Raw genomic sequence first — 117536 nt, forward strand, 5'->3', positions numbered from 1 at the left:
ACATGAGTCAATTGTCTTCCTATCTGTGCGGCAGATCCAGTTTGCCACATGCTTCAAATACTTTCGAGTGGCGACATCAAACGTGACTTCAAAGGAAATACGACAGTTGTGACTCCACTCTCTTGAACCTCCTTGGTTCCATAGAAAAGGGAGAAATTAGGATTTCAAGATTGGAGTCATTCAAGCATACTGTGGAAAAATATCAATGAAAACAAGTTTCATTTCCTTGTAAAAGCAGCACCAGTCCACAAATGTATGGTAAAAAAACTCCACAAAAACAAAACTGCTAATATCTCAATTTCAGTTTTGCTTTAAGCTGTTTAAATTTTGTCAGTAGTTAGAAAAAAGATTACTCTCCCAGGGAAGACAAACTTTAAAAATTTGAGTTGGTCAACCTACATAACTATTTTGGTCCACTTACAGAGAATCATAATCTGTGACTTTTTGTGGGTTTTGAGCTGAGCGGTCACATTATGATCCATCTCCAAACGTAGATATGATAAATATCAGATTTCCTGTCTAACAACATTCTTATTTTTTTCCCTCACTTCCTCATTTATCAAGATGAATTGATATATCGCAGTTACCATTGACAGTAAGCATGAGTGATGTTTACAAAAATTCTAAGCCTAGCTTTGGAAATATTTCTGATTTTTTGCATGATATTGTTCTACCCTTATTTGGGATGAAAATCAGACTTTGATGTGGACTGTTACTCAGATTTGGAGAAAGTGTCAATAATCATTGGTGGCACTACATTTTCAAAGTGAGGGGGCTGACTTTATGGGAACAGGGATGTTGATTCATTCTCATTTTGTCTGAAAAAATCGGCTGACAAAGAAAAAATAAAAGTCTTCATAGTCTTTCCCAGCAATTCCCAAAAAAGTAAGACCAGACATTTTCTGCAGACCCTATATCATCATGCGTATGGCAGAATGTCGTTAACCCGCTTCCCCGAGCATGGCAGAATGTTTACCCCTATGCGTATTTCCACAAAATAGCGACAATCTGCCATATGCAGGGAAGCATGTTAACAACAATATCTTCCACAAAAATGTACAGTACTGAAATCTAAAAGGGACATTTGTCTACTTTCACTGAATTACACTGGCATGCTATTCACATCCATGGTGACAACAAACACGACGCCCATGCACTTCGACTCGAAGGCGATATTCATATTTCCTCATTGCTGTTTGAATCCTCTTCTGCTCCAAAGGTCTCCTCGGCCAAATGTCTCTCTCGGGACATCTTGACCACCTCGGCTGCCAGGCCCTGCATGAAGGGGATGGCCATGTGCTGCTGGCCAAGGGTTGCCATGACAACACTGTCCGTGATGCAGGAGTCCCCTTTTCTGTGACTTTCCAGATTAGTGTCCTCCAGAAACCCTCCACGTTGCACATATCTATCAACCAACATCTCTTCGACAGCTTGATTTGAAGAGTTGCTACATCTTGTCTCCACTCCTGGTGGCAGTGTACCTCGCTCGATTGAATTGGAAGAACTGCTGTCAGCATATCTAAGTGGTATGTTTCTCCTGGGTTTTGGGATAGGCTTTTGAATGCGAGTGGCAACATTTTCCCCAACTCCCAATTTGCTGCAAATCGTCAGGTCATCGGCAGGGCTTGCTTCCCCCTCCTGTCCCGACCGAATGCCATGTGAAGAGTCACTCATGCCACCAGGATTAAGGTATTGCACATCACATCTTGTAGGTCCTAGAGTGTCTCCCGATTCTGTTGCCAATTCATCATTCTCATTGCACACACTAGTTCTCATCCCAGCAACATCACCACCACCACCTGTAACACATTTATGACTGCATTCATCCAATCCTCCATCCTCCCGGCTGCTCCGAACAGCATCACTAGTCCTCAGTCCAGGCACTGTCCTCGTTGAGTCAGTACTCGTGGTGGCATCGCCCTCTTCCAGGAGTCCACATTCTCCGCCCTCCTTCAGTCGCCTCCTTTCTTCTCGCATTCTCTGCTTTTCCTCCTCTCTCTTCGAGAGCACAGTGTGAAGTTCTAGAAGAAGGTGCTTGGCATCCTCGGACTCTTGCTTACGTCTCTTCTGGAGGTTGAAAAAAGGGGGAAATGTCAAATTGACAGTTTGTGTGCATAATTACGTTTAAGGCGGTGACACAACATTAGCTCCTGCGACAATTGCTCCAGTCTTATTTTCTCCAAGGACTTACGGTTACGGTTAGGGTTGTGATAAAGTTTTAGGTTCAGTTTGATGTGAGGATTAGGATTAAGGCTAGGGTCATGTTTGTGGGTAGAATCTATGTTTGGCTTTAGCATGCAGAATTTTGTGGGAGCAAACATCACAGAATCAAATGACATGGAACCGTCTAAGGCATCAGTCTCCTAGTTCATTAAAGGGACTGTGTCAACTACAGTATATCCTCGCAATAAGTGCATCTAATTCCAAGTCATTACTTCCTGCAGGTATCGACTTTGGCTAGCCCCAGACATCGGGGATTGCCATTGATTCACATTGTTTGTCACCATGTTTCAAACGCACAGAAACAGCTGGATGAACAGACACCTGTAAAAACACTCAGATATCACTAACACACATACACAAACACACACTTTAAATTTTTCATATGTTTTTGTTTTATTTCATCCAATTTACACTACAATTAAACAAAAGTATGTGGGCTTTCTTTGAATTCAAATATACATAACAGAATGTAAATCAGACACACACACAAACACACACAAACACGTGCGCACACATGCACTTATAGCAGGTACATATAGTTTACTCATAGCCACGGGTCTCAAACACTTACAGCCATACTGTTACACCAGAAACATTCGCAACGTGAAACGTTTGCAAATTGGAGCAAACGACCCATATCGCGGCATAAAACTTCTGTACATTGCAATTTGCATTCAATGCATTGTGTAGACAAAACCTTTAGCATTCATTTTACTTTCACAAATCTTAGCTCCTCGTGAACTTCATGAAAGTTTTAGGTACACAAAAATTTATGGATTTACAGTATTTAGGTATTCACCACTAGACTTATCCAAATATATGTATATTCAGTGAGGGAGGAAATATTAATATTGCACCTCATTTAAAGTGTGAGGAAAATCAGAAAGTCCCCTCAAAACTTCTGAATTTTCTCTTTAAATTGTTCCACTACTGTGACATCACAAATCACCTACTTATCCAGTAACAAGGGCACAAGGATTTAACCAAAATTTGATGAAATTAATTATCTGTTAATGATGGAATACAAGTAAGTATCTAAATCTTTCTAAATTTACCCTCAATCACCTACAGGGACAACGTCTCATCATAAACGGCATGGACAATTTTCGGCATGAGGTAGATAGGGTCTGAATGGCACTTTCACAAGCTTGCACACAATCAGTACCTTTTCAGCAATAAAATCTTCCATGTCATAGTCAGGTATGGTGTCATCTTTTTCAGCATCAATATAGGCTTCAAACACCTGTGATGAAAACAATGTAGCAAACATATAGACACAAAAAAAGAGAAGATTTTTAACTAAAACAGAAACCAAACTAAATTTCAGGAAAAATCAAAGCTGTGAAAGGTGAGTCTACTCTGGATAGAACAAACACATTAGCAATTCAGTATTCTTTGGTTCCTCTTCTGCAAATGCTTATAGGTTTTTCTTTTTAGAATTAGACATGGGATGCTCTAAAAATACATTGCACTACCAAAGTAAATGATGTTCTCATGAGGTACATAACATATCGTCCCTGGGGCGACAAGACCTTGTATCTACAAAATGTCAAATATTCAGCAGAACCAAAAAACATCGCGGCCAAAGCACTGTAGTGAATGGGATAGCCTTTCCTTTGACATGCCATGGTGGCTTCATCTTTGGAGTAAGACAGTTGGGATTTGGCCAGGACATCACTTAACCCATTATTTGACCATTAATCACACACACACAAAAATAAATAAAAAAAATCATTTTCACCAAAATTTCAAATACAAGGTCTTGTCACCCCAGTGACGATATGTCATGCACTTGAACCTTCTATCTTAAATTCTTGGGCTAAACTTCATCAAATGACTACACATCTGAAGTATCTGGCTCTGTGTTTGAATGATTCTCTCATGGTTGTGTCCTTCAGTGCAATGTGTATACTCACACACAATCTCTTTCTTTGCTCATTCACTGTACTTCTAGTTCTTTTATAAAATATGTGTACAGTGCATTCCTCTTATAATGGATGGAGTTATAATGAAAATCTCATTACAGTACAGCAAAAGTTTCGGTTCAAAGATTATCATCTATACAGTGCACTCCCGTTATAACGAAATGCTCGGGACCGGCAGTTTTCTTTCGTTATAACGACATTTCGTTATAACCGAACAAATACATTATATAACGAAAACAAGGAACCACGTATATTATGTTTGCTGAATACTCATCATACACTGCAAAGCTATGTGAAATGTGATGGGATAACTGTATTACAATAATAAACGCAAGTTCCCCTCAGAAACTGTGTGTGACACAAGGAGCGAACACACAGTGGTGTGAAGCGTTCACCCATGCAGAGACGCTATTGTTCTGCTACGTATTTTCGAAAGCAATTCGCATTTCGTTATAATGGAGCACATTTCTTTTGTTTTTCTTTGTCTGTGGTGCTCGGAAAAGACTTCGTTATAACGGAAATTTCGCTATAACCGTGTTCGTTATAAGCGAATTTTGTACCATAGACTTTAATGGTGATAATTTTGGGACCAGAAGATTTACTTCGTTATAACGAAGTTTCGTTATAACCGTGTTCGTTGTAACGGGAGTGCACTGTACATGTATATCTTTATTATACTTCATTGTTCTGTTGTGATGAAATTTTGATATAACGAAAGAAAACTTCTGGTCCTAAGGACTTCATTATAATGATAGTCACCTGTATATTGCTTCAGTACTATACACTATAAAGAACCAATTGAGAGTAAAAAAAAAAACCCAAAAAACAAAACAAAACAAAACAAAAATGAGAGAAGAGATGGGTAGAGTCAAGTTTTTATACCTCCTCCTCAATGAAATCTATCTCAGGTTCCTCAAGATCCATAAGATTGATTGGTTCTGGTGACGGTTCAGTTGGTTTGGAGGCACTGTTTTCATTCGGAGACACTGCAAGTAAGTACACAAGACCATTAAGACATTACGCAAGGGCAAGAGTAGTTGAGTTATACCCATATGATGCACACGTTAACCTTGTAATATTTTAAACCTGCAAAGTGCAGCCGTGTTGCAAAGATGGTGGAATCTGGGCACTTAGTTAGGAAATACACCCCTACATAATTTTAATAGTCAATCAGATTACAGAGATTTTGAGACCCATGTTATTTGGGGAATAACTTGCCAACTTGAGGACGCTCAAATACTTCCTGCTCCCAAGATAACATGCAACATACAGTGTTTTCACCTTATACGATTACAGTATCAACATCAAAGAATTGAATTATGATAAGTATCATGATGAAGAAAGTGGAGAATGTCTCTGGTTTGAAGTATTATGGTGAAAATCTACAGGAATATAATGATCTTACCAGGGTGATGGCTGTTTCGATGTTCTTTGTGGCCAGACAGTTTAGCCACAGAAACCCCAGCTTCCCTCAGGCAAGTTTGGCATGCATCCAAGTGACCTTTGACCTCTGCGAGAAGCTCCTCAAGTTCAGCGACCTCGCTTTCAGCGAGCTTGCCATTGTTGCATTCTATCTTGGAAGATTTGACCAGTTTCTGGGCACTGTGATTTCAAAGACAACAGTCAATATCACATTTGTGTTATTAACCCATTGAGGACTTGCTGCTTTTGCTTCAACACGCATTTTCCATAGACACCTGCCAGGGTATTCTTGGGATTCGTCTTCAACGGGTTAAGGTTACTCCACAGTACATTTGATTTTACCTTGGCAAAACAGCAAGAAATATCAAAATGCTGATGAGTGATCCTCATTGTCAGATGACATACAAATCTACTACTTTGAGGTTAGGATAGGGGTTTGAATCTCACATAATTGAAGGACAATTTTTCTAAAGACATCAGTGCAAGTTCAGAGAATCAAAAATGAATAGAGAAATACATCTGTGGGAGTTTAACCACAGTGGACAACCCATTCAAGAGTTTTAATTCTTTTTAAACATTTCGACAAATCCCATATGCTACCCACTCTAAATGTGAATTCTACCATTTCACTTTTCATAAAAAAAGTAACATCTTTTCTTCACTGGTGACCAAGAATTGTTGAGGCTACCGTGGTAATTTTTCTTTATGCATTCTGCCAGAGCCAAGATTATTCTCAATGCTGTTGTCCTGGTTTGACATCACAAACTGTTGAAGAGCTTTAACCCGCTGAGGACAAGTCTCGAGTATACTCGGGCAGGTGTCTATGGGAAATGCGTGTTGTAGCAAATGCAGCACATGGAAGTAAACTAAAATCAAATGCCTTTTTTTCAAACTCTCTCTAGACAACATGTTTTATTATAATTATTTTTAGCATTCACTGAAGGCAATGATTCGTTCAAGAAGGGGCAACCACAAATGGCTCAGATGCAAAAGGGTGCATGTCACTTCTTTCCAAATAAACAAATACAAACCTATTGACAGCAATACTGAGATGGAGAATCAGAGCTCTGCTTGCCGAAGACAGGACATCATTCGGACCCCAGATTTCCCTGACCTCTTCAGCTGGCTCATCACTGCTGCGTGGAGTCAACGTAGGTTGGTGGAGTTTCAAGGAACTGTTGAGGTAGCTGATCTCCCTCTTTACAGATTGGCTGGCTTCATCCAGGATTATGTACCATTCTGATGGTTCTTCTGTGGTTTGACAAGAGTGACATAGTGACAGAAGGTGTGTAGAACAGGAGTGCATTCATTCTATTTACATTTCTGGTCTCGTATCACACATACACAAGAAGTAACCTTCAACCATATTTGCACTTACTAATAGGTTGCATCTCTTTCTTGGTTTGGTAATTGCTAAAGGAAATTCTAACTAGAGCTCCAAGGTTATAAGTAATTGACACATTAGCCAGACACCTGAAGATGACACTCATTAATTAATCTCATGAATGTATTGACCAAGAATCTATGACTGCAGTGTTGATAGATTACATGAAATATGCCATTCACAGTACATTGCAAACAACATGCTCATTACAAGGAACAAACAAAATGTGAAAATTTAATGATAAGGACAACTGGAGCTTGCATTGAGACAAACATCTGAAGTAGAATTAATGAATTGGAAGAGTTAAATTTGATATCTGCAATCAATAATTCTTGTGTAAAAGTGTTTCATATTGAGTCCTGTCTCATTCTTTTCACATTCCTTGCTATCAGTTATTTGTGTGTGCATGTGTGTTTCAGTGACAATGTCATTGATTATGAAATGAAATGAAATGAAATGAAATGAAATGAAATGAAATGAAATGAAATGAAATGAAATGAAATGAAATGAAATGAAATGAAATGAAATGAAATGAAATGAAATGAAATGAAATGAAATGAAATCAAATCAAATCAAATCAAATCAAATCAAATCAAATCAAGATAATTGATAAGACTGAATACATACCTGCATGTATGGAAGGATCTGCCACAAGGTCAGGCCATCGGCCCATGAGGTGTCTCCTGATGAACTCGGAAAGCTGGTCGCTGTACAGGTTGGTAAGGGCCTGCAAGTATTAGACCACATCAGCAAAGCACATTGGCCCGAATTCACAAAGGTGGTACAAAGTAAACCATGATTTAAACCATGGACAAAAACCATGGAGCGCCAAGTGTTGCACGGAATATTTCGATACAAGATTGGTCATTTTCGTCGACAAAATGACCGTTTCGATAATGAAAATTAGTTACAAAATGTTGTCACTTCGTTAAAAAATAATCATTTCACCGACGAAATGACTGATTTTGTAACGAAATTTTCCATGCGACACTTGGCGCTCCACGGTTTTTGTCCAGACCATGGTTTCATTTGTACCACCTTCATGAATTCGGGCCATTAGGTTCAACATGATAGCAAGTTTCCATAGCAACAGCCAATCAGCTTGCAAGGCTTCTACATGATGTTATCATAGTTGTTAGTATTTCTACTTTTGCTAATGTACTAAATGTACTAAGTTACATTCATGTTGAGTTGCCACTACCAGCAATGACTCCAGAACCTACTGCAAAAAACAAAACAAAACAAACTAGAAATGTCGCTTTGGCGACTGGTATGCCTCCGCCATAATGCATGATTTTCCCAATAGGTCTAGATAGTACATGTGGACAATGTGTGATTACATTTTCACAAAATTGGCAAAATATTGAAATGACAAGTTTGTCATAAATGTGTTGAATGTTCACCTTCCTTGACCTAGGTTTAATTGGATGAATAGGAGAGCATGTATCTAGGGATTGAAGGACTTTAACTCGACTTTGACCCATTCATACATTTAGGCATTGAGTAATTTTCAAGGTACAGGTGTGGAGAATAAGTGCAATTTCTGAATTGAGTAGTAAATTGTTACCATTTTCATCTGGCCCTTGACCCTAAAATTCATAAGATAATCATTTTCAGGTAGAACATGCATAATATGTACTAAGTTTCAAGATAACTTGAGCCACTTCCGAGATATGGAGGAAAAAGTTAGTTCAGCACTTTCACTTGATCTTTGACCTTTTGACCTTCGAGGCAAAAAAAGAAGAAGAAAAAAAAAACTTTCCAGAGAATTTCTATTAGGTTACACACGTATGCATACACCAAGTGTAAAAAAAAAAAATAACCCTGCTGGCATTGCATGATAGGAGGGAAATAGTAAAATTTTGAAGTGTTGCACTTGACCTTTGACCCCTGACCTTTGACCCCATGAACCCTACATTCTCTAGATAATCACTTTCAGTCAGTATATGTATATACTATGTTCCATGAAGATACCTTGAACAATTTTCCAAGGTATGGAGAAAAAAAAAGTTTTAATATTTTTACTTGACCTTTGACCTCATGACCCAAACTTTCACCAGAGAATCTTAATTGGGTAATACAAGTATACACTAAGTTTCAAGAAAATATCTTCAGGCATTCAATAGATATGGTGGAAATAGTGAAATTTTATGTATTTGACCCTGACCTTTTGACCTTTGAACTTTGACCTCATGACCCAAACTTTCACCAGAGAATCTTAATTGGGTAATACATGTATACAATAAGTTTCAAGAAAATATCTTCAGGCATTCAATAGATATGGTGGAAATAGTGAAATTTTATGTATTTGACCTTGACCTTTTGACCTTTGACCTTGAGCATGTGCACCCAAAAGTTGACAGGCACAACTTCACTCCCTTATACACATACATGCCAAGTTTCATTAGGATACCTCAACAGGTTTTGATAGTTACCTTGTCCACAAAATTCATTATGGACGGACGGAAGGACGGACGGACAACCCGAAAACATAATGCCTCCGGCACCACTTCGTGGCGGAGGCATAAAAACATATTCCCCAAACTGCAAGTGCCTGCTTTTTCCATAGGATAATATATTGCAAGTCTGGTTATAATGTAACAAATTGTGGCCGACTATTGGCCAATAAAAAGCTTTTATGTTTCATGTCTATCACTGTTACGACGCAGGAACAGTTTTTTTGCAGGCCTCCTGTAACATCATGTGGACATCATGTGGACAAAAACTGTGAGAAAAAAAAAAACAAGTCTTGAATGCTCAGTTCATAATAACAGTGGACACAATTTTCTAGTGAAGAGTCTAAGATCATGTCATTTTGATACTTCCATAGCTACGTGGAAAGTATAATCATCTTCCAAGTAATGGTGAGAAAGGAAGATATGTTAGGCAGGTCCTATGTTTTTACTGATTATCTTGACAGCACTACTGACATATTTCAAGCTCTGAGAAAACATATTTCCTTGGCAGAACATGAAAACTTGATGCTATATCTACATTGTATAGTGAAAAAAAAACAATCTCTCTGGGGGAATGTGCAGCCAAACAAAACAAATCATTTACCTTGAGTTGAGAAGTCTGGCATGGCCCACACAATTCCTGTGTATCAAGTAAGTAAGCAATAGTGAGTCTTACTGCTTTGTACGCTGGATGGGATAGTGTTATTCACTCAAAGGAATCATAGTAGCTACTGCTGCTCCACTTCTACATGAATTAAACTGGTTCATCTTCTCTTTACTAGATACTTGAACTCCTCTTTGAAAGCACAGAATGGACAAAAAAAAAAAAAAGAAAGAGAGAAAATAAGCAGAAAAGGTATCAAAGATTGTTTTCCTAAAGCATAATTCCCATGTCCCCCTCTGTCTTTTCTTTCCTTGTCCTAGAAATCACCAAACTAAGAAAGCTAGGAATGTATAATAACAAATTGGTATAAAGCTGATAATATCGGTTACAGATCATCATCATGTTTACAGCTTGAAAACATGAATTAGTTTTACTGGACATGTATCCCCACTAATCACAGAAACATCTGAAATCTTACCATGAATTTACTGCATTAAACTACGATCACTGTTGCAAACTTATGATATTCAATAAAGAGGTTTTTTTTTTCTCTCTCTCTCTAACTAATAAGCCACATTGTGGCAGAGACCATACTTAGAAACTTAGCATCCATCAAAGGCTATCATACACAAATAAATTGAATGCGTTTTTATGGTTAAACACGTACTAGCCTTCATACAAACAGTGCAGAAAATCAATACTTAAAAGTGCTGCATTGATAAACTTATGATTTGATCAGATGATGCTCAGACTCACAGCTGTAAGAATGGATGACTGTCCATCTAGAATGGCCAGGTCAGTGGTGGCTAGATAGAGTTCATCCACATCCCGAGGACCTCCCTCCTCCCTGAGTGGGCAGTGGGCCAGAGTAGCCAGCATTGCCCGTCGGAGGGAGAGAAACTGATTCCTGGCTGACTGGAAGACTGCTTGCCTCAGAGCGGGGCACTGTAACTGGGTGTGGCCAGACCGTTCCAAGTGGGATATGGGGGTGTACGGTGTCATCCTGGAGGGACAAAGGGAGAACAAAAGAAGAATTGAACAAGAAATTCCTATTTTGACTCCAAAAGCCTACCTTTGTGATGGAAATCAAATAAAACATTTGACATCAATCAACAAAAATTACAATCTTTTGTTAGAATCCACACTGACAAATCCTCTGCAGCAGCAAGGTTTTATCTGAAAATTCTTGGTAAGCCAGTGTAAATTCCCTGTGTGACACAATGTTCTGAGACTGCAACGCACACGTGCCTTTGGAAAACATTCTTTTTTCAAAGCCATGTGACTTTTTTTTAATGCTTGAAATGTAGTAAAGCAAAGTTGAAGAGAAAATTGCAAGCTTTGCTGTAATGAGAATTTTATGATAAAGCTATGGAAAGCTCTGTCACATATTCAATCTAATCGCACTAATCTGATATAATTATTCAAAAGCGGTGGTTCCGTGCAAACATGCTTTGAAAGTATGTCTGCTTCACATTCATGTATGCTTCACTTACTATATCATATAATTACAATGAAAGCATCTGTACACTGTGAAAATATAATGGGACTAATCCAGTATGAATAGAATAAGTCAACTTCTAGCACTGTCCATCTGAGAAATTTATCTATATAAAAAGACATGTTTTATACTTGGTATAAAAGTATAAATAAAACCCCCAGGCAACTGAAAGTTTTATTCATGTGCCTTGTGCTATGACACTTTCGATGCACTGTGGTGTATTGTAAGTTTAAGGGCATAATTTACCATGATTTGCAGATGAAACAAAAACCCAGCATTAATGCTTTAACTCTTTATGTGCCATGGTGGAAACCCCCTGTGTGCCACGTTATTCTGAGACACGAAGGTAGTCATGCTTTGAGAAAGAATTCTGTTTTTCCAATTTTTATAACTTCTACAAATTTCTGTCAAGATGGGCGTAATAGCAGGCAAAGTTAAAGAGGAATGCCAAGCTTTGTTTCGATATAAATTGTATGCCGACTCTATTTTCAATTTTTTCTTTTAATGACCAGTTGCTACATTACTATAAAGGCATGACTTTTGCACATTAAACCGTGACAGAAACACAGAATGTACGAGCAAATCTAGTTGGGAACGTCGCTTGATAGTCGATCACCACATAGAATGCAAGCTGTATATGAGAGGAACAAAAGCACAAGAAATGCTTTCATTGTGCCGCGGGATTAGCAGTAATTAGCGGTTTATCGATCGGTCTTGGCGGCTTTGTTTGTTGAGCAGAATATGTGAAGTTGGCACGCCGTCGACTGAGTCGGAGGTGCGAACATGGCACATAAAGAGTTAATCAAAAAAATAGTTCTAAAATATGAGTTAGGGATAGAAACAACTACTGTAAAAATTTGTATCAGTAATACAAAGTAAATATCTATAAATGTGAACAATAGTTATGAGAAAAATGCTTCCAGACTATCAAGCACCGTCTACAGTTACGGTTTATTGAGAAAAATACTGATATCCTCTTATATTTTAGGTTTTATTGCAAATATGTTATATGGCAGCATGTTTTGTGGTACAATAGACCTACACATATGCATCAAATGTGATATCTTGAACATTTTTTGAGTCACTGCTCCCAAAGGTAAACAGGACTTTTAATAGCAATCGATTTGTGCATGGTTGTGCATTTAAGCAAAATATGCAAAGTTGGCAAGAATTTAATTCAGTCCAGAGAGCGAATGTGACATATGAGTTAGCCAGGCATTGACTACAGCAATATCAAAACATCAATGATCATGACCCAACATTAATGTCTATATTTAATGACATCACAATTAGTGTTTTTAAAAACAGATTCCATGAAGTAGGCAATCTTAAATCAAACTATAGTTGTCTTCTTGGAGCTACTATAGAGCTAAACTTTTCAAGCACTTACATAGTGTAACCACGAGATATGACCTCTACTTCCTGGATGTAGAGAATAGCCTTCTTGAGTACATCCCCAAATGCTGTGTGAACGATGACGAACTGAGAGAAACTCTCCCCCATTAGCCTGTACTGTCTCCACAGCTTTGCATACTAAATATACGAAAACACAGATAAGGAGGTTGTAACACAAATCAAAACCAAAGTTGAAATCTACAAAAAAGTAAAAAAAAAAAAAAAAAAAAAAATACATGTGAGAGCATGCTCGGACTCTTGCCCACCTCACAATCTAACATCTCACAAGATACTATCTCTGTCACATATTCAATCTAATCGCACTAATCTGATATAATTATTCAAAAGCGGTGGTTCCGTGCAAACATGCTTTGAAAGTATGTCTGCTTCACATTCATGTATGCTTCACTTACTATATCATATAATTACAATGAAAGCATCTGTACACTGTGAAAATATAATGGGACTAATCCAGTATGAATAGAATAAGTCAACTTCTAGCACTGTCCATCTGAGAAATTTATCTATATAAAAAGACATGTTTTATACTTGGTATAAAAGTATAAATAAAACCCCCAGGCAACTGAAAGTTTTATTCATGTGCCTTGTCATGTTACATTCAACAAAAAATGACAAAGAAAATATCATGCCAAAAATAAACACCAGAAGATATAAAAAGAAAGCATGATAGTATGACCATTCTGCCACATATTTCAATAGCATTGACAGTTGCTTCAAAATTCCTCTCTGACTTTCAGGCATTTATTTGACACCAAAGACCAATCCAGTCTTTGCATGTGTCTAAAATCACAGCTCTAAAAGAATCATATAGTTGAAGAGTTTGTTTGCAAAAACCGATAAGTCCATATTTGCCAAATGGAGATATTTGCGATTAAAGGTCAAGAAAAATAAAGAGAATAAGAAAATTTTTGCTTCTTTTGACCATAACTTCAAAAATATACCTTTATATGTAGTGACCAATATATCATTTAAAAGGTATTATTTTGTACTTTATGACAGAGCCCATACTTCAAAATCTTCAAAAATGGACTTATCGGTTTTTGCGAACAAACTCTTCAGTTTTAACTGAAATAATTTCATCAAACTTACCTTAAAGGTCACACTGCATTGCCATATAAGAGCTAAGAGACACAGAGTTAGCACACTAAAGTAAAGCGAGCAGTGTAAATTCCACTCCCCTCTCAGTACACCAGCAAGCACTGTAGACTGACAGATTGTGTAAATGATTGTGCAATGAAAGCACATCAGGAAGAAAAAGCTAAGAGGAGGGAGAGCAAAGGAGAACAAAAAAGAAGAAAAATAGCTATGTGTTATAAATATTTGATTTCTCAGAGTAAAACAATGTATCAATGTGTTTTACTGACTATTTCACCACAAAGTGTCAATCTTTACCAAACCTCACTAGCTGTGCGATGAATGGGATCATAAAACAGGATGCATGCCACTGGACCAACAACAATGAAGGGATTACCAGACTAGGCTGCAATTAAACATGATCTATCAAAACATTCTGTCCATGATTAATGCCAACTTTCACAGCAGTAACATTATTCTTTCAAAAGTCATCAGAGTTGAAAATGAAGAGTGTGCAAAGGATTTCAAGAAATGAAAAGAGGCCTCAAGACATACCTGATCTCACTACTTTACCAAAAAATTTTGTAGAAAAATTGCTGAAAACACACTTTCCCATTCATTTTAAGATCTCAAACTTAGGAATAATGTTGAAGAATATCTCTTTCAGAAAATATGAAAAAAACAACAACTCACGATTGACTTGGTTGACCCATTTCACCTTTTTTGAGTCTTCATATAAAATGAAGGAGTGTGACTTTTTGTTGGTTTTGTAATGCACAGTCATATATGTGTCTGTGGGTGTTATATACAGGTATTATGAATTAAAAAAAAAAAAAAAAAAATATATATATATATATACATATATATATATATATATATATATATATATATATATATATATGTATATATATATATATATATATATATATATATATATATATATATATATATGTATATATACATATATATATTTATTTTATAGAAAACCTGAAATATTCTCAGGGGATGGGATCTACATTGATGACAAACTAACTCACTTTAGGCAAGGTTTTTTGTTTTTGTTTTTGTTTGTTTTGTTTTTTTCCTGTTGTATTCTACATTTCTCACAACAAGATTGCATCAAAGAGTTGATTAGTTATGTGGAAAGCTTTTCATTTGTGGCTGGACAAATGTATGCATCAAGTAATTTCTCTCTCCTCCTTTTAATTAGACACCAAGTATATAATAAGATAAAACAAGAGAAATAGTGATATAAAGGCTAATTACTGAACAGTGGATACTGAGGGATCCTTGGAATTTCCATTGATATGTCTCACTAGTCTATCACAAACACCATGACAAAACATTCTTAACCCATTGAAGACGAGTCCCAAGTATACTCGGATAGGTGTCTATGGGAAATAATGTGTTGTAGCAAAATCAGCCCGTCCTCAATGGGTTAACCGTGCTTGGCCGCACTGACTAAGCAACACTCAAGCATAATTTGGGCAATTCTAGAAAACTCACATCATGATCCCAGTGATGATCCTCAATCGAGAAAGCCGAGGATGGAGTGGAGATGATGCGTTGTATGAGGACAAGACTTCTGCATCCTCAGAATTCAAACACTTGCTCTCAACAGCTAGAGAATGACACCTCGGAAGCACTCTGTTATTCTGAAAATATGACATTATACATTTTACATTCACTGGAGCGGAGGGTTTACAGCTACTACCATTTTTTAACCTTGAGATTTTAAAGAGTGGCAAAGTCTTTAAAAAGCTACAGAAATTGGGTAAAGAATGTTGCTATTAAAGTTACACTTCAGTTTACAAAATCATGCTATTTGATGGCGTAAATTACAATCTTGCAAAAGAGTAACTTGAAACAAATGCTCACTATTTTTTGAACTGCTGAGAACACTGTGCAAGATAACATCGAGTGCATAAAAAAGGACAGACAATTTGCTCTGTGAAAGTGTGGATCATTCTATGTGATTAACCCATGTCACCACATGGAAAAGAATAAGATAACAGTGGCTAAAATATTGATTTTCTTTACTACTGGATGTAGTTTTATCCAATTTGGTGAAGATGACGACTCACCAGGAGAGTGATGAAATTGGTAGGATCCACTGGTAGTGAGAAATTCTGGAGCACCTCAAGTAGCACAAGTTTACCGGCACACTGAAAGGAACATCGTGACTGATTAGATGGAGAGATGCTACAGACATGTATACATGGTATGATTTCAAAAGCACTTTGCATGAAAGTGGATATATTGACACTACCACAAAAGTTATTTTAAAGGGATGGTACAGTATTGGTGGAGATGAAAATTGGGCTTTTAACTTTTTGCGAGATACCAAGAAAACACTTATGATATAGTACAGAACATACCATTTTACGAGGAATTCAAACTTTATTTAATGAAAATCGGGTTTGGAATGACTGAAACATCCAAAAACAAAGTAAAACAAAGCGGTCGTAATGAAGTGTGGGTCCCACACTTTATTAGAATCGCACTTTTTTGGATATCTCAGCCATTTCAAAAACAATTTTCATCAAATGAATGTTGAATTCCTCATAGAATTACATGCACTTTCATATTTCATAAGAGGTTTCTAATTATCTCACCAAAAAAATGTTATAAACCTGAAATTTGCTCAAAAGCATATTCTCTCTCTTTTTTCTCAGCCAAAAAAAAAAGTTGGCAATCTCACATTTCAATCAGCAACATACAGATAAAATATAGAAATGGTATATACAGCAGTCTTTAATCTTACCAACATTTTACTCTACTGAACTACCAGCACTAATATGACTCATGATTTCTTCTTCAAATTCATTTTTACCACATGGTGACAAAAAGTGCAATGCCACTGTGAAATTCTGTCCAGTTGTGATGAAAATGATTACAAATTGACACACATAAACCATCACTCCATACAGACATTTATGCAAAAACACCCTTGAAAGATTGGAAGACACACACACACACACATAAGCATAGAAGTTGATAGTCATAACTAAGCTGACAATACACTTTTTACATGAAGTGAAAACTTGAGAATATGCAATCAAATATATTGAGACCTGTGTTTTAATACCTGTAGTGAGTGCAAAACCTTGTTGATGGCTTTTACAGATTTTACACCGAGCTTTTCTTGACTTGCTTTATCCGATGCTGCATCAGAGGCAATGGTTGCAGGTTGAAAGCTATCAAACTCCTCATCTGGGCATGCTTCTTGTAAATACTGAAAGAGAGGGGATCCCTGTATGAAGAAACAGAAATTAAATCAAAACGAATCACTTATTATTGCTCTCATGTAAATGACATATGGGTGCACAACCACATGTAAGTATTGTTACCTGAAGAACAGTTACATAAACATTATAAATTTTCCTAAATGTAACAGTGCAAGTGATGAACTGAAATGGCTTTTGATTTTAATAATCAAACTAAAAGGAAAAAACTTTGAATGTTGAATGTTTGACCCCATACTTGCCAACATTTTCATTTGAGAAAGCGGTAGAATCCAGGATGCCTATGCGAGCAGCGCTAGCTTGAATGCTAATGAAATCATTCAAAAGCGGTAGTCTACCGCCAAATGCGGTAGAGTTGGCAAGTATGTGACCCTCGAGATATTCTGTATTAGTAGTATTACTGTACTGCCATATCATATCACTTCGACACCTATATACCTGAGCATTAGATACGTGTGTCTGAAATACTGTTGTCTCATTCTATGTAACGTTGCTGCTACATTCTGATCTAACAGCAGTTTTTATCTAGACTAGTAACCCTTGCCTGTATTCATGTACTAGTACAGTACTTACAGTAGGCCTGGCTGGTCTATTGACCGAAAGATCGGTCTGTAACGTTAGGCCAAGTTTTATTTACTGGCTCAGTGGCTGGTCGTCGGGGATATGTTCCGCTAAGACTGCGTCTGTGTCTGGCTTCACGGATACCCTCCCTCCTAATCATGAATATAGTGTATAGCCTAGGCTGTATGTCTAATAGGACGAGAGCGATAACGTCAAAGAAAAAAAAATAAAATAAAAGACTCCTCTGGACAGACGGATCTTTCTGAAACATGCATTAAGTCTAATCTTGCGCGTCCGCCCGGGCGTGCACTTGATCATACTCATACCTTCATAGTCATACTCATGTCATGAGTCATAATAACTAATAAACAAGCACGATTACGCATGCACCATACACGGTATACCACATATGGGACTATCATTAGTAATAGATCTAGTTCCTCCATGATCTAAAGATCATTGGTTTCTACCCACCTCCAACAACACGTCGTCTTCACATTCATCCATCATAAGCCTGTGCATTCAGCAAACACTGGTCGCTCACTTTGATCTATATGCATCTAAAATTATCGTGCCAAGCAGCTAGCCAAGTCATCGCTCAGCCACCCTCAAGATACAAAATGCCCACAAGCTTCCCGCGGCCTCATGTGTGTGGGTTGCGCGCGGCGTCTGCTCCACCTCCGTGCTCTGGATCTTCGTGTTACGAGTACTGTACAATGTACAATGTAGGGTTGGACCTACTGTACATACTAGCAATATGCAATCGCAAGTTGGCGCTCGCTACAAACAAACGCACTTACCATGTTGTGTCTTGGGTAAAGATGTTATAGAACTTCTTTGGTCTTGGGCTTCCTGTTATTGTCGTTATTTTTTTTTTATTAATTTGTTTAAAAATAAATTAATCGTGATTGGTTGAAAGAGCTTCACGTGATTATAACTAAAATGATACTTTAAAGGGGAACGCAAACTCAAAGAAAACTCAAAGAAAAACTCAAAGAAAACTCAACAAAAATTCATTTTTCTAGCATTATGAAAGAGCAGTTGATTAACCGCTTTCAGAAAGCAGGGGGAATATTATTGCTACCCTTTGTCAGTATCAAGTTGATGGAATTTATAATCTTCAAGAAAATAAATTCTTGTGGAATTTTCTTTATATTTTCTTTATATTGTTGTCCACTCATACGTCATAACCTCTATTAGTCTCCTCATCCAGCGGTTCCAACACCAAAACTTTAAAAATTCATAACTTTTGCATCGATTGTCCGATTTTCCTCAAGCTTTCACTGATGTGTTCTACTAATGTTGCTGCTTTCACTCAATTCACATTGCTCTTTGGGTTTGCATTCCCTTTAAGATGAATAGAGGCCCCATAGTTTTAGCCAGAAACTCGAAATTAGGCAGAGTATATTTGTTTGAAGTTTGGGATAAAACATCTAAACAAGAGACGGGGAATAAAATACAAAATGTAGGAGGCAAGTAGTCGTGTGGTGGATGCAAAATCAGAGTGACCTTACGAAGCAGGGCGCGATTATTTGCCTAATGTGCCATTTCACGAAGTGACCGTAAAGCAGCGTGCGATGTCAGATCGAATTGCATCACATGGGGTCACAAAGGTAATTACTGAGTTGTGATTTCACAAATAGTTAACTGTGGGGTGTAAAACAGGACAACATTCTGAAATAGTTGATATAATATAAATAATCACATGAAGCTCTTTCAACCAATCACTAAAGTAGTATCAGGGTAATCATCCCCCCCCCCCCCCCCCGGCCCCCGAACAATTACCCCGGCTACATACTGTTTAGTGATAACGGTAGAATAAATAATATAGCTTCAGGATTAGGATTAGGATTACGATTACGATTACTATTTTTGTCAGGGAAAGGTCCGAGGTAATTGTCCAGGGGGTAATTGCCCTAGATCCACTAAAAGATTATTTTTTTTTTCCATCCAAAATATAACTTCGACTATTTCAATTTGTTGGCATGAATTGACACTCCATGATAGGCCCTATACAATTTCGAAATATGTCGTCACTTCATTTACAACAACATTTTTCAAATCCCCCCCCCCCAAAAAAAAGCACGTAAGCAAGATGAGGAAATAATGCAAGAACAGAGACACAACAACCTGCAAGTCTGCAGGCACACATTGAGCAAACAAAGTTAGGGCCTAATTACCTTCACACAAAAGTTCATTGACTTTCCTCTTTTTTTCCCTAGTGGGAAAGGAGAAATGTGACAGGCAGACCGGTAAAGGAGGGGGATGTTCACGGGATTCAAACAACCCTCTCCCCACCCCACCCCTAAAAAAAAAAGGAGGAAGGAATAAAGGTGTAACTTCGTCTCTAATCTCCAGATGCGATAAGAGACTGTGTTTAAAAATATATATATATCGAAGTCTTACAAATAACCTTGTGCGTAGGCCCTCAAACAATACGTACGGGTACCCAGTACTGAGGTGGAAAGATCTCTTTTCACCTCCCTGGTACGAATAATGAATTTCTGTGGATGAACGCACTCTTGCCTACAGCCCGACCAGACGCTGTTATGTCGCGCTACGTACGTACAGCGACTGGGCTGTGTATAGTTATCTTGCCTATAAAGTTTATCAACCGCTTGCATGTACACTCATTCCAGGTGTGCATGATAGTCCTACTATACGGTGCAATCACGGGGTAAAAAAAAATGCTATGGGAGCAGTCCTGAGATATGATAAGTTTTGATGAAATAGGCAATCAAATATCAAAGTTAAGGCATCTAAAATGGAGAATATTACTCAATAATTTGCCAAAGAAATTCGAGGAAGTTCAAGCATGGAAGAGCTGCAGTGTGATCATGCTTTTTGCATGATATCCCTCCCCTTTTTTCAGTGAGTCGGTGCATCGAATATTCGTACGAAACAATCTAGTTCGAAAAGGTCTCTCTGGCTTAACGTGGAGAGTGACGGTCAGTCATCCATTTTCTGACCTTTTCATAATGTTTTTTTAACTGTATTATTCGTTTCTAAACCCGTGTTTTGAGCCGTACATGCGAGGACGCATGTTCAATCATACAGTGTGATGCGTGATCTCTTGGAGTGAGGGCAGTATAAAAGTTTAGTTCATTGAGATCATAAACACCCATAACCACACCTTCGATCTGAGCTGTATGCCATAAACGTTTGCACCAGCTATGAAAGTCAGAGCAAGACTGCGTGGAGAATGGATCCTTATCCCGTGCAAGAGCAACAAAAATACGGTGGACTGGTTGGGGAAGGAAAGTCTTTCGCGGTACCGTTCGATGAAGAACTATGTCGTGGAGGATGAGGTAGTCGAAGTCAGGAAGGCCCAATGTAGATCCCAGCTGTATGCCAACGACTTTCTGACCGACGTCCTGGAAGAGATCGACTTTGTTCACATTGGTAAGCATAAGTTGCTCTAGTTTGAAATTCTTTCAGATAGAATTAAATCACGATAACTACATGGACTGTTCCCACAATACATGTGACGCATAAACAATCGAAATAATAGTGATAGCAGCGAAAAGCAACATGGACACAAAGAACGTTAACGATAATGAAAATGTCATCGCATGTAGTAATGAAAATAAACTATAGATAACGATTCAGGGTAGTCACAGTGTCAGTGTTCGCCAAAGCAGACGACAGTGCTGTCTCCCAGCATTGACGGGTAACCATTTCAGTATAATCAGACTTGTATCAAGAACGGCAATGCTGGTAGGATATCTCATGGGCAATTGCCAGAATTCAAACCAAGCAGCTCGTGCTCAAGAGTGAAGAATAAACCATCATTCATAGATACATAGATCCATAGATAGATAGATAGATAGATAGATACAAATTTGTAGGTAGATATAGATAGATAGATAGATAGATAGATAGAGATAAATCTATCATATCGACTATAGATATAGATAATATATATGATCTGCATACATATAAGTAGATTTATGTCGTATAAATTATTTATTATATGCAAATTCATGATAAAGATATCAGGAACGGCCAGATTAAAATAATGTTTCTACCCTTCAATTATTAAAGGGAAGGTAAACCCAAAGAGCAATGTGGATTGAGTGAAAGCAGCAACATTAGTAGAACACATCAGTGAAAGTTTGAGAAAAATCGGACAATCGATGCAAAAGTTATGAATTTTTAAAGTTTTGGTGTTGGAACCGCTGGATGAGGAGACTACTAGAGGATATGACGTATGAGTGGACAACAATACAAAGAAAATATAAAGGATATTCAACAAAAAATAACTTTTCTAGAATTATGACAGAGCAGTGGACCAACCGCTTTCAGAAAGCAGGGGGAATAACTGCTACCCTTAACATATGTCAATATCAAGTTGATGGAATTTGCAATTTTCATGAAAAATGGATTTTTGTAGTATTTTCTTTATATTTTCTTGATATTGTAGTCCACTCATACGTCATAACCTCTAGTAGTCTCCTCATCCAGCGGTTCCAACACCAAAACTTTAAAAATTCATAACTTTTGCATCGATTGTCCGATTTTCTTCAAACTTTCACTGATGTGTTCTACTAATGTTGCTGCTTTCACTCAATCCACATTGTTCTTGGGGTTTATCTTCCCTTTAAAGCTACATTTCATCCACAATGATGTATTCCTTTTAAACTGCACCAACTACGGCGTTCAAAAGTGCAACTCAAAGCAGTATATGGGTTACACTGCAACTTCATTGTCTCTGTACTGCTTTTATACCTGTGTTGGATATTACTGTCTTGCAGTACTGAAGACTGATAAATCGAGTGTGGATCAGCCGGGGTCGGATTGTCTTAGTGCGGACTTCACTTCACCTATTACAGAAGCCATGTATCCTTGAATTGATCTTGATACATAGATAACCAAAATGTCTTAGATTTCGTGTCTTTTGTTTGTTAGTTTGTTTGTTTGTTTGTTTGTTCAACTATAGAGCGCCTTGCAGTTACTGAATCATTCACGTTATTCTATTTATGATAAGAGCAGGTAAATTGAATAGTTAACGTCCACGGGAAAAAAAAAAAGAATGAATAATTGAATAAGTCTTTATTCGTTATAGGATTCCATTTCTTTGTTGTCGTCGTTGAAAATATCGGTCACTATAAAATTCCTGTGATGCCACATAAACTAAATGCAATAGATCCTACATCTGTCTGCAGTACACCAATGGGATTAGAATTTAAACCTTAATAATGTTTACCAATTTTTACCAGATTGCTTGAAAATGGAGTATGCAATAAGCCGGTGAGTTTGTGATTTCTGCTTTGTTTTTGTTCCAGAGTCATTCCACAGTGTCACACGTCATGATTATTGCATGCATGCTTCTGACACAATACATGCCTCGAACCTCACCAAATTTTACTCACACATTCATGTTCTATTACGTCTGCCAAATTACTGGCGACGAAAATATTTCGTATATGATATAAGAATTCTATTCTATCGTATTACATTAAATAAATACTCTATCGTATTACATTAAATCACATTACTCTCTAAAATAAATCGAGTGAAAATATTCACTCTTAAAGGAGTGAATACAAAAAAAGAGTGAAATTGGAGTGAATTTTTAGTGAAAATGTTCATTTTGGAGTGACCTCAGGGATCACTCGAAGATTTTGGAGTGATCCCTGAGGTCACTCTAAAACGAGTGAAAATTAACATTTTCACTCAAAATTCACTCTTTTTTGTATTCACTCCTTTAAGAGTGAATATTTTCACTCGATTTATTTTGAAGGAGTATAGTATACTCATTATATTATTATTAAATGTCATATTATAACACATCATGTCATATCATATTCAAACACGTGTACCAGTAAATAAGATTCAATCATCATAATTGTTCCCTCGTCATCTAGGTAACGGTATAATACTGGTAATATTAAGAGTATTTGACTACTTGTGTGATTTTCATTTCAAAACGGAAAGGCATGAGCATGACTTATTGATGATACTGATCATGGCCGGCGGAGCCGTGGGGGCCGTGTGGGCTCGGGCCCCCACACTTTTTGTGCATCATACATCAAGGAATACATAAGGTGTCATCACTTTGGGCCCCACACTTTTTTCAACCCTGAAGTACGTAAGTGGCACTAAATGGAAATAGATAGAGATCTTGCCACCCCCCCCCCCCCGTCCCCGGTCCCGCAGCCCCACCCCCCCCCCACACACACACACTGAAAAACGTTCCGCGGCCCCTGTAATGTACTGTAAACCTATGATTAATACTATGAGTTCTCTCGTGAACTAAATCGACCTTGATATCGATTCATGTGACAGTAATCTGTAAATGATTTGGACAAAAAAAAAAACCAAAAAAAAAAATTTACACTATTCGCAATGTACACTATTCCAAAAGAGTGGTCCACATTTTTCAAAAGAATTAAGAACATAGGGGCCTTCACGAAGATCATATAACGATTCAACAGTTCTCTATTAATGTCCTGTGTGTGTGCTGCGTATGTGTATGACACATTGTGTGCGACTTGGGTGTGCTCTATTATTCAAGACTATTTACCTGGATGGCTGCAGCCTCAAACCAGAGGAGCTTGTTCGTCTGGGTCGTGGAGGTCATAACATTGAGGTAAGTAGTAATCCTATATACATCTCATCAGTGGAGTAAGGTATAGGCCTGACCTTCCCTTTGTTTCTTAAAAATCTGAAGAAAAAATGTATTGCATGATGAGCGAGATACTGGTATTAGATTGTCTCACATATCGACTACCGGGTATAAACTAAGTGTGTTAAACATATGTTAAACATGTGTTAAACATTTGTTAAACGTCCTTTCAACCAGCTCCATTGTGACATCAACCTTTGTGTACTTTGTTCATGTTGTTAGGCATCCTCTTGGTTTTTGATATAACTGCTAAAATCTATATCATTTCAGGTAAAATGCGTGCTTTCATGTACGCAGGAAATCGCAGTCAATTTTCCTGATGGGATGCGTGATAGTGCGGTTGGTGCATTTATAACAGGCCCCATGTCACAGTGGAAATTGACAAAAGTTGCCAAAAATTGACAAAATTGACCAAAGTTGCACAAAATTGTACAAAATTGCATAAACTTTTCACAAAGTTGCTCAAAATTGCGCAAAGTTGTACAAAGTTGCATAAACTTTTCACAAAGTTGCACAAAATTGTACAAAGTTGCACAAACTTTTCTCAAAGTTGCACTAAATTGCGCAAAATTGTACTAAGTTGCACAAACTTTTCTCAAAGTTGCACTAAATTGCGCAAAATTGTACAAAGTTGCACAAACTTTTCTCAAAGTTGCACTAAATTGCGCAAAATTGTACAAAGTTGCACTAAATTGCGCAAAATTGTACAAAGTTGCACTAAATTGCGCAAAATTGTACAAAGTTGCACTAAAAATTGCGCAAAATTGTACAAAGTTGCACTAAATTGCGCAAAATTGTACAAAGTTGCACTAAATTGCATAAACTTCTCACGAAGTTGCACAAAAATGTGCAAAGTTGTACAAAGTTGCATGACCTTCTCACAAAGTTGCAAAAAATTGCGCAAAGTTGTACAAAGTTACATTAACTTTTCACAAAGTTATGCAAAATTGCGCAAAGGTTCACAAAGTCACATAAAATTGTACTAAGTTCCATTAACCCGTTGAAGACGAGCTGATTTTGCTATTACACGCAATTCTTATGACCCCAGCCCGATTATACCCGGGACTCGTCTTCAACGGGTTAACTTCTCACAAAATTCCACTTTAATTCTTCTCCCTTCCCCAAATGAGGTCCAAATGTGCTTGCTCCGTGCATTCTGTGCGCTTTCCTATCTTGCTAACTCTAATATCTTTGGTACTATCAAAGAGTTAACAAGATAGGAAAGCGTGCAGTATGCATGGAGCAAGCACATTTGGACCGCAATCGGCAGTCAGGCACAAGATCGAAATACCGTTCTTCCCCAAAAGAACGGTTTATGGCTGTTTTGGGGCCTGATGAATAATACATAAACCTTAGTCCCGTCATGCTTTGCGATGCGTTGCGCGTTATACCTATGGCCAACAAATGTTTGGTTTGCAGTACCGTTTTTCAAAAAATATTTACGGAAAATGTCATGGCTCAATATTTTTTACAAAACGCATGAATCATGAAGAATACATAATGATACTTCTCTGTTAATATAAAAGAAAATGAGCCATGACATTTTTGAGAATTTCCACTGGAATACGTAATTAGGCTCGATATTTTTGAAGATTTGAACGAACCGTTCCTTATAGACGTGTTCAAACAGGCGCTTTGTCAAATAACGCAATCTGGTAAGGGTATTGTTTGTTATCAGTTGGGTTGCAACTCGCTAATGTTTATCAATGTAACATCTTATCGTGAAGCTCAGAGACATAGAGTAGAAGGGGGGGGGGGTGGAGCAGAATAGATGATTTGGTAATGTAGACAAACTATGTATTCACCTGTCAAATACAACCACATCACAATAGTCAGAAGGCGAACTGCATACATTAGTATTGCCAAGTCGGACAAACATTGTAGCTTGTCAAACCTATAGCAACATTCACTGCGGGTGACGATCATTCCATCCATTACAATGTTATTGTTTGTTATCAGGTGAACAAATGTTTGCTTATCGAAATTTAACAAAGGTGTGTGCATGAAATTTGACATTACGAAACCCCTCTATTGAACCGGGGGGTAAGATTATGTAATTGTACTTGTTTTGATTTCTTATATACCAAGATATGCAATTGAATTATGACAAACGAGCAGGGGAAAACATTCTAAAACGGTACTAAAAACATCTCCCGCTCTGCGTATAATTTTGGGTCAACACCCTGTTTGGTTTTCAAATTATGGGGTTTGCTTCTCCTACTTGACCCCCCCCCCCCCCCCCCCACCAAGCATGCACATCAGGCCAGGTAGTTTTTGGACCATAGTAATCGCGAAATGGAACTGCATTGTCTTAGAATAAAAGCGCTACATATTGAGACACTAAAAATATGTGTGTTTGTGTGTATGTATGTATGTGTGTGTGTGTGTGTGCGTGTGTGTATACTACTAATAACGTAACAAAACTGCAATACCTTCAAAAAGAAACTATACTGAGAAATATTCTGTGCATGTGTGTGTGTTTGTGTGTGTGTGTGTGTGAGAATGAAGTTACCATGTCACCCGTTCACGTATACGCAACTCCTATCATTCTTGCGTGCAGATCGATTAATAATTTTGATGTTTTTGGTTGTTTTGAATAAACGACTGCGTAGAGTCTATGTAGCACGATCTCAAATTCTACGCCATCACGCGGCGGGTGATTGAAAACAGCCAAAAACCATTCTTTTCCATAAGATCGGTAAATCGATCTTGCGCCTGACTGATCGGGCAGAACTATAATCACAGAGCTAAGAATACAACTCAGTCCGCCCGCAAGCATTGATTATTTATAAGATAAATGGTGTTAATATTATCTTAAAACGATTTTAAAATTATACACGATTTTTGTGATATAAAGTGCTTGAATCGTAACAAAATATTTTAGAAAAATAAGGATTAATTCGTGTACATGAAAAATAGGCAATGCCACAATACGCCAAAACACAATCAGTGACTAAAGAAATACGCGCATCAATCACCAATCAGTTGCGTCGAATTTATTGATCACGCGCCTTGCCATGATCAAGTTTCACTGCGCAATATATGGGTGATTGCGCACGCGTCCATTTGTATTGTACATTAATTGGATATTGCGTACCACTATAACTGAGAAACTACCCACCAAGTGCGACTGAGTATACCCGCGTATGAATTAATTAGCACGCTTGATGACCGCGCGCTGTCCATTTGTTTTGTACATGAAAATCGCGCAGTTTCCAGTCTTTTCAATTAAGCGTCTTTGGTACTATGCTATATCCAGTGGTTATAGAGATCGAAGGATAAAACCCAAACAAACTAAGAGATGACGTCATTTCGATTCATGGTGCGCCGGACGTGTCAAAACTTGAACTACTTGAAAAACGATTCTTTGCAAATTTGCGGCTGTTTCATTGGTTGAAAGTTAAAATGAGGTCTGTATCGATATTCACAAGAGATATCGATACGCCATCTTCATTCTTTTTCTCAAGTCGAATACTGTATAGTCGAGTCGAGTCAAGATACAAAAATATGTCGTCAAAAGCGAGCCCACTGCTGAAGAAACTCATGGAGTCTCATTTAGATATTAGACCAAGTGACTTGATCATTATTAATGATAAACACATAAAACAAATTATTTCTGATTTACGCGATTTCTTTAATTTTAAAGTGTTTATAATTCCATTTGATCAATTATTATTTTTTTTTTTTAAATCATGATGATTATAATTTCATACCCCACATGTTACCGGAACAAGATAACACAGGAAGCCATGTACATGGCATCTGATATAAAGGTAAGCCCTAAGATTTATATTACTATTAGTCTATTCGAATTTGGAACAATTTAAAAAATATATATTTATTTATTGTTTTGTGTTTGTTTTTATTTACATTTTTTGTGTGTGTTGTGGTTGTAATAGAACGTGGCTCTAAAGGCAGTTTGGATTATTTAGGAATGGGGTGGGGGTTTTTCATTGCATTAGGCAGCTTTCTAACGCCAGACCGAACGTCAAGCTTAGTACGAGGTGACGTCTCAAATTCTTACCCTCGGGTCGTCTTCTAAATCTGAGGACGGGAGTCGGTGGAGATTTCCCCGATTCCACGTCGTCGCGACTTGTAACGACGTGAGTGACACTGTATTTCTTTGTAAGGCCTAGATCTATATGATTATGGATAATAATCTAATTCTGCTAGTTTAATCTTCACGGGCCTAAAAGATAGATTGAAGTGTTAAAATTCACATAAGTTAAAGAGAGAGAGAGAGAGAGAGAGAGAGAGGGTGGGGGGGGGGGGTTATGAGGCATTTCCCCCATCAGAAATGTCCCCCCCCCCCCCCCCAGTTAACCCAAACACTAAAAATGACCTCTAACATGTTGTTAGAGACTTTAGAGGTCAATGACTGTCTAACATTGGCAGTCGCCAATTCCCCCGAAAATGTCAATCCAACTTAACACCCCAGGTTCTTCCTTCCCCTTGGCCTTCTTCTTCTTTCCTCTTTTTTTTTTTTCTCTTTTCCTTTCCCCTTTCTCTTCTTCCATACCTAAAGAAAATTTGTGACAAATTTTAGACAAGTTGTCTGATTTTACCAACATCAGCAAAGAATAAGGGGAAAGCACGAATGACAATAAATCAGAGCGAAGAGATTGTGTTACATGCAGTCTCTTCGGCTCGAAGAAACTTGACACCCCACCTCTCTCCCCTTGTGGAAATTTCCACAAAAGCAGGTGCCACACCCAGGTGCGTGCCAGACGAAAGAATGCGCGCGCTGGAATAAACAGCGTGTAAATATCCTGGAAATATCGATCGAAGAACCAGCTCATTAAGTGAATTAAAGGAATCATTGCAAAGATATCGTGATTCTATAGCCTTTCTTTTGGCGCATAGTAGGAAACATCAAACAGTCGAATATAGTGTACTTGATCGAATATCTTATGTTCCCTGAACACTAAAAAAAAAAAAAGATCGATTAATCAGTCAATTAAAAATGCAATCACAGAAATAAAAAGGTCTCGTATGCCCAGAGAAATTCACTACGAGTAGGTTCAATGAGATGCAGTCATCACCTGGTTAAGACAGCAAAATCGTGACAATTAATTTCAGTTCACGCTCATCATAACTGCTTATTACTTATCAAAGTTTTGGCCAGGGAGGTCTTTCTTCCACCTCCCTGGTTTTGGCTATCAACATTCGTTCGTACGTGTTTTTTGTTTGTTTGTTTTGTATGTTTTTCCTCAAGTGAAAGACGTAATGATTTCTTCGTATCGAACGTAGACTATGTTTACCGTTTATCCAAACAGTAGGCGCCTAGGCGTACTTTCTGAATATATTCAGAAATTTCTATCAACATTTTAAATATATTACAAGACTCCCAAATACCAGTTGAAAAAAAAAATAAGAAATCGAATTTTTGAGATATGAACAACAACAAAAAATAACTAGATCTGTCGTCTTTGGGACACGATACATACATGGTATAAGTATGAACTTGATAGGCATAGCACTTTCTGAGCTAACCTCTGCACAACTTTTGGGGAGAAATAAAGAAAGAAAGAAAGAAGAAGAAGAAGAAGAAGAAAGAAAGAAAGAAAGAAAGAAAGAATCCGTACAGATACAGAAGGTGATTCGAGAGGATACTCGGATCACCTAAAAATGCATAGGAAAAGACCACTTCAACTTCGAATGACTTCGAATTTCTCAAAACCGTTCCCTAGTTCATGGACATCCCATAGAAACGCGTGTTTTGATATATAGGCCTACACGTTGCTATGGCATGTCCTCGAACTATCTAGTTTCGCGAAACTACGGCCTGGCATGGCCACAGTAATTTTTTTCCGTAACCTCCCGCCTCCCCTTCCCCGATTCGAAAACAGCTTGATTGAAGCCCCTGCCTATATTTAAACACGAACCTTATTAAACCCTAAGTTAGGTACATGGTTTATATGGCTAGTGTTTGAATAGAATTTACTATTTTAAGTTAATAATAGACTGTCAGTATTGCAACTGATTAACAAATTGCCCTACATCGACGTAAATATTTTGTTCATAAATATGAATAAGACTCTCATACGTAGTTCCATAATCGTTTGTGTGTCGATCGGCAGGTTAGGGTTACGGAAAAAATAATCGCGGCCTGGCCTCTGCTCTGCCATGCCTCGTCTTCTGTACACGTGTATGTACGCCTGTACTGTACGCCTGTACTGTATACATGTACAACACGGTCCACATCACGCACATGGTTTTGCAGCAGATTTCACGGTCGACGGTCCGTCGATGCTACACTACAGCAGTGAATGCGATTGAAGGATAGCGAGCTTCGCGATGCCGCGGGCTGTATGTGATGATTTTAATCACAAATCGTGTTTGGTAGTGTGTTTTTTTGAGCAAATTTGTGCTCAAACCTTCTGAAAAGACCTTTAGTCTGACATCAGATAGAAAAAGAAGACATACGAGAATGAAGTGAGTATCAGTATGTTATAATAAAACTGAATGAAAATTGTGTCATTTTCGCGTTTTCAGGAGCCGGTGAATTCGCCCGGCTCGCGATCGCGAGTTTGTTTTATTCTGTTACGGAGGGATACCATGCAAGAAGCCTCGCAAAATTACATGACGGTCCTATTAACGAACCTTTTGACACACTCTGGTTAAATGACCGACTATGACGCACATAATGGGTCAGTATGTGACGGACATTTTGCTCCCGTGACGGTACCACGCGTCATCAAATTGGTGGTACTTGACGCGACAATGGGTGCGTTTATCAACTCTCCTTTCTCGGCAGAAACAGGTTATCCAAACAGCTTTCAAGGAATTTTCACGAGTTGATAAACGCAAAGCTGTTTTGATAGCCCTTTAGGAAAGCCTTTTCGATAGCCCAAAATTTGTGACGATCCAAACAGGTTTCCTAAACAGGTTATCAGAAACCTGTTTGTAAAAGCCTTTCGAAGTTGATAAACGCAAAGCTGTTTTGAAAGCCCTTTAGGTCGCCCTATACTGCGGTTGCGCAACCATGCGTTTCCAGTTTCTGAAAAGACGCGCGCCACGTAAAGTGCACACGAGTACGTGTACACAGGTGTATACATACAGCTGTGTGTAATGCACGCATATGCTTGGAACAAGGAGATGTTTCTCTCACCAACAAGGTTTGAGAAATAAAGTAACAACAGTCTCATTCCCTTTGATCCCATGTCTCATGCCGCTACTCAGAAATATTTGAAGTATGTGCTAAACTGGAGCTGCCTCACAGATAGGAAGACAATAATTGATTCATTATTATTGATTCATGTGGCATTGTATCATGACTCCTCACTCTCAACAAAGGAAGATATGTCTTTATGATGGTAATTGCTTTTCGCCGTCCCTTCTTAGAAAACAAGCGGCACATTAATAGTACAGGCAGTCAGGGCTTTGGAAAGAGCTCTCGAAAGGGCTATGGAAAGGGCTATGGAAAGGGCTATCGAAAGTTGATAAACGCAGCCGACGAAAACAAGCGGCACATTAATGGTACAGGGAGTGGAAAGGGCTTTCGAAAGGGCTATGGAAAGGGCTATCGAAAGGGCTATCGAAAGGGCTTTCGAAAGTCGTTTAAACTGGGGAAAGTTGATAAACGCAGCCCATGACGCACTTTTCCCGGGGGTCAAGAGGTGCGTCATACAAATGACAGCTGCATAAACATATACACTCGTGGCTATCTGGTTCAATGCTCAGACACTTCTTCTTGGAGAACAGTTGCTCTAGTTTGCGTTCCTAACAAGAAATATTATCCGTAGTGTTGCTCCACATAACAAGTCATGATGTACAATTTTATTATAACTAGCGGGTACCCGTGCTTCGCAGTGGCCATGGCCACTGTGCACAATGAACGCGTCGCCGCAGTTACCGTGCATTCGCGTCTGACGCGAGCATCACCGTCATCGCGCGTATAACATGACCCTGGTTGATAAAGTTTAGTGATAATGTTTGTGAGACAAATATTTCACCTTTATAAAACATTGTTAGAATTACACGCTTCATATAAACTGTGAAAAGTGTTAGTCATGATGAGAAGTACATAGGCTTAGGACATGATGATTTTGATTGGTGGGGGGGGGGGGGGGTTGGGACTGAGATGCAATGAAATTTCTGTCCAATGTTATGCATTCCAGGAGGCAAAGCTACTTGGCAGGGGTTCCAGGGGGAAAGCACCTTATTGAGGATCATGGCAAAAATGTGACCGTCCACAACGAATCACTCGTTAAGTTGGTACCAAGGTGAGTCTGGTTTCTGGGTTCTGTTTGTTTCCAGTGGAAGAATTGAACAGGTGTTCTCTACGATAATGTGATCCATGGGCGTTTGTTTGCATTGATTGAATGAAGTATGTTATACATGACCGACCCAGTTACCACCCATTGCCTTTTATCGTTCTTCGTAATCAACAATGCCCAGGGATTGCACTATGGTACAGAACACCTAATCAATTCTTCTACTGAAAACGAACAGAAACTAGTCTCAAATCGGATCCGACTTTACAAGCGATTTGTGGTGGATGGTCACAAATATGCTGATGCCTTAATGAGATAATGAAGGTCTAGTAGATTTGTTCATAGGGTCTTCCTTTGCATATGAAGTGATGGCTTGAGAAAACTACTGGTAACCACAGTGTTTCTTGTGTTTTTACTACTATGTAAAGTGTGCAAAAGCTTGTGCATGTCAACAACAATCAGTATCAGGTAGCCATTGCACATAGATATACCACTATTGTTATTTATATTAGGCCATATGAGCCGACCCATTCATTTTTAACAGAATTTTTATTGGACTTTTTTATGGGAGTATCCGCTACAGACCCTATATGCATTCCACCATGCGGAACAGCATTACAATTGAAATTGCCGCCATCGTGGAGGGCATGGCTTGTCATGTACACCATTTCGCTGGTTTGCATCAGAGTTGACAACCCATTGATACCGGGAATCGGTTGACCAGGCAACATTTCAATATAACCATTGTTTTCTGGCATCTTGTAGGGGCAGAAATTCTATGCATAGGGTCTATTGCATTTGCAAATGAAAGTGAGTCAGAATTCCCAGTTACACCAGCCCAAATCAAATTATTGTCCCCTGGATTTACATTTGGAAAACTGTTTATAAACAATGTCCCTGCTGTACATGTATCACAAGCAGTGGTGTGTGTATTGTGTAAAAGTATATTTCTTATATTTAAGAATCCCTATATTCCTTAGTTTCTTTTTGTTTGTTTGTTTGTTTTGTTTATTTTTTAAAGATATCGAAATGACAAAACTGGCTCAAAGCCTGTTCACTTACTCCTTTATCTAATTTTTATTTTCTTGTGACAGCTTCTAAAATCCACCAGGAACTAGTAAGAGAACTTAAGTCTGATGGAAAATGTCAGAAAATTGTAACAAGCTCCTCTGCAGCACAGATGCTTCGTTTCTCCTTTATGAGTTTGACCGATTCAGGAGCATGACTGGCAAAGTTTATGGCGATAAGACCTATGAAGTACTGACAATAAATCCAGTTATGTTCTGGTGTCCAGTGATGGACTGTAAATCAAAGAAAGATATGATACAATTATCTATAATGGAGCTCTAGGGTCATTCCATGCCAATTCACCCAATGAAAGTGCAATTTTGCACCCTTCCGTCTCAGAATTTGCTCAAATTTGGTACACATAAAGTTTAACATTACCTTCCCATGAAACAAAAAAAAAAAATTAGCATTAACGGTCCGTCGGTTTCCGAGCTATGGCCCGCCCTATTTGATTCGTTTTGGCAAAAATGGTTGTGACCTTCCATTTCAACGGCACAATGCGCCTGAACTGGTTGACCAATTTTTGTGAAACTGGTACCATTCAAAAGGAAATTCGAAGAGGAATTCAAAAATGGTATCAAACATATTGGAGAAAGTTAAAGTGCTATGACCTTTGACCTTTCCTTTAACCTTGCTTTTGCCCCCCAGACGAATAATATTTTTACTTGATTTTTATGTATGTTAATTGTCAGTATAGTATTAACATAACATGTAAATATCTAGGATGATATTTTATTTCTTCACCTTTAAAAACTCTTTTTAATGCAATTTACAAAGTTACTGTTACCCCCACATACTGATATTGTGTTGGTAATGTGTGTACAAGACTCCATTATAAATGAATACTTTCAAACTAAAGTAACATTACAATCAAATGCAATAATGTATTCCATATCTGTTGCTGATGCTTCAAAGATCTCAAGGATGTATCCAGTTTGGGACAGTAGAGCTGACTACATGTAGGAAGCATTTTGTTTCTGTCAAAACTGCAGATTTCTGATGATTTGTATATGTATACCTATTGCACCCCAATCAAAAGGGCTAAACAAATGTCTCTCTTCATAAGCAAATGGAGTCTACGTACATGTATACATTATCATTGTGTTTAATGTTTCCTTTATTACCTGAAATGTTTAGTTTTCTGTTTTAATTGAATGTAATTTAACTTCAGTTTGGAAGTATTCAAGTAAGCCTGAAGACACGTGTAAAGAACGTCGCTGCATTATTTTTTTTTGCAAAAGTTCTTAATTTTTTTAATTATTATAATTTATGCAAATGAGGTGCATCAAATTTCATAAAATTCACAAATATATCAATATTTCCTTCAAAAATTATAATTGGATTCTAATTCTTTGCAGAAAGTATCCCAGAAGCATTGTCAACAAGATTATATGGTAATATTTTCAAATTTCAAAACATTTTCTTTGTATTGTATTGTTTTCCGAATTTCTTATGTATTCTATTGTTTTTATTTCTTATGTATTTCTTTGTTTTTAAGATTTTTTTTTTTCTAATCTAAAATTAGTTGATGTGAAGTCACATAACATCTTTTAAATGGCCTAGAAGATTGAAAAAGCTGTGTTTTAGAGCAATTTATGAAATATGCTGCTTTGCACACAAACGTATGGGAAAAGCAGGTTTTTGCCAAATTTTGGGCAGACATGCACTTACGAAATGTCACGTGACCTCGCGACCGGTGGTCGGATTTTCGCAAAATTTATTTCAAAAGAAAAAAAAAGTCACCAAAAATTATCACGCGATCAGCGGCGGTCGCGCGGCAGCAGAAAATTTTGTACGGGGGGGGGGGGGGTCAATTTGACCCCCCCCCCCCCAGTGGACATAGGGTTAAGGGAATCTCTTAACCATGATTAAGTTAAAGGAAGCACATAGTTTAAGGGACTCATGGCGAGTGTTTTATTACACAAGTGTTAATGGTGAAAATGGCCACAGGACAAAAGTTCCTTCTAAGTCAGCAATATTTAATTCTCCATTTTCAGTGCCACAAAAATCTTCTTAATGTGTGTAATTATGGAAGTTATATCTCACTATGATAAATGCTTTTTCCTGACCCCCCCCCCCCCTACTATACTTCATGATCAATTTTGCCAAAACTGGTTTATGTCATTAAGAGACAATGCCGACGAACTGTTCAATACAGTTAGAGGAAGGGTAGTAAACAAAATCCAGCAGTCATATCACATGTATCACATTTTAAGTATAATAAATTGTTTCTTCCATTACAAAATATTTTTGCAAGCAGGTCTTTTTATTTTGTTCACTAGTACCACATAAAATACTCCAGGCATTGCATGTCATCGTTAGATTTGCGATAGTATATTTAATTAGTTAATGCTAGAGTTCCATGTAATTATCTCCCAAAGAATTTAAAAGGTGGGTGATCCGTTCCACAGCATCATCCCCCACTTTACCGTATTGCATATATGGAGATTTTGGAACCACATGAATGTTAATATTTTCTCCATGATCCCTTTAGATATGAACAAAATATTATAGAGGGCTAGAGGATTAAAAAATTAATAAAGAAATCTTTTATATACATGCACATCTGACATTGCACCATTCTTGGTGTCCTCATACTCTGTGACTGAAGTACATGTATGAATACAGAGTTTCAAAGATGATGTTCAACTATGTGATTGTTTGGCAGAAGTGCATGACCACAGGAAAGATGCAATAGTATTGTTATAAAGTCCTGATATTTGAAATCATATACAAGATAAGATTTTGAGACGAATGAAAGAGAGCAGGCACCAAAAGTCAATATATTTTGAAAACCTGCTCAAAGTGGCATTGTATTGTGTGCAGGTGCTAAAAATTGCTAAAAAATGTTTGATATTGTGCAAAGTTCCCTTAAATTGTGCAAACTTTTCCAAAGTTTCCTGAAAATGTGCTAAGTTGCACAAAATTGCTGGAAATGGCGCAAAGTTGGGCAAAATTGCCTAAAATGGCGCAAAGTTGTACAAAATTGCCTGAAATGGTGCAAAGTTGCGCAAAATTGCCCGAAATGGCGCAAAATTGCTGGACATGGCGCAAAGTTGCGCACAATTGCCGGAAGTTGCGGAAAATTGTCAGAAATGGGCACAAAATTGCCGGAAGTTGCGGAAAATTGCCAGAAATGGGCGCAAAATTGCCGGAAATGGCGCAAGGTTGCGCAAAATTGCCGGAAATGGCGCAAGGTTGCGCAAAATTGCCGGAAATGGCGCAAGGTTGCGCAAAATTGCCGGAAATGGCGCAAGGTTGCGCAAAATTGCCGGAAATGGTGCAAGGTTGCGCAAAATTGCCGGAAGTTGCGGAAAATTGCCAGAAATGGGCGCAAAATTGCCGGAAATGGCGCAAAGTTGCGCAAGCAAATGCAAAGTTGCCTAAACTTGCATGTCAACTTTGCATAATGTTGCGCAATCTTTGTCAATTTTGTCAATTTTTGGCAACTTTTGTCAATTTCCATTGTGACATGGGGCCTTATAACTTATTATGCATGATGAATATCGTGACCTTTGAATGACAAAGAAATAAAAAAAAAAAGATTGGCGCACATAGATAAGGCAATAACACAAGTGCCTCTCAAATTTTTATCTGTTTGCAACGATTTATCGTTTGAAGTAAGTTCAAATGGATGTTACTTCTTCCGCGCGCATTAAAGTACATGCAGATCTATGTATTGTTATACTGTAAGCATAGTGGCCTTCGGCATCCAAAAGAAATGTAACGTCTTCTTTTTCTTACACCATAGCTGACTCCAACAGCATGGAAGAATGTTGCCAAAGCTCGAGACATGGTTAATCAAATCCTGAATGAAAATAAAGGTAACGACATGCTATAGATATTGTGAGAAGATAAGCATAATCATCATAGTAGGGCTCTATACCGGTCCTGAAAAAAAAAGAAGAAAAAAAAACATTTGTCAGTTATATAGAATAGATAGATAGATAGATACCCTATACCATAGATAGATAGATAGATAGATTGATAGATAGATAGATAGATAGATAGATAGATAGATAGATAGGTAAGTAGATTACTAGATATAGATAGATAGATTCAAATTGTTTGAGTTATACAAAACGTCAAAATATGTACTCATGCTTTAAGTAACAGAATACATTATAGTCATGTAAAAATGTGCAAAATACCTAGAACGCATCATGTAATTTTGCAATTATATTGTAAGCAAAGCAAACATACAATTCTTTCTTTCTTTCTTTCTTTCTTTTTTTGGTGTTGTTTATAGCAAGAAGGTACTAGGCTTGCCTGTATAATTATAGTACCTTTTTGGTTATAGATGACATTCTTTTATTTGGCAGTGAATTTCTTTCCAAAAGATGCAAACCATGCGTGAACCACATTGTATTGCACTTTTACATCTGATTACTGCAGGGTTAATCCAAAATAGTGTTGTTTAACATCGCTACATGGAAAAACGTAGAACATTTCTAGTTAGATAGGCTTCCAGTTGAAACAAACAAACAAATAAACAGGAGTATCACAAAGAGCCTGAGGCTCTCTGACATACATCACTTCATCACTGCCAGAACTGTAAGAAGGAAATCTAAGACCACTGGCGATAGATTTGAGGATTATGTAATCTACCACCAACATATTTTTTTTTCTCAGTACACCGAATGGCACTAAGTTAAAAAGAGATACTGATTCTTTTACTCTTTTCATTTCGTTTTTAATCTTATTCTTATTTTAATCGGGGAATATGCAATGTGGTTGTAGAAACCTCGTCTTTTTCCTCAACTGTACTCAGTGATGGCAAATTGGCTGACGTCAAAGAAGAGTCACATTATTGAGGTCTTCTGATGTAAACTAAGCAACGCCTAATGCAGAATTTGTCGTCTGCGTGTGTGTGCGTGTGCGTATTTGTGTGTGTGTGCGTGTTGGTGTGTGTGTTTCTGTTGGTGTGGATATCTATCTGCCCTTTCGGTTTTAACCCATCATAACATTATTGTTACATGAACTTCAGTGTCCACCGTCACGCATTATTTCGCATTCATTGCATATTTCACTCCTATAACACTCCTATAATTATTAATAATATTAATTATTGATAATATAACTCCTATTTCACTCCTATAATTATTGTTCTTATTATAATTATTGTTCTTACCCCATGTCCCTTTGCTGACTATCTTTCTCTCGGTATTATGTTTGGAATTGTTTGTCAAAAATACATTCTGGTGCAGATCACAAAGCCGGTTCACTGATGCAGAAGGCGCTGCGAGTTTTACTCGTAAACAATATCATTGTACTCCATACTTGAATCTACACCTGCCATAATATGCCCATGCAGTGATAACTCTATACGCCACAACGGTCTTTTAAGTGTATGACTCTACATGGAACAGGTCGGGGTGCTATGACCGGGGCCTGACTCAAATATACAACTCAAACATGCCCCAAAGTATCACTGATATAATATTATTAGGTGATCCGAGTATCCTCTGATATGCTTGTCAACTCATTTACTTTCTCTTTACAAAATGGACGAATGTCCAGCTCACAAAGAAATGGTGTTATTACCTTGATACCAAAAAAAGACAGAGATGTCTCCTATTTGAAAAATTACAGACCAATATCTCTCTTCACAGTAGATTATAAAATCTTAGCCAAAACTTTAGCAAACCGCCTCAAAAAATGTCTTTCAGACTTGATTCACCCAGACCAATCTGGTTTTTTGAAAGGAAGGCATATTGGAAATAATATCCGACTAATTATCGATGTAATTGAATATACAGAATTAAATCAAATCCCTGGTGGAATCCTTCTCCTTGATATCCAAAAAGCCTTTGACAGTGTTTCCCATAATTTCCTTTTTCATGTACTTAGAAAATTTAATTTCAGCGATGATTTCATTGATTGGATAAAGGTTTTTTATTCAGATAGAAAAAGTTATGTTTCAAACTATGGATATTTGACCAAACCAATTGATATGGAAAGAGGTATTTTCCAAGGGTGTCCCATATCCCCATACTTATTTTTGTTAGTTATTGAATCTATGGCTCTTGCTATTCGACAGAACCCCAATATCAAAGGTATCCCAGTTTTAGAAAACGAACTGAAAATATCTTTGTTAGCAGATGACTCTACTTGTTTTATTGATGGCTCAGATAACTCCTTTAGAGCATTATTTGACACTATTGCTTTATTTTCTGAGTGCTCTGGCTGTAAACTTAATATTTCTAAATCCGAAGCAATATGGATTGGCTCTATGAAAGGTTCTCAAAGATTTCCATTTTCCGAGAAAGGACTTAAGTGGAATAAGTCTACTTCTAAAACTTTAGGCATTCACTTTTCTTTAAATCTAGACCAGTTATATGAACTTAACCATAAGATAAAACTTAAATCCATTGAAAATACCTTAAATTGTTGGCGCGCAAGAAATTTATCTCTGGTTGGGAAGATCTGTGTCATAAAGACCCTATTGCTGCCACAAATTCTTTATTTTTTTTCAGTGCTGTGTATTAGAATTCCTAAGAAATTTTTTAAACAGCTGAATACTACACTGTACAAAATTGTGTGGAATGGTGGCAGTGATAGGGTCAAAAGACAACTGGTGTGTAATGACTATTCTTTAGCAGGTTTGAAAATGATTGATTCATACACGTACTCAGTTGCCCAAAAAATGTCATGGGTCAAAAAGCTTCTTGATGACAACTTTCAAAGCATGTGGAAGTCAATTGAATTGTCAAATTTAAATAATTTTTCTACTTTAAAAGATATATTATGGAAATCACATGCTCCGACAAGTGTCTTAAGCAAATTGAGATCAACTCAATTAGCTGAATCTCTTCAAACATGGTACATATTTAGAGAAAATTCTCTCGGATCACCTTCTGTATCTGTACTGAATCTTTCTTCTTTCTTTGTTTCTTTCTTTATTTCTCCTCAAAAGTTGTGCAGAGGTTAGCTCAGAAAGTGCATTGCCTCTCAATGTCAAACTTATACCATATATGTATCATGTCGCAAAGACGACAGCGCAAGTAAAATCATAGTGATCAGTCGACCGTGACGTCACTATGACGTCATTGTATGAAAACACATTTTCATGCATATCTCATTAATGGAATCGAATGTTTCAATGAAATTTACGTCACATATATTTCAAGTCAAGCGCATTCTACTCATATTCTCAAAATTCATTTTTATCTCAAAACGCGCGCGTACGCGCGCGTTGAAATATTTGTATGCTCAAATCGAGCTCAAAATTGTTTTGCACACGTTTCAGACCATTTGGAGCATTTTTTGAAAAATTGAAAAAATTGGACGGACGCGTACGCGCGCGCACATATTCGCACGCACAGCTAATATGAAATAGAAATTTTCAATTTTTTCACACGGATCGGATGTCCGAAATGTCAAGGAATATTTCTACCAAGTTTCAAGTCGATCCGATTCAATATGACGTCATACGGGCCCGTCAAATTCAGAATTCCGCGCGTGCGTCAATGGGGATACACAGTGCAACTATGCCAAAAAAACGCCAATTTTAAATCGGATTTTACTCGTCAGGATGGACAGTGACCCCCCATTTTCTTGGCATATTCTGAAAACTGATGAGTTGTACATTTCATTTCATGGGCTGGCTATGCTGACAAAATGATTAAAAGATATCAAATTTCTTAATAAACTAAAAAAAAGTAAATTTTCAAAATGACGTCATCAAATTTCAAGTTTGCTCGAGCGTATCTCATTTATCCTTTGCCAATTTTCACCTAAATTTCAATATGTTGTAGCTTATGATATGCTCTTTCATAAATGTAATTACGCAATTTTGATTAGATGACGACATCACCTCGAAAAAATGGATTGAAGGTAAACTTGTCAAATTTGACCAGTTTACGTGTAATCTCTATGGGAGTGCAATTTTTATGGAAATGAAAATTGACATGACTATCTTTATCGAGCACTAGCTCACTTATGCTTCGATGAATTTCTCTAAGATTTTAATATGTTGTAGCTGAGACGTAGGGCTATCGCTAATGTGCCATTCGTTTTTTCATACGTTGTCGGGATCACGTGAAAAAACTTGGTTGAAATTAAAGCTTATCTTCGATGTATTGTAATATTTCTTTCTTTTTACAACTTTATGTGCAATAACTCAAGAAAAACATACCCTATCACCACCATATTTTGCACAAGTTTAGTTCATGTCACGAACATTATTTCATAAAATAACAACTACTTGATCAGACGCCATCTTGGGTATGTAAATTAGGGTCAAAGGTCATAGATGTTTCATCCTGTATCTTGGTGAATACATGTTTTATCTTTCCCATATTTTGCACACGTAAAGACCATGTTACAGGGATCATTTCATAAAATAACCACTTTTTGCTCAGATGCCATCTTGTCTTTGCAAAGTGGGGTCAAAGGTCATAATTATGTACTTCTTTTTCTATCTTCGCTATGACGTATTATCTCTATGGGAGGGAATTTTTTAGATGTGAAAATTGACATGACTCTCTTTATCGAGCACTATCTTACTTATGCTTCGGTGAATTTCTCTCAGATTTTAACATGTTGTAGCTGAGACTTTGCACTATTAAAACTCGAATCATTGATTTAAAAAAAATCGGATCACCTTAATTTGTCAGTGATGACAAATTACAATCTCTAGTTTGTCAGTTTATGGTTGACATGGCAACCAGCAGTGTTGTATATTAAAGAAATAATCAAAATGTTCGCAATAGAAGATCAACGATATAATATGCACAATAAATTGTTTTACTACGTTTGGGGGGAATGCACTCTACAAGCTTTGCTTCTTCAGCATTCCTCCCCATCTCCTGCATTTTCTAAACTTTAGAATGTTTTTTTTTTTTTGTGTGTGTGTGTGTGTGTGTGTGTTTTTCTCACCCTATCTATATCCTTAAATATCATTTGATATTAATTTGTACTGTTGGCACATACATGTACTTATGTTTTATGTGGAAAAAATGTATTAACAAGTTCTGTTGGAGATGGAAAAAATGAATGAATGAATGAATGAATAAAACTTGATGTAAAGTCACCAAATTTGGTTGATATCGGATTAAGGCCGTAAGAGTGGCAAATAAGAATATGGAAGGGGTGCATTGTGCCCCCTTGAGTTTTACCATTGGGAGCAGTGATAAAAAATGTTCGAGTTATCACACTGGATGCATGTTTATATTTCAGTTATATTACAAAGTATCCAACCGTATAAAAAGTCCCCAACAAAGCAACAAATATGAGGAGATATCACTACATTTCTCAATAAATCAAAAGAGTAGGCGGTTTATTGTAAAAACAATTTTAATAAAACTATTGTTCACATGTTTTATACCGGTATTTAAGAATATTTAATATTGATTATTACTAATTATTATTATCATTATTGTTATTATTATTATTATTATTATTATTATTATTATTATTATTACATTGGTTGGTTTTTTTTTTTCATCTGAAAATGGCAAAAAGTGACTTTAAGACAGGGGAAATCAGACGACACTAGTTCTATGCGTTGTTTTGTCTGCGACGTATTTTGCACCGAGGAATATTTCCGACTTATCACTACTCGGTAAAGTGAGATACGTTGTATCATGCACCAGCGAAAATAATACCGGTAGTTCTGATGCCTGTTCTTTTCAACATCTTTCCCGTATAACAACAGCGCTGTATGTGTGCGTTATAGCTGATCGAACTTTAACAAGAGAGATGCGCCTTTTATCATGTATTCCCACATTTTATCTTTTTAACTGTGATTACCAGACCAGTTATTTTGATCGGTAATGATATTGACTGATTAGTTGACTGCGCCAACTGGGCAGAGAGTTGATGTGAAACACGTTATACATTATATACACGCTTTACTTATGTACAATGCCTCATGGTGCCCAATGCATATTATGATGGTGATGTGACACACAATGGAAATGTGTAATGCTTGATTTAATTTTCCCCACAATCTCTCCCCCTCTTTCCCTCTCTCTCTCTCCCTCCCTCCCTCCCCCCCCCCCCCCTCTCTCTCTCTCTCTCTCTCTCTCTCTGCTCTTGCTATCTGCAGTTTGCTATGGCATCAATACTGGAATAGGCAAGTTTGCAAGGGTAAAGATCGCCCCAGAGCAACTGAAGTAAGTCTGTGGGGAAAATGCATATTTAAAAATAAAAGAAAGAAAGAAAGGCGCACAAACAAACGCAAAAGTGAACTTCAAGTTCAGTTTGTACTAAATACGGTAATATATGTACATTATAAGTTTAGATCTTCCATACATCCTGTTAACTAGCTAGTATAACTTATATCATGAAAATTTCTTTCAAAGTATGAACAAAATGCGTTGGGACAAGTTAAGGATTTGAACAGAAATTGCTACAGTCTATATACTTACGGGAACACCCCCCCGTTAGTGCACCAAAACTTATTTGATGACCAGACTTGTTTTCAAATGTATTACTGAGTTTTATCCAAATCAATTTAACATTACATTTAGCATTTAAACATCGGAGGGCGAGGGTACCATGCCATGGCTACAGTTCGTTATTCCTAACAAGGGTGGTAATTCCGAAAATGAAATGTGCTTTGAAATTTCGAAAGTTAGTTCAGCCGAAAATGGCTGAAGGTTCGTTATTCCGGAAAAGAAAGAAAGAAAAAAAGGTCCGTTAGTAGTATATGAGGGTCATTTGACCGCCATTTGGAGGGAAATTTTTGAGGATCACTCGCGGAAAACAATAGATAATCCCCTAGAGAACAATAGCGATCCTCAAAAAAGAACAATAGGAGTGAGGATCTCAAGAACAATAGGAGTGAGGATCCTCTGCGGACTGAGGATCTCAAGAACAATAGGAGTGAGGATCCTCCGCGGACTGAGAGTGCGCTGAACTGAGACGGTCGGTGACCGTACACTGATGGACTTGAGACAGTTCTCTCTCTCTCTCACTTTTTTTTTTATTTCTTTTTTATTTGAGCGCATGGGTTATGGTATTGTCACCAGAAATAAGAAGAGTAGGGTTACATCATCATGTACACTGGTATAGTGCTGCGATGTTGTTTCACAGCTATGTTGGCCAGGATTGATGAGTGAAATCTATACTGTATGAATAATGAATGATGGTACTGCAATAATGCTTCTGGTTAGGAGTGTTGACTGAATGTCGTGTTGCGTTGTGAAATAGTCATTTCCGATATGTCATGTTGTCGTTTGTTTGTTTGTTTGTTTTTTTTTTATTCATCTTTGGCAGCAAGGGATATTCCATTTTGGACATAACGGTTAAAAGAAGTTGCATCTCATGCACGTTAAAGTATGATTTTTTTTCTTTTGTTTGTATAGCAACTCCCCTATAGCGATTACCATTTGGCATGATGAAATGGTTTGTACTCCGAAACAGCTAGCTGGCATTGCCATTGTTAGCAAACACTCCCGCAGATACACACCGATGAATGATATTCAATGAAAGCATTCATCGCGGGCTAACGACATAGATGTAGTTGAGAAAGAAACTACGATGAGGTTCCTGATGTCGCAAGATGTGTGTCTCTTATACCACCTAAATCATCGTCTTCTTAAGGTGCGACAGTCTTATCCGCGAAAGACCATCGATGATGGTTATAGTGTTTCTTGCTGAAAAGTTATTCCATATTTCTATACGTCGTTTTGTCACAATACTAGAATTGTAATTCCAGTCTGTTGGGGTGTAGGTTTACACACCCAGCATCTCACTCGCATTTATGTATACCACTCCGAGGATATATACACACATATTATGTGATTTTATATGTATTGTGATATATATATATATATACATATATACATTCCGCTAGTGAAAGGGCTTGGACCTTTTTGAGGCTTTCTCCCGTCATGTTCCGAATCCGTCACAAGGTTGTTGATGTTGCTATAGTTACAGGTTATACGTTAAAAGTTCAGTAGTGACTGATAAACCCGCTTGTTGCCGTTGTTGTTCAGATATTTGTTGATTGGTTCGCATAACTCTTCTTGAGGAACGATAGAACGAGCTCATCTCTGTTTTATCACTACAATGTGGCTGTTCAGCAGGTGTTGAATCAGATATTATGAAAATGTCTACATGTTCGACGTAGTGGCCCTTCCAAAAGAGTTTCCAACCAAAGCGGCTAAGAGAACCAACGAAGGAAATGAGTGTCAGTCAGGTTTGTCATTCTTGTAAAGGTGACAACAAAACAGTTCCATCGCAGTTATCTATAGAAAGTGCTCTACAGACAAAATCGATCGGCAGTACCGTTTCACCCTCTATTCTTCCATTATTTGATGGGCAGTCAAAGTGTCCGAAATAGAAGGACAGCACGGGCGTGAGGTCACAGCAAACCTCTCCTTTCAGTGCCTTTTGTGAATGAGACACGTTGAGACGTGTTCTCGAGGTGTCTAAATAGGGTGTATACAAACAGGTCGCCAGGATCGCAGACGTCTGAGCAGGTAAGCCATATAGACCAGCATCTCATTTCATTACGAATATGGGATAATCAAAAATTATCCGCAGCTATCCCGCAAATAGTAGTCATGTTATGGTGGCAGAACTAACGAGATCCTCGCAAACGGTGCTTTCATCCAATGTCCATTATTTTTAGAGTAAAATGCGGGGAACCTACGATCGGTGTATGCATGGACAGTCACGTGACATGCTTTAAGTTTGTGACTACGAGTTAAAGTGAACGCTGTTAACAGACTGTGCCACTCGATTATACATTCATATTATTGCGTTGATATGTTTTATCTGCAATGATCAATGTTTCGTGCATTATAGGAATGTTCCGTTTAAGCAGCGATTGACAGCTGCGAGGCCGCATAAACAAAATAGAACTCATAACGATGATTGTAACGCAAGCGACGATATTTATAACGAATCTGCTGATAATGCCGGATATGGAGACTGTGCGCCGTTCATTTTTGCAGTACTATACACTGTGTTGTTAAATTGTCAACAACATTATACAGCGATAAACGAGTTATTTCACCCGTGATACAAAATTAAATGTCGGGATAGAGGGACCATGTTATTTACTGTGTATACGCATGACTGGGCAATGATTGTACATCACACGCAGATGACAATGTCAATGGTCTGTACCGACGAGTACAGTATAAGGTAATTATAGCCTTGCAACGGAAGAGGGTCAAAGAAATACACTCGTTAGTATCATTATATGTCAGTATACGACAACCAATAGTGAAATGAAAACGTGAAGTTTCGTACATAGTTGAAATGTTATTGTGTCATTGCTTGTTTTCAGAGATTACGGAATTAATGTACCAAATCGGCCAGTGTCAGCGATAGAAATAACGCCCACGGAAAATGATTGGATGTTGTGTTCAGTTGTTTAAGCATGTTGTATTAGCTGGAAATACGTCTCAATAATGATGAATGGGAAAATGGTCTTTAAAGGCGTCGGGCTGATGATGTTTAATGCGCAGCTTGTGCAAAACACGAGATACATGAACAGTAAAGGTATAAGGATAATCAATTCTTGTAGGCAAAGTTAAACAAAGAACACATACCATTTTATCTTTTCACACACCAGACACACTTGAATGAGATTAACCGCAACGAAAATACTGAATGAGGCATGTCGCAGATCGCAAAATACATTCGCACTGAACTCCAATTCAAGAACGCTGTCGCCAAAACTAAGACATGTACGTGTATTGTACCGTCGTGTGTGTGTGTGTGTGTGTGTGTGTGTGTGTGTGTGTGTTTGTGTGTATATATATATATATATATATATATATATATATATATATAATATTTCCTTCTTTTCTTTTTCCTCTTCGATATTATGGCATGGTGGCATAAAAGAAATATCAACTGTGTTGGTATTTCTATATGCACGATATGTCATTTCTTAACAATGACGGCTCTAATTGCATGTATTTACTGCTAACTACGCAGCTAAGTACAGAATAACGTTTATAGCACAGTACGTATTTGTATGAACACGTTGGCCCTACTTCGAGAACTCACCCACTCAATCAATAATTTATTCTGAGCGAAGAGAGTGTGTATAACCCCCCCCCCCCTTGAGGGAATTGAATGAAAGTTCTCCAGACAGTAATATGCAAATAGCGTGTGAAAGGGGTGTATTGACGTATACTAGGGTATCGGCAAACTCACTGAACCATAAGGGGTATTTGTTGTTGCTATATAAACAGATAAAAGCTCCTATATATTACGCAACGCAGACACCTGCATCATCACTCGAGCTCTACATCTTCGTGTTCACTCTGGAAGACAGAAGGTTGACCATCTGATATACATCATCTGTAGACAGCTCCAACTAGACACCGTGAGAAGTATCAAGCAATTTTACATGTTCTTCGTTGCATTTCATCGTTTAACAAGTGAGACGGAAACGTGTGGTGCGTATTGAAATATTAAACCAGGCCAACAGTTCCTATTAATAAAGCTTAGCATGTGTGCAAAGGCGTATGTATGTTGTGATGGAGGCAGGGAGTATATCGGTAGATTCAAGGTGTTATTTTGTAAAAAATATCTCTGTGTTCAGTGTTGCGTATACGTGTACCTTGTTTAGCATGAACAGAATGGTCGCAAAGACATTCATAATCATATTTGTTTTCGTCATCTTAGCATAATTATCACGAAGAATATCTTTGATAAGTAGAATTTCGACAAAAATAATGATAGTTGACTGGTTTCTGTTCGTTTGTCTTATCTAATATGTCATAGACCTGGTGGGAGAAGAGAGTTGTGTATACCTAGGAGTGGCTCGTAACATCATCACACTTGCATCCATCAAGCTATTCTTGAGTCCAACATCGAGAGATTAGTTCGGTAAGTCATATAAAAATCAAGAATTATATTGATCAGTGTGTTTTAACGTCACATGAATAGGCCCTGCTTTCAGTTATGGGTCAGGTGGTTATACCCATTACGCTCGATATGTAGGTATAATTGGTAGATGAGTATAATAAAAAAAAAAAGAAATGAGCAATAACACAAATAATATGATCACTGCTGATTTCGTCAACATGTTTGAGGGTTATTTTAACACAACTTTGGTCCACGAGTCATGCATAGTTCACGACTTTCATTTCGAAATCTATGTGGAGTTAGCTCGTATACTCAGTGCTAACCACATTTCTTTTTCTTTTCTCGGTAGGTTATGTAGGCTTAACACTCGTTTGAAAAAATGACAAAATGCACATAATATTTTGTGAAATTCATGTCGTACCAAAGAATGCATACTTAGATGACCAGAATGGTCGTTGTATCAACAGTTGGAGCACCATATTTCATTTCATCGTTTTGCATTGAATGCATGAAACATGTTCTTCAATTAATATTGGGAACTATACCCAGGCTTGCTATGAGGTGGATTGTGCTGGCAAGCACTCCATTTTTAAAGATCAGTTGAATCCATTGCATCACCTATGCTGATGTCAGTAAATTATGATCGTCGCTGGGGCGACAAGACCTCGTATCTGAAATTTTGGTGAAAATGACTTTTTTGTTGTTGTTGAATTAATGGTCAAATAATGGGTTAAGTGATGTCCTGTTCAAATCCCTACGGTCTCTTCCAAAAATAAAGCCACCACAGCATGTCAAAGGAAAGGCTTTTCCATTCGCTATAGTGCTTTGGCCGCCATGTTTGTTTGTTTGGTTGTTTTTTTTTTGGCTCTCCTGAACATTTGACATTTTGTAGATACGAGGTGTTGTTGCCCCAGCGACGATATATAGATATATATATATATATATATATATATATGTATATATACATACATATATTATACAAACTAGTTAATCGTGTAAAAGAGAGATCAGATGCTCACATTTTGCACTACAGGATTTAAAGGTTGTGATCATGACACTTAAATCGATGGTTGAATATGTCAGAAAACGGAATGATCTGTGTTTGTACAGACGAATTAGACTGTGGCATCTCTGTTGAGAATAGTATGTCTTTATTTTTGATACTTCGACAATATAACCATCCTAATCACTGTTGTTTGTTAAATCAAAATCTTTGGCTTCACGCACTTGAAAATGAGTCCTATCATTTGAAACAGTTATTGTTTATATTAGTTATCGTTGTGTGTATATAGTGTAAACGAATTACGAACTCTGTTACATAATCTTCCAACAGATCCAAGCATACTGGAAATCCGAACATCTTTTGTGCCTCATTAACCAAGGAAAGCATCGGTGCCACAACACGTAAGTATATCAGTACATATGAAACATGTATACATAATATGTGAAATAGGGTAGAAAGAGTTGCACGAGACTATGTTAACTGTGAAATATGAACAATGGTAACAAACGGTGACATTTTGCTTACAAGTGCTAATCGAATACTGGTCTTGATACAGGGTGTATTGTTCGGTGACGAGCTATGGCTTCCTGTATCTATCTGCGTGTATAATCATGTTTCTTTACGTCATTATGAAATGCATTGACTTGTAATCTTTCTCTAAAGTATTTATACAATATTATTACATCGCAACATTAAAGGGAAATCCGTATTACAACCCACATCTTTTTACATTGTACGCAAATATAAAACCCAGGTTAACGTACCTTCTTTGCCTTGAACGCGTGTGGGCTTAGGTGATACATGCAATATTGTATCCCGCAGTAGGACGTTCGGATCCTGCACAGTCATCCCAGGACATTAATGCACATTGTTGTTGTTGTTTTCTCATTGACCCAAACATAAAATTACAACTATGGTGTGTAATTTGCCTTTTTTTTCTTTTTTAATCCACCTTTGCATATTCACCTCTCGACATCTCAAATATATTTCGATTCTTTCCCTTTAAATCGGTGTTTGTTCGCTTTATTTTTTTTTTATGTTGTTAATGACGCTCTCAAAATTTAGTATAGCTTGAAATGAAATGATATATATATATATTTATAAATATATATATATATATATATATATATATGAATATACATATATATATATATATGCATGAGGTACGCGGTGTGCTGTCCACAAAATAATTTGTTTAAATCATATTTAAAGCAACATTGGAAGCGAATTACTTTATTATTCATAAGCCGTGATGTAATGCGTATTAGCATCCTGATATCATACAACCTAATATGGTATGTGACTTGAAGCGTGACATTAACTCCATCCACTCTCAAAAAGGGGCGTGGCCTACTTTATTTCAATTGATTTGATTGGCTGCTACAAATGAAATGAATCATCTGAGGATCTATAAGAAGGTGACTCAGTAGGGTTTCATCTCAGTTTGTCATTTGGCAGCTATACTATTCGCATCGTGGAAGATTTGTCTTATCTCAAAACGACGTGGTTCTGCTCTAAAGACACACTGTGAAAACAGATTCGTGTCCTTTCGTACGTGATACACTGTAAGTTGGCTCATGACGTATGATGTACCAGCATATTCATGCTGTGGTTTAATGTTTCTTTGAAGTAAAATACGCTTTCCACTCTTATCTTTACAGATTACACGGGAGAGAAGTTCTTGTACGTCTATTAGCCAACACTCCTATCATCATGCCTGCCATCACGGAAACCATCAACTGTCACACATGCGGAGCAGTCTTCCAGCACTGGACAAATCTGTATCGCCACAAGAGGATCTACCATCCAAGTGATAAACATACTCATCACATGTGTGATATTTGTGGAAAGGTATTCAGTCGACGCGATAACCTGTTGAGGCATACGAAATTTCATACCTCCGATGTGGAGAAAGCAGGATGCCGGAAGTGTGAAGTCCAACTGTCTCAAGAAAATGATGTACGGCGTCACGGACATCCTAATCATCGACCTCAAATGTACGCTTGCGAAATTTGCGAAAAAGAATTTACTCGGAAAGACAATTTGGCTCGACACCAAAAAATTCACGATGCTGACAGCGGCAAGACCGACGACTGCAGGGCGACACCACCCCAAACAGACACCGACGATAACACATTACCGACTGAAGCGGATATCCTTGCAAAGCATCGGAAACTGATACAAACTTATTCACGGACATCCAACAAGGTGCGACATCTTTTTAATTTTGAACTGGCAAACTTTGATGACGAGGAGATGAAACAGTTGGCGAGACAAGTGTTTGACAAACAAAGGACGGCATTCAAGGTGAACGTGGCATTTGGGTTCATCTTACGAAATAACGAGACGGGGGAGTTAAGATATCACTACGCCTCTACCAACAATCGATTATTCCCTGCTCCCCATCAGATCACGGACCAAACATCTTTCGATTCTTTTTTGAATGACCTCGAGAAAGCGGACTACCTCGAATACGCGAGACAACAGAGACCAAATTCAAAATGGACCGTCCAGCGCATCACCAACCTGTCATTTTACATTTACCCATTGCGAGATTTCCCTATCGGATGCCAAAGAGGTTCTCTACCTGATTACATTATTCGGAACAGATCTATCCTTGACCACTCTCTGATGAACCTTGATGAGAATACCAACCTGTGCTTCTTCCGTTGCCTGGCCGCCCACTTACAACGGCGTAGCCAGGATTTGATCTTAGGGGGGGCGGTTAGTCTGCGAGGGAGCGAAGCGACCGAGCCCGAGCGAGCGGAGCGAGCGAGGGGGGGGAGGGTGTGGGAGGGGGGTGTCCCCCCTCCCACGGTAAGAACTTTTTGCATTTTGATGTTGTAAATGGTGCAATTTGATGCATGTTTTGCGCGTTTTATCGACGAGAAACAGTCCCACTTGTTTAAGGTAGCAGTATATTTTGATGTAGATTATTATTGAACAATTTGCCTATCAAATGGTACAATTTAAATACACTTCTTGTGTTAATTCTTTTCACTGAATATCATGAACGCGACTGAACCCGAGCGAGCGGAGCGAGAGAGGGGGGAGGGGAGGGTGTGGGAGGGGGGGTGTCCCCCCTCCCACGGTAAGAACTTTTTGCATTTTGATGTTGTAAATGGTGCAATTTGATGCATGTTTTGCGCGTTTTATCGACGAGAAACAGTCCCACTTGTTTAAGGTAGCAGTATATTTTGATGTAGATTATCATTGAACAATTTGCCTATAAAATGGTATAATTTAAACACACTTCTCAATATTAATTCTTTTCACTGAATATCATGAACGCGACTGAACCCGAGCGAGCGGAGCGAGCGAGGGGGGAGGTTGTGGGAGGGGGGTGTCTCCCCTCCCACGGTAAGAACTTTCTGCATTTTGATGTTGTAAATGGTGCAATTTGATGCATGTTATTGCGCGTTTTATCGACGTGAAACAGTCCCACTTGTTTAAGGTAGCAGTATATTTTAGTGTAGATTATTATTGAACAATTTGCCTATAAAATGGTATATTTCTAAATACACTTCTTGTATTAATTCTTTTCACTGAATATCATGAACGCGACTGAACCCGAGCGAGCGGAGCGAGCGAGGGGGGAGGGGAGGGTGTGGGAGGGGGGTGTCCCCCCTCCCACGGTGAGAACTTTTTGCATTTTGATGTTGTAAATAGTGCAATTTGATGCATGTTTTGCGCGTTTTATCGACGAGAAACAGTCCTACTTGTTTAAGGTAGCAGTATATTTTAGTGTAGATTATTATTGAACAATTTGCCTATAGAATGGTATAATTTAAACACACTTCTCAATATTAATTCTTTTCACTGAATATCATGAACGCGACTGAACCCGAGCGAGCGGAGCGAGCGAGGGGGGAGGGTGTGGGAGGGGGGTGTCCCCCCTCCCACGGTAAGAACTTTTTGCATTTTGATGTTGTAAATGGTGCAATTTGATGCATGTTTTGCGCGTTTTATCGACGAGAAACAGTCCCACTTGTTTAAGGTAGCAGTATATTTTGATGTAGATTATTATTGAACAATTTGCCTATAAAATGGTATAATTTAAACACACTTCTCAATATTAATTCTTTTCACTGAATATCATGAACGCGACTGAACCCGAGCGAGCGGAGCGAGCGAGGGGGGAGGGTGTGGGAGGGGGGTGTCTCCCCTCCCACGGTAAGAACTTTCTGCATTTTGATGTTGTAAATGGTGCAATTTGATGCATGTTATTGCGCGTTTTATCGACGTGAAACAGTCCCACTTGTTTAAGGTAGCAGTATATTTTAGTGTAGATTATTATTGAACAATTTGCCTATAAAATGGTATATTTCTAAATACACTTCTTGTATTAATTCTTTTCACTGAATATCATGAACGCGACTGAACCCGAGCGAGAGGAGCGAGCGAGGGGGGAGGGGAGGGTGTGGGAGGGGGTGTCCCCCCTCCCACGGTAAGAACTTTTTGCATTTTGATGTTGTAAATAGTGCAATTTGATGCATGTTTTGCGCGTTTTATCGACGAGAAACAGTCCTACTTGTTTAAGGTAGCAGTATATTTTAGTGTAGATTATTATTGAACAATTTGCCTATAGAATGGTATAATTTAAACACACTTCTCAATATTAATTCTTTTCACTGAATATCATGAACGCGACTGAACCCGAGCGAGCGGAGCGAGCGAGGGGGGAGGGTGTGGGAGGGGGGTGTCCCCCCTCCCACGGTAAGAACTTTTTGCATTTTGATGTTGTAAATGGTGCAATTTGATGCATGTTTTGCGCGTTTTATCGACGAGAAACAGTCCCACTTGTTTAAGGTAGCAGTATATTTTGATGTAGATTATTATTGAACAATTTGCCTATCAAATGGTACAATTTAAATACACTTCTTGTGTTAATTCTTTTCACTGAATATCATGAACGCGACTGAACCCGAGCGAGCGGAGCGAGCGAAGGGGGAGGGGAGGGTGTGGGAGGGGGGTGTCCCCCCTCCCACGGTGAGAACTTTTTGCATTTTGATGTTGCAAATGGTGCAATTTGATGCATGTTTTTGCGTGTTTCAACGAGTTGAAACAGTCCCACTTGTTTAAGGTTGCAGTATATTTTAGCGTAGATTATTATTGAACAATTTGCCTATAAAATGGTATATCATTTAAATAATCTTCTTGTATTAATTCTTACACTGAATATCATGAACGCTATCTGCAGTTCAGCAATCAAACAGAAAAAGCATGCGCACGAGGGTGTAGATAAGGGCATATCCCCTCCCACACGAAGGTGTTTTTGCGTTTTCAGACCTGAAATTCAGCGATCTGGTGCAAATTTTTGGTGCAATATTATACTTTTTCATCGAAGTGTTAAAATCACGGAATTTAGCTCTTATTCCGAATGTGCACCATCTGTGTGTATGTATAAAGTCTAGTGAGGTAGAGCTTAGGGGAAGGGGGATTCCCCCTCCCGCTCGCGGAGCTTTTGCGTTTTTAGAATTGAAATAAAGCGATCTGGGTATAGCCACAGTCTACTTCTATGCATGGCGGAAGGGGGGGGGGGAGGGGCGGGCGAGCAGGGAGAAGGCGTGGGCGAGTGTTATCTCTACCCTTCCCTTCCGATGGAGCTTTTGCCTGAAATTGAGATATCTCGTATACGCATAATTGATGGAATCAACATTTGGGAAATCACAAAAAAAAAAAAAAAAAAAAAAACTGATGGGGGGGGGGGGCTGAGGGAGGAAAGGGTCGATTAAAAGGGGAAATTCCCCTTATACATGAGGGAACCTTGAGTTTTCGGAATATAAGTGATAAGTCTTGCATGTGCACTCAGAATTATTCATATTTTTTGTGTGTGTAAATCTAAAAAGTGTACTAAGCTAGGGAAAGAGGCACAGAGGGGGAGGGTTTGGGAGGGGGATATCCCCTCCCAAGCACGAGAAATTTTGCATATTTTGAATTGAAATTCAACGATCTGGTGCACACTTTGAGTGATATATTCAAAAAAATATCTTATTTGATGAAAGGTTGCAAAGGAGACCCGCTTCATGTGCATGCAAACAGTATACACGCATTTTTTTTTTCCGCCTCCCAAATCCCCGGTCCAAATCTTAGGGGGGGCGACCGCCCCCATCGCCCCCCCCTGGCTACGCCAGTGCCCACTTACACAAGAAGAAGAGGAGAACTGAGAGACTGACTCTGAAATATTACCGACGGTACACATCGGAGTCACCGAAGTCATTTAAAGGTGTCAAACTCAGTGAACTGGATGAAATGGAACAATTGTTTCATGTAAATATCGTGGTATTTGAGCTGGCAAAGGCGAACGAAGATGACCCCAGAACAGGGAATGAGGAGGAGAAGGTCGTCGCACGAGTCATCCGACGAAGTGTCAAGAGATATGACGACACTATGTACTTGAATTTGTACAACGACCATTTCAGCTACATCACGGACATCCAGAAATACTCCAAGCGCTTTGAATGTAGAAAATGTGGTAAGCTATGGAAGCGCTCCGGTAGACTGGTTCGCCATGAAGCTTCATGCGAAAGCAATGGTACTCGGACTGTTTATCCTGGAGGAGTGTACGTCACACCACCTACTGTCTTTGAGGAGTTGGATGGAGAAGGAATACATGTCATGCAAAGTGACCGCTACTTCCCTTACTTCGCCGTATTCGACTTTGAATGCTTTCTGAGGTCGCTCCAAAATACTGATAACACGGAGAAAATGGAACTCTTAAACGAGCACGTCCCAGCCAGCGTATCCATATGTAGCAACGTACCGGGCTACGAATCTCCCCAGTGCTTAGTCTCTGATGGTGACCCCGCTGCACTTGTAGCAGACATGGTTGCCTATCTCCATGAGATTAGTAGCGGAAGTAGGGAAATCATGGAAGAGCGTTTCCTACCGATCTTCGAGATGATCGACCAGAAGATAGAGACCATGAGAAAATTGGCGGACAACATGAAGCCTACGCCCACTGGCCCTGAAGACAAAGTCATCCCAAAAGTAAAGTTCTTGACGAAACTGAAACATCGCCTCACTGGTTTTATGCAAGAATTGCCCGTCTTGGGTTTCAATAGTGGAAAGTACGACATTAACACCATTAAAAAGTACTTGTACCCGGCACTCTTGTCATCCGAACCCATCACATTCGTCGTAAAGAGGAACAACAACCACATGGCTGTCAAGACTGAAAACCTCAAATTTCTCGACATTCTCAACTACCTGGCTCCGGGGTTTTCTTATGACGCATTCCTGAAAGCCTACCACTGTGCGCAAAAGAAAGGGTTCTTTCCGTATGCGTGGTTCGACTGTCTCGACAAGCTAGACCATCCCACATTACCTCCCCACGAAGCCTTCCATACATCTCTCAAGAACGGGAATATCTCAGTCGAAGAGTACGCGTACTGCCAGCAAGTGTGGACGGAGAATGGCATGAGTACCATGCGGGACTTCCTTGCGTGGTATAACAACAGAGATGTTCAGCCATTTGTTGAAGCCGTGAAGAAAATGATCTCCTTCTACAGTGAGAGGGGCATCGACATGTTCAAGGACGGTATCTCGGTGCCTGGGCTCACGATGAAGTATCTCATTAAAGCCACCCCACTCAATACTCACTTCAGCCTTATCCATAGAAAAGACGCTGATTTGTTCCAAGCCATGAAGAAGAATCTTGTCGGTGGTCCTTCGATAGTCTTCACCCGCTACCACGAGCAAGGTGTCACCAAAATACGAGGTGGAAAAATATGTCAGAAGGTGGTAGGGTACGATGCCAATGCGTTGTATTTGTGGGCAATTATGCAAGACATGCCCACTGGACCCTATGTACGTCGCATGTCTGACCAGCAATTCAAGCCGAAGACCAAACTTTCCATGGCGCAGGAATGGCTCACGCACGAGAGCTACACAAATGAGATAACCATTCGACATGCAGGAAACAACACGGAGAAGAGAGTGGGACCCCGTAATGTCCCAGTGGATGGATATTGCGCCGAGACAAACACAGTCTACCAGTTTCAGGGATGTTGGTGGCATGGCCACGATTGCACTTTGAATGCTGGGAAAGACTATAACGTTAGAAGGAGACGTTCAATGAGAGATCTGTTTACTGAGACTCAAGAGATGAACGACTACATAAGGAAGTGCGGCTATAATCTTGTAGAAATGTGGGAATGTGATTACAGAAGGAAACGGAAATCGGACATTGGTCTGAAAAGATTTCTGGCTCAATTTCGCAGACCACTTCATAACAAAGCGATGATGGCCGAGGACGAAATTATGAACGCAGTTATGAGCGATAAACTATTCGGTGTCATCGAATGCGACATCCACGTTCCCGAAAGCATGAAACCCGTGTTTGCGGAGATGTGTCCTATTTTCAAACATGCGGATATCGGTACGGCTGACATCGGTGACTTCATGAAGACTGTGGCGGAGAAGTATGGTTTCATGAAAACAGCAACACGAAGTTTGATCGGCAGCATGTTCGGCGAAAAGGTGATGATCATCACACCCCTCCTACAGTGGTACATTAAACACGGTCTCGTCGTCACAAAGATTCATCAGGTGATAGAATACACTCCACAACGCTGTTTCCAACAGTTTGGCCAGGCCGTGTCGGATGCTCGTCGAGCAGGAGACAGAGACAAAGATCAGTCCATCATTGCCGATACGATGAAACTGATTGGCAATTCTTCCTATGGGAAGACTATCACCAACAAAGAAAAGCACCGGGACATCAAAATTTGTGACTGATGACTGCTTTGAAGTTGAAATGGCTAAGAAAACCCTCAAGGAAGATTTACCAATACAGATCGGTCTGTTTGTCTACCAGTATGCCAAACTTCGCATGCTTCAATTTTACTACGACTTCCTGCTGAAGTACATCGACCCCGCCGACTTTGAAATGTGTGAGATGGACACGGACTCCGCTTACTTAGCTATCTCCGCTGAGACTGTAGATGACGTCATCAAGCCAGAGTTAGAAGAAGAATACCTCAGAGATAAAGCTAACTGGTTCCCACGTGATGACACTCCAGAGCTGGCCAGGTATGACAAACGAACACCGGGTCTATTCAAGGTGGAGTGGCAAGGAAATGGCATCATCGCCCTGTGCAGCAAGACTTATTACTGCTTCGGACACCGATGTGGAGACAAGTACAGTTGTAAAGGGATCAACAAGCGACAGAATGACATCACGAGGCAGCTATACTTGGATGTCCTAATGAGCGGCCAACCAGCATCTCGCAAGAATACCGGATTTATCGTTAAACAGAATGGCGTCTTCACCTACAATCAAGCCCGAGTGGGATTCACCAACTTCTATCCCAAGCGTAAAGTGCTCGACGACGGGATTACGACGACATACCTAGACTTATAAACAATAGCAGCAACACCTTCATTGGGGAACTATATATATATATATATATATATATATATATATATATATTATACATGTATATTCAAAGAACCAAGATGAGGCAGTCGAACAAGTATAGTCCATTTTGGCCCGTTTAACGAAGCAAACTATACACATGTACAGCAAACCTCCAGTTTACCGTGTAAGTAAAACAGGAGAATATTTACTGAGAATAGGTAATGTTATTGCTATTCTGATGTATCGCCTAAAGTGACATGGTACTCTCATTTCTTGGACCAAGATATCGGGTTTTCGTTTGTCTCTGGAAGAAGCACTAATGACATACTGACTGTTCAATCAACTAATTTACAGTAAAGATCAAAGATATGATCTTATTTAACTGATTTTCATTGTAATGTATGCCTGATATATCATGTCGATTTGCTAATCAGCTACTTCTGATGGCTCAGAAAGCTGCTTCTCTCAAAAGTTTCCTTATAACTTTGCATTTATCTTTATAGCCGTTTAATTCTGTGTTTTACAATATTAGGTTTACAATTTTTCATAACTATTCATTAGGTGACATGCAGCTTTCATGATGCTTCCTTCAAAAATATGACCGGGGGATTCGATACTTCTTGCGTAAGTAAATCAACGAATCTTTTGACTGATTCGTACAAAATATTGTGCACAGATATGCTCAGTTGTTGTTGTTGTTGTTTTCTCGACATTATATGTACAATTGAACTGGATATCTTACGATATGATGCGTGGACAACAATTCAACGTGACTGGAAATAAAGGCACGTGACAACGTGCTTTTACGAAAGGAAAACAAACGCTTCTGTGTCCTCTGTCATTGATGTCTGTATTCATGCGACGAGTTGTGATTGAGTGGGTGAGTTAAGTAGGGGCCACGTGTTCATACAAATACGTATTGTGCTATAAACGTTAGTCTGTACTTAGCTGCGTAGTTAGCAGTAAATACATGCAATTAGAGCGGTCATTGTTAAGAAATGACATATAGAAATACCAACACAGTTGATATTTCTTTTATGCCACCATGCCATAATATCGAAGAGGAAAAAGAAAAGAAGGAAATATTATATATATATATATATATATATATATATATATATATATATATATGTATATATACAAACACACACACACACACACACACACACACACGACGGTACAATACACGTACATGACTTAGTTTTGGCGACAGCGTTCTTGAATTGGAGTTCAGTGCGAATGTATTTTGCGATCTGCGACATGCCTCATTCAGTATTTTCGTTGCGGTTAATCTCATTCAAGTGTGTCTGGTGTGTGAAAAGATAAAATGGTATGTGTTCTTTGTTTAACTTTGCCTACAAGAATTGATTATCCTTATACCTTTACTGTTCATGTATCTCGTGTTTTGCACAAGCTGCGCATTAAACATCATCAGCCCGACGCCTTTAAAGACCATTTTCCCATTCATCATTATTGAGACGTATTTCCAGCTAATACAACATGCTTAAACAACTGAACACAACATCCAATCATTTTCCGTGGGCGTTATTTCTATCGCTGACACTGGCCGATTTGGTACATTAATTCCGTAATCTCTGAAAACAAGCAATGACACAATAACATTTCAACTATGTACGAAACTTCACGTTTTCATTTCACTATTGGTTGTCGTATACTGACATATAATGATACTAACGAGTGTATTTCTTTGACCCTCTTCCGTTGCAAGGCTATAATTACCTTATACTGTACTCGTCGGTACAGACCATTGACATTGTCATCTGCGTGTGATGTACAATCATTGCCCAGTCATGCGTATACACAGTAAATAACATGGTCCCTCTATCCCGACATTTAATTTTGTATCACGGGTGAAATAACTCGTTTATCGCTGTATAATGTTGTTGACAATTTAACAACACAGTGTATAGTACTGCAAAAATGAACGGCGCACAGTCTCCATATCCGGCATTATCAGCAGATTCGTTATAAATATCGTCGCTTGCGTTACAATCATCGTTATGAGTTCTATTTTGTTTATGCGGCCTCGCAGCTGTCAATCGCTGCTTAAACGGAACATTCCTATAATGCACGAAACATTGATCTTTGCAGATAAAACATATCAACGCAATAATATGAATGTATAATCGAGTGGCACAGTCTGTTAACAGCGTTCACTTTAACTCGTAGTCACAAACTTAAAGCATGTCACGTGACTGTCCATGCATACACCGATCGTAGGTTCCCCGCATTTTACTCTAAAAATAATGGACATTGGATGAAAGCACCGTTTGCGAGGATCTCGTTAGTTCTGCCACCATAACATGACTACTATTTGCGGGATAGCTGCGGATAATTTTTGATTATCCCATATTCGTAATGAAATGAGATGCTGGTCTATATGGCTTACCTGCTCAGACGTCTGCGATCCTGGCGACCTGTTTGTATACACCCTATTTAGACACCTCGAGAACACGTCTCAACGTGTCTCATTCACAAAAGGCACTGAAAGGAGAGGTTTGCTGTGACCTCACGCCCGTGCTGTCCTTCTATTTCGGACACTTTGACTGCCCATCAAATAATGGAAGAATAGAGGGTGAAACGGTACTGCCGATCGATTTTGTCTGTAGAGCACTTTCTATAGATAACTGCGATGGAACTGTTTTGTTGTCACCTTTACAAGAATGACAAACCTGACTGACACTCATTTCCTTCGTTGGTTCTCTTAGCCGCTTTGGTTGGAAACTCTTTTGGAAGGGCCACTAGGTCGAACATGTAGACATTTTCATAATATCTGATTCAACACCTGCTGAACAGCCACATTGTAGTGATAAAACAGAGATGAGCTCGTTCTATCGTTCCTCAAGAAGAGTTATGCGAATCAACAAATATCTGAACAACAACGGCAACAAGCGGGTTTATCAGTCACTACTGAACTTTTAACGTATAACCTGTAACTATAGCAACATCAACAACCTTGTGACGGATTCGGAACATGACGGGAGAAAGCCTCAAAAAGGTCCAAGCCCTTTCACTAGCGGAATGTATATATGTATATATATATATATATATATATATATCACAATACATATAAAATCACATAATATGTGTGTATATATCCTCGGAGTGGTATACATAAATGCGAGTGAGATGCTGGGTGTGTAAACCTACACCCCAACAGACTGGAATTACAATTCTAGTATTGTGACAAAACGACGTATAGAAATATGGAATAACTTTTCTGCAAGAAACACTATAACCATCATCGATGGTCTTTCGCGGATAAGACTGTCGCACCTTAAGAAGACGATGATTTAGGTGGTATAAGAGACACACATCTTGCGACATCAGGAACCTCATCGTAGTTTCTTTCTCAACTACATCTATGTCGTTAGCCCGCGATGAATGCTTTCATTGAATATCATTCATCGGTGTGTATCTGCGGGAGTGTTTGCTAACAATGGCAATGCCAGCTAGCTGTTTCGGAGTACAAACCATTTCATCATGCCAAATGGTAATCGCTATAGGGGAGTTGCTATACAAACAAAAGAAAAAAAATCATACTTTAACGTGCATGAGATGCAACTTCTTTTAACCGTTACGTCCAAAATGGAATATCCCTTGCTGCCAAAGATGAATAAAAAAAAACAAACAAACAAACAAACGACAACATGACATATCGGAAATGACTATTTCACAACGCAACACGACATTCAGTCAACACTCCTAACCAGAAGCATTATTGCAGTACCATCATTCATTATTCATACAGTATAGATTTCACTCATCAATCCTGGCCAACATAGCTGTGAAACAACATCGCAGCACTATACCAGTGTACATGATGATGTAACCCTACTCTTCTTATTTCTGGTGACAATACCATAACCCATGCGCTCAAATAAAAAAGAAATAAAAAAAAAGTGAGAGAGAGAGAGAACTGTCTCAAGTCCATCAGTGTACGGTCACCGACCGTCTCAGTTCAGCGCACTCTCAGTCCGCGGAGGATCCTCACTCCTATTGTTCTTGAGATCCTCAGTCCGCAGAGGATCCTCACTCCTATTGTTCTTGAGATCCTCACTCCTATTGTTCTTGAGATCCTCACTCCTATTGTTCTTTTTTGAGGATCGCTATTGTTCTCTAGGGGATTATCTATTGTTTTCCGCGAGTGATCCTCAAAAATTTCCCTCCAAATGGCGGTCAAATGACCCTCATATACTACTTCCGTTACTCCGAAGGTTTGTCTATCTGAAAATGAAATAAGTTCGTAATTCCGAATTTTCTTAATTTTGAGTACCTTATAAGAAACATTATTATCTGAAAACGAAGCTTACAATTATTTCATTTTGGATTAACGAAGCTTCGGAATAACGAACCATATTTCATTTTCGGAGTCACAAACCTTCGGAACAACGAGCATTTGGAATAACGAATATCACCCACAAGTACATTGTCTCATGTTGATGACTGCTTTGGCTGTCCCCCATCCAGAGAGCTACAAGAGAATATCGTACGGTCCCACTGTACGGGTGTCGGTCAGCCCCTCTCCCCCGAGCATACTCGAACGCTCCTGGCTCTTCGGATCAACGTCTTGGCCAAGGGTCACAGCGGCATCTCTTTGCGGGTCCTGCGGCAAATGATCGATGCCTTTAATGGTAAGAAGGGGGAAGCAAAACTTCTTCAAATGCTTGGGGGAAAAAATCTAACAAAATGGCCTTGTGAATCGGTCATGATCCCAGTATGCCTTCTTTTCAGTCAGAATGTGGTAATCCGCTTACAAGACTGATTTCCTATCTTAAAATTTAGCACAAAATGAAAGAGGGGATATTTAATTTGTGGCACATTTCTGTTTCCAAACACGTTCTGTTTTAATGCCTCCTGTTACTTACGAGCTTGCTTTCATGTAGGTCCCATCACACTTCTCCATTTACAACCCCATTTCGATTTCGATTTTGACCAGTTATCATTATACAGTGGACTCCCGTTTTTACGAATTCCCGAGGACCGGCAGTTTTCTTTCGTTATATCGAAATTTCGTTATAACCGAACAAATAAACAATAAAGATACGTAGGCTGCATATTGTTTCCGCCAGAATTTTTACTTCGTTGTAACCTGAATTTCGATGTAGCCGTGTTCGTTATAACGGGAGTGCACTGTAATTACTGTGCTATTATCATGTATGTATAATATTTTTTTTTTTTTTGTAGGCCCACATTGTTGACAGGGTAAAAAAAAACAAAAACTTGTGCTATTACTTTTGATGTAGCATTGATATATGAGAAGTATGAAATAAATTGAAATTGAATTGACATTGAATTGAACTTAAGTTGCTGCTTCTACTGACTTTCATCTACTAAATTTGCTATTACTACCCTTAAAAGACATCCACGCTACCAATAAGTATTGATTCTGTAACATAACGCAGCTGTGTTCTGAGGCTTGGGAGCTGTTTCGACTAAAAAAGTAGATATTTTCACGTGAATAATTTTTCGCGCTTGGCCAGGTAAGATGAGTTTGGCATGTGTTTTTAACTCCGCTGAATCAAGACATGACTTACAGGAACATAATTTTAGCCCCCCCCCCCCCCAAAAAAAAAAAAAAAAAAAAATCGTGTGCTTTTTTTTTCGCACTGGTTTCTGGTTACGCGAAACGGGCGAAAACTTCAGCACCGCAAAAAAGTCCACTTCTACAGTATTTTGTTTGCAACAAGCTTGTTACCAGTCTAATGATAAACAATGAATGCGACATTTTATTTGCAAGTGACTATAAGTAGTAGGTCCAACACTGATTTTAACGCTCAGCTGCCAATGTGGGAGCTTGTTTCTTTGTGTGCAGAGTTTAGACACCATCCTATTTTGATTCAATTCAGTTCATTTCATTTCTATTCAAATGATGCACTCATTCAGTTATCTTCTTCAGTGAAAGAAAATGTCTGTCTTTCAGGCTATGTGAAAGGTTCAAAAATTGTATTTTCAACTCGAGTATTACACTTTGGTCCATCAAACCTGTTTTGATGAGGGTTATTATGCGTTGACATAGCTAGAATTCTGCGTGTTCACAAACCGTACAACTCGTTTGTTCATTGAATCAGTGGCGGAAACATGCTTCTCCGTTACCCCACGGATTGTATATCATTGCATGGTGAAAGTATAGAAGTTTATTGCGAATATTACTGTACACACGTTGCGTCGTAGAGTGTTAAATGACTGAATATAATCAACAATTATCAAACCATCGTACATCTGAGAATGCATCACTCCCTGTCTCGTGTCAAGGGGGAACTTCACTGTATGTTCACGATCAACATGTTCACAGTCATGTTCACTTCCATTGTAATCGAGTAAACTCAAACAAACAAGGTCTTTCATCATAAGATTGTTTATTCAAAATGCCATGCAGTGTTAAAGTAATTACCGTGTTTTGTGCAAGAGATCTATTGGTCACAGTCAGTTGATGATGAATAAAAACGATAAAGGCGATGACGTCATATAGCGTCCAGAGCTTCTCAAACATTTTGTCAAAGGTTTGGAGATAGATAATATAGGCCCAGTTTAGGATCATACATTCTGTTAAAACTATGGACCAATAAACATCCCCCTTTATAGAGTCATCATTGGTTAGTTGTTAAAAACTATAGAAAAATGTCATGTGACGACTATAGTCATTTTTTCTTCTCGATTTCATGTTAAAAGCAAAATAGAAACGTTGCAGAAGATTTGTGTGCATTGTCACGACATCTATAGTGGCCTATACGTCTTGTAATACACATCTGTGCCTGTGACTGATGGTACCGCTGTTCCAATGAGAAACAAAAAACAAAAAACAAACGGACAAATGTGAAAAACATTAAGAATTTCACAGCATTTTCATTGGCGATTGCCTGATTTCATTTTACTCTGTTTATCAAAGACATGGTAGCACGCATAGAGTGAATTGTCATTTCAATACATGTTAGTAAATATGGGGCTCCAGTTACTGTCATATATCCAACAATCTGGAACAGACTTATACAGTAGTAATGGTAGATTGCCTGTCAATTCACACACTCTAACTTGAAAGGTTATGTAACTTTCATTCCATTCCATCTTATACTCAGTAATGCATATTTTCTTTGCATCAGGACCCTGGTAAGTTCTTCTTCTTCTGATGATGATGATGATGATTAAGTCTGCCTCCTTCAATAGGCTGCAAGATTCTTGCAGACTGTGCTATTTACATTATAATACAGTTTATTTACAGATATTTACAAGCACATAGAAAATTTGAAGAAAATAACTAGCTACTGTGATCAACCGTTAGTCGGTTTCGGAATGATCCGAAAGATGGCGCTGAAACATTATTTCTTACGACAGGGAATTCCAGTTCCTTACAGTTCTTGGAAAGAACGAATGGCGATGCGATTCAGTTCTCGAGTATAGTACCTGATAGGAATGTGGTTGCGAGGTTCTCGTCAGCTGAGTAACCTGTTTGATACTATAGTCCTGTGCCGAAAGTTATGTAGGCCTGTACATTTACCAATATTATTTTAAGTAATTGCCCTATAAGTATACTGGTATATCATTTATATTGCTGTTATCAGAGGTATTAACATTGCCATATTGTCATGATATCGCTCTTCACCATTTATGTCGACGCACTCACACCCATGTGAAATAACTGGCTTTTTTCTGAACTTTTTCCTCTATCACGTGATTTGTCGGTTAAGCTGCATGAGCGGCGAACGTTTGCGAACGTAGCGAATTTGAGATTCGCCAACTTTTCTGACGAATGTTTGCGAAAAATCAAAGTTCGCTTCTGCCATTAGCGACAGTTAGCGACTTTTAGCGATGTTTAGCGACAATTAGCAACACTTCAGCGAATGTTTGCGAAAGTGTTTGCGAAACACAGGTGGCGACTATTAGCGAATGTTAGCAAATGTTAGCGACAATTTTGCAAATGTTAGCGACAGTTTTGCAAATATTAGCAACTGTTTGCAAATCCTTTGCGACAATTTTGCGAATGTTCTTGGACCTAGAAAAGTACCAGGCGATTATGTATAGTCAGACCCATAAAACGAACGTAAAACCTTCCACTGAATTCAGATCTCTTGTGACAACCGTTCAAGATGGATTTCCAGTATATAAATTTCTGCCAAGAAGAGGCTCAATGTGTTGCTATCCTTGAAGAGCTGCTTTGTCAGGCTGCTGCTGCAGCTATTGTGCAGCATAAGAGAAATAAAATAAAGAAAAACAAGAAAGGAAGAAGAAAAGAAAGACTGTTTGGGTCAGAGAGTGGTTGTTGCAGAGGACAGACTTGCAGCAATTACATGATGGAGATGTCAAGAGCTTCAAGAACTTTCTTAGAGTGGAACTTTGTCTGTTTCAGAAGCTTTTATATAGGAACCATATGGTTACTTCGCTAGCAGTGGCGAATCAAATAAAAATGTTTGCGACACCGTATTACGACCGTTTGCGAATTCTTACAAGTGTTTTGCGAATGTTTGCAACTGTTAGCGAAAATGCAAATTTGCAAAGGTTCGCAAAGAAATTTTGAACATGTTCAAAATTTCTTTGCGACAAAAAAAAAAAACTGTTTGCGACAATAAAAACCGTTTGCGAACTTTCTTGCGACTGTTAACGAACCTTTTGCAACCCTTTACGAACCCTGGCGAAATCCCAAATTCGCTACGTTCGCAAACGTTCGCCGCTCAGTGAGATACCCCCTTTATGAGTGTCTATAGTCTACGTGCAGTTGAATTTCCAGAATTAATTGCTCCGTAAGAGCTCTTAAAAGCCGCTGAAGTGGTCTTTCAATGGAGCTGCAACACAAAAGTGCTGTATAGCTCCATGGTTTATTCGCCTGAAATCAGAGAAAGAAAAAAAGAGAGATGTGGATGGCTAATGAAATTCTACAATTTATTTGTCTGTTTATATGCCCCCCAGCTTCCTGTCTGTCCGTCATCCCCTGCAAGGGAACTGTTGGCGCCAGCGGAGACTTGGCTCCTCTGTCGCACCTCGCCCTCGGCCTCATGGGAGAAGGCAAAATGTGGAGTCCTAAGAGCGGATACGCTGAGGCTAAAGATGTGAGTTGATGTGTGCTGCGTTGAGCATACCGAAACAAACTGGACCTCTCAGAACTACTGAAGAGTTTTACCGCAAAACGACGTAACTCTAACCTTGTTTAAAGTTGAGATTATTTGCGATTAAAGCTGTCAAAAAACAGAGAAAAATAATACCAAGCAAAAATGAATATAATGTGTTTGTTATGATAATTTCAAGAACATTCCTTGTTATGTTAAAAGTATAATAATAAGGTATTGTTAAAAAATTTTTTACTTTGTTCTATCTGACGAAGGACTGGGTGTGTAGTTTGTAAAATGTTTGAAAATTATGTTTAGCTAATTTGGCGATGAAAATATTTAATTCTCTTCACAGGGCGCTCTGTCCTCTTCCAGACGAAAAAACACAGAAACTTATTCAAGTTATGGACTCACTCTATAAATTATGATAATCTAAGTTATGTAACCATTTCCTCTTTGTACGTTGCTATTATAAATTACGTAGGTCCTTGAAGCTCATGGACTGACGGCGATTGAACTTGGGCCTAAAGAAGTAAGCGAAATTCCCATTTTAACAGAGAAATTTAAGATTACATCACAAAGACAACTCAGCTCTTTATATTTAAAAAATATGAAACAAATTACGCATTGAAAGTTGATGTATATGTTATGATGGAGCAAGAAAGCTAGGGACTTAGCAGTCCGAATGATTAGCTTGCAATCTTTCCTTACTGACCTCACGCAATCAGTAATCAGGACTATTGCAATGAAATTGTCAATATATGAGGTGGAAATGTGTACCACCATGATCATATAGACAAGATATTCGGGCTGGTAATCGGTAATCATAAAACATTATTTTGTGTTGTTATCAACGAGTAGCATAGGCCTACTGATTTGTGTTAAAGTGGTGTTGTTTTGGGTGAGCAGTCTGGGGTTCATGTGGGGATTCACGTGTTTGTTTGTTTTTTTACATATACGTACAATAGATTGGCCTTGTTTACATTATTAGGCTGTCTGGGTTTTTTTTCAGGGTTTTGTCGATAATTATAACTGAAATATTGCCAACAATTTTGTTTTTGTTTTGTTTTTGTTTTTGTTTTGCTCAGGGCGTTGCTTTGATCAACGGTACTCAGATGATCACATCCCTAGGGGCAGAAGGTATGATCCCATTAAAAAAAAAAAAAAAATGATAGCAACAATAACAAAATGCACAAAAAGAGCAAATTACTGCTTTTCATCTTTAAAGAAGTATAGAATTTGTTTGAATCCGGTAAGCGTCGAGAAAAAAAAAAACACAAAACATTGCGATGACACAAGGCGCTTAACCACCCCTCAAATCTTTTTAGATAGAATGTTGAAAGCTCTCACAAACACACACACACACACACACACACACACACACACACACACACACACACACACACAGAGGAAGGTCACTATAACGTATTCCGCCAAATGGCAATAATAGGCTTCATGTTAAAAAATAAGAAAAGTGACAGTCAGAGCATTAGCTGACTCTCGTATTCTTTATACTATTGCATGTACTTCAGATATTTTGTGGTATAATCATTCGTTCACGTGGTTATAATAATCACTTTGTATTATGCTTTTTGTTTCTCAAGCTGTGACGAGAGCATACAATATCGCTCGCCAGGCAGACGTTGTCGCCGCCCTCACCCTGGAAGTGCTGAAAGGAACAACGACTGCTTTTGACTGCTGTAAGACATTTTACACACACACACACACACACACACACACGCACATCCTTATATCAATATAAATATATATATATATATATATATATATATATATATATATATATATATATAATCGAGACAATGGATAACTGAAGATGTTGCAGGATGCCGGCTGGATGACGCTTTCGACCTTCAGTCTTCTTCAGCTTTATTATCTGTTTATACGAAATGAAATAGATGTTTTAAACATAACAGATCATATTATGGAGAAATGAGTATAATACATTGAATACAATTTCAGCATGAGTTAACAGCTTCAGAACATACTTGGCAACATATTATCTAGCAATTGCAAAACATTCAACAAAATATACCTGTAAGTAGATATATATTAATGAGTATTACATCAAGGCATATCATACAATAAAAAATATTAAACACTTAAACTCAATAATGTAGTTACAGTGTACCTGCTAAGCAGACGTGTGTGTGTTTCTTGGTTTGTCTTGTATATGTATATATATATATATATATATATATAATAATATCATCACAAACAAAACTGAAACAAAGTTCATGCAGTATTCACCAACAGTTTCTTTCGGCACACAAATTTTCGAGCGATTCACTCTTTCTTTCCCTCGAAAATTTGTGTGGCGAAATAAACTGTTGGTGAATACAGTATGAATTTTTGTTTCAGTTTTGTTTTTGATGATATTATCACGCCAACACGTGGACAACTTACTCAATATATATATATATATACATATACATATATATATATATATATATATGTTAATTCAGTTACTTTGAAATCAAATTTGCTGTGTGTAACTTTAAAACCGACTTTGGCAACTTACAGCAATGATGTAAACTGGCTACGTCATCGGCATGTGTTTGGTGTTAGCAGCACCCTATTATAACACTGCGTTGAGACTATCACTTAAGGTATTTTGTGGAATAATTATAATCGTATCACGATGATAAAAGAGAAGATGAAATTATACATTATACTTTACGGGCAAATCACTTCTTATTTGAAACTGAACAAAACTTTTTAGTATCTTTTCACCTGTCAAGCGACCATTCATGATATGCAAGAAATTACACTCCACTATATACTCTCTATCACTGTTTATCTTAAATTAATTTGAGTATTGGATAACATGCATTTCATAAATTTCTTCATCTAACCTTAAGGTATCCATCGCACTCGGCCCCACAAGGGTCAAGGAATCGTGGCCAGACGCTTCAAGTCACTTCTCCACTCCGAGATCCATCCTTCTGAAATCTCAGTCAGCCATCGCTTCTGTGACCGCGTACAGGACTCCTACACACTCAGGTGCTGTCCACAGGTAAGAATTATGACATATTATTTTATAATTCAAACCTATCGCCACACACGTTGGTACTGTGTCTGCATGGTTACTTTAATTTGGCTTCACATTGTGCAATTTGATGAACATGCAGTAACATTGCAACTTTAATCGCATGTCGGCAGATATTTAAGTCATATGATTATTAGATTGAGGTTTTCTAATTTCCTTTGAGAAAGGGAAACTTCCTTTCATTTCTCTACGCATTGCGTTGCAAGAATTTTTAAAGATATGAGAGAACATCAATTTCATCAATTTCTTCTTGGTGTTTAGGTCCACGGAGTCGCATGGGACACGATTGACTTTGTCCATGGCATCTTGTATACCGAGATGAACAGTGCTACGGACAACCCTGTATCCTTTTGTCTGAGATCAAGAATCAACATCATGGCTGGAAACTTGTTTCTGGAGTCATCTACGTCCCTATGATTACTAGAACTTTTTTTATAATGACTTCCTTTCAGATCTGAAGGCATGAGAAGATGAAAAAGCTTGCCTTCATTTTCGGGTTATTAGGAACTTGATTATACATTTGTACTTTCAGTCGATCGAGCCCCCTTCATGCAACCTCAATGTTATGAGCATTTATATCTTTATAAATATCTGGGCTTATTTTGATACTTTCAATAACTACCTGGCTATCAATGGTCCAAAACAACGAAAATGTCATTTATCAATAGCTGAATCTGTTCCTAAGTAAAATGTAGGAATAAAAGCAAGATTTAAGTTGAAAATAACGAACTTATGAAGCAGACTGAGAAACAGAGAGAGAGAGATGAAAAACAGGCTGTGGACATTTAAATATGAACGAGTAAAATCTTCCCTTGATGCCAGATATTCTACAGCTTGTTTTCCCCGATCTAGGAGAGATCAAATCTGCTGGAAATTTTCATGGCGAATATCCCGCTAAGGTAAGTCATCTTTTCGTGGCCTGATGTGCCAACTTTATAAGATTGTATCGAGTTCTTTCAAGATTATAATTATCGTGAAATCATCAAAAAGAAGAAAAAACAAAACAAAAAATCCACCTTGTATCTTTCGCGATAAATCCAAAAATTTGGTCGAAACGCTAACATTGACAAAAAAAAAATGATCTTATACTTTGCTGATTACACTTATGTGCCATGCTATGTACCTTTACTCCTAGTTCTGTATCACCCGGGAAGTACTTGTTGAAACATGGAGATGATGACGCAGTCTTCAAATGTGATTAATATACAATGCCTTCAGAATATCTTTAAGTTACTAATTTTTACCATTCTCACAGACATAAACATCGTGTGCTTTGCATCACCATTCATCACCTTCTACACACGTTGTAAATAGTATAACAATAAAATCCAAAACAGCTGGTCCCATGTATACTGAATATCTATTTTTATAGATACGCTTTCAAGGCCGCAGACTTTGTAATAAGCATGAATTATAACAATTCTGGGCCCCGTTTTATCAAAAGATAAAATAGATTTTAAATTTCCTTACCACACAGGCTGCCATAGACCTACAGTTAAAATCAACTATATAATCAATTTTGACTCTTCATAAAACAGGGCCCTGGTGTAAAAGATAGTATTGTGTGTGAATTTCTTTCAGGCATTAGACTATCTTGCGATCGGAATCCATGAGCTGGCAAGCATCAGCGAGCGTCGCATTGAACGACTGAACAACCCCCGTAAGACTTTAGATGTCTACAGAGTTACTTGAGGCTTGTTTCTTTAGCAATTAAATCGTTCACATTAATTGATTTGATCTGATTTAATTTAATCAATTTTATTGTAGTTCATATCTGTTAAACAGATTTATAATCATTGTATAATGTCTGTCCATAATGTCTGTGCCTACACAACCCATAATACAAAATGCCCTATAAACGCATGACTCGGGTTGTTGATATAAAATTTGAAGCTATATAGTGCGAATGCAAGTCTTTTAAGAGGGTCCATGTGGATGTCTATACAGCATTGTGTGGTCAGATAAGGAAGAAACCTGTATCATTGTGTTCATGGCAGAATTGAGTGATCTTCCCGCTTTCCTCACAAGAGAGCCAGGACTCAATTCAGGTTTCATGCTCGCACACTGTACAGCCGCTGCTCTAGGTAAGTACATTGTAAAGATGACCAGTCTTCACCATTAAATATTAAAACGTATACTAATTTTATTGGATGGACTCTCTGCCCAGGGCTGATTATAACATTATGCCAGTTCGGTGAGGATGATAAGAATCAAAGCCCACCAGAGCGAAAAAAAAAAGGTCAAACACAAAAACGAGAGCCATCTTGGACTTAAAATGTTTTGGCTCAATAACTACTTTTGTAACTTATCACTTTGCAGTATGTAATCTTCTATAGTTTTCAACCAGGTGATTACCGGAAGCAGCCTGGAAAAAAAATAATCATATAGTTCTTGTAAGCGTTTTGACAAGAATTACCTAGTGCTATAATAGTTTGGTATTCTAATGATAAGTGTATGTCTAGGAGAGGACAAAATGCTCTGGAGAAAAAAGAAAAGAAGCTTCAGAAAACTGAGGTTATTGCTCCTCTTTCGATGTGGGACAATTATTATGAATGAAATGGAAACCATTTACACATCTTATCGTAATTTAACGCTGCCTATTTCACCCTTTCTATATCAAAACATCATACGTTGTTTATCATATCTCTTTCCTTCCTCGTCCATCTCTCGCACCACCCCCCCCCCCACCAGTGTCCGAGAACAAGGTACTGACCCACCCCAGCTCTGTGGACTCTCTGTCGACCAGTGCTGCCCAGGAGGACCACGTCTCCATGGGGGGCTTCAGCGCCAGGAAGTGTCTGGAAGTGGTGACGCATGTGGAGCAAGGTACTAATATGAAAACATCCACGAACATACATACACACAAACAAACACGCATTCATGCACAATAACACACAAACAAAGTCACACACTAAGGTGCATCAAAATAAATGTGGTATGGTGTAAAAAGGTAAACATCACACCATGCTCACACACTTTATACAGTATTGACATACATACACACATACACATTATGGACAATTGCACGCGACATACACACACACAAACACGCTCACACACACACACACACACTCACACACACACACATACTGATTCCAACGTTATGCATTGCAGATACAGCCAACTCAGAAGTGTTACATGTATTGCAGTTCGTGTGATAAAACAACACGAGCTTTATGGGCATTTTTTGTTAATTATTTATTATTGATAGTCGTGACACTCCGTGTTGAATCTCCTCGCGGTTTAAGCTTATCACTTCCTCTTTGTTCTTACTTTTAATTAGTACTCGCCATTGAGCTGATGTGTGCCTGTCAAGGTATCGACTTACTCAGACCTTTGACCACCACCCTTCCTCTCGAAGCTGTCCACAAGCTGGTCAGGAATGTTGTTGGGTAAGTCATGAAAAGCAACGCCTTCAACTCACCTGGTACTTCTCTCCATAGAGTTCTCTCCCTCACACACACACACACACACACACACGAATATCTACATCTGTTTATACCAAACCAAGGTACATGTAGGGAGATAGAAAGAGAACTTGAGCCGAGATGAAAGGAATAAAAAAAAAGGCCTATACACTTGGTGTGCGCCAGACGCCGTTTTGGCGTCTTGGACTGGACGCAAAAAGCGGCATCTGGCATATACATTGTTCGTCTTCATAACACTACCCCACCAACTTGGACAAAGAGTGTGGTTAAATAGTTTCGACAGAAGTGTCATCCTTTGAATCTACCTCCATCTCCCCACCCTCCCTCTCGATCTCTCTCTCTTTGTCCTTTTTTCCTCACATACAAGTATCTATAATGTATACATATCGATGAGAGATAAGGGAATTCATAGAAAGACATCCCAAGATACATTGCGGTGAGTCCTGAGAGCAAAATATTGATAGGAGATTGTACGTCAGAATTGTACGTGATAAATCAAATTCATCAGCAAAGACAATAATAATAGGTCGTATTGAAAACTCGTGTTAAAAGTTCAGACGTATTGCACCCTACCCCGGAATTTTTGCTTACGTTTTTAATCTCCCTACCATGCTCTATTCTAATTCAGTGCAGTGCAGTTCAGTTCAGTTATTATTGGGGTTTTTTTTATATTAGTTTCAATCTCACAGAAAGTAATACAAACACAAGGTATCCTTGATGAATCATATTGTTAACAATTTGTAATCAGTATCTTTGTTGCAGCATTCTTTATCAAAAACAATTATAAGCGATTATAAACAATACGTGTATAAACTCGCCCCCTGGTTTGGCTTATTCCAGTCTTTGCAGTGCACGCACTTTTTTCAGTTGGAAGGGAGGATGAAACTGTTAATTGGTCACTCATTAGTTTGTTTGCGTGTATGTTTGTTTTATTCTCCTTCCCCATCTCGGAATATCGCTCTTGAACAAGATCTGATTTGTATATGGTAACCTAATGTTCTGCCTTTTTTTTTGTTCTTTTTTACAATTCCTCTACATTGTTCAGTGATTGTGTTATTCTAATCAAGTTAATTGTTGTAAATAGTGTGATTCTGTATAATTTTTCAATAAAAAAAACAAAAAACAATACGTGTATAAAGCACAAAGCAATTAAGGGCTTTCAGCTATTAAAAAAAAAAGACGCCACAAAGCAGAGTTAAACAATATATGATTGTCCCAAATCGTTTTCAGTTGTTGTTCACTGCAATTGCTTGTAAACACTACAAATAATTATACATGTATCGATTGCTCCCTAAATTTCCCCTTTCTTTATTCAGCCCTCTAGAGCGAGACAGAAATCTCGCCCCAGATATTGAAGCAATCAGCAAGCTTTTGACGGAAAACAAAGTAAGTAATAATCACCTTTAATAAAGAAAAAAAAAACATTTTGCATCATTTTAAAACAATAATTACAAGGGACTGAATTGCTAAATGATAATTAAAATTGCACAACGCAACACAGCGTTATGACGGTGTAACAAAAGCGCGAGCTTTATTATTATAGCCACACACCTGCAAAGAACATCAGGGACAATATAAGATTTTATAGAGCAATGAAAGTGCATGTACGTGTGCCCTTATTGTTATACTTTGTTTTAACGTGTTTGTGGATGCGAAAACGATTGATGAGATCTTGTTTTAAAGGTGTTAACCTTCCCTATGACAGGTGTGGGAAACTGTCTTACCGTTCATCGAAAACTACAAAGCGAAGATGTCCAAAGATATTGAGGTCCCCTCTCCAACGTCCAACACTCTGAATACCACTGACTGCTCCTTCTCAACAATCGCCAGCATATCAACTGCTTGAACAACACCCGCACACACACAACTCTGGACGGATTCAGATGTCAACGCGTTCTCTTAAGATTACTTGTTCGTTTTAAAATAATGTCGGTGTCTTTTGCTATTGGGGTGCGTATTCTTTATTTACAAGATGGTAGCTTTGCCTGTATTCGTGTAAACTTATTTGCGCCTTAAATATTGCTTTCAGTTTCTCAAGATGCCTTAGAGAATAATAGTGTTCCTTCAGTTGAAATACGATTTTTTTTAATACACTACGCTGTTTATATATGTTATGATTTATTTTAAATACGTTATCTGAAATCTTCACCATCAGTCGAACAATTCAAACACAATTGGAAGACTATCTATCTGAATTAAAGCCCTTGCACTTATTGGACTTACATAGTCACTGCCTGGTGGTTTATACAATATTGTATTGACTCCAACGTTCAACCATGTAATTAGTGGAAAATGCGCTATGAGTCTTATCAAACGTTAATTATATAACTAATATATACCATGCCTCATACCACTTACCGTTTCCTTAGTGTTGCATTGAATTAACGTTTAAAGATAATATAATCCACGTTAGATTCATATCGTGTTGTTTTGCCTCTGGATATGATTACATTTTTCCTTTGAGCCATGGTTATTAAAACTCCCAATCTTAATGACATAATAATTTCTACATCATGTTGGGCTGACCTCACGAAAACTTAATGTAGTCTGCGGCCATTTTGTGTCAGCCGGTGGAAATGTTTGGCTTTAATGTCATATTTGTACCTTCACACACATGCACACACACACTGCACATACACACACACTTATTATAACCTTCACAATTTTTATACAATCATTTATTTACATAGAAACATGCATTCATTTGTATTGTTTAAATTTCTTATATAGTTATTATCAATTGACACATTATTTTATACATCCGCATATTATGCACACCACATCCAATACAATGTTGACTCATACAGATTAATACTTCTTTGATGTTATATATTTATGACAATGATAGTGATGTTGTATCGCTGTATATCTTTTGTATGTCTATCATGTCTAGATGTATCTACGTATGTTACAATGTATACGTGTGCTTTGTTTATGTATAATGTATCGATGTAACCGGATATGCATGCAAACATACCAATTATCAATTGACACATAAATTATTATATACACCCGTAGGCCTATTATGCACACCACATCCAATACAATGTTGACTCATACAGATTAATACTTCTTTGATGTTATATATTTATGACAATGATAGTGATATTGTATCGATGTATATCTTTTGTATGTCTGTCATATGTATCTATGTTACAATGTATACGTGTGCTTTGTAAATGTATAATGTATCGATGTAACCGGATATGCATGCAAACGAAACAAATTTCCAGAAACGGACAATAAAACTGAATTTAATTGAATTTAATTGAATTGAATTTATTCACTCGTCGACATGGGTCTAGAGAGGGTCTAGAGATTGTATATGCCTCATGCCTCGCTCTAGGGCTTTCCAGCTCGTCCCAATTTTAAAATTTCGAAGTGTTTGTTATTTGTCTTGTTTTATACTCCAGTGAATTACCCAACGTACATGTTAGCTAGGGTGATTTTCATTATTCTGAAGGTTCGTTGACCCGAAATGAAATAAGGTTTGGTTATTCCGAAGCTTTGTTATTCCAAAACACGCAAATATCCTGTAATTATAGATGTTTGTTGATGCAAATATGAAAAATGGTTCGTTAATCTGAACATTTGTTGCGTTATTCTAAAGATTCGTTAATCCGAAAATGGAAAAAAAAGGTAGTTACCAACGACCCTTTCGATTATCGTTTTTTTTTCTTCACTAGCATAATAATAATATCCAATCACCTCGCATAACCACTGCGTTTGTAAATTAAATGAAGATATTCGTGATTTTTTTCTTTCCCAATTTGATTTCACGTCAGTTGACATTGGTTCGTTTTATTTTGTTTTACATCGGTTTGTATTTTAATTCATTATTCGCTGTCTTATGTATTTTCTGAGGGTCCCCATATCGTATAACACAGGGGCGGATCCAGGAATTTCGTAAAGAGGGGGCGTGTTTACAAAAATAAAGGGGGGCGCACGCACCCCTCCCCCCCCCATTTTTTTCTTTTTATTTCTTTTGTTTCAACAAAAAATAATGGGGGGGGGGCGTGCGCCGGTTGTGGTCCTCCCTGGATCCGCCCCTGTAACATATAATTTGCTTCTTAGTGGGACCCTCCATTTCCATCCCCATCCTTAATTAACTTGTACCATATGCATGTATATATATTAAAAAAATACAATTGTGTTTTCTTCATTCGTTAGGCCCTATCAATTTTCACATTTAGTTTGTTAAATCACGCTTTTTGCAATTACTACAAATATCTTCTGCTTACACATTGTATATAATTTCTCTGGTTATTTGGTGGAAATGAAAATAAATTTGAATCTGGAATCTTCTGATCGTGATGTGTTCAAAATCATGGATGCTTTTTTGAGGTGGTGCGAGTGAACTAGCAGAACTCATGTAACTTGTTCAGTACCTTAACTCTTGTGCATTTTGGTCTCATAGTTATGTTGAAACCAGTTGGAAAAATAGCAGTAATCAGATAGTGTGAGAAAGAATAGAGGTTCACGACAAGCTTTCTGCTTCCAATCAATATATTGAAGGAATATCGTTCAGGCTGTCGGACAATAAACAGGGGGGGGGGGGGGGGGTGACACCGTCAAGCGAGGAAGCCCCCGGTCGGCACACGAGGGAATATTTCTAGCCTTTTTAGTGACGTTTCACGATCTGGTGCACACTGCTTTTGGAAATTTTGATTTTTTTTTTTTCATCACTTCAAAAGTATGAAAATGATCCCGGGACAACGTTAATAGCTAATCTGTCACTGCTTGATCTCTCAGTGCGTCTTTCACTGTGTAATAAGTCCACGAAGGTGTACCGAACGGGGAGGGTGTTGGAGGGGATATCCCTATCCCACACGAGTGAACTTTTGCATTTATAGAACTGAAATCCAGCGATCTATAGAGTTCACATTTTAGCAGGCACATTCAGAAAATGTTGAATTAAAAAAAAAAACATTATAGGGTGCCCCACTCCCTTCTACAGAGGAAGCTTTTGTCTTTTTACATTTGAAATTCAACGATCTAGTGCATACTTTAGGTGGAATATGTTGACAATTTGAATCTGACCTCTTTTCTGTGCATGTCTATTCCTTGTGTTGGGGGATGTGGGAGGGGGTAACCCCCCACCAGAGGGAACTGTTGCATTTCTAAAATTGAAATCCAGCGATCTAGTGCACACTTTTTCTCTGAAATAGCTAGGAATTGGCAGGGAAGTGAGGTCTCACTTTCATTTCAGCTGGAATTAGGCATTGTATATAGGATGTAAGGCCAACCTGCTAGGGCTTGCTCCAGTATAACCATGGAGGTACAAAGACCTTTACATACCTCCATAATACTATAGGTACAAGCCAGGAATAATGTGCACGCAATAAAACTGCACTCACATAAACACACACATTTTTTTTTTTTATTCTTTATTCGAATTTCGTCCAATTTCATATCACAGAATTCACTTTCACAGAAACAAAAACAAAACATTATGCAAAGACAAACTGCACTACACTTTTACAATTTTATTTTTCACAGGGGTCTATACGTCCCCTCCCCAAAGTCAGGGGTGCTGCAGCACCCCTGTGCCCCAGCACGCGAAATCGATCAGCTCAAGGTCGACCATTGTTGATGATTTGGTGCGCTCGGTGATCGGTGCGCGGCAAATACAGAGGCCACACCAAAGAGATTATACCTATAGAGTAAGTAGTCGCCATACGCGTGCGTACAAATAGTGCGTCCAAAATTGAAGAGGGAGCGCACACTCAGCTCCTGGCACTGGATCTAAGTCTACGTTCAAGTCATATCTTCTCATATCATATCTGGAGTGATATGTTGTTCTTCATTACACATTTTCATTTTCAGAATCACAATGTGGGTAATTGTTTAAATAGTACTTTCTACGATGATATCATATCATTTGAACCATTTGGGAGAGTCCAGACCTTTTTCTTGTTCGCAAAATAAACAGTGGGAACTTGGGTGTAGACTAGACAGTAGTTGAGCATTATGACGTTTGTTTCGCGTACATTCCCAATCACGCCATAAAATCAAACAACATCAGCACCATTATGACGCTTTAACATGACAATTGTGACGTCACAATAAAACAACGCAAGGTCACTGCGCCGAATATTCAAGTCGAGCGCATTAAACAGTGCGCTGCCATCTACTGATTAATAACTGTACAGGATCCGTGCAATGGCGGCTCCCACAGCGCGAAATGGCAGCTCCCTCGCGCGGCTGCCTCCCCACTGGACTACGCCCTCTTGTGTTATAATCTCTTTGGGCCACACATAATAGCGCGCGCTAGCTACCTGTACCTACACCTTTTTAACACACACGTCCCATGGCCCACACATTAATCGGTCGTGCATGCATGCGTGGATTTCGGTATTAAAACTAAGTTAACGATTCTTGAAACTCAAGAGACACTAGTTTCAGAAGTCTCAGATTTGGGAACGAATGCCGAATGCGAATGCCGAATTTCGTCTGAGCGAAATCAGTCACTGGATACACGAGTCATTTTCGTCGCCGCTTCGCTTTGCCGTACTACTGACTGAGTCAACCTTCACTGCATACGACTACGTAACCAGTGTAGTAAACAATGGGAAGTTTGAAGGAGCTCTGTGATGGGCTGCCCCTCGATCCACTCCCCCGGCCGCGCCCCCGTGACGAAAGCGTAGCCCATGCTCCAGTGCGCAACACGGACCTATCTCCAGCCGAAACACGTGTACGTGGCAAATATGAACAGGCCTAGATTCTACTTTATTCTAGTGAGGTACTTTGTATAAGTGAACTAGTTATCTGAAGACCAAAGAGGAGGGAATTCTTCGATTTCCAGTTAAGTTTTTAATAGCAATGATTCCTACAATAGCAACATACAATCGCGTTCACACTCTTTCGGCATTCAGTCAAAAAGCCTGGAATGAAAGTGATTGCATGCTTGGCCATCATGCAGCTAAACGTGTTGGCGTAGTCTTTAACTTTAACCCTCAGACTCTTTGCAAGTTGCACGATTGTAAACTGTATCTGGCTTTTGTTGTATTGTAGAGTCTGCTCGTACTGAGAGAGGCATTGTAATTTCTAGTTCTGTGTAGGCATTGTAAAATTCTACCCCATGGCCATGTAATGTTGCATTCAGAAGCAGCCTATCATATTGATTAAAAAATGCGGATCATAACCGCATTCAGCCTCTAATAACCTCTGGATTGTTGAATATTGTCTCAAGATGTGACTTTTTACTATTTAAGGTGGTGAACTGGTGGTAGTCCATCAATCCAATGTTTGATTTCTCTTGTTTTGTTTTGTTTTGTTTTTTAATGGCGTGAAAAAAGCTTATCAGATGCGTGTAAGCTAACCTCTGAGGCAGGAGTGTCATGCCCTGTATGTGCATGAGACTTGGTAGGTCACTGCATGTAAAGTGGCAAAATTATGTGGCAGGGCGGGCAAGGGCACCACTTAGACTTGTACAGTATTCCATATGTTTAATAGCATAATATGGCATGGGTTTAGTGAGTGCAGAAATTCAGTGAAACGAGTAGGCCCTATATAATGAGGAATATTGGCCAGTCCGTTTATTGTGCCACCCTCACTAGATGATATGTCATAATGTTGGACCTATTTAGTCCTATTCAGAAAAGACGGTTCAGGATATTCATATTGAAGTCTTCATTTCTTATCAAAATTTACATTCCTGAAGCTTGGTACTGAGATGTGGAAATCTTACATACTAATATCCGGTCTTCTGGGGGAGCTTTACTCAACTGCTCCTTTGACTTTGATCTGATATCCTGCAAAAATTAATAATGTTTACCGGTAAAACATAATGTGTACATAATGGACTGCATGCCATGGTAAGCTGCAGAGTGCTAATATAATTTTACATGAATTTACTTGGTGTGATAGTTATTGCTTTTTGCAAGTTTCAAAAGAAATATCATGCAAATGCCTTTGAAAAACAATGTACCGTATTACATATTGTGTATGAATAACATGGAGGAAAAAAAAAAAAATGCTGTCACTAGGGAAACTGTAAATAGTGAGGTCTACCTGCCCAGTACAGAATATCAATCAAGCAAAGCTTTTCACTTTTTCAGTGCATGGTACACATCTTCATTACTAAATGAATTGTACGAGTAATGAAGTCATAGGAAAATAAGAAACGATGCCATTATTTAACAATCTGCCTACTGTTACAAGTCAAGTACGTGGTAACACACTCGCAGACAAGGTGAGGTGCACCAAAGATGTTTTCTTTCTGTGTCAATCTTGTTATGGCAGCTGGCTCTACAAAATGCCCTGCGCTACTTCCCATCCAGCCTTCATGAGGAGTTGGCACCAGAGTTTGCAGAAGAGCTTCGGAACTATGGTCACGTGTACATGTACAGGTTTAGACCCCAAATGGAGATGCGGTAAGTGCCCAAAATTATAGAACATGTCAATGGCAATTTTGTACAACAAAAAGTAAACACAATATTATGGAGTAGTTGCTGAATCATTTTAGATTGTGCTGAAACCTGCAGTCACACTACATCAAGCACACACACGTACACACACACAAAAAGAAGAAATTAGCAAGAAAAAGAAAGTTGCATTTTCATCCGATTTTGTTATAGAAAGAGAAAAAAAAAGTGAAGCACAAAAATGCTTTGAAACATAGGTTAGACTAAAGAGTCCTCAACCTTTTGTTACAATGAGACTGAACCACATGTAGGCCCTATACATAACAGCCGTTTTCAGCTCCCATGGTGTAGGCTGTAAAGTCCAACATCAGTTGATTTGAAGTTGCTGTACTACAAGATTGAGTTTGTGTGCAGATTGGCACTTGTGAATTCAGCCAATTTGTGGTTTAGATTTGTTATTATCATTATTGGTATTTTTTTTGTTGAAACCACACTTCCTCATAATAATTGCTTTTACTCCTCTCACTATTCTTATCATAATCATTGATATTTTCATTATTATGATTAGCATGAACACAGAATTGATGATAATAATAATAATACTAATACTAATAATGATCATGATCATGATAATGATAATAATAATAACACGGTTTCACGGTATCACAGTTGAAAAGCTCCATCCGGAACATCACTCAACGTTGATAGCGGTCTGTGAGGGAGCGGTATCTAATCGAGCTGTGTGCTCTTTAGCTTTTGTTTGAATATCATTGAGTCCTTGATGGAAATTAATGAGTGGGGGAGGGAGTTCCAATAATATTGGAATCATTTAATATTGGAATCATTTAAATCATCATCACTGTCATTTTCTTTATCATTATCATTATTGATATTATGTTGTTATTGCAACAATGTTATTATTATAACCACACTGGCACACACTTAACCATATGCATCTACAATGTAATATCACTTTCAATTTCCATCCTTCAGGGCCTATCCCATTGATGAGTACCCAGCCAACTCCAGGCAGGCTGCAGCCATTATGCTCATGATCATGAACAATCTGGACCATCGTGTGGCACAGGTTATTAATGAGTAGTCATTTCCTTTCAGGCAGCCTTCCGTTATTTTGGACACACTGCACTTACACTCAGCATTAATGTTAACTTCATTTTGTTGTTAATCAAATCAGTTTGTTTACATGTACTACTTTGTGCAGTGGCACTGTGTGAAAGCAGAAAAAAATACACAGAGCCCAACATCTACATGTGCTGGAATTAAGGAAGGATGTAAGCAGTATACACTGTAAAAACATTTGTTATTATACAAATGATGCACAGGATAGAGTGCGTTAGTGGAGGCGTATAGTGCACTCAAGGGTATTTACAATTGTGAAACATGCACGAGGCGAAGCCGAGTGCATGTTGCACTACATTGTAAATACCCGAGAGTGAGCTACGCCTCCACTAACGCCACGAAATAATCCTGTGCATCATTTGTTTTATAAAATGGGTCAAAAATTCGAAAACTAACAGCATTTTCCAGCGTTTTTCACGTACCTTTGTGGGTCAAGACGTCTGAAGATGTTCGTCCAAAACATTTACGCACGTCGCGCTCGGAAATCCCGCACATACAGTATAAGTATGATGGGGGGTTGGGTTTCCGGACACTTAAGTTCCCGCATGAAAACTTATTTTACATAGAATATGCACCCTTTACCTTAAAGACTTGATATAGACTCCTCATATAGGCCTACTAGACAACATACTCTGAAAACGGCGTGAGAATTAACCTGCTAAATCGTTGGATTTGCCCTTCAAAGTGACTCCATGTACGCGTCCGGTCCCACAACGCTTGGTCTACTGTACTGTACAAAGTGTACGTATATAAGAGTATACGTACGCCACACATTGTTATGCACAAGGGAAGAAAGGCCGGCCAGCCGGCAGCCCGAACTAGAAGTTGTTTACAGGATTGACAGCGCGTACTGTATGTATGCATGCAATTCAAAGGAGCCGCCGTGCGCACAGACGATCGGCAATAGGATTTAACCACGGTGGATTTAACACGCAGTGCGATGGGACTAGAATAACCAAAGCACACGTGACTCATTTCAGCGCTTCCTATTGGCTACATTCTTGAACCCATTTTATAACAGCATTTAATGGGATGTGTATACATATTTGTTTTGTAATATTGACGCAAGGCACATTTTATGGTCTGTATGTGCATGAGAAAAGATTGCCCTGTTTTATATACGTGAGTGTAAAGTTTTGGCTGTATGTAAAAGAGGAAAATTTTGGATATGTCCACTGACTGACGCTGAAGGATGTATGTGAATCCATACCTGTGCATAAAACAAAGCAGTGACATTGGTGTAGTACTGAACTGGTGGCCAAGTAGGATCTTGAATACAGTCTCTTGTGCAATTGGTGTATGTTCATGGATTTAAACCATGTTTGATGTAATCATGGTATTGTTCCCTGAAAAGGTGAAACAGAAAAGCGGTACATGTACCTCCAATGTATACCATGTATACTTTTACATTAAGAGTCATTTTTCTTCAAAAGGAAATACACTGAAAGTACATAGTTTGATGTGCTTGGGAAAAATGTGTTGTGTACAAGTTGTACCTGTATGCCATTTTCTAAATAGAGTTGTTATCATCTTAATGGCATTTTTTTTTTTTAATTGCTTTCTAGTTTCCCCATGAGCTTGTCACCTATGGCGGAAATGGACAAGTCTTCTCCAACTGGGCCCAGGTGAGTGGCCATACTTATGATATCATAGAACTTGCAAAATTAAGAAAACAAAACTCCCCCAAAAAGCAGGAAAAGTTTAGTTTCACAGAAATAGAATTTTGTGAGAGCAGTACATGTTCACATTTGAAACTTTGCCTCAAAATATGAAACTGGTAGAGGTGGTGCTTTAAAGGACAAGTTCACCTTCATAAACATAAGGATTGAGAGAATGCAGCAATATTAGTAGTACACATCAGTGAAAGTTTGAGGAAAATTGGACAATCGATGCAAAAGTTATGAATTTTTAAAATTTTTGTGTTGGAACCGCTGGATGACGAGACTACTAAGGCTTGTGATGTCATATGAGTACAACAGTATAAAGAAAATGTAAAGAAAATTCAACATATTTTCACTTTTTTCGCATAATAAAAGAGCACTTGACTTGCCTCTTTCTAAATGCAATGGGAATAATATTACCCAATATCATATGTCGGTCACGAGTCAAGGGAATGTGTACTTTTTTCAAAAGATGAAATTTTGTGAAATTCTCTTTATATTTTCCCTATATTGTTGTACGCACGTGACATCATACACTGCAGTAGTCTTCTCATCCAGCGGTGACGGCAAAAAAACTTCAAAAATTCATAACTTTTGAACGGATTGTCCGATTTTCCTCAAACTTTCAATGAAGTGTTCTACTAATATTGCTACATTCTCTCAATCCTTATGTTAATGAAGGTGAACTTGTCCTTTAATCCTATGTTTGGCCTGCTTCTTTCACTCTGTGCCGTGGAGACACTAAGCTTGATGGTTGCCTTCTCAATAATATGAACACAAAAGTCATCTCGCTACTGAAGTGTAGAATGTTAAGTCAGGGTGAAATATTGACATATTTTCTTGATGGGTATAAATGTATAAACATTTTAGAGAAGTATGCATGCTTACATTTGAATTGTTATTGCTGTGCAAGTTGTAGACAAGTTCTCTCTTGTCTGTGTGATTATCATACAATATTCAGATATCCTAGACATGGTGGCATACAGCAATTTATATTTTATTCCTATTCCACAGAGGGGTTTTTTTTCCCCCATCAGTTACTCGTCGGAAGCAAAAGTTTGTTCCTTCCTGCCATCACCTTAAGTGTATTGGATCTCAGTCTGATGAATCTGATTTGGTTGGTTGACTATCAGGCGAGTGTCAGACTCGTCATGCCTGATCCTCACCGGACAATCTTGCCTCATCGGATCATACCCCAACATGTCTGACGCTGACCTGATAGTCGACCAACACAAGTTGGATTTGTCATACTACGATCCGATACACTACAGTTGGTGGTAGGAAGCAAAAAAGCTTTGTTTCAAACGAGTGACTGGTGAGAAAAACTTCCACAGAAAAATTTCTGTGGAACAGGAGTATTAGGAAAAACTTTCTTTGCAGTTTTATGCAACAGGTTTCTCTCCAGCACATTCTATAAGAAAGTATGGCTTAAAGCCTACTAGTATCTCTTTCTTTGATTGGAGTAGTTCTGGCTTGTGATGTACTACCTGGCCCAGATGAGCGAGGAACAAACTTTAGTGATGTACTCTGGTCATCCATCTGGTCTCTTCCCCAGTCACAGGGAGGCTCCCCGTGTGGTCGTCACCAATGGCATGGTACTCAATGACTTCATTATCCCTCATCACTGTCCTCTGTCCTCTTCACATGCAGCTTGCATTTTATTTAGTGATTGAATATCAAGCGGCGTTCCTTACCGGATTTTCGAGTAATTTCTCAGTTTCTGTTACTGTTTTGTGTGCAAAAGTTATGCCTCTACAACTGGTCATTTGAAAGAAAAACAATTATAGATTTGTTATGCAATTTACATCAAAGCTCTACAACTTTGCTCATTATATATATCTAGGGTAACAAAAAAGATACATTCTAGGTTTGAAAAAACAGAATGTTTTCCCAAAGCATGATTACATTACTGTCTAAGAATAATGTGGTACACAGGGGGTTTACACCATGATGGTACATACATTGTAAAGAGTTAATCCTTACAATGTGTATGCAATGATTGGAAAGGTATGAACTTTTGTTGTGAAATACTGATGGTAGAGGAAGAATGCAAGTACTTTACATCTTACATTTTGTGAAATGCAGTTGAGTTTGTAATTTGTGTACCGTTGGTATATGTGATATTGATTATGTTTTAAGTTAGTGTGATATTTAGCTTACTATTTTAGCCAAAGTTGATTGATGATTGAGAGATACTGCAACATATTAGTAATGGTGTTGTTGTTCGTTTGTGTCTGTGTTCACAGATGGTTCCAAACTACTCGACAAGAGAAAACTACAACCGTCTCTTTGCCATGGGGGTCTCCATGTTAGTAAATTACTATCCATTGTACTCGAGTTAGTGTGAATGTTCTAATACCGGTCAAAACAGTTTAACTACTATGACAATAAGAGAAGAAAGTGATTTGATTAAATTTAAAAATCTATCTCAAAGTGGTAAATACAAAGTGATTTGGCTTTTTCTTTTCCTGGTACAATGTACATGTTAGCTAAAGATTGATTGAATCGTTCACTCTTGCTGAACCACAAGGTACTGATAGATGTGTACATGATGAAATTTAAGTGAGACAATTAATTGACTGCAAGCATTTTAGTTTTACTATTAAACCCAGGTACATATTGGCTTCACAAACAATAGGCAAGAAATTCAGTGGAACATAACATTCTGATTTAGAAGATCATAACTAATCATCTCCTTAATATTATGGAGATTGTCATGATTCCATTGATTTGTGTAACTGAGCACTGTTATTACAAACAACTTTGGGATTTTTTTTTTTTTTTTTTTTTTTGGGGGGGGGGGGGTGTGGAAATCCGAGTCATTTGTCGATCGTATTGCCAATATTCTGCTTCTCTGCATTACTTTTGTTGTGCTCTGTGAAGGTATGGACAGATGACAGCAGGAAGCTATTGTTATATTGGACCCCAGGGAATCGTTCATGGGACAACGGTAAGATATCAAGCAAGCATCCTGCTACAGACAGGAAGTGCTGTGAGGTCCATCTTTTTGGCCTTCAGTGCAGTGGTACACATGTCTTCATTCAGTGTATGAAGATTTTCTGTAATAGCTTCAACCTTTATAACCTACCTTTACAGGAACTTGAATTAGTTCAATTACAGCAATGTTTTATGATACCATTTTAAAATAATGAAAGGATATATGTGGTTTTGTGCTCTTAATGTAGTCTGCAGATAGGTAGTTGATGCACAAATTCTAAAAACCTTTATTGAAGCGTTCAGGTCATTCCTTGCTGGATTTCATTCACTTGGTACACATATAGTAGAGTGGGTGAATCAATGCTCTGAAGTATTTCAAACTTTTCAAGATTAGTTTTCAGTGTTGCCAGTGTGAAATAATGTTATCCCGTTGAGGACGGACTCATTTTGCTATAACATGCATTTCCCATAGACACTGCGCGAGTATTCTCAGGACTCATCTTATTGCAGTATTAAAAACTAGATATATCGCTACGGCTACTGATATGCCTCCGCCATAATGCATGGTTCTCCTAATAGGTCTATAGTACAATGTCTTGACAATGTGTGATGACAGTTTCACACAAGTGGCAAAATATTAAAATGACAGGTTTGACACAAATGTGCTGAATTTTCACTTTCCTAGAACTAGGTTCAATTGGATGAATGATTAAAATGTCAGAGTGCAGGTATTTGGGGAACTGATGATTTTTACTTGACTTTTGACCCTTTTATAAGTTTATGCATTGAGTAATTTTCAAGGTATTGAGAAAAAGCATAATTTCAGTATCAAATGAGAAAATAGCATTATCTAAACCTGGCCTTTGACCTTTGACCTCACAGTTCCAAAGAGAATCACTGTTAGGTTGAACATGCATAAATATGTAAGTTTCATGATGATACCTTGAGTTACTTTCGAGATATGGAGGAAAAAGTGCAATTTAGCACTTTCACTTGACCTTTTACCTTTTGACCTTTGACCTTTCGGCAAGAAACTTCCCCAGAAATATATATTGGGTAATACATGCCATACATCAAGTTAAAAAAAAAAAAAAAACCTTCAGGCATATTGCATTTTAAGGAAAGTACTGATATTTTGAGGAGTTGACCTTGACCTTTGACCCCCCTGACCTTTGACCCATGACCCCCAACTTCCCTAAATAATCATTGCCCATCGGTACAAGCATATATACTAAGTTCCATGAAGATACCTTGAACCATTTGCGAGATACGGAGAAAAACATGAAATTTCACATTTTTTTCACAAAATAACCTGTGACCTTTGACCTTTGACCCAGTGACCCTAAAATCCACACAAAGTATTATCTCCCAAGGATATACCCTCATACCAAGTTTGATGTAAAACCACCACATGGTTCTTGAGATATCGACAAAAACAAAACGGGACGGACGGACGGACGGACGACCCGAAAGCATAATGCCTCCGGCCACTTCGTTGCGGAGGCATAAAAACTGGGCTAGCGCTGACCTTTTACTTCCTTTTGCAGCTGACAATCCTGAACGCGGGGCGTAACCACCTTGGCACCAGCGACCTGAGGGGGCGTGTCTTTGTGACCTCAGGCCTTGGGGGCATGAGTGGTGCCCAGGCCAAGGCGGCCACGATCTGTGGGTGTGTGGGTGTGGTGGCTGAGGTCAGCAAGGAGGCACTGATGAAGAGGCACAAGCAGGGGTGAGGATTCCATTAACCCTTGACCCTTGACTCTTGACCCTTCCAGCCCTCTTCTTCCCTCTTTCCTATCCCCTCTGTACATTCCTCCTCTTGCAACTGATTCTGCACACAGCAGGTCTCCAGTTTCCCTTTTCTGTTCCTTTTTAGGTGATACGCTATCAGCGTATCACCTATTGTGATTGTCAAAATCTCTCTTTATTTTTTTTTATTCTTCTTTCTTTCTGGACAATTTTGTGTCGTCAATATCTCAAGAATGACATTACGAAATAACATGACATTTTCAGTCAACATGTCTCATGACAAAATCTAGCCACAATAAGGTTTTCATGACAGTTACATATCTATGACGTCATCTAGGCGCCATTTTGTGATTTTCGGACCTTGTCACATGATCGATCATAACTTCATAACTAGATGTCATTTCTGTATCATTTTCGGTGGACATGAAGTTCAGGTCACGCTCTATCTTACTTTTTAACGCTAGTTACACAGGTCATCATTACGCGCGCATAAGCGCGCGTCAAAATTTTAAAAGGCTCAAAACGACTTCCCAATGGGAAATCTCGAAGTTTCAGACAATTTTAAGCGTTTCAAACATTTTCTCGCGTGCGCGTCCGTCCGCGCAATTTCGCGCGCAGAGCCCGTAAGCAACATGAAAATGCATTTTTTTTGACTGATTTGGATTCCTGATACTTTGAGTAATAATATCAATTGATTTCCGATCGATTACGACCTATAACAAAGGAATGCACTGGCGTCAAAGTTGAAATTCCGCGTGCGCGTCTTTCTGCAAATATAGTGAAAAAACATGTCTTTGTTTATTTCGCCATAGCTCTTTAAATCGTCCGTTGACCCTATATTTCTATTGCATATTACAAAAGTATATGAATTGTAAGTAACATTCCAAGTATCAGTATTGCCAGGAATACGCGATGACGTCATCATATCGTCATTTTAAATCAAAAAAGTGGAATTGATTTTTTTGAGGTACTGTTTCTGACATTCATTTGCTCGTATCTCTGTTGTTTAAGCTCAATATTACCCCAAATTCAGATATGTTGCACTTTGAACATTTGCCTTTCAAGGCCATGTGATGGTTTTGAAATATGATGACGTCATCATACTAGAAATTGTGATTAAAGGTAAAGACTCAAAATCAGACAAGTTTACGTGTTATGTCTATGGGAGGTGATTTTTTTTTAAACCATGCATTGACTTGACAACGTTTAAGCACCTTTACCTCATCTGATTTTACTCCATTTCCTCTGAAACATAAATATGTTGTAGCTGAAACAACAAGCTTTAGTAATCATGCATTTTATGTTTTCAAATCTCCTCATCAGGTTGACAATTTTGCAATTTAAAACTGAAAATGAGAATGCAATCTGTACGGAACGATTCCCAATTTTTCTTTGCAACTGTATATTGATCGAATCCACGCTGCCACTTGTGGGAAGTTGAATAGCGCCATCACAAGTCAACACTGTCACGATAGTATTTAGATTTAAGTTTCGCACTCGATCTTCAGGACAGCCATGTGGCATAATCGGTTAGCGCGCTGGTTGTTCATAACGCCATACCGGAAGGCGAGAGGTTCGACTCCCGCAGGACTTTTATCCGTTCTTTCTTTTTTTTTCTCTTTTTTTTTCGGCAGTTCAGCTTTACTCCGATGTCATTTATCGTATTACTTTATCAAGTGTACGTAACCCGTGAACACGGCTGCTCTATTTCCCTTGTTTTGTATTGGAGTTTGGAGATTGGGTTTGCTTCATTAATTTTGTCACACTTAATGTTGTAAATTGCCCCTTGTTACAGTGTCCCGCTTGCCACCTTTCGTTTGCTCTTTCCTTTTCTCTTCATTGGTTATTGTTATACTGTAACAGGATAGGTAGGAACATGTATGTTTAAATAACTTGCAGGAATGGGAGCTGAATTGATTAACTCTAGTCCAGGTGTATGGCGTCTCGCTCATCTCTTTGAAATTCCAGGTTGTTATTGTTTGACCCAATAACGAAGTTGTAGACAGGTTATATGTTGTTATAGAGGTATCTTGTGCCACATGAATGGAAAGCATCACTGTTTAGTAGTAGTAATGAACTTTTTCATGTTGTATATGGTATAAATATTTAAGATAAATATATATATATATATATATATATATATATATATATGTGAGATATGAGAAAGGATATATATATATATATATATATATAAATAAAAAAAGATTAAAGATAAATTTCACATCCAATCTTCGGTACAGCCGTGTGGCTTTATAGTCACTTAGCGCGCTGCATGGTCATTATGCACTACCTTAGGACGAGATGTTCGAGACCCGCAGGACGCTATCATTTTTTTCTCTCTCTTTCTTTGTGTTTCTTTTGGCAGTTCAGCTTTATTCCGATCGATGTCATTTATCGTATTATCTTATCAATTATACTACCCCACGACACACAGTCGCTCAAGTTCCTCTTTTTTTTTGTCGGAGGCTCTAGGTTGGATTTGCTTCATTTATCATACGTATTGTTTAAATTGCCCTTGGTACAGTGCCCCGCTTGCCACCTTTCCTTTTCCCTTTCCTTTTCTCTACGTTTGTTCCTGTTATATTGTCACAAGACAGGTCGGAAAATAATTTGCATAACTCAACTGGAGCAGGAATGGCAACTGAATGAATTAACTCTAGGCCAGGTGTATGGCGTCTCGCTCATCTCTTTGAAATTCCAGGATGTTATTGTTTGACGCAATAACGGAGTTGTAGACAGGTTTTATGTTGCTATAGAGGTATCTTGTGCCACATGAGTAGAAGGCATCACTGTTCAGTAGTAGTAATGAACTTTTTCATGTCCCTCCATGTCAATTATAGTGTGGTTTAAAGGGGTTGTGTGTCTATCTGCCAAAGAAAAGGAATAACTTATTTTCGTCATGGCTGTTTCTCTATACGTAGCCGTAGGTAATGAGTGTTGTTGGTATCTGAGCAGTGAAGAACAGAGCATCAGGCTAAAATCCCCCTTAGTTATACACGCTAAGCGTTCAATTTGATATATCTTTCTTTATGAAGTCAATCCCTGCTAATGGAGTTACAGAATTATGTTATGACACGTTTCACTGAAAGTTTGTAAAGCAAAGTTTATGGACAAGGCAAGCAATTGTACATGAATATACCTACCATTGATTTCAGAGGGAAATTATGGTATGCATAAATGTAAGGGTATCATTGCTTTGGAATTGCTGAGACAATATGCTTGGCACGAGGGCTTCCACTTCTAATAACTGATCCCTTTGAAGATGTGTCGGTCACGGGTGATCGTCATGATTCATCTTTCACGTAGAAGCTTGCGTTCCACACTCTTGGTTCAAGAAGACTTACCATCATACTTCAAATTGTTATTAAAGGTAAAGACTCAAAATCAGACAAGTTTACGTGTTATCTCTATGGGAGGTGATTTTTTTTTTTTATGTGCATTAACTTGACAACGTTTAAGCACCTTTATCTCAGATGATTTTGCTCCATTTCCTCTGTAACTTAAGTGTGTGGTAACTGAGACAATAAGCTGCAGTAATCATGCATGTTATTCTTTGAAATCTCCTTATTAGTTTGACAATTTTGCAGTTTAAAACTGAAAATGAGAATGGAATGTGGACAAAACGATTCCTGATTCATCTTTCACATACATAAATTTACGTTCCTCTTTTTTTTCTCGTCGAGACGTATGGCCGAGTGGTTAAAGGCGACGTCTCAGAGACGTGAGGTTGCACACGTGCGGGTTCGAACCCCACAAGATCACGAAACAAATTACTTAGCTATTTTACTTTTTTTTTCTTCAATTTTGTATTACATATATCGTCCATGTAGAAATCACATTCGTATATAAACGCACCTATACACACACACAGACACACACACACACCATATCCCTCTTTTTTGTGTTGGAGACCATATTGCTTCGACTGCTGCAAAATTTTGCAGGCTGACTTTGTCAAACTGATCATAATATGTAATGACGACGACGAAGGTGTTGTACTTTGAACAATTGTCTTTCAAGACCACATCATTGTTTTGTACTTTGATGACGTCATCACACTGAAAATTGTGATTAAAGGCAAGGTATCAAAACCAGCCGATTATAGGTTTTATGTTTACGGCACGTATTTTTCCCAAGTTGCCAGAAATGGCATAGCGACATCAGTAGTTACAAGGCCGCATTTCCGTCTAGCAATGCAATACATGTTCACGCGGCCACGTTGGTTGAGTGGGCATTGACTTTTCTCCCTGTAATATCTATACATTTCTTTTTTGCCTTACCATTTCCGTGGATGTCCCGTGGCCGAGAGGTTAGGGAAACGGTTTTGCATGCAAACTCAATTATAACTTCAAGGTGTCTATATCACATTCTTTTCTTTGTCGATCACAGATGACCGACATCTGATAACCCCAAGCGTATCACCTAACTCGTCAGTCTGACGAGTTTCATATCTCGTTTTTTCCTTTTTGTTGCAAAATCTTCAGTTTTGGTTACAAAAAAAGTGTAAATATTAGTTTGCTCTCTCTTATATGCGAAGAAACTTTGGTAGTGACCTTCAGATGGCTGAAAACCTTAAAGCATTCCTACCATTATCTTGTGGATGTGATACAGGTGATGCACATTTATCCACCAAAGATGCAATTTTAGCAAGAATCGTGGTTAATCACCTCCATGTATGTTGACTATAACCTCCAGGTGTTTGTGACACCTCTCGGTCTTCTAAGGCAGTCAAGACCTCGGATAAGCCATTATGGCTCAACTTGTAGGATCCTAGACTCTCGAGCATGAGGTCCCTGGTTCAAGTCCCCTGGCTGTAGCAGTCTTGCCATTAGGCAGGGTACTTTATTCTCATTGCCTAATTTTTCAAAGAGAACTTAGAGCTGTTGGTCCTGACGTAATTTGTTCGTAAACATTGCAGCGCTTCCATAGTGGCCATGAAAAATAGATCCAAATAGAATTTGTACCAATGCCTTATTCTTCCAAACCCAAGTTTTCTTATTTTTCTGTCTATTCAAAGTGGAACAGGATTTTGGTACTTTTCAAATACTTTTCCCTTGCGTTGGTTTATACAATCTTTGCTCTTTCGTAAACAAAACATGATAATATTTTTTATGTCATTTGTTGATTTGAATTGTCCTCTATTGTCCACACAGGTGGGTCATGGAGGTCACAGATGATGTGGACGCACTCATACAAAGAATCCGGTGAGATGGTCATATGTTTCTGCCATGCTTTATTCAATTGTAGGTGCCTTGAGCACACTTCATTGTCTCTATTGTCAGATTTTTTCTAGAGTGATGTGATGCCTGAAGATAACGTAAAGTTTACCCTCCTGATTTCCTTTCTTGTCATTGTATTCGGCAGACAAGCAAGACAGGCAAGGGAAGCTGTCAGCATTGGTTACCATGGCAACGTGGTGACTGTATGGTGAGTCCATTTCTGGTTGATATGTAGGCATATTGGATATGATCATATTCATGATTAGTCTTGTCTATTCAGAGATGTCGGTGACTTTTCCTATTTATCTGAAAGCCATGAGGCTGCGTGCAAGTATTTTTACCCATGTTTAAATAAATAAAACAAACAAACAAACAAACAAATGAGGATTATGATTTACACGCATGTCTTAAATGCGTACTGTATTTGGTGTGACTGTTGATATTTCTTTTACAGGCATACATGTAAGATACGAATGACATTTGGGCTCTAGATTGGTGTATGAAACAAATATGTGAATGAAGTACGCTGTATGTCTAAACTTTCTCCACATCCTTGGCATCTTCTTCCAGGGAGCAGCTTGTGTCTGTGTATGAGGCCACTGGAGAGCTACTGGTAGATCTGGGCTCGGACCAGACCTCCTGCCACAACCCATTCAATGGAGGCTACTACCCAGTACAGCTGACCTTTGAACAGGCTAATGACATGATGGTCGCTGACCCTGTGCGTTTCAAGAACCTGGTGCAGGAGAGGTAAGGATTTCTATTTCCTAGTCATCCCATATTGAAAATTGTTTAGTCAAGACATTGTTTTTTTTTCCCCCCTTTTTTTTTTTGGGGGGGGGGGACATATTTGAGATTTGTGTATATTGGTCTGTGTATGTGTTCCTCAAACTACTGTATACGCCATATATTTCACGAGTCTAAATTTTCACAAATCCGGAATTCCCGACGATTTCACAAGTGGTTAAATTCGCGATCATGGAGTCCTGCACTGAACGGAGAAGTGTGCACGCGTACGTCACATTCACATCAGGATCAGAGTCAATATTTTCGCGTGTCTTTAATTTCGTGAATAGCACCCGACTCACGAAATTCGCGAAATATTCGGCGTATACAGTAATATGTTACGTAGAATTTTCATTCTCATATGTACCAGGCAGTGAATATTATGTGGATGTTTCTAGTGTATAATGCAAAGAAATTTTATTTGATCTGAGAGTTATGTGGTGTATGTGCATGCTGGTTTTACTGATGATCTAAATTTAAAGCATAGGTATGGTAGAATACACCATGTGTGAATCTAGCTGTTTGGTCAGTATTGTGATATTGCCGGGAATAGTCTGTCCATGCATGTACAGATAATTGTTAGATCTACAGTCAACCTTGCTTAAGCCAACCTTGCATTAGTTGAGTAATCGCCTAAGTCGAAGGCCTTTTAAAATCCTCTTCTCTTTATATGCTATCGATTTTTTTTGATAATCCCTCATAACTTCAATTTTCTCTAAGTTGAAGCTGTTCCTTCAGATCAAATAGATTTGACTTACTCAAGGTTGACTGTAGTGTCCTCTATATGTGATTACCCTCTACTGTGTGTTCATCTGTCTGTCTCTCCGTCTGCTCTAGCTTGAGGAGGCAGATTGCAGCAATCAACCGACTGTCGTCACTGGGCATTTACTTCTTTGACTACGGCAACGCCTTCCTTCTGGAGGCTAGCCGAGCAGGTCAGTGTCAAGAAACTTTACCTCCAAGATTGCAGGAAAACAAATTGTTATCATTCTCACATTTATTTCTCTTAATTCTTTCAAGACAGGATTTTCACTTCCTGCATAACAGATGTCAGATGTGTCTTGCTCAAGATAGAAATGTAATCGCTATATTTTGCACCAGGAAAAGTCTTCTTTTTTTTCTGGTTTTTTTTTTTTTTTTTTTTTTTTTTTACTCAAGTCAAAAGCCACAGAGATGATGAAACACCTAACTGGAATAAAGTAAGGTTGCTTCTCTCTTTGATTCTGTGTGTACCATCTCTGCTGATGACAGTATGTTGTTAGGCCCTATGTTATACATTGTAGTGATAATGAATGATTCTTCTTCTTCTTCTTCCGATTAAGTCTGCCTCCTTCAATAGACTGAAGATTCTTGCAGACTGTGCTATTTACATTATAATACAATTTATTTACAGATATTTATAAGCACATATAAAATTTGACAAAAATAACTAGCCACTGTGATCAACCGTAAGACGGTTTCGAAATGATCCCACAGATGGTGCTGAAACAATTTCTGACGACAGGGAATTCCAGTTCCTTACAGTTCTTGGAAAGAACGAATGGCGATGGGATTCAGTTCTCGAGTATGGTACCTGATAGGAGTGTGGTTGCGAGAAGAAGCAAGAAGCTAGATGTGTGTGTACCCATTTTCCATCTTACCAGGAGCTGACATCCAAGCAGAGACAGATGGGGCCAGTGCAGGAAACCGTTTCAAGTATCCATCCTACGTCCAGGATATCATGGGGTAAGTTTAAGGGAATTGGGCCATCAGGGCAGGGCTTCATGAAGCTTCTTAGTCACTGACAACTGTTTTAAGCTACTGAAATCCTCACATCTGATTGGCTGAGAGCAAATTTAAATTCCTTGGCAAAACACTTCATGAAATGCCCCATGGATGCGTATCACATGTCATAACATGTCAATATTGATAGAAATGCAATGTCTAAGTCATAATATGACCTAGACATTGCATTGTCTGGTAGACTGGAACCTCATCACCAACAAGTTGGGGTACGTTGTGTTTGGTCAGGCTAGAGCTGCGGTGGACACAGTCGGCGATGTCATCAAGAGTTGAGACAGGTGTCCTACTGTACTTCTTGAGCAGGCTGATGCCAAGGTCGGTTGAGAATTTTGTGTGGCCAGCCAAGAGGAAGTTGAGAGTGATGGTGTGATGAAGTCCTTAAAGGGTACGCCAACACAAGTACCATAGCAAGAACTTGTTCTTATTCTTACTGGCACAGTTGTCACAGTGCAGGTCAAGGTGACGTTCTCCGAGGCGGTATTTTTGAAAGAAGAAATGAAGATAAGAAATGGCTGAGATCGATCCCTTGGACAGACCAGGGGCGGATCTAGCTTTTTATAAAGGAGGGGGTTGGGGGCGGTATGCGAGGGAGCGTAGCGACCGAGCCCGAGCGAGCGGAGCGAGCGAGGGGGGAGGGTGTGGGAGGGGGGTGTCGCCCCTCCCACAGTAGGGAGAATTTTTGAAAATCTGGGTGTGAAAATGGCGTTTTCTTGCATCTAAAACACCACTATTTTTGGTATAGAGGTCATTGCCATAAATAGAAAAAAATAAAATTACAAGTTTAAGAAAAAAAGATAAGATTAAAAAAAAATGGTCCCTGGATTTTTTTTTTTTTTTTTTTTTTTTGGGGGGGGGGGGGGGTTGCAACCCCCCCAACCCCCCCCCCCCCCCTCTAGATCCGCTTCTGCAGACGCATCCCCTTGTCAATTAGGAAGTTCACCTGAGAACAAAAAACAACAAAACAGCAAAGATGGCAAAAGCATTACTATTACAATCTTTGCACAGAGAGGTTATTATGGGCATTTTGAGTTATGATAATCTTTGCTGGAGTTTTGTGTGCAAATTAAAACTTGCTAAAATGGAGAAAATAAGAGCCGTATTGTCAGGAGTAGTGCTAGGGTAGATTAACATTTTCAACAAAAACAATAAGTAGTGTGTTTCTTTTATCATTTAGCTCACAACATTGATAATTCTTCTTTAAAAAAAAAAAAATATATATATATATATATCCGATACATGAACAATCATTTTCATGCTTTTCCCATGCATGTAGATTGAAAGAAAGTGTGAAATTCCATAACATCTCACCTGCTAGCCAAAACGCTAGCATGCTTTTCCCATGCATGTAGATTGAAAGAAAGTGTGAAATTCCATAACATCTCACCTGCTAGCCAAAATGCCTTTGCAGCTTACTCCAAACACACCACACTTCTGGGGGGTCAGAAAGTACATCAGGCCAGGCTGTAAAGGGTTGGCTGGAAAGTGAACCTGCTGTGCATAATCGAATGAATAATGCACAGCAAGGTCTGCAGAGCAGGGGGGGATTCGGGCCAAGTTTCCTTGATGCGATGTCGTCGTTGCTGCGGTTTGCCTCCGTCATCCGTTGTAGTACCTCTCGTTGCTGTTTTGCGGAGTTGAGGTGATTCAGATGCTCCCTGGCCCGGGCCTCTTTTTCCTCCTATGTCAGGTTGGCACTTTGGTACACAGCCTCGTTGTTTCTTCTGGCACTGCCAGCATATGGTCGCTCATGGGGCGGCAGATGATGATGGAGGGGGGTAAACTGTTGCCACATCTTTAGGAACTCTTTTCCCTGGAGAGAAAGTTTTATAATAAAAGAGAGACAAACACAAAGTTCAATACATATCTTTAATAGTCTTATACATGTAGTGTGAATTAATGTTTCTGACAAGCATTTTCATTTCATGAACACTCTTCCAGTATACTTCACAATACATGCATAACTTGACGCTTTCACTATATTGTCCTGATTTTTAAGAAACCAGTTTTTGTTGATACATTAAAAAAAATTTTTTTTAAATAAATCATGAAAAAAACATAAAATCTTAAAACAAAGGTACATGGAGAATGTAATAGTTTTTTGTGCATTTAACTTTTATAGTGCATATTCAGCTTTACAGTGTTTTAGTCTCATTGTACTTAAATTGTATAAAAATTTGTAAAATAAATATTATAAAATAGAAAATGACATGAAACCCAACATTACAACAAGCAGCAAAATTTTGTGAGGAACATACCTTGTTTCTCCATGATACCAGCAAACACCCGCCACACCTCGGCCTTGGATAAGGATGAAGGCAGCAGTTTAACATCCAGACTTTTGTAACTTGGAATTCGTCCTGGCAGGAACACTGCATTTTCCTCTGCGAAGTTGATCAAGAATCTGACGACAGCCTGTACGTCTTCTGCTTAGTAGCTCCTTGTGTTGAATCGCTTCCCTCCTGCTTTGTGGGTCACAGAGCATATTCCATGTTGGTGAAGCAACTTCTTAAGCCTTGTCAACTTGTCCTTGGAAATGTTAATAGTGAAGAGAGAGAGAGAGAGAGACAGACATTCACACATAGATAAATATGATATTAAACTTCATATTTTCACACTTTTAATGTGCTGTGTTAAGTAGCTTTCTAAACTCACTGCTAAAAAAAAGTAAATAAATTAAAAAAAATCATACATTTTGCAATTTCCAGTCAACATTACAGCAAACATCTCAACCAAAAGTAATCTCTGTTATGAGCCACTTTAGTGGGTCAACTCTGGTCTGCTTTGATCCAACAGTAGAGTATGTCGGTAATATCTACCGGCTTGTTTTTAGAAATCCTATAGGACCTAAGTACAGCTGTACATTGTGGAGAGTCACATGCACCAACCGAAAAAATAAACAAAAAATAAAAAATGATAATAATGGCACTTAAAAACCTCCCTCTTGCACAGCAACATAGTGCGCTGAGATAATTAGGTCAGTAAACACATTGCATTGCATTAAATAAACATTTCAAATCAACATTACAGCAATCATTAATCCTAAGAACATGTACACTGTACAGCATACAGTTGTATGCTCACAATATTCAATAAACCTTCAGAGTGGGTCAACTTTGATCTGTTTTGATTCTATCCTGTATGGTGGTAAAATTTAGCAGCATACATACTTACTACATTTTTTTAGTATAAGTACAATGTACTTTCACAAAGAAATCACTCTCCTACATAGGCCCGTGGCCGTATGAATGTACATGTATCTTTACTGCTACCATACCAGCTTAAACATGAAGTGTTCACACCTTGCGGTTAAACCTTTCACAACACCAAGCACTAATACACTGTAAATGCATCTATCCATCATAATTGACTGTCATGATTAGTTTAACTTGCTGTAGGCTTACATGTAGGTTAATAAGGGTTTGTGTTAGGATTGTGTTAGGGTTGCAGCTTGTGCAACCTACTCTACTGAACATGTGCCTGTGCTTTCATAATCAGCAATGACATCAAAGTCTGAAGCTGATTCTGTCGATACTTCAAATGCATGGCCCAATTTCAGTGAAATCCAACATTCGAATCATTGTGGAACATGAAATCTGATCACATGAATTCTGAACTGCTGAACTGTGGTGCTATTAGAGCAACAACAAATGGCAAGGCTTTGATTCAGTCCATACATTGTAGGCCTAACAGGTTGTAATGCATATTGTGGTCTATTGTTTAATTGTATCTTTCTGCTCTAGATCTAACATACTTACAAATTCAAAAATCGAAACATGTCAGTGCAAATCCTATGCCCATTGTAGGTGTTAGATGATATGTCACGCTGGCGATCCTTTTGCTCCTTGCGCTTTGAAGAGTTAGTTTTCTCCCCCGATGTTGTTACCATCTTCAGTTGTGCAAGTATGACTATGTCCTTTTCTGTCCGGGGAAAGTTCAGATATGGAGTACCTGTACTCCATAACGTCCTGCTCGTCCAGGTGGTCCATTCAGCTGTCCATTCAGCCTCCGCTCCTTCTCCAGATCCCCATTGACATACTCCTCATGAATGCCTTTCTCAATTTTCTCGCTCATATTCTCTAGCTGTTTGAACTCGTCCTCATTTTCGTCATCAACACTCTCCATATCCACATCTTCATCTTCATCTTCATCGTCGTCAAAATCTGCTCCCATTTCGTCTACCTCGTCCGTCCTCTCCCCACTGCAAAAATAATCGGTCACTACACGTAGCAGTTTAGGCTCTGCAGAAGCTGTCGATCCGGCAGCCGGACCCGCTGCAAGCTGGTTAGCTGCAGCGGCAAAACATCTCGCTCTCGCGCATGGTTAATACAAGAACAAGTCCCGACCGGCATTTTGTTTGTATACCCTCTGTTAACGGTCCACGGAGAGTGATTGGTAAATACAAGCAAAAGACGAACAACATTACTACAACAGTAGGGCGGCAAAATATGGCACGAAAAGAATAACGAACAGACTGAAGAGATGTATGTTGAAATTTGGCGTTAAATGAACAGCGTCGAACACAGCGGGAGAAAGCCCAGGTAGAACGGCAAATTCAAAAAATGCTGTGATCCCGCGAGATCCAAATGTAAGCAAACGAGTGCAAGCCAGCACACGTTGACAAAGCATTCCTTTTCAAATTCTTTTCAAATGTCAGACCGTGGTTGATATTAAGGGACATGAACAATATTTTCCATGTTGTCTATTCGTATGCTTTATCCCTTTAAGTGTTCAGGCACGTAATAGCTCCCTTGCCAAGCTTTTAGATCTGCATTCAGTAATCACTCCAAACTTGACCCAGTCCTAAGCCCACTTAGATGTAGCACTGTACCACAGACCAACGAGAAGGCAGCGGTGACACAATAAGGTATTGGGAGATAAGGTAATATCTACTCTTTGAAAATTAGTTTCCAGACATCTAAGCCAATGTGCAAAGAAAGAACTTTAGCTTGTGTGCCAAGCAGTGAAGAAAGCAGATAGTAAAGGTTAAAGGATTGTCAGCCATAGTGAGGCAAGGTTTCATCAAAGGAGCCTAGGTACATTGTATCTTCCATCATTATTGTTCCTTTCTTTTCTTTTCTTTTTTTTTTTCAGTGACATTTTCTCTCTTGGCTTTGGTCCGTTCCGCTGGGTGTGTGCATCCGGAGACCCAAATGACCTCTCCATGACGGACGAGATTGCTACCAACGTCCTTGAGGATTTCATCAATGCAGGAGGTGATGACATGCTATCCTCTGTGATAGTGACAGTGATGACAATGATATGGGGTTTTATGTGTTTATTGTATTTTTCTGCCACACACATGTTGCATCTGTGTCACGGTGATCTGTGTAGAATATACTCTGCATTCAAATATAGCCAGACACATAAAAGTGGGACTGAAGGTCAATGCGCACAAGATTTAGTGCAATAAAAAGATGGTTATACATGTATGTTGACAACTCCAGAATTGCTATTGTTTAGGCCTATTCAATTTTAACTTGTTTTGGTTGCTGGTATGTTATATACAACCCAGCATTTCGAAGCAGTGCTAGTGTATCATCTTCCTATATTTTTACTTTCTGCACCAATGTTTTGTTGAATTCACTTCAGAACTGACACATGATGTTGCACTCAGGCTTTTCTGTATGTTTTACATTGAAGGGTGCCTGATGTGTGCATAAATGTGTCAGATTTTGCCATTTCTTTAAACATGAACTATGTGTTGCGACACTTCTTGCTGTTAAATGACATTTCTGGCATGGGTTTTGCAATGTTGCAGTGCCGGAGTCAACAGAGCTGCAGTACGAAGACAACATTCGCTGGATCAAGGAGGCAGGAAACCACAAATTGGTAGGTCAATTCCATATTGGAGTCACTTCACAGTTTGAACATTGTGAAGAGTTTTCCATTTGGAGTCAAAAGGGGACTGAGCTTTTGATTCTAGCAGAATGTTCCTCAGAGGCAAAATGACAAACAGGCAGTGAAAGAAATCACATATAAGGACTACACACAAAAAGAACAGTCATGGGAGGGCTAGGGACACAGAACAAAGAAAGCAAAAGGGAAGGGTTTGAGGTCATGGGCAAGGAGCCCAACAGGTAAAGGGAAAGGGGTTTTCCATTTCTCAAATTCAAATGCCACAATTGGCAAAACACTGCTGACACTAGTGTGATTTGTGGATTTCAAATTGGTTCAGATGTAAACTTGCTGTCAACCAGCTCTCAAGGGGGTAAACCTGGTGTTAAAACATGTAGCGAAAGAGTTATGTTATTAAGACATTAAAAGTCAACATTCTTGGTAGAGGTTGGGAAGAGGTGGCAGCATTGCTCAGTAGGAATAAGTGGTATGCTGATGACCGAAGTTTAGAGATTCTCAATGTAACATTGGAATGTTTGTTATGATGAAGGAAGCTAGCAACAGGGCATTAGCAAAATGGTTAATAGCCTCTATTCCAGAGGCACAGAAAGATGACCAAACTAATGCTTATTTTAAAATGCAAAATGCATAAAACTTGATGAACTTCTCCATCTCTTAGAAATGCATAGCTTATTAGAATAGCTCAGTGTGATGTGTGTGGTGACTCTTAACTTTGCTGATATCGCACTCAAAACTTTAAGCACTTGTGTTTTGTAAGGTGGTCGGCTCTCAGGCCCGCATACTGTACTCTGACCAGAGAGGGCGTATTGCTATCGCGCTGGCATTCAATGAAGCTGTGCGTGAGGGCAAGCTGCGCGGACCGGTCATCATCAGCCGTGACCACCATGACGTGAGTGGGACGGACAGTCCATACCGCGAGACATCCAACATTTATGACGGATCGGCGTTTTGTGCAGGTGAGTTTACTGTCAGGGTGTTGTGTGGGACACCACCAAGCATAGAAATCACACAAGATCCCACTACAAGAGTAATGGGAATTCATACCACTATTTTGATTGTATTACATGGCTTGTTTGTATTTCCGTTTTTTGTTTCTTTGTTCATTTGTTTTGTTTGTATTCTGTGTGATTGTATCACAAATTATTAGATATGACATGGTGTAGTATATCCTTGCTATCTTTCTTTCTTTGCTCATATCACCAGATTTTTTTGTGTGTGTGTGTGTGTGTGTGTATATTGTGTGATGCAATTTTGACCGATGTCACAAGGCATTCCACATTTTTGCTATTAAACAGTAATGCTTTGCAGTATAAACATCAAGGACTTGGTAATTGTAGGTAAAACTCATCAATATCATTTATGTAGAGAATGCTCCTCAATAGTCGCATATTCTATCTCACCTGACATGTGGAAGCTCATCATCTAAGTATGAGTACCGGTATGTCACTTGTCCCTGTAGATATATTAAATATTTAGTTTATATACTTGTGCACCCCACTCTACACCCCTCCATCTTCCACATCTAATCCTGATGTCATCATTCTTTTCCATGTCCCCTCTCCCAGACATGGCCATCCAGAATGTGATCGGGGATTCCTTCCGGGGAGCCACTTGGGTAGCAATTCACAACGGGGGCGGGGTCGGATGGGGCGAGGTCATCAACGGAGGCTTTGGCATGGTGCTGGACGGCACCAACGAGGCTGACCAGAGGGCCAAGAAAATGCTGGCCTGGGATGTGTCCAATGGGGTGAGTCTAGCAAGTTTGTGAGTGGCTCTATAAGATTAGTCCGTTTCGTGGTGCAACTTTTCATCTAGATAGATCTCATGGTGCTGTGTGTGTGTGTGGTGTCAACAGCTACAAGTGTATCCGCAAAGTGTTACTCACCCATGTTGTAATTAGATAATGTGAATAGATAGCATTAGTTGTATGAGGTTTTGCACTCACAGAAAACATTGTGTGGTATAATCCAGTTGAGATTTTTAGTGACAAAGCAGATACAACAATTCTGTATACTACCACCACACACTTTGGTCCCCAGGGAAAGTTTATCTTGTCGTGGGAAAGCGCATCAGTGAAGATGAAGGTGAAAATGAGTGTATAAGATATACTGCATACTGCCATTGGAGCCTTTGACACAAGTGATACCTTCTTGCACAGATGTAGTCTTTCTAGGCTGAGGATGCAGCTATTTGTCTTTGCTGAGCAATACGTCTGATGTGACGGGACTACGAACAGTGGAAGCATCCACTGGCTGTATCCAATGGTCTTGCTTTAGTTGTTGTTTACTTATTATCAATTTTGAATCTGTGGCCGTTTTTGTATGAAAATCTGCCACAGATTCAAAGTTGATTAGAAAACAACTATTACAGCAAGACGAGTGGATATAGGTGGTGGATGCTTGACGTGCATCCCCTGTTCATAGTCTCGCTGTATCAGACATATCACTTGGCAAAGACGATAGTCTCGCCACATCAACCGTTTAGTGTTACAGCAAAGACAATAGCTGCATCCCAGATTATAGGCTAGCACAGATGTGGTCAACATGTTTGTTTGTTTGTTTGTTGAGAATTATATTGCCAAAGGCTGAAACCAGGAATGTGAGTGCCAACGTTTATTTTTGGAATGTCTGCCCCCCCCCCCCCCCTTCCCAGGTGAGTCGCAGAAGCTGGGCAGGGAACTCCAAGGCCAAAGAGACCATCTGTCGTGCCATGGAGGAGGACCCAAACCTGAAGGTGACCATCCCCCATGAAGTAAAGGACCCCACCCTCCTGGACCGAGTCCTCCAGGAGTGATGAATGGGCGTGGCCAGGATGATCAGTGTGAGAGGAATGGCAGATACGAAAGATTTACTGTCCAACCTTCATACCTATTGTCAAAATGACTAATAGTAAAACCATCCAAACTGTATAAGGGCAGTTTAGGTTTGGGTCAATTATAACAAATTTGCGCACTATTCCAAATTGCATTGTTTTTCCATTAACAGGTTTTAAATGATCCTATCAGTTGGAAGAGTAATTTTTGCCTTTACATCCAAGTCTTGTCTGAATGGTCTTCCTTGTATGAATTGCTTCATTCATGTTTTTTATGATCATACTCAGTATGCTATAAAAAAGTCAGTTGTGGTCTTTGTACATTCTACAATCTCATTACTGTGGCATATTCATTTGCTGTAGTGGTCAGTGGACATTTTAATGCATTTGTTGGAGTTTGTATCTGCCATAGATCATGCCATACTCTCTCGATTGGTACTGCCTCATTTGCATATCATCATTGAAATGTATATAGAATTAGATCAGTGTGAAGAAAATATGATGATTTGTGACCTTACAAGTAGAAACCCTTCCTATAGAATACAGCACACACACAAAAAAAAAAATAATAATGGGTGTTTGATAGAGTGTTAATGATCTTTGTGATATGACTGATTCATATTAATCTGGAGTTTCAAACTCTGTTCGTGCAGTAGTAATGATAAGTAGGATAGTTGTGATTCGTCAATATGTTTCCCTGAGGAAGCCACTGGCATTACAGCTGAGTAGACTCCAAACTAATTTGATTTGACCAAAAACAGTGGAAGATAATGCATTCAGTAAGTGAATAACTCCATGTGAGTTGTGAGAATTGTTTCACCATCATGTCAAGTAACTGAATTTAAAGACTGCATCAACAGGCTGAACTTTTTCATGTATGTAAGTGTAAGAAATTTGTGTATACAAATATTCCTGTAACCCTGTAATGTTTTTATTTCTGACAATCCACTCCAATATGATTTGATTTGTGACTATCTATTTTGTATACAAAGACTTATATGTATTTGCATTCCACATACCCATTCCAGCACCATAGATTGAAGCATGTTATCTATGGTATACCTGCATTTATTAGCACGACTGCTGTGCTATTTTCATGTGCTTTTACCTGTGTGCTGCATTGTACATGTGCACAGTTATAATGTTTAAACTGCCATACCTGTCATTCACTGTGCTGTGAATAGTTATGACCTTATTTACAAAAAATGCTCAAGAGCACTGGTGTTTTTGTTTTTTTTCCTTTAATGAGCAACCCAGATTTTCAAGTGGCATTGGACAGAATTGTAATAACATTGCTCAGAATTATAGCAAAGCTTTTCACCTGCTGCGTTGGATGAAACATGTTGCACCACAAAGCATGCTCAGAGACAAACTTCCATATATGACGAAGAGGTAATATATTTCCCGTGAAACATTCATCATTTATTTTTTGTTTCAGTGCTTGTGCCATCTTCTGAAATGTTCTCCTCCTACAAGTGCATTACTTGCACAATGTTCTATGAGTGGTATAATAGTCATAGGGATGACTGCATTAGACAGACAAGTTCAAGTTCTTCCTGTGCCATGTCATTGAGCTCAAAATTCTTGTCTCCTATCCAAATAAGAAAGATTATCTCTGTCAGTTTGATCGGCATGCTGTCTGTGTACAGTGTGTTTTAGGTAAACTAGCCCCTCATGTCTTCATCTGCCCGTTACTTGTATATTTCATGCATTTTTCTGAAATATTGCTGATGATGCAATCATGCTGTGCCTTTAAATCAACCTCTATTTTCTTGCATTTCTGAATAATCGTCTTACAATTGATGGAAGTGACTTTAGAGAGCTCCTTTTTTTCCTCTCACAATTTATTATTCACTTAGTGTATTTATTACTATTATTATTATTATTACACGTATTTGTCTTTTGCGTGTGTGTGGTTATCCCAATTTATCCGATGACTTTGCTCAATATTCCCTAGACATTTCTGTGACACATGTTGATGAGTACCAGTACTGTGTGTAGACAATATTTGTACCAAGTGTGATGATGGCCTCAACAGACACATGAAACCATGAGATGGTTGGCCTTGTGGATTAGCTGTTGTTGCAGACCAAGTCTGCATGGCAAGCACATGAATGAGAATGGACATGTTTGTGACAGGTGTATAGAGGCCATCAGAGTGGGGCTGTGACTAAATCAACACATGTTTATTATGCCAGCAACAGTATTTCAACTTATACCTGTGAGTCATCACTATTTTGAATTCTACACATGGTCCCTAAAACTAAGCACACTTAAATTGTCATTCCCAAGATTCTTTAGGGAATAATATCAGGGCTCAAAACTGACATTTTTTCTCGTGATGGTCCATTCAGGCCACTAAAATCTTTAATTCTGAATTATTGGTGGCCCAAAAAAGAAATCTAGTGGCCAAAAATAAATGGAAACATGGAAATCAAATTTTGAAATTTGAGTACCAGATCAGGCCACCAAAAGATAGCCTTTTGGAAATTTGATGGCACGACATCAATTCTTAGTGGCCCCAGTAAGGCCATCGGGCCACTGCTAATGTCAGGCCCTGTGATTTTTACCTAAAAATGGTTGTTTACATTGATCTTCCTGTTGGTGTATGCAGAGATATCTTTTCTACATGAAATAAAGGGTGTTTTAACGTCCATAATTATTTGTACTCGCTGTCCAGTGATTTAATTTTTAGTTTGACATTAATGTTTAGTAGTTGTTGAGTGCTTCTGATTTACATTTTACTTGCATTTGAAGAAAGGACACCGTTGTGTTAATTTAATGATAGTGTTGCAAAAAAGGGGAGAAATGAATACCTCAAATTTGTTCCATTGAAACAAGAACACAATTCACAGTAATACAATGTATTTGAATCAATCAAATATTCACACATCTTTTTTTCCATATATTTTTATATATATGTATATGTATATATGTATATGTATATATGTATATATATATATATATATATATATACATATATATATATATATATATATATATATATATATATATATATATATATATATATATATATATATATATATATATGTATATATATATAATTATTGAAATTATATGCACCCAACAATGAGGCACCGCGCACGTTAGGGACTCAGGGAACTATCTCTCACACTATATATATATATATATATACTATCAGTATATATATATATGGCAAGCACAAAAGTGAAAAATTGATAGAAATCGGATGAAAAGTGAGGAAGTTAGGAAATTTTAACGATTCGTGAACAGTTGATATAAACATGTACAAATGAGTGCGCTGATATCTTCACGTCAAGTTTCCATTGATCATGTACCAACAAATGGGGAAAACTCAAATTTATGTTATTTCTGGTAGAACAACTTCAAAATAATAATCACTCAGATACAATGTGTACGTGTATATCAGGATTTGAGACTGGGGCATAATTGGATTTGGTCCAAAAAAAAAAAATGGATATTTCATGATTGTATTCACATATTGTACAGGTGTATGGCAAATTTTAAGGGGATGTCATCATCAATATGTATTTAAGAGATCTGATATGACAAACAGATTTCTCCAGTCCAAATGAATCTACAAATTTCTTTTGTTTTGTATGTTTATTGACTACTGATATAACACAATATCTGATATATATATATATAAAAAAAAAAATGTTTTGGTCCCAAGGATTTTGTTATGATAATGACTGAACTTTCACTGTTGTGCTTGTGAGATTTGACTCTTTCCTTTTAGGCTAATTTCATTGTTCTGGACTGAACTTTCACTGTTGTGCTTGTGAGATTTGACTCTTTCCTTTTAGGCTAATTTCATTGTTCTGGATTTTTTCTTTACTGATTACTTTCTATTGGAAGACCTTTTTCACTTACACCTGTACCACGTGCTAGTAATCAACAAAAAGTTTTGATGTGCAATGATCTGTGTAAGACTGCCGGTATGTCTTGAAACACTTTAAACCTTGTACAATAAACCAGTTTCCTCTCAAGAAATGTACACAGATGTCTGCATGCAACTTGCTTACAAACTGAACAAAGACCAGCTAGCAACAAGAAATTTAATCTGAAAGCAAAGTTTTATTACTACAAGGAAGGCATGGATACAATGAATAAGTCTTGACAATGCATACTGCACTAAACTACAGGGTGCATGATATGTCAGAGCAGCTTTCTTAAAAAAAGAAAAACACCCAAAAAACAAACAAACAAATAACAGTAGACACTTCATTAGTCATTGCTAAAGGTGTGATTTCACGGAGCACACAAACGATTTGCGAAGGACGCGAATGGAAAAATCCAATATTCGGAAAAGTTTTTCACCGAATGTGTTCCGACAATGAAGCTGAAAACCATTTTTACGTAATTTGTGAGAAGTTCTCACGACATATGTGCGAATGTCGCGTGTGTCATTGCTAAAGTACAGCATGTTACGCACACGAAGAACACGCGACGGAAATGCGAACAACGCAAATTTTTCAATAATCATGGGAGAAAATGTATTCGAGGAGAGGTGGAAGCTATCTTGAGTTGAAGTTTTGTTTTTTTTTTCTTTCCTGTATATCTCCTTTCTTTTTCTCTCATTTCTCTATCGTGTGCGTGCCTAGAGTTTTTTCTTAGGACCTATCTCCACCAGTAATTGATTTTTTTTTTTGCCGTTTCTACAACACTGTCATAATCTCTAGTTTCAAGTGTAATTTTGGCATACTTTAGAGTTATTTTAAGTGTACTCTGCGATTTTTTGTACATGCATATCAAACATTTCTTTCTCTTTGCAAGTCTTTATTTTTTTTTTACTATATAGTTGTTTGAAGTTTAGATGTATGCTATGATTTTGATTTGTAGAAAACGCAGGTCATAGTCTACATCCCCCAAACATGCGCTAAACGTTTGTGAGAATGTCTAAAAAGATACGCGAACAGTTTGCGGTTACGTCGTAAAATGATCGGAAAAACTTCGCAGATTTCGCGAAACAGACGCGAGACATTCTCCAAAGTTTCGGGGTCTGTTTGGGGTTTCACGAACATTTTGCGAACATCGCGCGTGTCTTGCGAAGGTCTTGCGCATATGACGAGGCTTTATCGACACTTTCGAGAACAAATTGCGAGCAAATCACGACCAAGTGTGCGGAAAAGGTTCGCAAAAAATTTCAAACTTTTTTGAAATTCTTGCCAAAGTAAAAACGACATTCGCGAACAATTGACGACGCTTCCGAACCCTCACGTTGGTTTGGCGATCTTTTGCAGACTAAAATACGAATGCTGAATTTTGCCATTCGCGTCCTTCGCAAATCCTTCCCGTGCTCCGTGAAATCACACCTTAACTTTGCAAAACATTGGAAGACTTGAAAAAAGGATGCATGTCAACATGCATACCCAACAAGTAAACTGACTGACACACTGCAAAATAAGTTAGAGTTAGAGGTAAGATACATTGCTTCCAGTGTGAAAATGAAAATTAGTGATGCACAGCTGCAGACTAAATGTAGATCTTCAGAATGCCAGTTATAGGAACACTAGTAATGGGTCCCTCAATGTAAACAGAAATGAAATAATTTGACTGTGTCAATGAAATGCATGTACGACTTTTCAGAAAGTAACCACCGCTAAAATTCAATCAAGAAGAAATATTAAAAATGGACTGGTTTTTGCCACAAGTACATGACAATTAATTCCTTGCAACAATATAGAACGCCCTCAAAGAACTTGTATACTGTCAAGGCCATTACTTACTACACCTATTATTGTTAACTACTGTTCTGCTCTGCAAGACGTCAGTAAACCTCATCTAAATCGACATGCATTGGACCCAATAAGATAATATGAAGATGTATGCATGATGTTGACTCATGCAGAAGTCTACAAAATGACAAAAGAAGATCAATGAGAAATTCAGGATTTCTCAGTTGCTTCACTTACGAGATTTGTTGACTCGCGCAACGTTGACTAATTCCTGTTTGTCGACCTCAATGATGCTGGCCAATGTGAGATTTACTGTATTACAGTCTATATTTTCCAAATATACAGTGTATCTAGCTTTCAGTGCACACAATCACTAGGGGGAAAAAGAAGAAATTTAAATAGTCTACGCAAAAATTGATTTCAGCAGGATAGGACAGTCTATATACCACACGTTTCTCTGTCCTCATTAGAGTGAGTTGGTATCACTAGAGGAGCTCACAGGATGATGAAATGTACAAGACATTTACATGAACAAAGTAAGCTACTTATGCTGTTTGCATTGATAAGCATATCGAAAGAACAAAAACCCGTTGAGGATGGACTGATTTTGCTATAACACACATTTCCCAGACGTCTGCCCGAGTATACTCGGGACTCGTCTTCAACGGGTTAATTAACCTGCTGAGGATGGGCAGATTTTGCTATAACACACATTTCCCATAATATTCTTTTAGACACCTGCCCAAGTATTCTCGGGACTCATCTTCAACGGGTTAATTAATGTGCACACCTGGTTCTAACCAAAGCTACTACAAGACTGTGACATCATCACTTCCGTCCTCTACAGGAAATGCCAGTTTTTATCAACAGCTGCCAAGGTTGAATTAACTTTCATCTGCAGCTGGTACAGTATGTTCAAGTCAGCCTTGCAATAAGCCAAATTCTACATCAAAACAGCCTCTTACAAAGACTGTTTACAAAAGATCAAAATAAGTCGGACCTCCCAACCTTTCTGACTGAAAAAAATAGGGATGATTTGGCTCAAGAGCAGGAAAAAAAGAGCAGTTCCCATAGGAGTGTGTAGTAAATCTATCAAGAAAAATAAGAAAATCCTATTGAAACAAGAGGTGGGAATGGTCAAAGTTCAGATTCTTTGCTCAAAAATTCAGAATGATTGGGAGGTCTGATAATTAATCCCTTCCTATGTCTACTGGACATTGGCTGAAAGGTCACACATCTAATGAAATGTACACTTCTTCATTGACCATAAATTAATCTCAACACTGTCATATACGTAGGTACATCATGATCAGCAAAAACTGGTCATTCCATGTTAGTTTCTCTTAATACAAACATTCCACAATGCTATACATGGACAAGTACATCCAATTGTAGCTTCGACCTTGTCAATAGTTCATGAATGAATATGCATAAATGCAAATTAATGGTATATACCAGTTCTACCTCATCCACTCTGTTTATTGGTGGTCAGACAAAACATGAAAAGTACACAATATATGTCCACTTTTTACATTTTTTAACATAAAATCAAGGTGGTCATGGGTGCAATGAGGTGTATTATCTGTGAACTTGTCATTGAATCTGCACTGAGGAACTGCAAGCAGTAAATGAAACAAATTTTGAATAACACCTTTTCTGTAACTAGAGAATGCAATGAATCATATTACAAAACTTTTTTCAGAGTTTCTCTTCAAATCAGGAAGATTTGAGAACCTGAAAAGATCATTGACACAAACACATAATACACAAACACACATCATTCACACAAAAGCATGTGCTCACTCATACACACAAAAGCATGCCCGCACACACACACATACACACACACACACACACACACCTTTTTACCTCCGTCCAAGGGAGGAGGTCATGTTTTCATTACCGTTTGTCTGTTTGTTTGTCCCTATGCAAAATAACTCAAAAAGTTGTACATGGATTTGGATGAAATTTGCAGGAAAGGTTGAGCTTGAATGACACAAGGAACAGATGATTAAATCTTGGTAGTGATCCCGGAAAATTTTATGGATTTTATGAGGGATTTTTGATCTTTTGGCAGATAGGGTCAATGAACTTGGGAGTTCAAGCTGCGCATTTTAAAAGTTTGATACATGCACTAAAGTGCATGCTCTAGTTTCTGCTAGGGCGAGGCGCACCGCACAGCTGGAAGTTGATGACGAAACAAAGGCTTCTATACTGGGAAATCGGGTGATTTTTAGCATGACAAGTACGGTGGAAATCCCTCATCTCTGTGGAAGAACAAGACAATTGGTTGATTTCGCTGCATGACAGAGGTCTGCGCTCAGAATGCTTCTTTATTTTTTATATTTTAATTTGAATTCCATTTGATGTCACCATCCTTTTCACAATGAAACAAATACAAACACACACACACACACACATACATATCATATTCCCAATGGTCAATTTCACGTCAATTTGACTGTTAAATAATGGTCTTTTAAATATATAATTCTGAGCCTGTAGAATTGCTTCATATGCCCAACTTGGTATACTTTTCCACTGTAATCCATGTTATTGATATCAAATGCTAACATCTTGATAATTATCTTTGAACATCATTACCAAATTTAGACTAAAGAAAACACCTGTTTAATCACATGCCAAATTATGACATCTAAATGTGGGCACAGGATCATATTACCTATGGAAGAAAGGAAGCATGAATAAATGTCACATTTACTTGAAACGTGAACTGTGACTTACATGAGCCAATAGTTTCTTTCACATACACACATTAATTTACTCTTTACCTGATTGCAATGGAAGACATGATGAAAGTAAACAGTGAAAAAAGCATACATCACATACAAAAATTGCTGTCTGTTTCATGTAAGTCTTATGAGAGACTTTTTGCTCATAATACACACTTATGAGAGACTTTATGAAATGGACTTTACTTCTTTTTGGAAGTCCCTCATAGTTACATATGAGCCACTTTGGCTATTCTGAGATTTATGTAAAAACTTTCACGAGAGGACTTCATGAAACAGACTCCTAGACAGTCTCTTGTGTCTAATGAAAGAATAAGATGACACAAAAATAAAACAAATCTTTACCTCTTGTGTCAGGAAGGAATTACCATAATGAATACAAATTTGAACAATTTCTAAATTTGCAGCCTCTTATCTGATGCATGAGATATGTACATGTGCTTAAGCGCACTCCTTTGAGAAGTGGCCAGCAAAAGCACCACAATCAATCACACATACTTTGATGCAACAACTTCTAGGTTACACTAGGTTTTTAGACTTTCTGATTTCTTTTCAGAAAGATTACAGCAATGACAGAAATAGTCACCTCTGCATCAATCAAATCAATTAAAACAGAGGAATGAGCTTTAGCCTCAGCAATAATCTTTTCCTTTTTTTTTTTGTCTAAGAATTTACTGACATAGGGAGAAACTCAACTTCTACTTCAACTTTGAATTACAATGTATAATGCATTTATTTCATTCTACATCTATCGAATCAAACTGTGCAAATCTAAAGTGAAAAAAAAAAAAACACCTGCTATCTTGAGGGCTATGCACTAGCTTGATAGGACAAATACATGATTCTCTAAATCACATAACATCATGCTAGCAGAAAACATAAAAATAGATTACACACATGATTTACTCAGCATACTATGTTCATCAAAATTAAATCCTGATACAGATATGCTATGAAAAATTGCAATGCATTATATGTTTCATAAATACATATCACTCTATGTGACGATTCTTCCCCTAATGTATTGAGCAGACAAACAAATTAAAGAAAATTATCAAATAGAAAAAAAAAAAGGAATGAAAAGAAGCTAGAACCATTATCAGGGCACACTCTTTAAACATACACTTCCTTGTATTTCAAAGTCAGCAATTTCTCTTTTGACATGATATATCTTTCCATAATTTTCTAAACACTTGCTGCCCCAAGATCATTAGCTACAGAAGATGTGAATACATCACAAGGTGTGGTTACACCACAAGATTTGGTTACATCAAAATGTATCACAACAGGCATAATGCACCATGTGAACTTTTACTTAAAAAAAAAAAAGACACCATGATGTGCTGTCATGCATGTTACACTCATGAACATAGATAACTACTGTAGTTCACTACAGGGAACAGCACAGAACAGCAAGTACAAATACAATTGTACATATAGTAAAACAGCACAACAAGCTCATATAAAAATAATGATGACTTGTATTAGTGAGGTGATAGGCAATAATAATGGAATGGTTAAAGCACACATTATTTCCAGATAGAAAGCAAATGTCTTTCTCTTGGGACAGACTCAATTCTCTATTTGCTTTCTCTGTGGAAGATCACACAAGATGTGGTCTACGAAATGCAGTGTAAAGCTCAGGCACTGAGTAGTCAGCCATTTTCATACAATTTGTAGGTGACGAATTGAACAGAAAACATGATTCATAATAAACAGTCATTTCAACCTGGAAGCCATGACCTAATATCTGTATCACTGAAAGCAGAATTTTTTGTCTGCTCAGTCTAAACAAACCAAGTAGATTGTACAAGATGATATATTGTAGATGAAAAAAATTGGTCCTTGGAAAAAAATGAACACTTCACACTTCTCTCTCTCACATGTGGGGTAGATTATAAGCTTGAATTTCAAAACCTTGAAGTGTAATAAAATGTTTACAGGAATCATATCAGAATTGAACAATTAAAAAAAAAAAAGAAGATATTTACACCAGTGAAAATGTCCACAAAGTTCACATTGATATCAATTCATGAAAAAGCTTCACTACTTCGCTACTTTTCATGCTAAAAAAAAACACCAGCATTTGTGGAATAAAAGTCAAAATGCTGCATCTTCCTGATATATTATTATGTTGTATATCATAATAATCATTTTTAACTAGAATCTCTCGTAACTTGAAAGAAAAAAACCCAAAACAAACAAATATGATCCTCTTCACAGCTATAAGGATTCTCTCCTAATTTTGATAAAGTCTCCAGCCTTCAAAAGGTTGGTTGCTTGTCCCTGAACAATTTGTATTGAAATAGAAAAAAAAAACAACAGTATATCTCTTGTCATTGGTGCAAAAGCCTCTGAGTCACATACTGTACATTG

General features: G+C 38.3%; 3 protein-coding genes and 1 pseudogene across 3 annotated transcripts; 3 read left to right on the top strand and 1 right to left on the bottom strand.

Moving 5' to 3' along the window:
• Positions 1-360: 360 nt before the first annotated feature.
• Positions 361-18402, bottom strand: LOC140245358 (uncharacterized). Its single transcript, XM_072324938.1, has 14 exons — positions 18283-18402; positions 17091-17255; positions 16087-16167; positions 15509-15657; positions 14018-14186; positions 12903-13045; positions 10771-11017; positions 10015-10050; positions 7582-7681; positions 6602-6821; positions 5535-5750; positions 5031-5115; positions 3389-3466; positions 361-2067 (listed from the first exon to the last, which is right to left on the bottom strand). Exons 1-14 carry the CDS (start codon positions 18328-18330, stop codon positions 1177-1179), a joined length of 2628 nt encoding a protein of 875 aa, XP_072181039.1. The 5' UTR covers positions 18331-18402; the 3' UTR covers positions 361-1176.
• A 2579-nt stretch (positions 18403-20981) lies between these two features.
• Positions 20982-76265, top strand: LOC140245368 (histidine ammonia-lyase-like). The gene is made up of 20 exons (XM_072324947.1): positions 20982-21210; positions 22563-22647; positions 23028-23058; positions 24326-24400; positions 37472-37544; positions 43772-43838; positions 63357-63520; positions 67788-67927; positions 68409-68456; positions 69013-69064; positions 69529-69624; positions 70804-70958; positions 71253-71333; positions 71825-71890; positions 72573-72651; positions 72989-73075; positions 73683-73817; positions 74275-74383; positions 75736-75805; positions 76125-76265. Exons 1-20 carry the CDS (start codon positions 20982-20984, stop codon positions 76263-76265), a joined length of 1983 nt encoding a protein of 660 aa, XP_072181048.1.
• LOC140246008 (uncharacterized) lies at positions 58163-58868 on the top strand (annotated as a pseudogene).
• A 4480-nt stretch (positions 76266-80745) lies between the features above and the next one.
• LOC140246010 (urocanate hydratase-like) lies at positions 80746-107302 on the top strand. The gene is made up of 18 exons (XM_072325458.1): positions 80746-81113; positions 82664-82794; positions 83779-83872; positions 85491-85550; positions 87053-87181; positions 87833-87894; positions 88470-88536; positions 90071-90252; positions 95426-95476; positions 95637-95699; positions 96062-96241; positions 97115-97212; positions 97921-98002; positions 103151-103272; positions 103818-103888; positions 104673-104871; positions 105481-105662; positions 106568-107302. Exons 1-18 carry the CDS (start codon positions 80988-80990, stop codon positions 106706-106708), a joined length of 2040 nt encoding a protein of 679 aa, XP_072181559.1. The 5' UTR covers positions 80746-80987; the 3' UTR covers positions 106709-107302.
• The last annotated feature ends 10234 nt before the right edge of the window (positions 107303-117536 follow it).

The sequence above is a fragment of the Diadema setosum genome, chromosome 2 (genome assembly GCF_964275005.1).
Source record: "Diadema setosum chromosome 2, eeDiaSeto1, whole genome shotgun sequence".
NCBI lineage: Eukaryota > Metazoa > Echinodermata > Echinoidea > Diadematoida > Diadematidae > Diadema > Diadema setosum.

Bases quoted from the DNA above. Each gene is read 5' to 3' on its own strand.
- LOC140245358 (XM_072324938.1), bottom strand. From the start codon at position 18,330: ATGCACAGGCTTATGATGGATGAATGTGAAGACGACGTGTTGTTGGAG. The intron at 16,168-17,090 runs GTATTAAAACAC...TGTTCCTTTCAG, and splicing joins AGGTTTTGCACTCACTACAG to TGTGCCGGTAAACTTGTGCT. The intron at 3,467-5,030 runs GTATAAAAACTT...TTTTCATCACAG, and splicing joins TAGATTTCATTGAGGAGGAG to GTGTTTGAAGCCTATATTGA.
- LOC140245368 (XM_072324947.1), top strand. From the start codon at position 20,982: ATGAAAGTCAGAGCAAGACTGCGTGGAGAATGGATCCTTATCCCGTGC. The intron at 22,648-23,027 runs GTATCCTTGAAT...AATTTTTACCAG, and splicing joins TCACCTATTACAGAAGCCAT to ATTGCTTGAAAATGGAGTAT. The intron at 67,928-68,408 runs GTGAGTTGATGT...TAAATTACGTAG, and splicing joins GATACGCTGAGGCTAAAGAT to GTCCTTGAAGCTCATGGACT.
- LOC140246010 (XM_072325458.1), top strand. From the start codon at position 80,988: ATGGGAAGTTTGAAGGAGCTCTGTGATGGGCTGCCCCTCGATCCACTC. The intron at 87,895-88,469 runs GTTAGTAAATTA...TGCTCTGTGAAG, and splicing joins TTTGCCATGGGGGTCTCCAT to GTATGGACAGATGACAGCAG. The intron at 103,273-103,817 runs GTGATGACATGC...GCAATGTTGCAG, and splicing joins GGATTTCATCAATGCAGGAG to TGCCGGAGTCAACAGAGCTG.